Genomic DNA, 128,836 nt, shown 5'->3' on the forward strand with positions numbered 1-128,836 from the left:
TTAAAGCAAACAAGACTGGGACTTGAGGAGGGGAGAGCTACATTTATAGGGACAGGGAACTAGCTAGAAAGGATACATTTTGGAGGGAACAATATCAGGCAATCACAGTCCTGCTTTTTGGAGGAAACCAATAAGACAGAGGATCCAAATACAGCAGCTTAAATGAACCAATAGTAGCTGTACCCTCTGGAACCAAAAGGCAGTTACTTTACCCGAATGCAAATACAGACAATAAGAATACAGATATAAAATCCTTTGACTCAATACACAACAATTGGTATGAGCTTTCGTGTGCATGCACACTTCTTCAGATATTTGAAGATATCTGAAGATATCCTTGGTATCTGAAGAAGTGTGCATGCACACAAAAGCTCATACTAATAACAAACTTAGTTGGTCTCTAAGGTGCTACTGGAAGGAATTTTTTTGTTTGTTTGTTTTGACTATGGCAGACCAACACGGCTACCTAGCTGTAACTAGAGCTAAGAAATGAAGCCAGGCTGCTGCCGGAGGCCATCTCAAATCTTCTCTGGAGATTCCTTTGAGCCGCCAACAAGGCAAAACTCCCATCTGTCAAATGCAAAAAAAAAGGGGGGGGGAGCAGAGATCTGTCCTGGCAAGGGTTAAAAATGCAATGCACTCGATTCCTAGAGAGGGATTTGGGGACGAGGTCTTTGCCAAAGCGCCTCCTTCCGAAGCGCCTGCCTGCCTGCCTCTCCCTCTCCAGGGTGGCCTTGACTCGCCTTTGCCGCTGCGTCGAGGCGCCTCTTGCCATCCGGTGAGCTCCCCCTTTTGCGCATGGGGAGGGGGCAAAGGGGTGTCCCGGGGGTGGGATCGAGACAAAGGGAGGGGGCCCGGGAGGGGGCCTGCAGCCGATCCGCCCGGGATCTGTCACAAAAAGCCACCCGATCTGGGGAGGGAGGGGGAGATCCTTTCTCTGCCTTCCTGCGCGCAAAAGCGCAAAGCTAGCAGGCCATCCGGGAAGCGAAGCCTCCTTTGTGCTCCGGAGAGAGAGAGAGAGAGAGAATGGATTCTCCCCCCACATTTTGGCCTGAGAATCCAGACAGGAGAATCCCCTCCGATGAAAATAGGGACGTCCTATTCAATTATTATTATTATTACTACACCCCGCCCATCTGACTGCGCTATCCCAGCCACTCTGGGCGGCCTCCAACAAACACACAAATATTTTATAATAATAAAACATTAAACGTTTTTTAAAAATTTCCTATACAGGGATGTCTTCTAAATGTTGTATAGTTACTTATCTCCTTGGGTCGGGGGTCGCATAACTCTGCACCCGCCAGCATTTCCCTGATGACAATAGGGACGTCCTATTCAACAATAATTTTTATTTTATTTTATTTTTATACCCCGCCCATCTGACTGCGTTGCCCCCAGCCACTCTGGGCGGCCTCAAACATATATAAACATATATACATATATACACACAAACATATATATGTGTGTGTGTATATATATATATGTGTGTGTGTGTGTGTGTGTTTAAAATGACAGGGATGTCTTCTAAAGGTTGTATAGTTACTTATTTCCTTGGCTCGGGGGTCACATAACTCTGCACCCACCAACATTTCTCCGATGATAATAGGGACGTCCAATTCAACAACAATTATTATTTTATTTTATTTTATTTTTATACCCCGCCCATCTGACTACGTTGCCCCCAGCCACTCAGGGCGGCCTCCAACAGATAGATAGATAGAGATATAAAATATACAAATATTTTATAATAATAAAACATTAAACTTTTTTTAAAAATTCCCTATACAGGGGGTGTCTTCTAAAGGTTGTATAGTTACTTATTTCCTTGGCTCGGGGGTCGCATAACTCCACACCCACCAACATTTCTCTGATGATAATAGGGATGTCCTATTCAATAATAATTATTATTTTATTTTATTTTTATACCCTGCCCATCTGACTTTGTTGCCCCAGCCACTCTGACCAGCTTCCAACATACAACAAAAAATATATTTAAATGTTTTATTATAATAAAACATTAAAACATTTTAAAACTTCCCTGTACAGGGCTGCCTTCAGATGTCTTCTAAAGGTTGTATAGTTACAGATCTCCTTGGCTCGGGGGTTGCAAAGTTACTTATCTCCTCAGCTTGGGGGTTGGATAACTCCCAACATTTCTCCAATGGAAATGGGGACATCCTAAGGGAAAGCAGGACACTCTGGGATCAAATCAGAAACCTTGAAGGCTTCTGCAAATCCTGGACTTTACCTGGATAATAGCATCCCTTGGAGGGTCTGCAAGAGGAGGGGATCTTTGCAGACAAATCAAAACCAGCAGGGTTTTTTTTCACCTAAAGCAGTAGTTCTCAAAGCTGCCAGAATCCAAATTTGTTTGAGGGTTTCTTTCTCCTTTTTTTTGACACTCTCTTTTATTTTAATTGTTTTTATTAAATATTTCCTTGGGTTGCAGAAATACATACACCGTCTCTATTTTCAGATCATAAAGTCCTTTCTACAGATCAGTTATATTCAATGTGGGCCTTTAATGTCTTTTTTATTTTTAAAAATGCTTTTATTTTTGCTTGTTTCTAGTTGAAATAGCAACAGAGAGACTGTTCCATCTTTAATAAACAGAGTCATTTGGTAAGTACCCTTTGATTCCAGTACCTGGTGCTTTTTTTCTGGAAAAAAGGTGGGGGGACTTTGTTTGTTTGTTTGTTTGTTTGTTTGTTTGTTTGTTTATTGTAGGCCCAGTCGCAGTGCTGCCACCCCCCATCCCCCAGTGACTAAATGTAAGATGTGATTAATAAACTCAAGCAGACAAGGATGTGGTGACAACTTTATTGATTACAGATATAGGTGGATTTGGGGCTCAGGTATTTGGGTGTATATCCGTTCCAGCACCCCCAGACAAAAGATAACAATTATTTAATTTTCAAAAGCTAAGGGAACTGAGTTCCCCCACGTTCCTGCTAAAAAACAAACAAACCCGGAGTAATTTCATAAGTACCCTTTGATTTCAGTGCCCCTTTCCCCAAATCACTGTCCGTGACAATGCCTTGGTATCCCAGATCTTCCCTGCCTGGATGAGGTTGTCACAACGCAAAACGTTTTAATTGTGTGGTTCTCAAAGTGTGTGGCAGGACAGGATGCCAAGTGGAGGGTGGCAAGATAACAAGGGCGATCAAATAAACATTTTAACACTTCTTCTTCTTTTTTGAATAACAAATTTTATTAGTATTTTCCACACAACAACAACATGGAAAATATCGAAAAATAACAATACACAAAACACAAAAACCAGCATACAAAAAACAACAACCAAAATCCATATCTTACAAGTTAATAATATAAACATTAAAAAGAAAAACAAACATTGACTTCCACCAATCCCACAGCACCTCCCGTACCTCTCATTATGTCTACCTGTTTTCCTGTTTTCCTTATCATCTCTATCCTAGCATCTAGATATACCGTATTTTTCGCACCATAGGGCGCACCGGACCATAGGGCGCACCCAGTTTTTTGGGGGGGAAATAAAGGGGGGGGGAATTATTTTTTTCCCCCCAGGCACGGGGCTGGGACGGGGGAAGCTCGAGCTTCCCCCGACCCCAGCCCCCAAACAGGCAAGTCTCCGCAAGCCGTGGGAGCGCTCCCGCTGCTTGCGGAGAGGTCCGCGAAGCCTGGACGCGCTGAGCTCAGCGCGCGCAGGCTTCAGCATGCAGGCAAGTCTCCGCAAGTCGCGGGAGCCCAGCGCTGTCCCCCGAGTTTGCGGGGCTGGCGACGGGGAGGAGCAGGCTTCTCCCCCCCGCCAGCCTTCTAACCAAGTTGGGGGACAGCGGGATGTTGGCGTTCCGCCTCCCCGCTGTCCCCCGAGCTTGTGGGGCTGGCGGTGGGGCTCTCCTGAAGCCTGGAGAGCGAGAGGGGTCGGTGTGCACCGACCCCTCTCGCTCTCCAGGCTTCAGAGAAAGCCTGCATTCGCACCATAGGACGCACACACATTTCCCCTTCATTTTTGGAGGGGAAAAAGTGCGTCCTATGGTGCGAAAAATACGGTAAATCCCTCATTCTTATCCTTTCACTTCACAAGGTTATTCCAGACTCAGCCAGATTTCTGTCCTCGAACCTTGGCTTTTAAGGTATTCATTTAGCCACTCCCATTCCTTTTTCACTTTTGGGTTTTTGTCTCATTATATCCTTCAATTTGGGTAATTCTAAATATTCCGAAAGCTTACATAACCATTCTCCCCTTGTGGGTAACTGGTTCTCTTTCCAATACTTAGCCACCAGGATTCTTGCTGCAGATGTCACGTATAAGAAAAAAATAGTTTTGTCTTTTGGAATATCATCATTTAAATTGAAATTTTGGAGCATGGTCCACAAAGAAATAAGGAAAATACTAATAATATCATATAGTAAAAGGCCAGAGGCATTCCTTTTAGGAATTTTAAACATTTTAACATTTCAGTGTGGCATAGTACAGCGTCGAAATGATTTGTTTGCAGAATATGAATGGAAATCTTTTTGAAGTCTTTAACTGTAACAGAGAAGCTTTCTGCAGTACATAAATATATAATGCAGCAGAAAAGGTTTGAGTGGGGAAAAACATCGGAGGTGAAGATGGGAAGTCAATGTAGTCATTTGAGATGCAGATTATTGTGAAAATGTTTGGAAAATTTAATACAAAATTATACACCAAACAGAAAGAAAGAAATCTTGCCGAAACCAAGTACTACTGGGAGCTGTTTCTTTTGTTTCCCCCTATCCCCCCAATGCATTTCTTATTAATAAAACGTTTGGAGTAGCACGAGGAAATTTTCATACTGAAAATGTGCCCCAGAGCATAGCTGTCAACCTACAGATTTGAAAATAAGGGACCAGCAGCCAAAATAAGGGATCAACAATTACTTTGATAAAATGCATATTTTGTTGCGTGCAAATGGCTTTAGATACCTATTGGGTCCATAAATTACCATATAGCATATATTCAACACAAAAAAGCAACAATTTGTTGTTGACAAAGGACAGCTGGACATAGAAAGGGCCCCATTACCTTCAGTAGCTTATTTAAGGGACATCATCAATAAGGGGCAGCAGTAGGATATGGCGCTGGGATAAGGGACTGTCCCGCCAAATAAGGGACGCTTGACAGCTATGCCCCAGAGGAAAAATGTTTTGAGAGCCACTGAAGTAAAGATTCAACTACGCAAGACTTCCTGGTGGAAATGAACTGTTCAGATGGAAATGCATGCAGATTAACCGAGCCCTCTGACCTTAGCTGGCCAGGCAGTGACAACAGGGGTGCATAGGAGTGATGTCATCACCACCTTTTATACCCCACCTTTCTGCCCCCATATCCTTTCCCCACAACAGCCCTGTGAGGTAGGCTAGGCGGAAAGGCAGTGGCTGGCCCAAGGTTGCCCAGTGAGCTTCGTGGCTGAGTGGGGATTCGAACCCAGGTCTCCTGGCTCCTAGTCCAAGATTCTAACCGCTACACCCCACCGGTTCTCTTTGGAGCATTGTTGCTTATGCCCATTGGAATGGAGCTGGGAAGAGAAAGGTTTGGGAAGGTTCAGGGAGGCTGGAGAGGATATATTATTTACAGTGGTACCTCAGGTTACAGACGCTTCAGGTTACAGACTCCGCTAACCCAGAAATAGTACCTCGGGTTAAGAACTTTGCTTCAGGATGAGAACAGAAATCGTGCGGTGGTGGCGCAGCAGCAGCGGGAGGCCCCATTAGCTAAAGTGGTGCTTCAGGTTAAGAACAGTTTCAGGTTAAGAACGGACCTCCGGAACGAATTAAGTACTTAACCCGAGGTACCACTGTATTAATATCCTTCCTAACTTGTGCTAGCAAGTTCTATAACTTAGCAGAGTTTACATTCCCCTTTTAACGCACAGCAGGTTGCAGGCTTGTTTAAGCATCTCAGGTGGCGCTGTGGGTTAAACCACAGGGCCTAGGGCTTGCTGATCAGAAGGTCGGCGTTTCGAATCCCCACGATGGGGTGAGCTCCCTGCTCCTGCCAACCTAGCGGTTCGAAAGCACGTCAGAGTGCAAGTAGATAAACAGGTACCACTCCAGCGGGAAGGTAAACGGCGTTTCCGTGCACTGCTCTGGTTCGCCAGAAGCGGCTTAGTCCTGCTGGCCACATGACCCGGAAGCTGGATGCTGCCTCCCTCGGCCAATAAAGCCCGATGAGCGCCGCAACCCCAGAGTCATCTGCGACTGGACCTAATGGTCAGGGGTCCCTTTACCTTTACCTTTAAGTCCCCTTATTATCCCTCTTAAAAGAATAAACACACCACAATCTTGAGTAAAATATATGAAAGAAGTTTACACACGAATCATCATTTCACAGTTGGATCCCTGAAGGCAAACTTAGTTACAAAGTATATATATGTGGATCTATCCCATATGCCAGGGGTGTCCAGATTTGATGAAGTGAACATGCATGAGGGCCGACCAAAGTTGTTGACCTTTTTTAGGATTTTACCGCAGGAAATAAACTGCCACAGGGGCCGGATTAGGCCCTCAAAACAGACTTTGGACATGCCTGTCATATGGGGATAATCCCAGTGTCCTCTGTTGGCTTAAGGCCAAAAGAGCATTTCTAGCTAAAATGCTGGTCCAATGGAAGAAGTCAATGAGAGGAAGTGTGCTGCCTGCCTTGCCCTTTTGTTACCTGGACAGGTAAGGCCACACCCACCTCTAGTCACATGCCAAAGGAAGTATGTCCCAGTAAGAAGGAAACAGGAAATTTTCGACTGACTGGACCAAACTTTCCCTTGCATGTCCACTCTAGGAAAACAAGGAATGTTGTACTTGACTGCTACTTATGTATCCCACCCAACAAAAGGTCTGTTCCGGCTATCCCAGTATAGGCCCAGTGCCATCAAGTGTCAAAAACCGTGCAGGCTAGGGAGCTGCAGGAGCCTATCATCATCATCATTTATTATTTATACCCCGCCCATCTGGCTGGGTTTCCCCAGCCACTCTGGGCGGCTTCCAACAGAATATTAAAATACAATAATATATTAAACATTAAAAGCTTCCCTAAACAGGGCTGCTTTCAGATGTCTTCCAGAAGTCTGGTAGTTTTTCTCTTTGACATCTGGTGGGAGGGTGTTCCACAGGGCAGGTGCCACCACTGAGAAGGCCCTCTGCCTGGTTCCCTGTAACTTGGCTTCTCGCAGTGAGGGAACTGCCAGAAGGCCCTCAGAGCTGAACCTCAGTGTCCGGGTAGAATGATGGGGGTGGAGACGCTCCTTCAGGTATACTGGACCGAGGCCATTTAGGGCTTTAAAGGTCAGCACCAACACTTTGAATTGTGCTCGGAAACGTACTGGGAGCCAATGTAGGTCTTTCAAGACCGGTGTTATATGGTCTCGGCGGCCGCTCCCAGTCACCAGTCTAGCTGCCGCATTCTGGATTAGTTGTAGTTTCCGGGTCACCTTCAAAGGTAGCCCCTTGTAGAGCGCATTGCAGTAGTCCAAGTGGGAGATAACCAGAGCATGCACCACTCTGGCGAGACAGGTAGGGTAGTCCATCTACCAGATGGAGCTGGTAGATAGCTGCCCTGGACACAGAATTACCTGCACCTCCATGGACAGCTGTGAGTCCAGAATGACTCGCAGGCTGTGGACCTGGTCCTTCAGGGGCACAGTTACCCCATTCAGGACCAGGGAGACGCAGACCTCGCCCCCCCCCCCAAGCACCTCATTTCAGTGTTTTCCGGGCTTCTTCTTGCTGAGAGTACTTCTGCTCATCCAAACTGTTTTTGGATTGTGGGAAGGGGGAGTTTGACATTTACAGGGTTAAAGTAGAGCTTGGCAAGCCCAGGTAGGTAGCAGCCTACCTGGAAAAGAAAGGAAAACAAGATAGAGAAGGCCGGGGCCCAGTTAGTGAAATAACAGGCAGGCTTATTGAAAATGGGTGTTGGTAGCTGTGAAAACAATGCAGCTTCCGTAGACAGAAGCAGTATAGCGGATCTCAGATGCAGGGCAGAAATTATTTCAGGTTGAATAATGGGGGGGAAAGACCCATTACAATCCTATCTGGGATACAACAACGTCTGAGCATCTCGCCAGACCCAAATCGAGATCTTGTGCCGACTACAGTGGCACCTCGGGTTACATACGCTTCAGGTTACAGACGCTTCAGGTTACAGACTCAGCTAACCCAGAAATAGTACCTTTGCTTCAGGATGAGAACAGAAATCGTGCTCTGGCAGTGCAGCGGCAGCGGGAGGCCCCATTAGCTAAAGTGGTGCTTCAGGTTAACAACAGTTTCAGGTTAAGTACGGACCTCCGGAACGAATTAAGTACTTAACCTGAGGTACCACTGTACTCAATATTCTCAGTAAAGTAATATGTTTGAATCTTGAATGCTGGATAGGTGCTTAATCGTTTTTGTAGTTGTTTAAAAAAAACAACACCAAAAATTGTCTTTTAAAAAACAACCAACCCATGACTAATCGAAGGGGAAAGTTTTTATCGTTAACGTAGGTTTGACGCCTGTGTGGATCCAATAATAGACTTTTGATTGTTTATTCACATCCCTCTTGACCTCGTGTGTTCGTTGTATCTCCCTTGTGGTGGGCTACAGCTTCAAACAATAAAGTTTTGTTTCTCCACTCAGACCGCCGATACAACTTTTTCTTATTTGGATGTGTTTCAATTTGCCTCTGAGACACAGGCATGAGCTTCTCTTTTCCTCTCGCAGGCAATGGAGCTAGCAAGTCCTGGCAAGCTATCTCTTTCCGGAAATGACCTTCCCTGAGCCCAGACAGTTCTCTCTCCTTGAGAACGCCACTCAAGAAGGTTTCATTAAATTACGAGAATAATGATCAGCAATTAGCCTTTTTTATGTAGCTGGCTGATAATCTGAACTACAAGGATGAACTGTTTTCCTTTCCTCCCCAGTGTCCTTTGAGGACGTAGCTGTGCATTTCGCAGAAGGGGAATTGGTTCTGCTGGATCCTGACCAGAGATCTCTGAATCGGGGAGTCATGGAAGAGATCTATGGGACTGCGGCCTCTCAGGGTAAGCAAGCAACCGGTTTAGATCAAAGTACCTATTTTTGAAATTTCTGCATGTGATTAGCTCAGGGGTTCTTAATCCACTGCAGTTAAGTTTGAATGGGCAGCTATCTATTGTGTTCTCTCTGAATAAATCTCCTCCAGTTGACCTGACTAGTCTGAATAGGCCGGGCCTTTTGAAATTCAAGTTTCTGATTTGTTCGGTGGGTGAAACAAGTAATTTTCAATGAATATTAATTGGAAAATACGTTTTGTGTATTAAATTTGAAATTTTTTGAAAATTGTAAATACGTTTTTTTTAAAAAAGTTTTTAAGGATTGTAGGTTTGCCATATTTCAAAAAGTTGTTGACCTTTTCTTGCTAAATCTCTAAATAAATTGAAGTTTTTGAGCTTTAAAAAAGTAAATTCACCCAAAAATCTTCACTTCCGACATGGTTTGCCATACATCTGGGTTTCCCCGGTCATTTCAGCGATTTCCGGATATTCCACCTGGAAGCTAGTTTCTTTTTTTAAAAAAAAGTTTTTATTTATACTTTTCAAATTTATACATTTCAGAGTTTGACTTCCTTCCCCTCTTTCTCCGGTTCCTTAAATTTATTTTTAATATCTTCTGCATATCCAAATTCATTTAATTTGCTCATTTAATTATCTACTTTCAATATTTACTCTTATGAAACAGCAGGTTACTACAATAATCCTGCCAGTGTTTTTTATCTGTTTGCAAGTTATCTGTAAATATTCAATAAACCTTTTCCATTCTTTTATAAAAAGTTTGTTTTCTTGATTCCTTATTCTTCCGGTAAGTTTTGACATTTCTGCATATTCCATAAGTTTTTGTATCCATTTTTCCTTTGTTGGAACTTCTGCTTCATTCCATTTTGGGGCAAGTAGCATTCTTGCTGCTGTAGTTGCATACATAAAAAAAATTCTATACAATTTAGGTCAGGCACCCTCAAACTCAGGCCTCCATATGTTTTGGGACTACAATTCCCAGCATCCCTGGCCACTGGTACTGTGAGCTAGGGATGATGGGAGTTGTAGTCCCAAAAAAATATCTGGAGGGCCGAATTTGGGGATGCCTGATTTAGGTAGTTCTGTCCCTATAATTCCCAAAAGAAAAGCTTCTGGGGTTTTGTTTTTTAAAAAATAAAAGTTATTTTGAACATCCTTTTCAATTCATTCTATATCATTTCCCAGTAAGAAGAAGAAGAAGAGTTTGGATTTGATATCCCGCCTTTCACTCCCTTTAAGGAGTCTCAAAGCGGCTAACATTCTCCTTTCCCTTCCTCCCCCACAACAAACACCCTGTGAGGTGAGTGGGGCTGAGAGACTTCAAAGAAGTGTGACTGGCCCAAGGTCACCCAGCAGCTGCATGTGGAGGAGCGGAGACTCGAACCCGGTTCTCCAGATTACGAGACTACCGCTCTTAACCACTACACCACACTGGCTCTCAGTAGTAGCTTCAGCCTTGCTACTACCTCAGTGATTTGAGGCTCTATTCCTTCCTCAGGCTTTTATCAGTTTCTCTCTTCATTGCAGAAGGTGATCTATCTGAAACAGAGAATAATGGAGAACAAGATGTGACAGAGACAGAGGGAAAAGGCACCTGTACTGGAGAGAAACCATATCGATACATGGAATGTGAGAAGAACTTTGGAGAAAACTCCACCGTCTCTTCTCCTCAGGAAATTCACCCGGAGGAGGAACCATACCGGTCTTTTGAAGGTGGAAGGGACTTTGGAGATGATAGCCTTTCTCCTCCGCCTCCGATAATTCCCACGAAGGAAAAACCTTACAACTGCAAGGAATGTGGAAAGAGCTTCTCTCGGAAGTTACGTCTAACTAATCATCAGAGAATTCATACAGGGGAGAAGCCATTTCAGTGCCTGGAGTGCGGCAAGTGTTTCATACACAACTGCAGCCTGTCGTACCACAAGAGGATCCACACCGGCGAGAAACCCTACAAATGCTTGGAGTGTGAGAAAAGCTTCACTCGGAAGATCATTCTCACCAATCATCAGAGAGTTCACACCGGCGAGAAGCCGTACAAATGTTTCGATTGCGGGAAGAGTTTCACCCGGAAGGTGATCCTGGCAAACCACCAAACGATTCACTCCGGGGAGAAACCGTACAAGTGCTTGGAATGCGGGAAGAGCTTCACTCTGAAGGTGCACCTTACCGCACATGAAAGAATCCACACAGGGGAGAAACCGTATAAATGCCTGGAGTGCGGAAAGAGCTTCAGTCGGAACTCCAACCTCGCTTACCACCGGAAAGTCCACACGGGGGAGAAACCCTATAAATGCCTGGAGTGCGGAAAGGGCTTCAGAAACAGCACCAACCTGACTTACCACCAGGAAATCCACACCGGGGATAAGCCGTATAAGTGTTTGGAGTGCGGAAAGTGTGTCAGACGGGCGGCGGATCTCGTCAACCATAAGAAAATCCACACCCAGGAGAAACCCCATATGTGCTTGCACTGCGGGAAGTGCTTCACTCTGAAGAATTACCTCAGACGTCATCAGAGAATCCACACGGGAGAGAAACGGTATAAATGTTTTGAATGCGGGAAATGCTTCACGGAGAAGACCACGCTCACGAAACACCACCGAACCCACACAGGGGAGAAACCGTACGAATGCATGGAGTGTGGGAAAACCTTCACGCAGAGCTACTCTCTCAGTCTCCATCAGAGAAGTCACACCTCCATGTTTGGAGTGTGGGAACAGCTTTCTTCTCAGCTCCAGCCTTTGTTCCCTCCACAGAATCCGTACAGCGGAGAACCGATATAGATGCTTGGAATGCGGAAATAGCTTCAAGAAAAGTCTCGCTTTCCCATCAAATACTTCCCGAAGCAGAGAAACCGTAGAAATCGTTGCAGAGACCTTACGAAGAAGGAGAAACTTCAGTAATCAAAGGATACACAGTTGGGGGTTGAGAGTATATTAAAGCTTTGGAGTGCGGGAAAAGCTTGGGTGAGAATTCTCAAAGGGTAGGGTCCATATAAAGGCCAGAAAAATGGAAATCCTTCCACCACATTCATCTTCCCAACTCCCCCTCCACCACCAGAAAATTCATGTAGCTATGAGATTTTAACTGTCAGTGCTTTGAAGGTTGAAAGAGCTTCAGAAAGTTTCAGCCTTACCTGGCGTTAAAGAGTTCTCGCAGGGAGGAAACCGTATAAACGCATGTGAAAACAAGGACTTTGATTTGCAAGATGTCGGTGACCAAAAGGGTTCCAAGAAGCAAAAAAAAATCACTTGGAAAGTTTTATTTTGAATACATGCAGCAGAAGAACAAGAGCTGTAGTTTTGTTTATGAACCATGGAAGTATAGAAAGGGAGAGCAACTGCAAACTATATATAAATGAATCTTGGGGAAGGGAAAGATAAAAGGAACTGGGTAAAATAAAACACGATGAATAAAAAGGGAAAGCGAAGACTGAAATAAAGTGTATTAACATAACCTGGTAAAGTGGCTGTAACATGGAAAATTAAAATTGACTGTGACTTCATGAGGGTCACCTAAACTCCCAGCAGCCCTCTCTTTAAAGCTTACCTAACTGCCCTAGCTAAATGCCCCCTTAGTTTAAAAGAAGAATATCCCTAGTATCTAGAATGCGATTCCGTGGGAAAAGGCTCTGGCGGTTTTAGATGCTGATAGTAGATATAGAAATAGAATAAGGAAACTGTATATAATCGAAAGGTTCGTGAAATGAATCCCCTGCCTCAGAGGCCATCTTGTGGACAGGGGACAGCCTTTTCTTATTTTCCCTGGTGAAGTTTGGAGAGGTCGGCGTGCGAATATCCCAGCATCTCCCCAAAGATCAAATGGGGGAGCAAAATCTGTGGGAATGCGAATTTTGGGAGGCCTCTCCACCTGATGCTTAGGCTGCATATATATGTAAATAAAACCATATATCTGAAACACAGCACTGTCCCCAATTAGTCTTAATGCTCTTACACATTTTTAAAATGTCTTAAATAATCCTTTTCTAATGTAGACGGAGAATCGGATGTCTTCCCCCTTTATCTTTGGTGTTTCTTATAGCATAGGTAGGCAAACTAAGGCCCAGGGGCTGGATCCGGCCCAATCGCCTTCTAAATCCGGCCTACAGACAGTCCGGGAATCAGCGTGTTTTTCCATGAGTAAAATGTGTCCTTTTATTTAAAATGCATCTCTGGGTTATTTGTTGGGCCTGCATGGTGTTTTTACATGAGTAGAAGGTGTGCTTTTATTTAACATGCATCTCTGGGTTATTTGTGGGGCAGAGGAATTTGTTCCTTATTATTATTCAAAATATAATCCGGCCCCCCACAAGTTCTGAGGGACAGTGGACCGGCCCCCTGCTGAAAACATTTGCTGACCCCTGCTTATTGCTTTGCTCTCCTCCCTCCCTTCTTTTTTTCCTTTCCCTCTTTCCTCTCTTATATTCCCGATTCTGCTTGTTCTAGATATTATTTTATTGTATTGTGAAAACTTTAATAAAAATCAGTTTTAGAAACTTAATTCTCTTCCACATTTTTGCAGAGCTTTATGTTTGTTGATTTTGGTCATTCCTGCTTCAAAATTAGTCTCCCTCTCCTGTGTTTCTTAAGCGATGCCCACGCATGCGGTTACTATTGGATTTTGGGCATTGCAGCTGGAGAACAAGGGGAGCATAAGGAATTGTTGAAGTTCACCATTCCCCTTCGTGTTCATAGGACTTCCAGTTGCTCAGACGGAGATCTAGTGGCAAGGTGAGATGGCTTTGATACAAATCATTTGGCGCTTTCGGGAGGGCATTCCACAGAAGAGGGGAGGCCACTGAAAAGGCCCTGTCAACACCAAGTGGGTGGCGCTCCCTAGTGGCACTAATGTGCTCACCTGTCGCTCTTCAGGTCCAAGATGGTTGATATTGGGAAAGGCACCTTTTCAGGAACATGTGTCCCAAGCCATTTAGGGCTTTATCTTTTTCCCCTTCTTCTTAGGCAATCCCTTGTAGCTAAGTAAGATTGTCTTCCCTGAACACAGTCTTGACAGTGAGTCTGTAAGTGACTGTGGAGGCCAATTCTGGATCCACACGTCCTTCCACAGTGGGGACATAGGTTTCCGGGTGGGAGTTGATCCTAGTGAGGGTTTGCAAAGCGTGCCTTCCTCTTAGCACATTTCTCCCTGAGTGATGGGCCCTATTGAGGTGTGAGATGATAGGATTTCTGGGTGGGGGGAATGGGGGACTGAACATTCACAGAAATGCTAAAACAGCTTGGAGTCTTCTCTGCCAGCTTCCTCCTCCTATTTTTGCAGTCTGATCCCTCAGAAGAGCACCATCTCTGTGCAATACCTGTTTCCTCCTGGAGGTCTGGTGGCAATCTCTCACGGGTGCTTTAGCGGTGGTTCCTGCATCGGAGGGGGTGGGACAATATGTCCCTTGGGGTCCCTTCCAACTTTAAGATTCTATCCTTAAAACCGGAGTATCAGGAGGAGTATCAGAAAGAGTGGAATAAATTTAATGATTATTTAGTTAAATTTGTTAAACTGAAAATAGCTTGCAGATACTTAATGGGCTTAGGATTTTATTTATGTTAAGTGATGAATTAATATGTTAAATTCCATAAGGTGAGGATGTTAATGTTTAAGTTAAATTTCATAAAAATTGGGATTTGGAAAACCGTTAAAAAGACATGCAATGAAATTCAACCAAGGGGAAGCGAGGAAGTCACTTAACAAAGTTAATAACTGTAATTTTCAATAAGGCTTTATGTTTGTTTGTTTGTTTGTCTTGTGTGTGTGTGTTTGTTTATAATATTGTGAAAACTAATAATTTTTTTGGAAAAATAAAAATAAAACCGTGGCACCCAGAACTGGACACACCAAGGCAGAACAGAGTGGAACTAGGATTTCCCTTGATCTGGACACTGTACTTCTGGCGATGGAGCCTAGAATAACACATTCTAGGGCAAAAGATTTCGGGAGGGTTAGACTGGATGTTCTGGCTCTGCAATTCCATGATTCAGTGCCTCCTTGGCTCTTTTGCTTTCAAAGGAATGCAAAGAGATATGATACGATAATCTTTATTGTCATTGTCCCACACAGAACAACAAAATTGGAAAAAAATATATCTACATAAGACATTCAAAACCAACAAGCCTGCTAGCCCAGCTAGCCCAACCTGGTTAGCCCCCTAAAAACTCAGATACCCCATTTTAAAAATACAATATACAGTGGTACCTCGGGTTACAGACGCTTCAGGTTACAGACTCCGCTAACCCAGAAATAGTATCTCGGGTTAAGAACTTTGCTTCAGGACGAGAACAGAAATCGTGCGGTGGCAGCGGGAGGCCCCATTAGCTAAAGTGGTGTTTCAGGTTAAGAACGGACCTCCAGAACGAATTAAGTTCTTAACCCGAGGTACCACTGTACTCCCACAGAGCATAGCTGTCAACTTTTCCCTTTTCTTGCGAGGAATCCTATTCGGAATAAGGGAATTTCCCTTTTAAAAAGGGAATCATTGACAGCTATGCCATAGAGACTCCTTACACTGTGGTTAAACCACAGAGCCTAGGACTTGCTGATTAGAAGGTTGGCGGTTCAAATCCCTGCGACGGGGTGAGCTCCCGTTGCACAGTCCCTGCTCCTGCCAACCTTCGAAAGCACATCGAAGTGCAAGTAGATAAATAGGTACCACTCCAGCGGGAAGGTAAACGGTGTTTCCATGCGCTGCTCTGGTTCGCCAGAAGCGGCTTTGTCATGCTGGCCACATGACCCAGAAGATGTATGCCGGCTCCCTCGGCCAGTAAAGCGAGATGAGCGCCGCAACCCCAGAGTCGGTCACAACTGGACCTAACGGTCAGGGGTCCCTTTACCTTTACCTTTACACTGCGTTTAAAACCAAAATCGCATTTGGATAGAAACTGTTTCTCAGGCGGCTAGTCCTAGTCTTTATACCCCTGTACCTTCTTCCAGAAGGCAGAAGCTGAAAGAGATCATTTCCGGGGTGCGCACTATCCTGAACTATCTCTGCAGCTTTCTTGTGACACCTGGAAGCGTAGATTTGATCCAAGGTGGGAAGAGTGCGCCCAATTATTCTCTCCGCAGTCTTTACAACCTTGGACAGCATTGTTTTTCCCCTGACCGTGCAGCTCCCAAACCACACACACACAGACCATAAGTTAATACACTCTCCACAGTACAATGGTAAAATGCCATCAACAGGTCCTTTGAGAGATTGTTTTTGCGGAGGCTTCTCAGAAAATTTAACCTCTGCTGCGCTCTCTTCATCAGGTCTTTACTGTTTTCTCCCCATGTTAGGTCATCTCTCAACTCCATTCCCAGAAATCGAAGCGCCGAGACCTGTTCCGCGCACTTCCCCTCAATGGCTGAATATTCAATTTACATTTCCTGAAGTCCACAATAACCTCTTTTGTTTTCTTTAAGCTGTTTTTCCTGCGCCACTCCCCCAACTGCTCAACTTCCTTCCTATAGGCCGCCTCCCCCTCTCCAGCTGTGATCAAGCCAACCACCCTTTTAATCATCTGCAAACTTAATGATCTTATTACTGGGGTATTTGGGGGAGAGGGAAGGAGGGAGGTCCCCTCCGCAGTTCGGTGCTGTAAGGGTTAAAGTGAACCGGATGAATGCAGAGGGAGGAGATGTGGGGGAGAGGAGGAGGAGGAGTTAGAGGCGGGGCCCTCGGGAGAGATAAAGCACCTCTTTCCAGTCCGCATTCTCACGAGCGGGGCAGGACGCAAAGCAGGAGCTTTTGTCTGACGCGCGTTCTGCAGCAGCATCCGTCTGAGCCTGGTGAGTGTCCCTGATTTGGGTCGAAGGTTTTTCCCTGGGCAGTGGGGAGGGTGCACCGGAGGCCTTTGCAGATGATCTATTTTGGGGGACCCCCCCCCAAAATAAATAAACAACCCCATACCCAGGTCAGGGAGCGGCGCGCCTTGATTTCTTCTTATCAGCACAGCCATGGGGAGGCGGGGATTTTAAAGCCGATCTGCAAGGCTGAGCTGCAGCACCAAGTTAATCGGGCACCGACACGCGTCTGCGCCTTCACACGTGACGACAAAGGCGCGAGGCTCCGGTGGGAGCTGAGCGGGTTGCGTCGTTAGGAAGGCTCTTAGGAAGGCTGCATCCGTGCAAGTGGGAGGCATGCGAGAGGAAACCAGCCCGACCGGTTCCTTTGTGCAGGCAAAGGTAGCTCCCCGGCCCTGCCTGTGAATGGCCTCGGATCTGCAAGTGCGAAGAGGTTGCCATGGAGACTAATGCGTGGGATGGCGGGGAGGGAGAGCGCGCCTTCTCAGGTGCAGAACAATGGGTCAACGTGGGTGGTCCGTTTAAGGTGAGCTGGGAGGGGAGATGCTGGAGGGAAGGATCCCCTGGATCCCCAATGCTCAGGTTGCATCACTGTGGAAGGAGAGACGTTTGTGGGATTTGGCAGGTTTTAAGTAACTCTTGCAATGTTACACAGATTTCAGATACAACGCAAGATTACAAATTAGATGGACCTTTTAATATGCAGTTTTAAAAGTTACTTAAAGCACACATGGAGCGGAGAGCCTGAAACCAATAGGATTTTCTTTCTTTTTTTTTTTAAAAATAATTTTTATTAAATATTTTCTTGGGTTTCAAAAATGCGTCTCCATTTTAAATTTTTCCATTTTAAAATTGTCTGTTTTCAGGTCGCGGAGTCTACCGATCAGTTGCATCCAATCAAAGTGAGACATGAATGTTGTGTACAGTTTAAGGTTGCGGGAGAAGGCGGGGGGTGACTTAACATTATTTTACTTAGTATATATAATAATAATAATTTATTATTTATACCCCACCCGTCTGGCTGGGCTTCCCCAGCCACTCTGGGTGGCTTCCCAAAAAATATTATAATACTGTAATACATCAAACATTAAAAGCTTCCCTAAACAGCGGCCACCGAGACCATATAACACCGGTCTTGAAAGACCTACATTGGCTCCCAGTACGTATCCGAGCACAATTCAAAGTGTTGGTGCTGACCTTTAAAGCCCTAAAACAGCCTCGGCCCAGTATACCTGAAGGAGCATCTCCACCCCCATTGTTCTGCCCGGACGCTGAGGTGCAGCGCCGAGAGCCTTCTGGTGGTTTCCTCCCTGTGAGGTTACAGGGAAGCAGGCAGAGGGCCTTCTCAGTAGTGGCGCCCACCCTGTGGAATGCCCTCCCACCAGATGTCAAAGAGAACAACAACTACCAGACTTTTAGAAGACATCTGAAGACAGCCCTGTTTAAGGAAGCTTTTAATGTTTGATGTATTATAGTATTTTAATATATTTTTTGGAAGCCGCCCAAAGTGGCTGGGGAAGCCCAGCCAGATGGGCGGGGAAAAATAATAAATTATTATTATTATTATTATTATTATTATTATTATTATTATTATTATGTAAGAAGAGCCGGCTGGATCAGGCCAAGTGGGAGAGGCTGGGGATCCAGTGTGTCGACCCGGGCTGCCTTCCTCCCCTGCCGCCCTCTTTATGGGAATGTTTCTGTCCAGCATTTGTAGGGTTAAAGTGGGGCTTAGGAACCATAGATGATAAAGACAGGATGATTTATTGGGTTGTATTGGAGGAAATACGATTTAAAATTACGATTTATATGGATCGAGAAAGGAAGATTAATTTGATTCGCTGGGGAAATGTCAGGTGAATGTCTAAACAAGAATGGGACATGCAGAGCCGGCAGGAAAAGGGTTGAATGGGAACGTATTAGAAATTAAGGAAAAGTGTTTTACTACCAGCAGCAAAGGAGGGAGGGAAAAGAATCCTATGGGGGGGGGGAGTCAATTGCTAAATTGGTGTTAAATTCCAAACTGATTTGTTGTTAATTTGTTTTAGAATTTGGAAAATGAATTAAAAATTAATTTGAAATAAAAGGAACCATAGATGATTACACTCTTGCATGGTACATGAATGTAATGTATCATGACTGTAATGTAAATGATGAGGCTACATTTTAATATTTTAATGTTTCAATATTTTAATATCGTATTTTAATATAATTTTAATTTTGTTTTATTCATTCAACTTGTTTTTATTATTGCTTGTTAGCTGCCCTGAGCCCAGCCTTGGCTGGGGAGGGCGGGGTATAAATAAAAATTATTATTATTAATAATGGTGGAATGTAGCTGGCGGGCTTGGAGAAGTGGTGTATGTTTTTCCCAGGCTGATAGGAAAGGGACAAACACGGCAAATCAAAGGGAGAAATAAGCTTTAATCAGCAACGTGGGTTTTATGCAGGTGAAAGATGGAAGAGCAAGAGACGGATGCCGCTGAAGAAGGAAGAGGCGCCGATCCCATCAAAAGCGAGAGCAGTGAGGGATTCTGGGAAAGGAATGCACAGGGGATCCTCGGTAAAGAGGACGCCCTCAACTCAGATGCTCAGCACCAGGATTTCAGGCCGATCCGCAACCAGGAGGCCAAGGGACCTCGAGAGGTTTGCAGCCGACTCCACCATCTTTGCCACAAGTGGCTGAAGCCAGAGAGACACACCAAGGCTCAGATCCTGGACCTGGTGATCCTGGAGCAGTTCCTGGCTGTCCTCCCCACAGAGATGGAGAACTGGGTCAGGGAATGTGGAGCAGAGACCAGTTCCCAGGCGATGGCCCTGGCCGAAGGTTTCCTCCTGAGTCAGGCAGAGGAGAGGAAGCAGGAAGAGCAGCAGGTGAGAGCATCTCAAGATCTTGTGATGGCCTTCAGGTGTTTTTGAACTAAATCTCTCATTGCCCCTGAGCAACGTTGAGGTGGGAATATTGGCTACTCCTGGTCCAGATAGTCCCAACAGACTCTGAAAGAGAGGGAGGGCAATACTTTGGACAAATTTTTTTTTGTTTTTTTTAATTAAGATATTTATTAAGATTTTATGTAGTAAAACAAGCATCACAGTCAAAAAAAAAAGAGAGACAATAAAAAACAACACAATCAAACAAAGCAGAAAAATACAATAAAAAACACAAAAAAGGTGAGAAAAAACATAAAATCTAGTTTTTTACTTATTATCTTTACAAGCCTCTTTCCTGACTTCCTCACATCTCCCTTTTCTGAGTTCCCCTTTACACAATCAAATTCAGCAATTCCTTACCCTCTTTCAAATCTTATTCAACCTTTATACATTTCAACCTATTATGTCTCCGGTTTTTTCTTTTCTCTTTAAATCCATTTTTAAATGTTCTTTATAGCTTAATCCCTTGTATCATTTTGTCTAAATTTGACATAATATTATTCTGGTCTTTTCACCCTTTTCTTTTAAAATGTTTTTTTGTGTATTCCTTTTAACTATGTCACTAATGCCATATTATCTTTATATCCAACATCATTTTAGCATTCAAACATTTTACAATGTTTTTGGAGATAATCTTTGAACTTAATATTTTGGACAAAATGGAGTGACGTAAAATATGGACTACTGAATAATATGCAGTTGAAAAGGTTGACAACAGGACCTATAGAGGGGAATAATAATAATAAAATAAATAATAAGTTTTATTTATTCCCCGGCTCAGGGTGGCTAATGCCAATAAAATTACAGTAAAAACATAATAGGAAGAAACTAATTTAAAATGCGAGGACGAGATGGTTGGACGGTGTTCTCGAAGCAACAAACATGAGTCTGACCAAACTGTGGGAGGCAGTGGAAGACAGGAGTGCCTGGCGTGCTCTGGTCCAGGGGGTCACGAAGAGTCGGGCACGACTAAACAACAATAATTTAAAATGCAGGTTAAAATGTAATTTAAAATGCAGCCTCATTTTAAAAATAGCCCATAGATCAAAAACTGTAAGTGGAGGGAAACATAAGGGTCAGACTGAGTCTGAACCAAAGGCCAGGCGGAACAGCTCTGTCTTGCAGGTCCTGCGGAAAGATGTCAGGTCCCGCAGGGCCCTAGTCTCTTGTGACAGAGTGTTCCACCAAGTCGGGGCCAGTACTGAAAAGGCCCTGGCGCTAGTTGCAACCAATCTAACCACCTTGGGACGTGGGAAAGCTGGGAAGTCCAGAGATTCGCAGGAATCTCTAAATATGGATATGTATTTTGTATCGTTATGGTTTTATATTTGTAAAACCAAATAAAAATTATTTCAAAAAAAGAGATGGAGCAAGGACACCCCCAAAAACCTCTACTTTCATTCACCAACGTTCTCTGGAAAATCTTCCAAGTACTGCTCATGTTTTCTCCTGTGTCATTCTGTTTTCTAATACATCTCCCCATTCAATGTCCTCCAATCCTCATCGCTCTTTCAGGTAAAGGATATGTTTGCAGAAATGAGAAGCAATTTCCCTGATGCAGAGAGATCTCCATTGGATGTCAGAGAGAAGCCACTGGGTAAGGATCCATCGGCTGTGTCTCCATATGGTCTCCCTCTGTTGGTTTTGAAAGGGATCCGTGGCCTTTTTTGATCTGGCGAGGGAAGAGAGTTCAGTGTGTATGCAGGAAATAAACAACTACAGTGGTACCTTGGTTTAAGAACAGTCCTGTTAAAGAACGATTTGGTTTACGAATGACCGCAAAATCAGAAGTAGTGTCCTGGTTTGCGAACTTTACCTCAGTCAAAGAACGGAATCCGAACAGTGGAAGGGCACCTCATTAGGGAAAGCACACCTCAGTTTAAGAACGGTATTGGTTTAAGAACGGACTTCTGGAACGGATTAAGTTTGTAAACCGAGGTACCTTGGGTTAAGTACTTATTTCGTTCCGGAGGTCCGTTCTTAACCTCAAACTGTTCTTAACCCCTGCTGCCGCCACACAATTTCTGTTCTCATCCTGAAGCAAAGTTCTTAACCCGAGGTACTATTTCTGGGTTAGTGGAGTCTGTAACCTGAAGCGTATGTAACCCGAGGTACCACTGTATCTGATTTTCAGAAGACATCTGAAGGCAGCCCTGTATTGGGAAGTTTTTAATGTCTGATGTTTTATCATGTTTTTAATATTCTGTTGGGAGCTGCCTATAGTGGCTGGGGAAACCCAGCCAGATTGTTGTTGTTGTTGTTGTTTAGTCATTTAGTCGTGTCCTACTCTTCGTGACCCCATGGACTAGAGCACACCAGGCCCTCCTGTCTTCCACTGCCTCCTGCAGTTTCGTCAAACTCATGCTGGTAGCTTCGAGAACACTGTCCAACCACCTCATCCTCTGTCGTCCCCTTCTCCTTGTGCCCTCCATCTTTCCCAACATCAGGGTCTTTTCCAGGGAGTCAGCCTTCTTTTTGGTCCAGCTCTCACTTCCATACATCACTACTGGGAAAACCAGAGCTTTAACTTGACGGACCTTTGTTGGCAAGGTGATGTCTCTGCTTTTTAAGATGCTGTCTAGGTTTGTCACTGCTTTTCTCCCAAGAAGCAGGCGTCTTTTAATTTTGTGGCTGCTGTCACCATCTACAGTGATCATGGAGCCCAAGAAAGTAAAATCAAATAATAAATTATTATTATTATCGAGCAACCGAGTTTTATTCATTCCCTCCACAACAGAGAAGAATGGCTGCCAATGCCCATGTGTGCTTAGACATGCTTTCATTCGCCTCTGAGATAAGCATGAGCCAATGGCTTCACACAACCTTTGTCTCTCACAGGTGATGGGATGATGCTGAGAAGATCTACTCAGACATCTCTTCTTTGGGGAGGAGAAGGAGCTGCTGCAGAACCAGATCAGGTAGGGCAGGAGTGTAACATCTGTGTAACATTTGGGGTTTCACATGCCACAGTTGGGTGGGACCAGATGTAAAAATGGATGAAGTTAGTTTGTATATACCAGTGGTGGCGTACCTATGGCATGCGCACCATTGGCCCATCCGTGCTGTTGTTTTGTTGTTTTTTCTATTTGTGTTCCCGCTCCTTCCCACACTATTGCGTGCGTCCACCTTTAAAGCCCTATACGGCCTAGGACCCTCGTACCTACGGGACCGCCTCTCCTGGTATGCCCCACAGAGAAACCTACGGTCTTCAAATAAAAACATCTTGAAGGTCCCAGGCCACAGAGAAGTTAGGCTGGCCTCAACTAGAGCCAGAGCTTTTTCAGCTGTGGCTCCGATCTGGTGGAACGCTCTGTCACAAGAGACTAGGGCCCTGCGGGACTTGACATCTTTCCGCAGGGCCTGCAAGACAGAGCTGTTCCACCAGGCCTTTGGCCAGGGCACAGCCTGACTCCCTCCCTCGGCAATCTTCGCGGAGCTCTGGCCCAATGGTTGCCAGTGGCTTGATTTGAATCAATTTTATAATGAATGATTTTAGAGTGTTGTTTGTGCTGTACCTTTGTACTGTTTTAATGTTGTTAGCCGCCCTGAGCCCGGCTCCGGCTGGGGAGGGCGGGATATAAATAAAATTTATTATTATTATTAAACCCGGAACTCTTCCCCCCCTTTTTTTCCTTTAGTCAGTAGCCGGTGATTGTGTTCGGCAATTGGTCTATTTTTCTTTTCTTTTCTTTTTCAACATTTTTATTAATTTTTCAAATTTATAACAAACATCAAAAAACAAACAAACATAAATCCTAACTGTAATTCCACCTTTGTTAACATTTTTAGGTGACTTCCTCGTATCCCCCTAGCTGAGTTTCTATGTATATCATTGTAACAGTTTTCCAAAACTACCGTACTTTTCGCACCATAGGACGCGCTTTTTCCGTCTTAAAAACTAAGGGGAAAAGTCTGTGCGTCCTATGGAGCGAATGCAGGGGGGAGGCAGGCAGGAAAAGCCCCCAAGAGCCCCACACAAGCTTCACGCGGCTCTTGCGGGCTTTTCCCCAGGAGGGAGAAGGGAGAGACACCACCAGTCAGTCCCTTCTCCCTCCTCTAGAAAAGGCTTGTGCAACCTCTGCAGCCGGGTGGAAGCTGCGCAAGGCTAAAGAGGAAGCCGGGGCAGCGAGCGCGATCCATCCCGTTCGCTGCCCTGGTTTCCTCTTTAGCCTTGCGCGCCCCTCCAGCCGGGCGGGGGAGGCTGCGCAAGGCTAAAGAGGAAGCCGGGGCAGCGAGCGCGATCCATCCCGTTCGCTGCCCTGGTTTCCTCTTTAGCCTTGCGCGCCCCTCCAGCCGGGCGGGGGAGGCTGCGCAAGGCTAAAGAGGAAGCCGGGCAGCGAGCGCGATCCATCCCGTTCGCTGCCCTGGTTTCCTCTTTAGCCTTGCGCGCCCCTCCAGCCGGGCGGGGGAGGCTGCGCAAGGCTAAAGAGGAAGCCGGGCAGCAAGCGCGATCCATCCCATTCGCTGCCCTGGCTTCCTCTTTAGCCTTGCGCGCCTCTCCGTGATCCACCAGAGGTAGATCTTAACCCTTGCCTCACCTAGGAGCTTCTCTGGGCAGAAATTCCCTCAGCTTAAGTGGGGTGGGGGAAGTGTGGCAGGTAGGGTGGTACCTACCTAGACACTGAAGCCAGTGTCTCTCTGATGAAAATTGGGAGTGGGCATTGTGTGAAGTGGCTTGGATCTCCTGCCGCAGAACTATAGGACTGTATAGAGTTGGGGGGGCCACCCGAGGGTCATCTAGCCCAGCCCCCTCACAATGTAGGAATCACAGCTAAAGAACGCCAGGCAGATGGTCCCCCAACCGCTGCTTAAAAGCCTCCAGTGGTGGAGACCCCCAACACCTTCTGAGGTCATAGAATTGCAGGGTTGGAAGGGAACCCCAGGAGTCATCTAGTCCAGCCCTGGTGGACAGTGGGCACGATCCATCCCGTGGCACAAGGCTAAAGATGCTGCGCAAGGCTAAAGAGGAAGCCAAGGCAGCGATGGATCGCGCTTGCTGCCTTGTCTTCTTCTTTAGCCGCGCTGGAGAGGTTTAGCTCCTGGCTGGAGAGGCTGCGCGGCTATGGATCCCGCTCGCTGTCTTGGCTTCTTTGCTCTTTGGGGCTGGGGGGGTGGAACCCGGGCCTCCCCCGCAGCCCCGAGAAGCTCTGGGAGAAGCAGACAGGCTGCGCGCAGCCTGTCCATTGCTCTTTGGGGCTGGGGGGGGGGATAAATTTTTTTCCTTGATTTCCCCCTCTTAAAACTAGGTGCGTCCTGTGGTCCGGTGCGTCCAATAGAGCGAAAAATACGGTAATTTCTCATAAAATGCACTTCATCAATTAACATCTTTCTTTTCAATTTAACTTTAGATGTATTATTCTAGAACATCACATATTTAAATCTTAAGCCAATCTGGTACTTGCAAGTGTTTCTATTTAAATTATGTTGTAATCTGTTCAGATTGTACAGATAAAATATCACGGGTAGAATTCTACAGGGTGTGTGGTTAGTGTGTGAAAACAGTGATCCAAGGAGCCCCAGGTATGCACTTCCAGATGGGGCAGACATCAGGTGCCATCCTGACACCCGGGCATCTTCACTTGGTCGCAAAGGCCAAAATGGTCAAAGGCCTGGAAACGATGCCTTATGAGGAACGGCTAAGGGAGCTGGGCATGTTTAGCCTGGAGAAGAGGAGGTTAAGGGGTGATATGACAGCCATGTTCAAATATATAAAAGGATGTCACATAGAGGAGGGAGAAAGGTTGTTTTCTGCTGCTCCAGAGAAGCGGACACAGAGCAATGGATCCAAACTACAAGAAAGAAGATTCCACCTAAACATTAGGAAGAACTTCCTGACAGTAAGAGCTGTTCGACAGTGGAATTTGCTGCCAAGGAGTGTGGTGGAGTCTCCTTCTTTGGAGGTCTTTAAGCAGAGGCTTGACAACCATATGTCAGGAGTGCTCTGATGGTGTTTCCTGCTTGGCAGGGGGTTGGACTCAATGGCCCTTGTGGTCTCTTCCAACTCTATGATTCTGTGATTCTAAGTGGCTGGTAGGCAGGTGCAAATAACACTGTATTACCTACAAGGAGAAAATGTTTTCTTTTTCTTTCAGGGTCCAATATCTTTTGAGGACGTGGCTGTGTGGTTCACTGAAGAGGAGTGGGCCTTGCTGGATCCTGACCAGAGGGCTCTGCATAACGAAGTCATGAAGGAGAGTGTTGGGATCCTGGCATCTCTGGGTGAGGCTCCCTCTTGGATCTTAATATATGCTTCATGAGTCAGAATTTATTTACGGAATTAACACGATGCGGGTGGCGCTGTGGTCTAAACCACTGAGCCTCTTGGGTCGGCGGTTTCAATCCCCGCGACGGAGTGAGCTCCCATTGCTCTCTCCCAGTTCCTACCAACCTAGCAGCTCGAAAGCACGCAAGCACAAGTAGATAAATAGGTATCACTGCAGTGGGAAAGTAAACAGCATTTCTGTGCGCTCTGGCACTTGCCATGGTGTTCCGTTGCGCCAGAAGCGGTTTAGTCCTGCTGGCCACACAACCCGGAAAGCTGTCTGTAGACAAACGCCGGCTCCCTCAGCCTGAAAGCGAGATGAGTGCCGCATCCTTCAAGTAGCCTTTGACTGGACTTAACCGTCCAGGGGTCCTTTACCTTTACCTTTATTTCTTTATGGAATTAAATCCAATATTCCAAGGTGGATCAACAGTGGCACTCCTGCAGTATGTGAGCTTCTTAATCCTTTGCAATTAACCTTGAATAAGCACGTACCTGTCGTATTCTCCCTGAATCTTCCACTCACGCCTTTCTAAACCATGGCCTTTGCAAGTGGAAGTGCCAGGTGTCTGTTTTTTGTGTGTGTTTAGGGCTTTGGGAAGGCAAATCCAGGGCTCCCCTCTTTGTGTGTGTGTGTGTGTGTGTGTGTGTGTGTATTCCCTAGAATGGGGTGGGAAGGAAATTTCTGGGAAAGAAGGCTCAGAATCTCCCATGTACAGCTGGATAGACCAGGGTACGGAAGGAAGATCATTGTAATAATAATAGTAATAATAATTTATTATTTATACCCCGCCCATCTGGCTGGGTTTCCCCAGCCACTCTGGGCAGCTCCCAACAGAAGATTAAAGACTCGATAAAACATCAAGCTTTAAAAACTTCCCTAAACAGGGCTGCCTTCAGATGTCTCCTAAACGTCAAATAGTTGTTTATTTCCTTGACATCTGGTGGGAGGGTGTTCCACAGGGCGGGAACTACCGAGAAGGCCCTCTGCCTGGTTCCGTGTTACCTCACTTCTCGCAGTGAGGGAACTGCCAGAAGGCCCTCGGCGCTGGACCTCAGTGCCCGGGTTGAAGGACAGGGGTTGAGATGCTCCTTCAGGTATACTGGGCTGAGGCCATTTAGGGCTTTCAAGGTCAGCACCAACACTTTGTTGTTCCTGATAGCAACCTATTGTAATTGACTGGTTTGGAGAGGGGGCTGAGGACTCTTAAAATAATTTACTCCATCGTGCCAGCTGCAGAGGCTCTTCTGTTCCTTCACCCACGATGAGCCGCTGTACATAACACAGCTAAGCCTTTTCTCCAGGCCACTGTGTTACTCTGGTGGAAATGGTGCAAACCCCTGCCATCTCTCCCTTCCTTGATCATCCAAGCTTGCAAAGCAACAAATATCTTCAGTATCAAGGATGAGAGTCTAGGGGTCTCTTTCAGGCGTGGGGGTCATATTCAAAAAGGGTTCCCCGTTTCCAAAGCTACTCTTAGTGAGAAATGGGGGTCTGTGAAGTATATTTAGTTCCAGCTAGCCCAAATCCAGCCATTCCAAAAATGCATAGTAAGTAGGTGCACGAATCATAGTTCCCAAACTGGGTTGGGTCGAGTGAGAGTGATTGGCCCAAGACCAGACAATGAGATTCATCCCTGAGTTCGAACTCAGGTTTCTATGGTTCGAAATCAATACTCTGTAGCACACCTGCTGTGTCAGGACAGCTAGTTAAATGTGTAAAGGTAAAGGGACCCCTGACCATTAGGTCCAGTCGTGGCCGACTCTGGGGTTGCGGTGCTCATCTCGCTTTATTGGCCGAGGGAGCCGGCGTACAGCTTCCAGGTAATGTGGCCAGCATGACTAAGCTGCTTCTGGCCAACCAGAGCAGCACACGGAAATTCCATTTACCTTCCGGCCAGAGCGTTTCCTATTTATCTACTTGCACTTTGACGTGCTTTCGAACTGCTAGGTGGGCAGCAGCAGGGACCGAGCAACGGGAGCTCACCCCTTCGCGGGGATTTCACCCTAGGCTCTGTGGTTTAGACCACAGCGCCACCCGCGTCCCAGTTAAATGTGTACTTCCATCTATATCCACTCAGTTTTGCCTTTATCCTAAGTATGGAAGTCGTTAAGCTAGATAAGGTTCTGTTTCTTCCTTGGGCTCTTATGAGTTTCTCAATTCTTTGCAGAATGTGATGAATCTGAAATGAAGAATAAGGAAGAACTACATGGAAAAGAGACCCAGGGCCGAGACAGCTGTAGGAAGAGAGAAGAGCAAAGGAGGAAAAATGAAGCAGAAAAGAAAATGAAGACGCTTCTAAAGGACAGTGGCTTTTATGCAACCTCAGTCCAGGAAAAAACAGATGATAGAAAGCAATGTGGTAACTGCCTTGTTCAATGGGAAAGTCTTGGTTCAAAACACCAGTGTAAACCCTACTGCAAAAATTACAAAGGGGAGCAACCATATAAATGCTCTGAGTGTGGAAAAGGGTTCAGAGACAGTTATAGCCTTTCTTGCCATCAGAGAATTCACACAGGAGAGAAACCATATAAATGCTCAGAATGCGGAAGTAGCTTCAGTAGCAAGCAAAGACTCGTTTATCATCAAAGAATTCACAGAGGGGAGAAACCGTATCAGTGCCTGGAATGTGGAAAGAGCTTCAGAGAAAAGTTTATCCTTTCTTCTCATCGAAGAATTCACACAGGAGAGAACCAATATGAATGCTTGGAATGTGGAAAGAGCTTCAGTGACAGTTCTACCCTTTCTTCTCATCAGATAATTCACAAGGGGGGAGAACCATATAAATGCTTGGAATGCGGAAAGAGTTTCTCTCAGAAGTTACGTCTAACTATTCACCAAAGAATTCACACAGGGGAGAAGCCATATCAGTGCTTGGAATGTGGAAAAAGCTTCAGAGAAAATTCTAGCCTAGCTTCTCATCAAAGAATTCACACAGAGGAATATAAATGCTTGGAATGTGGAAAGAGCTTCATTAGTCATTCAAAACTTACTCGGCATCAAAGCATTCATCCCGGAGAGAAATCATATCAATACTTGGAATGTGGAAAGAGCGTCATTAGTCATCAAGAACTTACTCATCATCAGACAATTCATACAGGGGAGAAACCATATAAATGCTTGGAGTGTGGAAAGAGCTTCAGGCACAATTCTACCCTTTCTTCCCACAAAAGGATTCATACAGGGGAGAAACCCTATAAATGCCTGGAGTGTGGAAAGGGCTTTAGTCAGTGTTCCCCTCTCACTCGCCATCAGAGAATTCACACAGGGGAGACACCGTTTAAATGCGGTGAGTGTGGAAAGAGCTTTAGTCGGAAGGTACAACTCGGTGTTCATCAGAGAATTCACACCGGGGAGAAGCCGTATCGGTGCTTGAAGTGTGGAAAGAGCTTCAGAAACAATTCTAGCCTTTCTTCTCATCAGACAATTCACACGGGCAAAAAGCCATATAAATGTTTGGAATGTGGAAAGAGCTTTACCTTAAAGATGAACCTCAATACCCATAAAAGAATTCACACGGGGGAGAAGCCGCATAAATGCTTGGAGTGTGGAAAGAGCTTGAGCAGCAAAGACAGACTTGCTGACCATCAAAGAACTCACACTGGTGAGAAACCCTTTGAATGCTCGGAATGTGGGAAAAGCTTCGCTGCGAAGATAAATCTCACTACGCACAAAAGAATTCACACGGGGGAGAAACCCTATAGATGCTTGCACTGTGGAAAGACATTCGCTCAGAGCCACCATCTCACTTACCATCACAGAATTCACACTGGGGAGAAGCCATATAAATGCTTAGAGTGTGGAAAGAGCTTCAGAAACCGTACTAGTGTAATTTACCACCAGAAAGCGCATGCTCCAGAGACACGATATAAATGCTCAGAATGTGGAAAGTGCCTCAGTCAGGAAGCGGATCTGGTCGAGCATCAAAAAATGCACATCCGGGAGAAACCATATGTATGCATGGAATGTGGAAAAAGCTACGCTCTGAAGAATTGTCTTAGAAAACATCAAAGAATTCATACAGGAGAGAAACCATATAAATGTACTGAGTGTGGGAAAAGCTTCGCTGAGAAGTCAACTCTCACGACACACCAACGAGTTCATACGGGAGAGAAACCCTATAAATGCCTGGAGTGTGGAAAGGGCTTCAGTCAGTGTTCCCCTCTCACTCGCCATCAGAGAATTCACACAGGGGAGAAACCCTATAAATGCCTGGAGTGTGGAAAGGGCTTCGCTCAGAGTTCCCATCGCAATCTTCATCAAAGAACTCACACATCGATGGGCAGCGTATGGGAGCAGCTTTCTTCAGATCTCCAGCCTTTAGTCCCACCAAAAAATCCATATAGCGGAGAACCCATATAAAGACTTGGAATATTAAAGGAGCTTTAGGAGCAGTTCCTTCCTTCCGCAAGAAGAAACCATATACAGTGGTGCCCCGCAAGACGAACGCCTTGCAAGACGAAAAACCCGCTAGACGAAAGGGTTTTCCGTTTTGGAGGCGCTTCGTAAAACGAATTCCCCTATGGGGTTGCTTCGCAAGACGAAAAAAATCTTGCATCCCCCCGCGGGTTTTTTTCGCTTTTTTCGCCCTTTTCTTAAGCCGCTAAGCCGCTTATCAGCTGTTCCGCTGATAAGCCGCTTAACAGCTGATCGCTGGAAGCCGCTTGACAGCTGTAGCGCTAAGCCTCTAAGCTGTCAATGGGCTTGCTTCGCAAGACGAAAAAACCGCTATACGAAGAGCCACACGGAACGGATTAATTTCGTCTTGCGAGGCACCACTGTAAATGCTTGTAATGCGTACGGACAGGGCTTGTGCCAAGACACTTTGTGGAGGAATATTTTAAAAGTGCTTGGAAGGAGCTTCTGAAGAAGCAGAAATTTCCATTATCATCAAATAATTCACAGTGGTGGGGGGTCATATCAGTGCTTGGATGCAGGAAAAGCTTTAGTAAGAAAATGCAGCTCCCATCTCATTGAAGAATTCTCAGAGGGGAGAATAAGCAAAGAATAAAGTTAGTAGGTTCCTCCAGACTTGTTTACAGATAACAAGGGAGCAAGATTGCGTGACTCCTGCTCCCATCTTATGCTCAGCCTGTATATTTGTGTAAATAAAACATATCCGAAAGGCACTGTCTTCTCCAGTCACAGATAGGTAGCCGTGTTGGTCTGCCATAGTCAAAACAAAAAAATTTCCTTCCAGTAGCACCTTGGTGTATCTGAAGAAGTGTGCATGCACACGAAAGCTCATACCAAGAACTAACTTAGTTGGTCTTTAAGGTGCTACTGGAAGGATTTTTTTTTGTTTTTTCTCCAGTCAGTACCCTGACTCTAAAGAACCCAAACCGCTGTGGACTCATGACAATCTGCAGAGAAATCAGAGATTAATAATAATATTTATACCCTGCCCATGTGGCTGGGCTTCCCCAGCCACTCTGGGCGGCTTCCAACAAAATATTAAAATAGAGTAATGCATCAAACATTAAAAGCTTCCCTAAGCAGGACTGCCTTCAGATGTCTTCTAAAAGTCTGGTAGTTGTTGTTCTCTTTGACATCTGGTGGGAGGGCGTTCCACAGGGCGGGCACCACCACCGAGAAGGCCCTCTGCCTGGTTCCCTGTAACCTCACTTCTCACAGCAAGGAAAGCGCCAGAAGGCCCTCGGAGCTGGACCTCAGTGTCCGGGCAGAATGATGGGGGTGGAGACGCTCCTTGAGGTGTACAAGACCAAGGCCGTTTAGGGCTTTAAAGGTCAGCACCAACACTTTGAATTTTGCTTGGAAACGTTCTGGGAGCCAATGTAGGTCTTTCAAGACCGGTGTTATGTGATCTCAGCGGCCGCTCTCAGTCACCAGTCTAGCTGCCGCATTCTGGATTAGTTGTAGTTTCCAGATCACTTTCAAAGGTAGCCCCACGTAGAGCGCATTGCAGTAGTCCAAGTGGGAGATAACTAGAGCATGCACCACTCTGGCGAGACAGTCTGCGGGCAGGTAGGGTCTCATTCTGCGTACCAGATGGAGCTGGTAGACAGCTGCCCTGGACACAGAATTGACCTGTGCCTCCATGGACAGCTGTGAGTCCAAAATGACTCCCGGGCTGCGCACCTGGTCCTTCAGGGGCACACTTACCCCATTCAGGACCAGGGAGTCCTCCACACCCAGCCACTCCCTGTCCCCCCAAAACAGTACTTCTGTCTTGTCAGGATTCAACCTCAATCTGTTGGCCGCCATCCATCCTCCAACCGCCTCCAGACACACTCACAGGACATTCACTGGTTCTGATCTGAAAGAGGTAGAGCTGGGTATCATCTGCATATTGATGGATGAACAAACTTTTTACCTAATGTCTGCAACTGATCTCAATATTTACACGTGATATGTTAAATAGCTTTACAGCCGCCTCCACACTACATTTCCTTACCAACCAGAGCAACAGCACATTTAATACAATACTGTATTACACTTTAGACTATCATTCAAAAACTTCCTTTCTCCAGCAAAATGGGTATAATACTTCTGGACAACTTTGCAGGGCTGGAGTAACCCAGCCACAGACCTCCTCCCTTATTATATGGGAATAATGTGGAAATTTAAAAAAACAAAACACGTTCCCTAACTGGGAAAAAAATCATATCGAGAGAAAGAGAATATGAACTGCCTCCCATCTCAGGTTCTACGTTGCTCCCCTGTGAGGAAAGTTTACAACATTTGAGGCGTTTTATTTGGGGTAAATAAAAATAAATTCCCTCAAACCACGTCAACTGTGCACAATCCCCCATAGCAACACACAGGATGTGAATCTTGGTTGAGGACTATAAGGTGGCTTCTAGACTCTTTATATTTATCTAATTTTGCAAACCTGTAGCTCCCAGGGAGGTTCACAACATACTTCTGTAGATCATTTTAGGATGAATTTCTTCCTCAGAAACGGAGAGGAGGCAGATATAATGGAGTCTTTCTCCGGCGGAGGGTTTCCCCACCCTTTTTATTTTTCAATGGATTTTATTAGAGTTAAAAAAATAAATACATACATACACTCCAAGATGACACCGAGGGAGCCAGGTTCAAGTCCAGACAGCGCCAGGCAAGAGCCATCCTTTCCAAATTCCAGAGGGGCAGCTTCCCTGCCTTTCTCAGCCCCACCGCTACTCCTTGCCCCACAAAGAAGAAAAAAAGCTTCACCCCATTTTTTTTTCTACCTTTAACTCTTGCATTGCTGGAGGCTAGACTACATGACCCTCGGAGTCCCTTCCGGCTCTACAGTTCATTGATTCTATTAAACTCCTTGCCCCCTCTTTCTCCTGGCCAAGAAAAGAGGTGCGCATTTGCACGTGGGGCAGCAGAGCCGCCCTGCGCAGTGACGGAAGAGGGCTGCTCTAACCACTAGACCTCCTTCCCCCATCCCATCCCTCTTCAAAGTTACTTTAAAAATGCTGCTTTTCTGCTCATTTCCCCCCCCCCCCGGCCACGTTCGCTTGGGAGCCCGAAGTGCCGGCGAGTCTCTCCCCCCCACAGATATGCCTTTATTAAGGCAAGATTTAACGCCTTTCCTTCCAATGTCTTGAATAATAGATTTTCCAATGGTCAGATCTCAGCGGTGTGTGCATGTGATAATAGATCTATAGAATCCTTACAACATATACTATTCTGTTGTTCACTAGATTCAGTTTCTCGGATCAGATTTTTGTCCCCTTTATTATTGGAAATCTCGGGTGACTCCTTGGAAACACAGCTAATACATTTACTGCAAGATTCTGATCCGGGTAGGTCCCTTTCTGTTGCCAGATTTCTGATAACAGTATTAGCTTATAAGAGGAAAAATGGATTACTCTATGATTATTGATTTTGCCTAAATAATATTGATTTATACTGATAGATTGATATTTTAAGCGCTACATTGTTCTTATTTTAATGGAATTTAGAAATTCACGGTTTGAGATGTACTTGATTTAAACGTATTGTAATTTATTAATTTTATTTTGTTATACCTGTTTTACTGTATGATGTATTGAATATGGGCCTATGGCCGTAATAAAGTATCTATTCTATTCTTCACACACACACAACCCGCCCCGGGCCAGGAGATGCCCGGATTCCCATCTGCGTGCGCGCAGGGCGCACGTTTCCTCTTTGGCACAGAGCGGCAGTGCTGGTGGCTTAGGCATTGCAAGGGTTAAAAAAGAAGCGGATTCCTAGAGAAAAAGGAAATTTGGGGTGGGAGGAAGGGAGGGGGGCTTCCTCCAGAGCAAGAAGCAGCTCCCCCCCTTTGCAGAGGAAGGAGCCTCTGCTTTTCCCCACCGCGCTGCATCTGCGGCTCCTCCTGCAACCTGGTGAGATTCTGCAACATCTTTTTGGTGGAAAGGTGAAGGCGTCGCATGGGAGACGCAGATCAGGAGAGCCATCGCAGGAAACAAATAGGGAGAGGGGTGGTTCGTGTCTCCGTTCCCCATTTTCTATTATTTAAGATCCCAGAATCGTAAAATTGCAAGGGGCACCCCCGGGTCATCTTGTCCAACCCCCTGTCCAATATTTTGCCCAGGTGAGACTCGAACCCACGACTCTGAGATGAAGAGTCTATTGCTCTACCGGCTGAGCTATTTAGTAAGGCTGGGGTTTAAAGTGGGTCTGCCAGGTGGAGTTGATCAGTGGGAGCGGATTGTCATAGAGTTGGAAGGGACCCTAAGGATCATCTAGTCCAGCCCCCTTTAATGCAGAAATATGCAACTGACCCATATTTTATTTTGCTGGAAGCTGCCCAGAGTGACTGGGGAAACCCAGCCAGATGGGCCAGGGTATAAGCAATAAAATGATTATTATTATTATTAAGGAGCAAGCATGCACTGAGGAGGGAGTTTGGGCTTCTCCTGGCCTGCAGGCAACATATCTCTTGTTATAATTGTTTAAAAAGGTAAAGGGACCCCTGACCATTAGGGCCAGTCATGGCCGACTCTGGGGTTGCGGCACTCATCTCGCTTTATTGGCCGAGGGAGCCGGCGTACAGCTTCCGGGTCATGTGGCCAGCAGGACTAAGCTGCTTCTGGTGAACCAGAGCAGCGCACGGAAACGCCGTTTACCTTACTGCCATAGCGGTACCTATTTATCTACTTGCACTTTGACATGATTTTCAACTGCTAGGTTGGCAGGAGCAGGGACCGAGCAACGGGAGCTCACCCCGTAGTGGGGATCCGAACCGCCAACCTTCTGATCGGCAAGTCCTAGGCTCTGTGGTTGAACCCACAGCACCACCCGCGTCCCTAATTAATCATGTAATTAAATAGCAATAAAAAGCTTTACAAGGAAAATAATTCAGAAAAGAGGCAAGCAGGCAGAGCACAGCCATGGCGGCCAGTAGCCATTATAGCCCTCTGCTCCATGAGTTTGTGCCGTCCTCTCTTAAAGGCAGCGCGGTGCAGTGGTGAGAGCAGATCAGGACCATGAAGCTCCCGAGGGGACAACAACTTTGGCCCACTTCCTGTCAGCATGGCCTACCTCATGGGGTTGTCATGAGGATTAAATGGAGAGAGGGAGAGCCACGCATGCTGCCTTGAGCTCCTTGGAGGAAAATTTGGAATACAAAAGTATAGACTCCTGAAGTCAGAAGGGACCGGAGGGTCATCTAGTCCAGGGTTTCCCAAACTTGGGTCTGCAGCTGTTTTTGGACTACAGTTCCCATGATCCCCGACCACAGGTCCTGCTAGCTCGGGATGATGGGAATTGTAGTCCAAAAACAGCTGTAGAGCCAAGTTTGGGAAACACTCTAGTCCAACCCAAGCGAAGCAGGAATATGCAGGTGGGTCGAGCCTGCAACCTTGGTGTTACTGGAAATATAATAATAATAATAATAATTATTATTATATAATAATTACTCTGGGCAGCTTCCAACAAAGATGAAAGATACACTAAAATGTCACATATTAAAAACTTCCCTGAACAGGGCTGCCTTCAGATGTCTTCTGAATGTCAGGTAGATGATTATCACTTTGACATCTGATGGGAGGGTGTTCCACAGGGCGGGCGCCACTACCGTGAAGGCCCTATGCCTGGTTCCCTGTAGCTTTGCTTCTTGCAATGAGGAAACTGACAGAAGGCCCTCGGCACTGGACCTCAGTGTCCGGGCAGAATGATGGGGGTGGAGACGCTCCTTCAGGTATACTGGACCGAGGCCGTTTAGGGCTTTAAAGGTCAGCACCAACACTTTGAATTGTGCTCTAACCAGCTGAGCTATCCCAGCCATGAGGGGTTTGGCATTTACAGGATTAAACCCGAGCTTTAAAGAGCATAGATGAAAACAGTATTTGTTAGTGATCCCTGAATATAGCAATGGGAGGAAGCTGGGCAGGGATGTGGTATGTTTCTCTCTGGCTGATGAGTCTGTGTGAGTCTGGGTATGGACGCAGAATCTTAAGAGTTGGAAGGGGACCTGAGGGTCAGCTAGCCCTGCAATGCAGGAATCTCAGCTGAAGCACTCAGTGCTTTTCCAGCTGCACTGGCTCCCGGTGGAGTACAGGGATCAGATTTAAGGTGCTGATTTTGACCTTTAAAGCCCATCACGGCCTAGGACCCTCGTACCTATGGGACCGCCTTTCCCGGTCTGCCCCACGGAGAGCCCCAAGGTCCATAAATAACAACACCCTAGTGGTCCCGGGCCCTATGGAAGTTAGATTAGCCTCAACCAGAGCCAGGGCCTTTTCAGCACTGGCTCCGGCCTGGTGGAATGCTCTGTCTCATGAGACCAGGGCCCTGCAGGATCTGATTTCTTTCCGCAGGGCCTGTAAGACAGAGTTGTTCCACCTGGCTTTTGGCTTGGAATTAATTTGATCCCCTCTTTCTTTTTTCCTTCTGTGATGGAACTCCTACTTGGGGACTTCCCTGGCTTTTTAAAAATGTATTTTAATCTTGTTTTTTAAGTTGTATTTCAATCAATTGTTTTATATCTGGTGTTAGCCACCCTGAGCCCGGTCTTGGCTGGGGAGGGCGGGGTATAAATAAAATTTATTATTATTATTATTATTATTAACCTATGACAGATGGCCACCCAACCTCTGCTTAAAAACCTCCGAGGAAGGAGAGTCCGCAGTCTTAAGGGAGACCAAGATGCGGTCTTGGTCCAGGTTCTTAGATTTTGGGGCAGGGATCCCGCAAACGGGCAGCATGAGAGGAACATGAATAGCTGTGTGAGCAATAGAACCTCCATATGCGGAACCGGTATACCGGATCTCAAATGGGGGGAAGAAATGTTGTGTATTACCTAATTCACAATATGAGGAATCAAAATGAAAAATACGTTTTCATCAGTGAATGTTTTTCTGCAGATAAGAGATGGAAGAACAAGACTCTGCCGCCCTCAAAGCAGGAAGACAGCCTGATAGCGTCGTGACTGGGAGCACTGGGGAAATTTGGCTTGGAAGCAGACACAAGACATTGAGGGAGAACATCCGTGGCTCAGATGTGCACTGCCAACAGTTTAGGCACTTCCAGTACCAGGAGGCTAAGGGACCCCGAGAGGTTTGCAGCCGACTCCACCATCTTTGCCGTCAGTGGCTGGAGCCAGAGAGACACACCAAGACTCAGATCCTGGATTTAGTGATCTTGGAGCAGTTCCTGGCTGTCCTTCCCCCGGAGATGGAGAACTGGGTCAGGGAATGTGGAGCGGAGACCAGTTCCCAGGCGGTGGCCCTGGCAGAAGGTTTCCTCCTGAGCAGGGCAGAGGAGAAAAAGCAGGCAGAGCAGCAGGTGAGAATTTTGTCTGGATCAGCAAGAGTCAACTTGGTGTCATCTAGAGATTGTTGAACTAAAACTCCCATCATCCCTGTTCATTCTACGTATTGACTGGGAATGATGGGAGTTGAAGTCCAGCAACTTTTGGAGAGCATTATGTCAGCTACCTCCTAGCTAGATAATCCCAAGGGGCTCCGGGTGTGAGGGAGGGGATCCCAGAATTCTCTGCTTCTTCACCAACTTTCTGTGGAAGTCCGCCAAACAGATAACCAAGTACCCCTGAGTTTTTTGCATTTGCTGTTTCCGTGCGATGTCTTCAATGCATATTTCTGTTTCAGATAAAGGAACTGGTAACAGAAATGAGAAGCGATTTCCCCAGAGCAGAAAGGAATCTCTCCGTCGTCAGGCAGAGGCCTCTGGGTGAGGATTTAGGGGTACTGTTTCAATATGGTCTCCCTCTGTTAATTTTGAAACTAAGCCATCAAGTCGGGGGTCAGCAAACTTTTTCATTTTTCCCCCTCCAAATATTTTTATTCATTTTATAACAAGAATAAAGAACACAAACAGAAAAACAAACAATACAAACAGATTCTTGTCTTATCCTTATTTTTCTAAACATTGTTAGTTTAGTCCCACCTATCTGATTTTCACTTTACTTCAACTTTAGCAGTTAATTTCCAACCATCTTTTTTTTATCACACTTACTTTAACCATAAAAAACTTCACATTTTATCACTTATAAATGATACTCTTTCAAAACACACTATCTTCTACTTCTAACCCTACAGCTTATATCCACTTCCAAAGCTATTCTAAGATTTAAATATTCACATATTTTTTTCAAATATTCCTTAAACTTCTTCCAATCTTCTTTCACCGTCTCTTCTCTCTGGTCTCCGAGTCTCCTGGTCAGTTCGGCAAGTTCCATATAGTCTGTAATATTCATCTGCCATTCTTGGATAGTTAGTAAATCTTGTTTGTTCCAATTCTTCGCTAGCAATATTCTTGCAGCTGTTGTGGCATACAGAAAAACAGTAACATCCTTTTTGGGGATTTCACCCCCCAGCAAACTTTTTCAGACCTTGTGGGGGGCCGGACTATATTTTGAAAAACAAAATAATGCAAGAGCACCATGAGCCCCAGTGGCTGCTTACCTGTGTCTTGCGAGTGGCAGGGGCTGGCGGTGGTGGAGGGACGATGAGCGGCATGCGAAAGGGCTCCGGACAGGGGCTGCTTAAAATGGCGGCCGCTTGAGCCCTTCTGCTGCTGCTGACACCAACAAAGCCCAGCCCCCTTCCTCCTCTAGGCAGGGCGGGGAGAAGCCAGGAGGAGGGAGGGAGGAGAAGGCGGCACTGCTGCCATGAGAGAGAGGGAGAGGGAAAGAACATGTGCGCTGGTGATCCACGCAGCGATTTCCAGATGGTCCGTGGACCGGATCCAGAAGGCGATTGGGCCTGATCTGGCCCGTGAACCTTAGTTTGCCTATCCATGCATCAGCTTCTTTAACCTTTTGCGGGGAGACAAATCTCCACCCTTTTCCAGGGCTTGGAAATACCTTTATTTGCAACACACTGTGCACATGGATTTGTAATCAAAACCCCCCAAAGGGTTGCTATGTATTCATACACTGGAACTATCAAACAGATGCACAGATCTCAAACTTGCTCAACAGTTCAGACTTTCTCTAAGTATCAGTTTCTCATCCAAGTATGTGCTAATGATAATAATAGTAATAATAATAATAATAATAATAATAATAATAATAATAATATGTACCCCGCCCATCTGGCTGGGTTTCCTCAGCCACTCTGGGTGGCTTCCAACAAAGATTAAAAATACATTAAAATGTCACACATTAAAAACTTCCCTGAACGGGGCTGCCTTCAGATGTCTTCTAAATGTCAGGTAGTTGTTTATCTCTTTGACATCTGATGGGAGGGCATTCCACAGGGCGGGTGCCACTACCGAGAAGGCCCTCTGCCTGGTTCCCTGTAGCTTTGCTTCTCGCAATGAGGAAACTGCCAGAAGGCCCTTGGCGCTGGGCCTCAGTATCCAGGCAGAACAATGGGCTCCTTCAGGTATACTGGCCTGAGGCCGTTTAGGGCTTTAACGGTCAGCACCAACACTTTGAATTGTGCCCGGAAACGTACTGGGAGCCAGTGTAGTTCTTTCAAGACTGGTGTTATGTGGTTTCGGCGGCCGCTCCCAGTCACCAGTCTAGCTGCCTCATTCTGGATTAGTTGCAGTTTCCAGGCCACCTTTGAAGGTAGCCCCACGTAGAGCGCATTGCAGTAGTCCAAGCGGGAGATAACTAGTGGTTTTGTCTCTGACAGGCAATGGAATGATGCCGGCAAGATGTCCTCGGCCATCTCCTCTTTGTGGTTCAGTAGAAGGAGCAGCTGTGAGACCAGATCAGGTAGGGGGATGGATCACTGAGGGGAAAGGCTGCGCCCCACTTTCCCCTCTCACCTCCCTGGTTCTGAGTGAATCTCTTTCCATCAATTTGCTCCTATCAAAAGCTGCCCTCAGCAAAGGCTGCGAATGCCACCCAAGAAGGTTTAATTCCTGAGAATAATAAGCAGCCACCTCAATTTAACTGGCCTTTTGAATGTCGCCAATAGACCATCTCTATCCTACCCATGAGAAAATGTTTCCCTTTTCTTTTAGGGTCCCATATCCTTTGAGGATGTGGCTGTGCATTTCACGGATGAGGAGTGGTCGCTGCTGGATCCTGACCAGAGGCTATTGCATAAGGATGTAATGGAGGATAATTGGAGGATCATGGCCTCTCTCGGTAAGATCCCCTGTTGCGTCATAATATTGTTTTTTAAGTTCAATATTTCTGTATGTGAGCAATCCTAATATTCTGATATAGCTCAGCTGTGCTACACATGCAGCATCTAGGATTTTTATCCCTGCTTTTAATCTTGAAAATTAATCTCTCCTGCATTCTCTCTGAACATGCATTCTCAAAATCTGCCCTTCACAACTGTGGCTTGGTTTGTCTTATCTGGTCAGGTTATTTGTAAGGAATGTAAGTTTCAGAGTTGTGAGGGAGGTGGAACTAAGTCACTTTCCAGAAGGCCAAAAATTCACGTCATCAGAAATTGTTTTGGGGTTTTTGGAGTTTTTTTGTCATTCTTCATTTTTGCTTCTTTTTTTTTTAAAGTTTTTATGGTTCAAATAATTCAGCATTAATACACACATATTGCAAATATACAAGCATACAAACATACATTTCATACAATCCTTAAAAGTGTTCAAGCATACCTACCCTCAATCCCACAAATAATTCCTTTTCTCATCACCATCCACCACCCCTCACCCCACCTTTGTGTTAGACTTCCAATCTACTCAATTGCAATTTCTTTCCACTTTGATTACTTTCTTTCACACACCTTTAACCTAATTTCATGCTTCTCTTTCTACTACACATTGTTATCCATCTTATTTAGTATTTCAGTATTTAATACGGAACTTGTTTATTCTAATAGGAGTTCTGATTTTTCAGTATGGTTTTGCAAGTATCTTTTAAACACCTTCCAGTCCCTGTCTATCTTCTCTTTTGAGCTCCTTCCAATTTCTCCCATTGTTTTGGATATATTGTAGTACTCCAACAATTTGGCAAGCCACTCTATTTTTGTTGGTATAATACCACTTTTCCAATTTTTCGCAATCAATAGCCTTGGGGCTACTGTTGCATATAAATATAATGTCTTGTCTTCTTCCTTTAGACTTCCTGGTACTTCCTGGTACACGTCATCAGAAATTGAGTGAATTTCATGAATGGGCCAAATATTAATCCACTTCACAAAAGAGGCTGGGGTTCACTGATTTCCATAAAAATGAGAGGCCTTTGCCTTCCTAGGAATGCAACAATGCTCTCTCTTTCAGAACCAGCTTCCATTATTCTTCTCTCCTAATGGCTTCAGAATTGGTTCTGAATTTGGGTTTTCTGGCTAAAACTTTCCCTCATGTGCTAATATACAGCGTGGCTAAGCTCCATTTTCATGTCCAAAATGCTTCACAACTGAAGCCCGAAGTTTCCCTCTTTGTTTATATTAATTCCAAAGATGAGGTGAAAGGAAGGGCTGGTGGCAGCTTAGTGTAATACGTTTTTTGGGGGGACACACACCTTTTTACGGCTTGGGTAGCCAATGTGGTTCCCTCCAGAGGTTGCAGGATTCCACCTTCATCTTCCCTGACAGCTGTCCATTCCAGCTGGAGCTGATGGGAAAGTCTAATAACATCTGGACGGTACCACATAAGAGGGTATTACCCAGTAAGAACCCCACACATTTTCCAATTTACAGATTGATCCCTTCTGAAAGAAAATTACCATACTTTTTGCTCTATACGATTCACTTTTTCCCTCCTAAAAAGGAATGGGTAATATGTGTGCATCTTATGGAGCGAATGCAGGCTGCGCAGCTATCCCAGAAGCCAGAACAGCAAGAGGGATCGCTGCTTTCACTGCGCAGCGATCCCTCTTGCTGTTCTGGCTTCTGAGATTCAGAATATTTTTTTTTCTTGTTTTCCTCCTCCAAAAACTAGGTGCGTCTTGTGGTCTGGTGCATCTTATAGAGCGAAAAATACGGTATATGAAAATGATGTATAGATGGTATATAACACCAGTACAGATAGCAAAAATGTAGAAAACCGGCTCTAACATTTGCTGGAAATGTAAAGAAAAAGAAGGAACTTTTTATCATATGTGGTGAGAATGTAAAGAAATTTTTTAAAATTGGGAAATGATACATAATGAATTGAAGAAAATGTTTAAAACGACATTTGTAAAAAAAACCAGAAGCATTTTTGTTAGGGATTGTAGGACAAGACCTGCCAAGGAAAATAAGGAACTTGTTTATGTATGCTACAACAGCGGCAAGAGTCTTGATAGCACAAGGATGGAAGAATGAGGAAACCCCGACAAAAAAACAGTGGCAAGAGAAATTGATGAACTATGCAGAACTGGCTAAATTGACATACAAACTGCGAGACAAGGAGAACAGTGACTTTAAGGCGGAACTTTACACAAATTATTTAAAAGCATAACAAAATGAACTGGACTCATTGGCAGGTTTTGAATAAACATACACAAATTTATTGTTGATAACATGATGGACAGATATGTAAGGATATATAAAATTTTATAATATGCAGAGAAAATAATGTGCAGCGAAACCAGGGAGAGGAGGTGTGTGGGGGGGGCGGGAATTATGTAGGTGATTATATGGTTTGATAATTTGTTATGTGGAAATTGAGCAATAAAAAATATGTTTTTAAAAAAAGAAAGAACCCCACACATTTTCCCATTTCTTCTGTTTCAGCACAAGGAATCCACAGTGCAGAGAAACCATATAAATGCAGTGAGTGTGGAATGAGCTTTAGCGGGAAGATAATTCTCATGTACCATCAAAGAATTCACAATAGGGAGAAACCCTATAAATGCTTTGAGTGTGGAACGGGCTTCAGGGAACGCAAACATCTGGCTTCCCATCAAAGAATTCACACAGGGGAGAAACCCTTTCAGTGCTTGGAGTGTGGAAAGATCTTAAAGCACAAGACAAGTCTTGCTTCTCATAAAAGAATCCACTCTGGGGAGAAACCCTATCAGTGTTTGGAATGTGAAAAAAGCTTCACTCGCAAAATAACTCTCGTGCACCATCAAACAGTTCACTCTGGTGAGAAACCACATAAATGCTCACAATGTGGAAAGAGCTTCGCTTTGAAGAAAAACCTCACTTCCCATCAAAGAATTCACACCGGGGAGAGACCGTATAAATGTTTGCAGTGCGGAAAGAGATTCAGTCAGAGCTCCCATCTCACTTACCATCAGAGAATTCACACAGGGGAGAAGCCATATAAATGTTTAGAGTGTGGAAAGAACTTCAGCCAAAGTACTAGTCTAATTTATCACCAGAAATTGCACACTGCAGAGTCACAATATAAATGCTTGGAATGTGGAAAGTGTCTCAGTCAGGAGGCAGATCTCGTTAATCATCAAAAAATGCACATCCAGGAGAAACCACATGTATGTTTGGAATGCGGGAAAAGGTACGCTCAGAAGAACTGTCTTAGAAAACATCAAAGAATTCACACAGGAGAGAAACACTATAAATGTGCTGAGTGTGGGAAAAGCTTCATTGAGAAGTCAGCTCTCACGACACACCAACGAGTTCATACGGGAGAGAAACCCTATAAATGCCTGGAGTGTGGAAAGGGCTTCGCTCAGAGTTCCCATCGCAATGTTCACCAAAGAACTCACAAATCGAAGGGCAGTGTATGGGAGCAGCTTTCTTCAGATCTCCAGCCTTTGTTCCCACCAAAAAATCCATATAGTGGAGACTTGGAATATTAAAGGAGCTTTAGGAGCAGTTCCTAGCTTTCTTTCTGTAAGAAAAACCCAAATTAATGCTTGCATTGCATATAGACAGGGCATATGCAGGAAAATTTGTGGAGTAATCATAAAAGTACTTAGAAGTTGGGAGGAGCTTCCAAAAAGGCAAAAACTTCTGTTGTTACCATTAATTAATTCTTCAAAGTTGATCAGAGCATCATGTACAGTACTAACCTTAAAGGTAAAGGTACCCCTGACCATTAGGTCCAGTCGTGGCCGACTCTGGGGTTGCGGTGCTCATCTCGCTTGACTGGCTGAGGGAGCTGACGTACAGCTTCCGGGTCATGTGGCCAGCAGGACTAAGCCGCTTCTGGTGAACCAGAGCAGCGCATGGAAACGCCGTTTACCTTCCCGCCGGAGCGGCACCTATTTATCTACCTGCACTTTGTTGTGCTTTCAAACTGCTAGGTGGGCAGGAGCAGGGACCGAGCAACAGGAGCTCACCCTGTCGCGGGGATTCGAACCGCCGAGCTTCTGATCAGCAAGTCCTAGGCTCTGTGGTTTAACTCGCAGTGCCACCCACGTCCCTAGGGTACTAACCTTACCTGTCATCAAAGAATTCACACGGGGTGAAACAATATATTTGTCCCTGTAGGCAAGAAGTTGGGGACCAGACAGGATCCAAGAGTCTAAAAATCCACTTGGATCTATTTATATTACAGTGGTATCTTGGTTTACAAACTTAATCTGTTCCGGAAGTCCGTTCTTAAACCAAGGTGTTCTTAAACCAAGGCGTGCTTTCCCACAGCAGCGGGAGACTCAATTTACAAACGGAACATTCTCAGCAGGAAGCGGAACATGTTCTGCTTCCAAGGCAACGTTCACAAACCAAAAGATCTATTTCTGGGTTTGCAGCGTTCTTAATCCAAGTTGTTCATAAGATAAGCTGTTCTTAAACCAAGGTACCACTGTAAATACATTAGCAGAAGACCAGTGGGGGCATTTTAGTTTCTGAAAGATGAAAGCATCAAAGAGAAATCAACAGCAAGGAGAAGTAAAAGGAACAGTATATGCAGGTAAGGTAAAGTGCAATGACTTGCTGTCTGTGCTGCCTTTCCTTCTGATGGAGTTGGGAAGCGAAAAGGCATGACTTGCTCTCTGTGTTGAGTCGAATGCTGTGGATCTATGCCTCTCCCTAGACACAGAACAAGAGAGCAAGATTTGTGTGAGTCCTCTCCATCTTATATTCAGCCTGCATATATGTGTAAATAAAACATATCCGAAAGACACCGCCATCGCCAGTTACCTTGATTCTGAAAGACCCAAACCGCTGTGGACTCATGACAATCTGTGGAGAAATCTGCTGAGACATTGAACATGCTCACTATCTAATACGCAGAAGCACTAAATTGCACTTTGCGCATGCGCAGAAGTGCAGAATTGCGACCCACACGTGCGCAGAAGCGGCGCTGGGGGTTGTGAACGTGCTTCCCGCGCGGATCACGTTCGCAACCCGAGCGTCCACCGTACATCCTTTCTGCGGCAAACCTGTGGGGCTCAGGAGCCCAGTTATATCCCTCCTTATCTGCAGAGCCGGCAGCCCCTCACCCCTTTTCGAACACCCTCCCTTGTGGAGCGTTTCCTTAGCCTCCTCTCCTCTCCTTCCGAGTCCTCTGCGGCCGCCCTTGGTCCCTGAGCTGCCCCGCCTGCCCCAGAGAGAGGTGCCTCCTGGCACTGCCCCACAGGAGCCTGGAAAGAGGCTGCCCCCAGCCTTAGTGGCCCAACAGAGACTGGCCAAAGAAGAACGTGAGGCCGGCACCTTGGGTGGCAGCAGTGGGCCTTGCCAGGTTTGCATGGCACAAAGGCTCTCCTTCAGCACTGGGCACTCAGCTGCCAGGCAGGCATTGTACACAGCAGGCACGAGGAAGGCCAGCACAGAGCCTGCCTGCCCGGCCTCCCACTTGTCTGTCCATTCCCAAAAGCAGGGGCTGGCTGGCTGGCTGGGCTCCCTCGCCCACTTGCTTCCTTCCTCCGAGGCTGCCTCAGCTCCTGGCACCCAGCACCCCCTGGCCAGCCCCAGAGGCACCTTTCGCCTGCGGAGCTTGCAGCCAGGGCTGCTGCAAGTTGTGCAAGCCTTTGGGAGGCCGAGACGCGAGAGGGCATCAGAGGGGGGAGGGAAGGAAAGAGGGACGGAGGCCTGGGTTGCCCGCAGCACCCCTCACCATCCTTCAAGGCACCCCAGGGTGCCGCGGCAAACTGTTCTACATCTGTACATGAAAATGGGGAGCGAGAGAGTAGGGGGTTCTGTTCAAGTCAAGAGATTATCTGTATCTTGGAGCGGATTTCATAGTTTCACTATACAGTGGTACCTCGGGTTACATAGGCTTCAGGTTAGATACACTTCAGGTTACAGACTCCGCTAACCCAGAAATATTACCTTGGGTTAAGAACTTTGCTTCAGGATGAGAACAGACATCGTGCTCTGGCGGCGCAGCAGCCGCAGGAGGCCCCATTAGCTAAAGTGGTGCTTCAGGTTAAGAACAGTTTCAGGTTAAGAACAGACCTCCAGAACGAATTAAGTTCTTAACCCGAGGTCCCACTGTATGCTGCTGCTATAATAAACTTCACAGTCTCCTCCCATGGTGTTTCTTTGAAAACACACATTTAATTCAATACTGTAATAGCTTAAAGTGTCTCCTTTGACTACCTCCCTCACCATTTCTTCAGCAAAATGGGTCTAATACTGCTGGACAACTTTGCAGGGCTGGCGTAACCCAGCCACAGACCTGCCCCCCACTACAATATGGGTATCTGTGTCTGTATTGGTATTAACAGAGCCATTTTTTAAAAGAAGGCGTTCACAATCTGGGAACAAAATCATATCGAGAGAGAGAGAGAGAATATGAACTGCCTCCCATCTCAGGTTCTACGTTGTTCCCCTGTGAGGAAAGTTTGCAAGATCTGAGGAGGGGGGTGTTTGGGGTTAAAGTAAATAAATTCCCTGAAACCTCATCAACTGTGCCCAATCCCTATAGAAACAAAAAGGATGTGATGCTTGGTTAGGAACGTAATGGGGCTCCAGGACTGTTTTTATATATTAAATTTGTATCCTGCTCTATACCTTAGGGCAGTTCACAACATACTTCTGTAGATAATTTTAGGACAATTTCTTCCTCAGAAACAGAAGCAGAGATAATGAAGTTCTCTAACTGAGGGGTTCCCCACATTTTATCAAGCCACTAGAATAGCAGGATCAGTGTTTTTTTTCCCTTTTAGGGATCTGCCAGAATTGCCTCAGATGCTCACAAGGAGGTGGGCGACCTTTGGGACCCTCCAGCGGTTGCTGAACTACAACTCCCATCGCCTTGGCCACTGGCCATGCTTGCTGAGGCTGATGGGAGCCGTAGTTCTAGGAAGTGGCCTTGCAATATTTTTATTGATATATAAATCTTTTTTTATATATATTATATTTTTATTAGTTTTCAAGTACAAAAGCAAATTTATACATTCCATACATCTTAATTACATCTTGCTTCTCTTTTTTGACTTCCCTCAATTTGTCTGCCATTCCTTCCTATTGTTACTTTTTACACATTTCTGCCCTTTTAACCCTTTCCCCTCACAGAGCTTCCTTAAAGCTTACAAACGTAATTTTATTATCACTCAGTTTTTGCATATATTGGATAAACTTTTCCCAATCTTCTGTAAATCTTTGATCTCGCCGATTCCGGATCCTTCCTGTCATTCTGTCCAGTTCTGCATAATCCATCATTTTAGTTCTCCATTCTTCTATCGTAGGCAATTCCTCCTGTTTCCATTTCTGGGCCATCAATATTCTTGCTGCCGTCACTGCATATAAAAATAACTTCTTTTCTTTCTTATTTATCTCATTACCTGTAATGCCGAGTAAAAATGCTTCTGGTTTCTTAACAAATGTATATTTCAACATTTTCTTCAATTCATTATAAATCATTTCCTATTGATATATAAATCTAACCAGGCCTTTCAGAAGCAGGAAAAATGTTTTCATGTATCAAATAACCTGATGAAATACTGGCCTTGGCCCAGTATACCTGAAGGAGCATCTCCACACCCATCGCTCAGCCCAGACACTGAGGGTCTTCTGGCAGCTCCCTCACTGTGAGAAGCGAAGTTACATGGAGCCAAGCAGAGGGCCTTCTCGGTGGTGGCACCCGCACTGTGGAACTCCCTCCCACCAGATGTCAAGGAGATAAAAAACTACACAACTTTTAGAAGACATCTGAAGGCAGCCCTGTATTGGGAAGCTTCCTAATATTTGACATTTTATTTTGTTTTTATATACGCTGGTTTATACACCCTGGTTTTGACTGCCACTGAAAGGCGAGCTTGCCCCCTTCCCAGTCCCCTTAGGCTTCAGCCACAGCCATTACAAGGCCAGTTGCCTCACTACAGAAAAGACCTTATCCCAGTTGCCAAGCATCTCCCTTTGAACGAAGAGGGTGCCGGGTTCAAGTCCAGTCAGCACTGGGCAAGATCCATCCTTTCCAAAATCGCAGAGGAGTCGTCGGATTCTCAAAGGGGGCAGCTTGGAAATATTTCCTGCCCCTCTTCTCTCCCCCACCGCTACTCCTTGCCCCTTTAACACTTTTTCTACCTTTAACTCTTGCATTGCAGCAGGCTGGACTAGATGACCCTTGGGGTCCCTTCCATCTCTACATTTCTTTGATTCTATTAAATTCCTTGCTCCCTCTGTCCCCTCGCCAAGAAAAGAGACAAGCAGCACTCTTGCTCAGGGGCGCATTAATAATAATAATAATAAATTTTATTTATATCCCGCCCTCCCCGGCCAGAGCCGGGCTCAGGGCGGCTAACACCTGTAAGATTACAGTAAAAACGTAATAGGAAAGTTAAAATACAGGTTAAAATGCAATTTAAAATGCAGCCTCATTTTAAAAGTAGACCATAGATCAAAACCATAAGGGGAGGGAAACATAAGGGTCAGACTGAGTCCAAACCAAAGGCCAGGCGGAACAGCTCTTTTTAAAAAAAAGATTTTTAAAAAATTTTTCAGAAATTATGTAAAAACAAAACAATAATAAAAAACAGACAAAAATAAAGAACAACTATAGTTTCAATCCCCTTTTTTTCTTTTAACTTACTTTCCCGACTTCTTCATACCTCCCCTCTCTGTATTCCAATTTCTATTTTATTAGTTCAGCAAATCCTTTCCCTTAATTTTCGTTTAATTTTTGGCCCTTTTCTTTTCTTATTACTTATCCATTCCGGCTGGAAACCACATAATTTCTAAACCAACGTCATTCTAACATTCATTCATTTTGCAATGTTTCTTGAGATAGTCCTTAAATTTCTTCCAATCTTCTTCCGCTGTCTCTCTCCCCTGGTCTCGGATTCTGCCAGTCATTTCTGCCAGTCCCATGTAGTCCATCACCTTCATCTGCCATTCTTCCAGGGTGGGTAGATCTTGTGTCTTCCAATACTTTGCGATGAGTATTCTCGCTGCTGTTGTGGCATACATAAAAAATGTTCTATCCTTCTTTAGCACCAATTGGCCGACAATACCCAAGAGAAAGGCCTCTGGTTTCTTCAGAAAGGTATATTTAAATACCTTTTTCAGTTCATTATATATCATTTCCCAGAACGCCTTAATCTTTGGGCACGTCCACCAAAGGTGAAAGAAAGTACCTTCATTTTCTTTACATTTCCAACATTTATTATCAGGCAAGTGGTAATTTTTTGCAAGTTTGACTGGGCAGGCGGAACAGCTCTGTCTTGCAGGTCCTGCGGAAAGACGTCAAGTCCCGCAGGGCCCTCGTCTCTTGTGACAGAGCATTCCACCAAGTCGGGGCCAGTGCTGAAAAGGCCCTGGCCTTAGTTGAGACCAATCTAACCACCTTGCGACTTGAGACCTCCAAAATGTTGTCATTTGTGGACCTTACCAGGAGAGGCGGTCCCATAGGTACGTGGGTCCTAGGCCGCATAGGGCATTGGCACGTGGGGCAGGAGAATCACCCTGTGCAGTGATGGGAAAGGGCTGCTCTAACCACTAGACTTCCTCCCCCCCTCTTCAAAGTTTCTTTCAACTGATTCCTCCCCCCTGGCCACGTTTGCTTGGGAACCCGAAGTGGAGGCGAGTCTCCCCGCCTCCAAGAAAAGATGCCCAGATTCCCATCTGCGTGCGCGCAGGGCGCACGTTTCCTCTTTGGCACAGAGCTTAGGCCCTGCAAGGGTTAAAAAAAAAGAACCGGATTCCTAGAGAAGGAGGAAATTTGGGGTGGGAGGGAGGGAAGGGGGCTTCCTCCAGAGCAGAAGCAGCTCCCCCCTTTGCAGAGGAAGGACCCTCTGCTTTTCCCCACCGCGCGCTGCATCTGCGGCTCCTCCTGCAACCTGGTGAGATTCTGCAACATCTTTTTGGTGGAAAGGTGGAGGCGTCGCATGGGAGACGCAGATCAGGAGATCCATCGCAGGAAACAAATAGGGAGAGGGGTGGTTCGGGTCTCCGTTCCCCATTTTCTATTATTTAAGATCCCAGAATCGTAAAATTGCAAGGGGCACCCCCGGGTCATCTTGTCCAACCCCCTGTCCAATATTTTGCCCATGTGAGACTCGAACCCACGACTCTGAGATGAAGAGTCTGTTGCTCTACCGGCTGAGCTGTTTGGGGAGACTGGGGTTTAAAGTGGGTGTGCGAGGTGGAGTTGATTAGTGGGAGCGGATTGTCAGAGTTGGAAGGGACCCTGAGGATCATCTAGTCCAGCCCCCTTTAAGATAGAGATATGCAACTGACCCGTATTTTATTTTGCTGCCCAGAGTGACTGGGGAAACCCAGCCAGATGGGCCAGGGTATAAGCAATAAAATGATTATTATTATTAAGGAGCAAACATGCGCTGAGGAGGGAGTTTGGGCTTCTCCTGGCCTGCAGGCGACATATCTCTTGTTATAATTGTTTAAAAAGGTAAAGGGACCCCTGACCATTAGGTCCAGTCATGGCCGACTCTGGGGTTGCGGTGCTCATCTTGCTTTATTGGCCGAGGGAGCCGGCGTACAGCTTCCGGGTCATGTGGCCAGCAGGACTAAGCCGCTTCTGGCGAACCAGAGCAGCGCACGGAAACGCCATTTACCTTCCCCCTGGAGCGGTACCTATTTATCTACTTGCACTTTGACGTGCTTTTGAACTGCTAGGTTGGCAGGAGCAGGGACCGAGAAACGGGAGCTCACTCCGTCACGGGGATTCGAACCGCTGACCTTCTGATCGGCAAGTCCTAGGCTCTCTGGTTTAACCCACAGCGCCACCCGTGCCCCTTTATAGTTCTTTATGCACATGTTCATTTCTCTCTTCCCCATCTGTATAGACAAAAGAGGCCCCCGATCTAAGATACCACCACAAAATTGCAGTGTTAGAAGGGACCCTGTGGATGATTCTTCTGGTCCAACCCCTTGCAATGCAGGAATCTTTTTTTGCAACCTGGGGGCTGGAACCCTGATATTTAGAGTCTCTTGCTCTGCCAGGCCTGCGGGGCAAAGTTGTTCAATGAGAGCAGATTGTCATACAATCACAGAATTGTAGAGTCGGAAGGGACCCCTGAGGAGCATCTAGTCCAACCCCGTTTGATGCAGGAATATGCAGCTCTCCCATATGGGAATCGAACCCGCATCCTTGGTGTTATCAGCACCAAGCTGTCACCAACTTTGTTATCCACGCTGATGGTTCTTAATTCCCTGTTTGCCAGGTGGGCTTCCTGGCTTTGTAGCGCATGTGCGCATTCAGATGTGAGGGGATCTTCGAAATGCTGCTCTGCTAAAAACCGGCAGCCTTTTTGTCCGAGGAGTCGATTACGCAAGAACCCAAGTGAAAAAGATGGAGAGGTAGAAGGTTTTGGATTATCACAAAAGATGCAGGCGGGAAAGATTAACAAATAGGAGCCACAAAGGGGAGGAGGGAAGTCCAAGAGATTCCTTGGAATCTTGTTTTTATGTTGTATGTTGGATAAAGGTAAAGGTACCCCTGCCCGTACGGGCCAGTCTTGACAGACTCTAGGGTTGTGCGCTCATCTCACTCAAGAGGCCGGGGGCCAGCGCTGTCCGGAGACACTTCCGGGTCACGTGGCCAGCGTGACAAAGCTGCATCTGGCGAGCCAGCGCAGCACACGGAAACGCTGTTTACCTTCCCGCCAGTAAGCGGTCCCTATTTATCTGCTTGCGCCCGGGGGTACTTTTGAACTGCTAGGTTGGTAGGCGCAAGGACTGAGCAACGGGAGCGCACCCCGCCGCGGGGATTCGAACCGCCGACCTTTCAATCGGAAAGCCCTAGGCGCCGAGGCTTTTACCCACAGCGCCACCCGCGTCCCGTATGTTGGATATGTGACTAAAATTTTAATCTGAAAAACCAAATAATTTTTTAAAAATAAATAAAAGGAAAGTGAATAATGAACAAGAGTGAGGCAATTGGACCTGGCTGAGTTAGAAAGGAGAAGTGGGGTTGCCACTACCACATTTGCAGCCTTGTTCCTCATGCGAGGGACGCGGGTGGCGCTGTGGGTTAAACCACAGAGCCTAGGACTTGCTGATCAGAAGGTCGGCAGTTCGAATCCCCGCAACGAGGTGAGCTCCCGTTGCTCGGTCCCTGCTCCTGCCAACCTAGCAATTCGAAAGCACGTCAAGTGCAAGTAGATAAATAGGTACCACTCCGGCGGGAAGGTAAATGGCGTTTCCGTGGTTGCGAACGCTGCAGGTTGTGAATGTGCATCCCGTACGGATCATGTTCACAAACCGAGCGTCCACTGTATGAGCAATCAAAATGAAAAATATGTTTTCATCAGAGAATGTTTTTCTGCAGGCAAGAGATGGAAGAACAAGACTCTGCCACCCTCGAAGCAGGAAGACAGCCTGATAGCGTCGTGACTGGGAGCACTGGGGAAATTTGGGTTGGAAGCAGACACAAGACCTTGAGGGAGAACATCCATGGCTCAGATGTGCACTGCCAACAGTTTAGGCACTTCCAGTACCAGGAGGCTAAGGGACCCCGAGAGGTTTGCAGCCGACTCCACCATCTTTGCCGTCAGTGGCTGGAGCCAGAGAGACACACCAAGACTCAGATCCTGGATTTAGTGATCCTGGAGCAGCTCCTGGCTGTCCTTCCCCCGGAGATGGAGAACTGGGTCAGGGAATGTGGAGCGGAGACCAGTTCCCAGGCGGTGGCCCTGGCTGAAGGTTTCCTCCTGAGCCGGGCAGAGGACAAGAAGCAGACAGAGCAGCAGGTGAGAATGTTTAATCTACATTAAACCTACAAACATGAGCCCCCAGATGTTGTTCGACTAAATCCATCACCTCTGAGCATTGGCTGATGGCAGCTGGCGTTCAACAACATCTGGAAGGCTCTGCTTTGACTGGCCCTGGTTTTTTGTTTTTGTTTTTCCCCCAAACACAAATAACACAAATAAACAATACAAACAAATTCTTGTCTTCTACTTATTTTTCCTAAACATTGTTAGGTGAGCTTCCCCAAGTCCCCCCTATCTGATTTTCATTTTACTTCGTCTTTAGCAGTTTCATATATCATGATTTTTAACCATTTGTTAATCACACCTTGTTGTTGTTGTTGGTTAGTCGTTTAGTCATGTCCGACTCTTCGTGACCCCCTGGACCAGAGCACGCCAGGCCCTCCTGTCTTCCACTGCCTCTCGCAGTTTGGTCAGACTCATGTTTGTAGCTTCGAGAACACTGTCCCACCATCTCGTCCTCTGTCGTCCCCTTCTCCTTGTGCCCTCCATCTTTCCCAACATCAGGGTCTTTTCCAGGGAGTCTTCTCTTCTCATGAGGTGGCCAAAGTATTGGAGCCTCAGCTTCAGGATCTGTCCTTCCAGTGAGCACTCAGGGCTGATTTCCTTCAGAATGGATACGTTTGATCTTCTTGCAGTCCATGGGACTCTCAAGAGTCTCCTCCAGCACCATAATTCAAAAGCATCACACCTACTTTTACCATTAAAATATTCACATTTTATCACTTACAAATAAAACTATTTTAAAATACATTATCTTCTACTTCTAACCCTACAGCCTATATCCACTTCCAAAGCTATTCTAAGATTTAAATATTCACATATTTTTTTCAAATATTCTTTAAACTTCTTCCAATCTTCTTCCACCGTCTCTTCTCTCTGGTCTCAGAGTCTCCCGGTCAGTTTGGCAAGTTCCATATAGTCCATCATCTTCATCTGCCATTCTTCAATAGTTGGTAAATCTTGTTTCTTCCAATTCTTCCCTAGTAGACTGGCCCTGATTTTGGTTTGATTTGATTTATTATATTTCCACGTCACTTTACATTCAAATGAGTCTCAAAGCGGCTTGCAAACAATAAATAACAGTATTTATTGGAACATTATGTAAAATAATTAGCAGATCATCAGTAAAACAATTGCAATCTACATAACACTGGTAACAAGAAGAACATACGTTTAGAGAAGTTTGGAAAATGTTTATTGAATATATGGGGGGAAATAGTGTACACTTGAAAACGTGGGTGGCATTAAGATAAATTCAGCAGTGTAAATAAGCTTTGATGGAAGTAATAATGGAACACTGAATGGTTTAGTTTATGTAAAATATGCAGGGATTTATGCAAAATGAACCATGGAAAGAAGAAGGGAAGTCATTGATATTTTAAGGTTGCTTAAATAAATATTTTTAAATGTAAAGCAGAAATAAAACAATATTAACTTTTTAAAAAGGTTACATGGTCCCAATCAGGTCAGACTCTGGGTGCAAAATTCTGTACTTCCTGTCCAATTTTATTTAGAAATCATCAAGGTTTTCAGCTGTGTCATTTCTCCCCATTTAATGTCTTCCATCCTTATTGCTGTTGTTCCAGGTAAAGGGTCTGTTTGCTGAAATGGGAGGTGATTCCCCTGCAGCAGAGAAGACTCCATCAGACCCCAGACAGAAGCCATTGGGTGAGGATCAGTGCAATGTATCTCAATTTGGTCTCTCTCCATGTTGTGAGTTGAACTTCCATGGAAGTAGTTGCTATTTGGAGGTAATGAACGGGAACCAACTTCTTCTCAAATGTACTGAGGAAATTCCACTGACATTCTGATGGTCTTAACTTTTCTAGAAAAATAGGCATCAGAACTCACCGTGAACATCTATAATAATAATAATAATAATAATAATTTATTCACTAGCTATTCTGGGCAGCTCCCAACAGAATATTAAACACAATAAAAGATCAAACATTAAAAACTTCCCTAAGCAGGTCTGCCTTCAGATGTCTTCTAAAAGTCAGATAGTTGTTTATTTCCTTGTCATCTGATGGGAGGGTGCCATTACCAAGAAGGCCCTCTGCCTGGTTCCCTGTAGCCTCACTGAGAGGTGCCGGAACTGAGTTCTGTTGAGTTCCACCTGGAAAAAAGCCCTGGTCTTAATACTGAGGCTAATTTCTGTCCCACTAGAGTGAATCCGATGTTTCAAGAGGGAATTCCTTTCTATTTTAAGTGATGGGTTTTTCATTCAATCACACAAATGTCTTATTCATATTGGTGCCAGTTATAAAAAAAATTACATTTTTCCTGGAGGTATTTTATCACCCTTACTGCTGCTCTAAGAAAAACCATTTGCAGACCTTAGCTTTCCAGGGGACGCACTTTTTTGGATAGCAGGATTAATAACATTTCAACCTGCCCAACCTGAGAAGGCCTTTAAAGATGCCTCTTCTATGGACTTTCTAGGCAAAAATTCCTTTCTTGTTTTCCTCTCGGACCTGATATATACCTTGTTCACCAGCATTCATTACCATTCATTACCATCCAAGTACCAACATTTCATCCAGCAGTTAAGAAAATACCAGCCAGGTCTCCGAAAACCTAGGAGAGGTGGGGATGGGGTGTGTTTTGTTTTGCTGTATTTTAGAAGTTATTTCTATTTTGGGGCAAGCAACATTCTTGCTGCTCTAGTCGCATACATGAATAAATTTCTGTACACTTTAGGTAGTTCTGTCCCTATAACTCTCAAAAGAAAAAGCTTTTCGGGTTTTTTTTACAAAGGTTATTTTAAACAACCTTTTCAATTCATTATATATCATTCCCCAGTAAGCTTTAACCTTACTACAAGGCCACCACATATGAAGCTATGATTTTTTCTAAGTTAGGCATGCATTTCAGAGGTGAGGATGTCCTAATGGCTCTCTGGCATGTTTGTTTGTCTCCTTCAGGCGAGGGAATGAAGCGGCCAAGACATCCTCATTCATTTCCTCTTTGTGGCGGAGGAGAAGGAGCCGCTGTGGAATCGGATCAGGTGGGACATGGGTGAGGAAACTGGTTCAGACTGAGGGCCACATTCTTATCTGAGCAACCTTCCAGGGGTGGGTGAGAGCAGAGGGGTGTGTAGTTTCTACACACCCCTCCAAGTTCAAGGTCATATTCCAGCAGGGCAAAAACACTCAAGGTCGGTATGAATTAGGTTGGGGGTGTCAGGAGCTCGTCCTACACTCGAGTAGGACCCTGGTAGAGACACATGCCCGACTGGCATGTTCTCTCCCTCCTGGTTGTTCGTTTGGGAGCTTCAAAAGCTTTCTTCAGCCCGAACATCACAGCGACCGATGCCAACAGACATCGGCGTAACAGACCTCAGCAACTCAGCATTTTGGCTAATCTACTTTGTTTACATATAAAACACACACAGAGCACTGCAGCATGTGCAGTGGACAATAGTCCCACTTCACGGAACACAGTAATACAAACATCCTGTCTCTGTCACTTCCCACTCTGTAGAGTCAAAACATACACCGTCATGTGATAGACAACAATCTCATGACTGCAATCATGGAGCATGAATTCTAACAGGGCAGAGGTCTTGCTGGGGAGGGGCAGCGTCATAGGAATGTGCCGGTCAGTAATCACAAATAATAATAATAATAATAATAATAATAATAATTTATTACTTATACCCCGCTCATCTGTATATTATATGCAAGGAGGTGTTTCCTTTTTCCTTTTAGGGTCCAGTGTCCTTTGAGGATGTGGCTGTACATTTCACAGAAGAAGAGTGGGCTGTGTTGGATCCTGACCAGAGAGCTCTGCACAAGGAAGTCATGGAGGAAAATAGAGACATTGTGGCCTCTCTGGGTAAGGTTCCCTGTTGGATCATAATGCCCATTTTGAAATTCTGTACTTATAAGGGATGCGGGTGGCACTGTGGGTTAAACCACAGAGCCTAGGGCTTGCCGATCAGCAGGTCGTAGTTCGAATCCCTGTGACGGGGTGAGCTCCCATTGCTCTGTCCCTGCTCCTGCCAACCTAGCAGCTCAAAAGCACGTCAAAGTGCAAGTAGATAAATAGGTACCGCTCCAGCTGGACCTCAGTGTCTGGGCAGAACGGTGGGGGTGGAGACGTTCCTTCAGGTCCAACAACTGTGAATTTGTTAACCCTCTCTCCCCCAGTGTTTCTTCTCCTAGCTGTTCCCCATCCAGTATTTCCCAGCTTTGGCCTTCTGAACTATGCCCCTCTGCAAACCGCTGTTCCAAATCTACACTGTCCTCCTGTTCCTGGGAAGATTCAGGGTCAGGGGGAGGGAGAGGCTCCCACCATTCCACCTCAGTGAAGCCCTCCTCAGCACGGTCCCTGACAAAAGGTCGCAGCCTGGAATGATCACTGACGTGATCGTCCCCACAGACACTTCCTTTCCCAGATTGATCTCTGGTTTGTTCTGGTGGTCAGAGACGTTCTCCTCCTTCTTGAGGCCCTGAAGCCCTCTGTAGTTTACTTTGAACTGACAGTTATCGAATGCATTCTCTCTGAATATAATCATCATCATAATAATAAATCATACTAAATCATAAATCATAAATTTTATTTATACCCTGCCCTCCCCAGCCAGAGCTGGGCTCAGGGTGGCTAACACCAATACAATTTCAGTAAAAACATAATAAGGAAAAAATAAAAAGGAAAAAAACAATTTAAAATACAGGTTAAAATGCAATTTAAAATGCAGCCTCATTTTAAAAGTCAAAACCATAAAGGGAGGGAAACATAAGGGTCAGACTGAGTCCAAACCAAAGTCCAGGCGGAACAGCTCTGTCTTGCAGGCCCTGCAGAAAGATGTCAAGTCCCGCCGGGCCCTAGTCTCTTGTGACATGTCGGGGCCAGTGCTGAAAAGGCCCTGGCCCTAGTTGAGACCGACCTAACGACCTTGCGACTTCGGACCTCCAAAATGTTGTCATTTGTGGACCTGAAGGTCCTCCGCGGGGCATACCAGGAGAGATGGTCCCGTAGGTACGTGGGTCCTAGGCCGCATAGGGCTTTAAAGGTCAAAACCAGCACCTTAAACCTGACCCTGTACTCCACCGGGAGCTATTGGGTCCTTTTGTTGTGTCCTTGACCTGGCTGTTTTGAACTGAGCAGACCTTTAAAAATGTAAGTTTCAGAGTTTTTAGGGAGGCAGAACTAGCATCCCAGCCATTTTCTGTTGGGGCAGAGAGCTGACTAGCATAAGAGACAGAGCAGATTTGGTTTGACTGAAATAATAATAATACCCCCCTTATGGAGAAAAAAGTTTGGCCACTAACTAAAAAGGGCCCCCACTCCTGATCTTTCTCAATATATCTAATATTTTATGCACATTTCCTCTATTCCAGCACTTGAAGTCTCCATCTTCCAATCTAGGAGTATTTATTTATTTTTCTTGATTAAAAACTTTTATATCCTAACACTGCATTTAATAAAAATCTAAAGGGGGAATTACTGCTTGTATAGGCCTTGCAAACCTATAAGATAGGGGGAAGTTGATTAGACTGAGAGAGTGTGATGGGCTGAAGACCATCCAATGAGATTCACCCTCTCACTAGGAGCTGAACATACATCTCTATGGCCCAAATCCATTGCACTCCAGTTGTCAGTTAACACCAGTCAACAGAAGCAGTTAAAATCTGCCTCCCATCCAATGTTTTCCCATTATCACAAGCATTGAAGTTGTAATAATAATAATAATAATAATAATAATAATAATAATAATAATTTATTATTTATACCCCGCCCTTCTGGCTAGGTTTTCCCAGCCATTCTGGGCGGCTTCCAATACAATATTAAAATACAGTAGTGTGTTAAACATTAAAAGCTTCCTTAAACAGGGCTGCCTTCAGATGTCGCCTAAAAGTTTGGTAGTTGTTCTCTTTTTCACCTGGTGGGAGGGTGTTCCACAGGTTGGGAGCCACTACTGAGAAGGCCCTCTGCCTGGTTCCCTGTAATTTGGCTTCTTGCAGTGAGGGAACCGGCAGAAGGCCCTCAACGCTGGACCTCAGTGTCTGGGTAGAACGATGGGGGTGGAGACGCTCCTTCAGGTATACTGGGCTGAAGCCGTTTAGGGCTTTAAAGGTCAGCACCAACACTTTGAATTGTGCTTGGAAACGTTTTGGGAGCCAATGTAGGTCTTTCAAGACCGGTGTTATGTGGTCTCGGCTGCCACTCCCAGTCACCAGTCTAGCTGCCACATTCTGGATTAGTTGCAGTTTTCGGGTCACCTTCAAAGGTAGCCCCACATAGAGCGCATGGCAGTAGTCCAAGCGGGAGATAACCAGAGCATCCACCACTCTGGCGAGACAGTCTGCGGGCAGGGAGGGTCTCAGCCTGCGTACCAGATGGATTTGTTCAGTGATTGTATTCAGTGATTTGAGGCTTCTGTCCACAGGCTTTTAGCTATTTCTCTCTTCATTGCAGGTGACAAATCAAAAAACAATAATAAAGGAAAACGAGTTGGAAAAGAGTCACTGGAAAGATGCACAAAGAATGAAAAGCAGAGAAGGAAAAGTGAAGCAGAGAAGATGGGAAGGAATACACCCCCAGCCTCTCAGGGTAGTAACTGCAATGAAATTGCAGTCAAAGGAAAAACAGATATAAGAAACAAAAAGAAGTGTCGGGATTACTGGAAAAGTTTAGGTTCTAAAAGAAAATGTAAAGCACATTGCCAAAACTGCAAAGGGGAGAAACCATATAAATGCTTTGAGTGTGGAAAGAGCTTTACGAGAAACTCCACACTCATTTTCCATCGTGGAATTCATAGTGGAGCGAAACCATATAAATGCTTGGAATGTGGAAAGAGCATTAGTTGCAAGCATGGACTCAGTTATCATCAAAGAATTCACACAGGGGAGAAACCGTATCAATGTATGGAATGTGGAAAAAGCTTCACTCGGAAGATATATCTTACTAATCACCAAATGGTTCACACAGGGGAGAAGTCTTATAAGTGCCTGGAATGTGGAAAATGCTTCGCTCAGAGCTCCAAGCTCACTTCCCATCAGAGAATTCACATTGGGGAGAAACCATATAAATGCCTGGAGTGTGGAAAGGGCTTCAGCTGCAAAAAGAGCGTCACTTATCATCAAAGAATTCACACAGGAGAGAAACCATATAAATGCTTAGAATGTGAAAAGAGCTTCATGCATAAAGCAAGCCTCACTTTTCATCAGAGAACTCACACAGGGGAGAAACCATATAAATGCTTGAATTGTGGGAAAAGCTTCACCCATAAGACAAGTCTCACTTTTCATCAGAGAACTCACACAGGGGAGAAACCCTATACGTGCTTGGAATGTGGAAAGAGCTTCGCTCGCAGTGGTGAGCTTTCTTCCCATCAGAGAATTCATACAGGGGAGAAACCGTTTGAATGCTTGGAATGTGGAAAGAGCTTCCGTCACGGTTCTAGCCTTTCTTCCCATCAGAGAATTCATACAGGGGAAAAGCCACATAAATGTTTGGAGTGTGGCAAGAGCTTCACTCGGAAGATGCATCTTACTAATCATCAGAGAATCCACACTGGGGAGAAACCATATAAATGCTTGGAATGTGGAAACAGCTTTATTTCCAAACACAGACTCACTTCCCATGGAAGAATTCACACACAGGACTTACCCTATAAGTGCATGGAATGTGGGAAGAGCTTCATCTTGAAGCAAAGTCTCACCTCCCATCTACGAATTCACAGTGGGGAGAAGCCGTACAAATGCTTCCAATGCGGAAAGAGCTTCGGTGGGAAGGCCCACCTTAGTTCTCATGAAAGAATTCACACAGGGGAAAAACCATATAAATGTTCTGAGTGTGGAAAGGGCTTCAAAGACGGTTCTAGCCTTCTCTTCCATCAAACAATTCACACCGGGGAGAAACCGTACGAATGCTTGGTGTGTGGAAAGGGGTTCAGAGACAAATCTCACCTTACGAAACATAAAAGAATTCACACAGGGGAGAAGCCATATAAATGCTTAGAATGTGGAAGGAACTTCAGCTGCAATAAAAGTATCCGTAATCACCAAAGAATTCACATAGGTAAGAAACTATAAAAAAAATGTTTGGAAAGAGCTTCAGGAGAAGTACGTTTTTGTTGTCATCAATGGATTCACAAACATACCGTAAATGTTTGAATATAGAATGGGGTTCAGAAAGAAGATACAACTCACTTCTCAAAAGGATTCACACAAAGGATCATTTATGTAAATACTTAAGAAGGTGTGGCCTTTACATTGCCACAGAAGAGACATCTTACTGATCATCAAAGAATTCACAATGGAGAGAGACCGTATACATAAATACTTGGATTATGGAAAGGACTTCATCTGCAAAAAAAGGTTTCACTTCCCATCAGAGAATTCATACAAGGGGGAAAGTACAGTGGTACCTCGGGTTAAGAACTTAATTCGGTCCGGAGGTCTGTTCTCATCCTGAAGCAAAGTTCTTAACCCGAGGTACTACTTCTGGGTTAGCAGACTCTGTAACCTGAAGTGTCTGTAACCCAAGGTACCACTGTATAGAGATGTTTGCTGTGTGTGTTGTTGGGGACTGGTTGGAAGCAGAGCAATGGTGGAGGAACCGGCTGTGGAACCATCAAGGGAAGAAGGCTCAGAGCCCAGGGATTGGTTGTGGGACAACAATGAGTGGTCAGAGGGAGAAGGGGGAGAAGTCTGGGAGAAGAAGAAGTCGGAAGCTGAAGAGGTTACAGGGCTTAGTGAGCTGGGAGAGTCTGTGGCAGAAAGAAGAGCAGAATCGGGGGGGGGGGAGCTAAAGCAGGTGAATAGGAGGAGGGACGTAAAGAGGTAGAAATGTGAAGACTCACAGATGTCTCCCCCTCCTGCTGCGACACGCTCCTCTCACTCCCAGAACCAAAAGAGGCATGAAAAGGGAAGAGCAAAGAAGGACATACAGACACAGTCTCTGATTGCTTGGGAAAAGCTCTGGAGATGGCTCCCCACATAGACAGCTGTGAGAAGGCAGGGACCTTTAGTCTCGGCAACTGGTTTCATGGGTTATTTAAAAAAAAGGTAAAGCACTCCTGGACGATTAAGTCTAGTCAAAGGCGACTATGGGGTTTCAGCGCTCATCTCGCTTTCAGGCTGAGAGAGCTGGCGTTTGTCCACACACAGCTTTCTGGGTCATGTGGCCAGCAGGACTAAACTGCTTCTGGCACAACGGGACACTGTGACAGAAACCAGAGTGCATGGAAACACCGTTTACCTTCCCACCACAGTGGTACCTATTTATCTACTTGTACTGATGTGCTTTAGAACTGCTAGGTTGGCAGGAGCTGGGAAAGAACAACAGGAGCTCACCCCGTTGCGGGGATTCGAACTGCCGACCTTCTGATCGGCAAGCTCATGAGCTCAGTGGTTTAGACCACAGCGCCACCCGCGTCATGGGGTAATGGGGTAACACATACAGGGAATGAATTTCTGTGCTCATTAAGGCTGACACTCAGCCCAGTCTGTGAAGATCATGTTTTGCTAATAAAGAGATAATTCCAGCTTTGGACTGTGTGATTTCCTGGCCGCTGTTTGCTCAATGACATGTGCAGGAAATGTTTCAGAAGAAGGCACAAACTCCAGTCGCCATCAAAGAATTCCTAAAGTGGGAGAGAGTGTATTATAATTTGACATTGTTATTATGAGGCTATTACTGGATTATTGTAATTGGAAAACTAATAAAATCATTATAAGATATAAAAACATAATGAAACGCCAAATGTTAAAAACTTAAGGGCAGGATGTGAGGAGAGAAGGAAGTGGCTTTAAGGATCCAGCGCTGAGTTTAAAGACGTCTGGAGGTCAGGTCCCAGAATGTAAGTTTCTCAGAAGTCAGGTATGTTGAGGGATCTCCCAGCTCACTTCCCCAGGTCTGCCCCAAACGGTAGACCTGTTGCTGGCTGGTAGTTCTTTTTGTTCACCACAAAAAGGTACAGCCTTTTCAGGCTTTGCCTTCGGGTGGGAAGAGCATTGCGCCCGGGAAGGAAGTGGAAGTCAAATAGACACTCAAGGGATAATTCAGAGAAAGAGCTTGATACGGGGGGGGGGGGGCATGTCTTCTTCACCTTCTTCTTCACTACAATATATCAATTTATTTCCAATTGTCAATGTCAAAAGGGACTAAAATCTATAAAATTCATAGAAAATCAACGTGCCAATTTGCTCAATTTCTCTAGGACTCCATCACCCCTCCCCTGTCCTCCATAATCCCTCAAGCAAGGTGTCAGGACCCTAATCCTGTCAAATCACTCTGCCAAGCCTTTCCTCCAGGAAATGCCAGTACATGGACTATTGTCTTCTCATCGCTGTTCAATCTCGTCTTGAACCTGTTGCGCAATAAACTTGGATCTTCTGTAATTTGCTCCTGTGCCCGGCTGAGCTCATTTTCTTCCGCAGGGACCCGCGGACACTTAGTCCGACGAGCTGGGTGGCAGAGTAGCCCCGCACCCAGATTTTAGCCGTAACAAGCTTTATTGCTACTATCCGGGCTGGTAGAAGGAGTAAGCGTGATAATTCACAAACTTAGCACAAGTTTTGCAGCCATTTGCACAGAGCATATATCCCCTCCAGTTCCCTCCCCTTTCTCCCCCTCTTCAGGAGCCCTGCCCCATGATGAGTTTTCCTGATCATGAACAGAAACTCCTGTCTTGTGAAAACAAAAAAATTCCTTCCAGTAGCACCTTAGAGACCAACTAAGTTAGTTCTTGGTATGAGCTTTCGTGTGCATACACACTTCTTCAGATACACTGAAACAGAAGTCACCAGACCCTTCTATATAGTGAGAAGGTGGGGAGGGGTATTACTCAGAAGGGTGGTAGGAATGGGTGATTGGCAGATAGCTGTGATGAGCCTGTTGACGACTCTTAACGACTGCAATAGGTCTTACAGGAAAAAGCAAGGGGTGAGAAGGTGAAAAATGGCTTTGTCATGTATAATGAGATAAGAATCCAAGGTCTTTGTTCAGACCAGGTCTCTCCATGGTTTTAAGTTTGGTAATAAGTTGCAATTCAGCAGCTTCTCTTTTCAGTCTATTTCTGAAATTCCTTTGTAGTAAAACAGCTACTTTGAGATCTTGTATAGAATGTCCTGGGAGATTGAAGTGTTCTCCTACTGGTTTCTCTGTCTTGTGACTCCTGGCATCTTAGAAGAAAGAAAAGGGAATTTTGGGGCCTAGCTACAGTTTTTGAGGCCTGGGGTGATTTTACAGACAGGATTTGGGTATCCTGTCACTTCAAAGGGAGTGAAATGTAAATCTGCTTGCTCCCTTTAGTTTCTCCACCACCCTATGGAGATACGAGGCCACATATGGTCAAATCTCCTCACAGTAATAATACTAATACTAATAAAAAAAAAATATTTATATCCCGCCCTCCCCAGCCAAAGCTGGTCTCAGAGTGGCTAACAACAATAAAAGTAACACAGCATTCTAAAATCAATTCATTTTAAAATTGATTCAAAATCAAATTAATGGCAGCCATTGGGCTAGAGTTCTGTGAGGATTACCAAAGGAGGGGGGCAGACTGTGCCTTGGCCAACAACACAGCCTTTCGTGAGCAACTTTCTGGGGGCCGCATGCCGATGGTGGGAGGGGCCAAAGGCAAAAATGACCGAGTGATGGAGGTGACATTTGTACAATGGGCTGAATTTCAGTCAGACACACCCAAAGAGGCTTAATCCCACTTCCAGAGCGATACACGCTGTTCGTCTGAAGCACATGGCTTCCCCTAAGGAATTCTGGGAACTGCAGTTTACCTATCATGGAGCTACCATTCCCAGCACCCTGAACAAACTACAGTTCCCAGGATTCTTTGAGGGGGGGAGAGTTGTGCATTTTAATTGCATGGTGTGGATGCAGTTGAAGAACACCACAAAAGAGGCATGGAGCACAACTGGTGAATGCGTTTGGCCTCCAGGACTGAGGTTCCCCCACCATGACCAGCTACAATTTCAAGCATGATGAATTCATTCAGGACTTTTATGGCTGGTTGTGTGTGTGTGTGGTGGAAAAAAAGGGGGGCGGACAGAAGGAAACAGCCAATCTGGGGTGCAGCAATCCCTACTTTACTTGTTTTAACACATCCCCTAAAGTTCTTCCCGTTCAAAATTGTTCTCAATGTCAGAGCTGAACGATGGGGGTGGAGATGCTCCTTCAGATATACTGGACCGAGGCCGTTTAGGGCTTTAAAGGTCAGCACCAACACTTTGAATTGTGCTCGGAAACGTACTGGGAGCCAATTAAGATCTTTCAGGACCAGTCTTGGCGGCCACTCCAGTCACCAGTCTAGCTGCCGCATTCTGGATTAATTGCAGTTTCTCAGTCACCTTCAAAGGTAGCCCCACGTAGAGCGCATTGCAGTAGTCTAAGTGGGAGTTAACCAGAGCATGCACCACTCTGGCGAGACAGTCCACGGGCAGGTAGGGTCTCATCCTGCGTACCAGATGGAGCTGGTAAACAGCTGCCCTGGACACAGAATCGACCTGTGCCTCCATGGACAGCTGTGAATCCAAAATGACTCCCAGGCTGCGCACCTGGTCCTTCAGGGGCACAGTTACCGCATTCAGGATCACAAAGTCCTCCACACCAGCCCGCCTCCTGTCCCCCAGAAACAGTACTTCTGTCTTGTCAGGATTCAACCTCAATCCGTTAGCTGCCATCCATCCTCCAACCTGACACACTAACCACTGCACACCACTGCTGGCTTTAAAAGAGGACTGGAGGAACTCATGGACGACCAGGCCACCTGTGGCTACTACTGGTGATGCCTCTGGGTGCCAGTCACTGGGAATCTCAGGAGGGTTGGAGTCCAACGCTCTAACCACTACACCGCACCACACGGGCTCCGTGAAGCCAGCTCCTTGCGTCGGCAGAGAACAAGACGCTTAATCTCATGGCCGTGGGTTCAAGCCCCACGTCGGGCAAAAAAGACCCATGTATCGCAGTGGGGTTGGGCTAGATGACCGCTGGGTCCCTTCCAACTCGACAGTTCTATGTCTCTATGTCATAAAGTGTGGCTCATTTTCCACGCCTCCCTGAATTGACCCAGTTGATGCTGTTGTTTTAAAAACCTGATGATGCTTTAGACACCCCCCCACCCCAGTCCTTGCTCCCTAGATAGTGTTACCATAAAGCAGCAATGCTGCAGCAAGCAAAGGCTCTAGCAGCTCAGTCAGCTGCAGGTGGCTGCAAAGCCAAACAGGATGTTTGTGACTGTTGCCATGGGAACAAAGGGGCAGTCCATTCTGTACTGAGCACCGGATGTTAGCTCAGTGTGTGTGTCATGTGACCCGTACTGGAAGTACATGGGAGGAGTTTCTTCTTACTGCTGTGGAGTGCAGACATGTTTCTCTGTACTGATGTAAGAGACAGAAATAAAGGATGTAAATAGATTTCTGTCTGCTTCTTTCCCCTCCCTGGGGACACCAAAGGGGAGAGAGAAGAAACGGTGTGTTCTTCTCACATCTGGGAAGAATCGCCGAGACCTCGCCTGCTTATCTGCCGGGAGTAGCAGTGGGGAGGTCGCCAAGGAATATCTGCCGGTGCCTACGTTGTAGCATATTCCTCTGACCCAGGCAGAATTCCAACAGATAGCTCAGTTGCTTAGAGCATGGTGCCGATAACGGCAAGGTTGCAGGTTCGATCCCCGTCTGGGGCAGCTGCCTATTTCTGCATTGCAAGGGGGTTGGAATCAATGATCCTTAGGGTCCCTTCCGAGGCCACAATTCCACGACACTACGATTCTATGCCCGGCTTCGGCCTGGCCTACCTCGCAGGGATGTTGTGAGGATAAAATGCGGAGGGCAGGAGAACCAAGTGCGTGGCATGGGAGTCCTTGGTGGAAAACGTCCTTGGATATATACCGTATTTTTCGCTGCATAAGATGCACCTAGTTTTTAGAGGAGGAAAACAAGAAAAAAAATATTCTGAACGAAACAATGGATGTATGATCTTTGTGGTTCATGCTGTGGCCACAGACATGTGATTTGACGGTGAGTTTGGGGTAGCCCAATGCAAAAATCCTGAGGATCCGTGTGGATCCGTGCTTTGTAACCACGTTTGTGCGCCATTGCGGCCCCACAGAACACTGGATGTGTGGGGGGTTTTTTTGTGTGCAGGCTGTAGCCATGGACATGCTATGTGATCTGATGGTGAAATTGGGGTGACCCAATGCTAGAATCCTGAGGATCCATGTGGATCCGTGCTTTGTAACCACGTTTTTGCACCATTGTGACCCTAGGCAACAGTGGGTGCGTGATTTTTTTGGTGCAGGCTGTAGCCATGGACATGCTATGTGATCTGATGGTGAAATTGGGGTGACCCAATGCTAGAATCCTGAGGATCTATGTGGATCCATGCTTTATAACCACGCAAAAAACAGCCTTGTGGCGGGGCTGTTTCCATGGGCTATGTTCGTTTCGGAACCTGAAGTGCGCCTGCAAAGCACCCATCTGCCTTTCCTCCTTGGCGGCTGCTGCCTTGAGAGCAAGCGGTGCAGAGGCTGGGCTTCAAAGGGTTAAAACGAAGCGAGCTCGAATCCTAGAGAAGAAGTGAATTGGGAGTGGGGGGGGAGGAGGGGGAGGCGTCCTCTGCAACCAAAGCACCTCCTCTCTGAAGCCCCTTTGCCTGCCTGGCTTTTCCACTTGGGAGGGTCATCTCCAAATGCTGCATCTGCAATCTGGTGAGCCCCCCCAGCCCGTACCCATTGCACAAGATGTCCCAGGGAGAGGGTGCCCACGGGGGGGGGCTGTTTATCCCATGCCCCCCAAATCAGGGAGTGGGGCTCCCTCCAGCAAGGCCAGGAAGCCGCTGGGGGTGCGCTGTGTCTGCATCTCTTGAGACGGCCAATGCATTTCCGGGGGTTGGTCTAGATGACACCAAGGGACCCCTTTCCAGCTCTGCGGTTCTACGAATTGTGCATTGCGCTGCGATTAGAATTAATGCCCCTCCAATAACACACACCGGACGCAGGTGGCACTGTGGTTTAAACCGGCTTGCCGATCAGAAGGTCGGTGGTTCGAATCCCCGCGACGGGGTGAGCTCCCTTTGCTCGGTCCCTGCTCCTGCCAACCTAGCAGTTTGAAAGCACGCAGTGGCGTAGCGTGGGGGGGAGGGGGGGCCGGCTGCACCTGGCGCAACATCTGGGGGTTAGGGAAATCCATGGGTTAGGGGGCGCAAATCCATGGGTTAGGGGGCGCAAATCCATGGGTTAGGGGGTGCAAATCCATGGGTTAGGGGGCGCAAATTACTTGCCTTGCCCCGGGTGCTGATAACCCACGCTACGCCACTGAAAGCACGTCAATTGCAAGTAGATAAATAGGTACCATAGGGGACGCGGGTGGCGCTGTGGGTAAAACCTCAGTGCCTAGGACTTGCCGATCGTATGGTCGGCGGTTCGAATCCCCGCGACGGGGTGAGCTCCCGTTGCTCGGTCCCTGCTCCTGCCCACCTAGCAGTTTGAAAGCACGCAGTGGCGTAGCGTGGGGGGTGCAGGGGGGGCCGGCTGCACCGGGCGCAACATCTGGGGGTTAGGGAAATCCATGGGTTAGGGGGCGCAAATTACTTGCCTTGCCCCGGGTGCTGATAACCCACGCTACGCCACTGAAAGCACGTCAATTGCAAGTAGATAAATAGGTACCATAGGGGACGCGGGTGGCGCTGTGGGTAAAACCTCAGTGCCTAGGACTTGCCGATCGTATGGTCGGCGGTTCGAATCCCCGCGACGGGGTGCGCTCGCGTCGATCGGTCCCAGCTCCTGCCCACCTAGCAGTTCGAAAGCACCCCTAAGTGCAAGTAGATAAATAGGTACCGCTTTATAGCGGGAAGGTAAACGGCGTTTCCGTGCGCTGTGCTGGTGCTGGCTTGCCAGAGCAGCTTCGTCACGCTGGCCACGTGACCCGGAAGTGTCGTCGGACAGCTCTGGCTCCCGGCCTCTTAAGCGAGATGGGCACGCAACCCCAGAGTTGGACACGACTGGCCCGTACGGGCAGGGGTACCTTTACCTTTACCTTTAAATAGGTACCACTCCAGCGGGAAGGTTAACGTGGCATTTCCGTGCGCTGCTCTGGTTCTCCAGAAGCGGCTTAGTCATGCTGGCCACATGACCCAGAAGCTGTACGCTGGCTCTCTTGGCCAATAAAGCGAGATGAGCGCCGCAACCCCAGAGTCGGCCACGACTGGACCTAATGGTCAGGGGTCCCTTTACCTTTACACACACATGATGGCAATTCAGACGTCATCTCCCGAGATGCACGCGCGGGACTTTTTGATGGCCACCTGCCATGGATGTTTTCATTCAGATCCCTGGGGTTGGACTAGATGTCCCCCAGGGTCCCTTCCAACGCCACGATTCTACGCTTCTTAACAGAAGGCACTTAACTTGAAAAATGGCAAGCCATCAAACCCAGCAAACGAAAACCCGGCTGAAAATAAGCAAGCGTTTACTTACTTACTTCCATTTTGTGAAGCCCGAACGCCCGGCCTTCAATCCCAGGATCGCAAGGCGGTTTTTATTTGAATTAAAGGAGAATGGGAAGAAAATAGGGATCCGAAAAACCCAGCTGGGAGCAGCATCCTGTGACAGAGCAGGATTGCAGGAGAGGCCAGGAAACCCTCTTTCCCTCCCACCCACCCATAGGTGCTGAATCGTAGGAGATCTATGAGTTTTTCAGCTTCAAAACCATAGGTGGGAAGAGTTGCTGTTAGTGAGATGTACCATATTGGCCCAAATATAAGCCACACTCCCCCCACCCCAATTCTGATCGTGAAAAGTTAAATTGAGGCTTATATTCTGGACCTTACGCTTTTAAGCATGTGTGCAAGCAATGCAGTGAATCCGATTGACATTGCTTTTGTTGAGAGGCAATTTTGGTTTAAACCAGTGGTTGCCAACCTTTTTTTTTTGCCATGCCCCACCTAAGCATCTCTAAAATCCCAGTCCCACTCCCACCCCCATGACATATAATTCTTATTATTCAAAAAGTGAATTCCTATTCATGTGGAGGAAGCCTTTAATAACTCATTCTTGAATTGCCCCCCTTAAAAATCAAATTGCCCCCCTGTTGGGAACCATGGGTTTAAACCAACTCCAGTGTTATTTACTTACTCTATCAGTCAAAGAGGGCCAGATTTGATGAAGTGAAGGGCCATAAGGGCCAACTAAATTTGTTGACCTTTTTTTTAGGATTGAAACAAAAAAAATTCCTTCCAGTAGCACCTTAAAGACCAACTAAGTTAGTTCTTGGTATGAGCTTTTGTGTGCATGCACACTTCTTCAGATTTAGGATTGAAGTTGTTGACCATTTTTTAGGAATTTACCTCAGTGTTGTTGAGATTTTTTTTTTAGCACTGAAGTTATTGAGGTTTTTTTAGGATTTTACCCCAGGAAATAAACTGCCACAAGGGGCTGGATTAAACCGACCAGCGGGCCAGATTAGGCCCCCGAAATGGACGTGCCTGCTCTAAGTGAAGCTGGAGGAGAAAATGGCAACAGTCATGGAGAATACGTGGGGGGGGGGGCGATCTTATTTTCCCTTTCTGCCCTCCAATCTCTTTGAATGCCAGCATTCATCAGCCTTTCCTTCCAGGAGAACGAAGACCTGGTTGCGAATAGTATTGGGCGACATCTGGTTTTTAACATTGTGATAGATCACCAGCTAAAAATTGTGATATACCAATATATCACAAAGTCTGAAATAAGGATGGAGCTATGTAGAGTCATTGGGCGGCTTCAGTTTTTCCTGCATCGTGATTTTTGCAAAGCGCGCACACACACACACTATGATTTGCGATATATTTCCAGGTCAAAAATTATAAATCACAATATGGACTGGGTTTGGACGATATATGGCCCTAGCTGAGAGCCATGCTCCTTTAACTAATACAGGGAATCTTTTTACTGACAACGTGATAATTCTAACATGGAAAAAATGTCTTGGCTTTACAGGACTTGGTTGCAAAGAGACCAATGAGAACAGCCTTTGCCCTGAGAAATAGACCAAAAAAGGCTGAGGCTTCCTTAGTGCCCAGATCAAATATGGCTGCCCTTGAAGTGGGAAGAGACCACAATTCTATCAAGATTTGGAGCAGTGGGAGATTCTGGGAAAGAGCCATGCAGGAGATCCTGGGCGAGGAGGATGCCCTCAGCTCAGGCATACAGTGCCAGCGTTTCAGGCGATTCCGCTACCAGGAGGCCGAGGGACCCCGAGAGGTTTGCAGCCGACTCTACCATCTCTGCCGTCAGTGGCTGAAGCCAAAGAGACACACCAAGGCTCAGATCCTGGACCTGGTGATCCTGGAGCAGTTCCTGGCTGTCCTCCCCCCGGAGATGGAAAACTGGGTCAGGGAATGCGGAGCGGAGACCAGTTCCCAGGCGGTGGCCCTGGCAGAAGGTTTCCTCCTGAGCCGAGCAGAGGAGAAGAAGCAGGAAAAGCAGCAGGTGAGAGCGTGTCATCTTATTATGGATGTGTCCTCCAAAATATGTTGAATTAAAATTACCATCATCCCTAATAATAATATTTTATTTACACCCTGCCCATCTGGCCGGGTCTCCCCAGCCACTCTGGGTGGCTCCCAATAGGATATTAAAAACATGATAAAACATCAAACATTAAAAGCTTCCCTAAACAGGGCTGCCTTCAGATGTCTTCTAAAAGTCTGGTAGTTGTTTTTCTCTTTGACATCTGCTAGGAGGGCGTTCCACAGGGCGGGCCCTCTGCCTGGTTCCCTGTAACTTGGCCTCTTGCAGTGAGGGAACCGCCAGAAGGCCCTCGGTGCTGGACCATTGTCCGGGCAGAACAATGGGGTTGGAGACGCTCCTTCAGGTATACTGGACTGAGGCCGATTAGGGCTTTAAAGGTCAGCACCAACACTTTGAATTGTGCTCGGACACGTACTGGGAGCCAATGTAGGTCTTTCAGGACCCTGAGCATTGTCTGTATTTGCTGGGGCTAGTGGTGTTTGGAATCTGCAGGGAACCCTTCAGTTTCAAACTCCCAAGGGTCTTGGAATGGAAGTGTTGATATAAAAAAAACCCTGTTTGTTTTCCTACTTTCACTGGAAATCAGCCAAACAGGAATGCCTTTGCCATCCCTTTTTTTAAATCCTTCTCCCCGTGTGATGTCTTCTATCCCTATTGCAGTTTCGGGTAAAGGATCCAGCGACAGAAAAGAGGACTGATTTCCCTAAAACAGAGAGGGCTGTATCCGTCAAAGGTCAGAGGTCACCAGGTACGGATTCAAGGCTTCTATTTCAGTTTGTTTTCTCTCTGCATATTTTGAAGGGAACCCTTTTAACTTTTGGGGGAAGGCAAACTTGGTTTATTTGCAACACTTCACACCCCTGATTTCTGGTTAGGAACCAGAGATGGGTTTTCACACGATCAAAATATACAGTATAAACTGCTGGAATGCACCCATCATATAGGACCTTTCCTAAATGAGACATGCAGTCACTCAATCTCCGAGGTACACATGTTTTAATGGGTTCGTGGCACGTTTGTCTCTCGCAGGTGACAGAATGAAGCCACACATACCTGCTCAGACATCTCTTCTTTGCGGTGTTGAAGAAGAAGCAGCTGTGAAACCAGATCAGGTAGGAGGATAAATCACTGGGGGAAAGAGGCTGGTCCCCTCTCCGGTCCTAAACAGATCTCTCTTCTCCTCTTAGCTTCTGTCAAAGCTGCCCCTAATGAAGTCTTGTGTCTGCCCCCCCAAAAAAACCATTTAAATATTGAGAATAATGACCAGCCACTTCACCACAACTAGTATTTTGGTTGCAGCTAGTCGATAATCTTTGTGCAATGTGCAAGGAGAAAAAACGTTTTCTGTTTCTTTCAGGGTCTGGTATCCTTTGGGGACGTGGCTGTGTGGTTCACAGAAGAGGAGTGGGATCTGCTGGATCCTGACCAGAGAGCTCTGCATAACCAAGTCATGGAGGAGAGCCTTTGGATTCTGTTCTCTCTTGGTGAGGCTGTCTCTTGGATCATAATCTCTTTTTCATAATTCAGAATTTCTTTATATAGTGAAACTCGGTATTGTGGCGTAGCTCAGCATCCCTGCCTGTGCGGTAAATGTTGAAAGGACACTCTCTGAATACACACCCTCCACTTTTGCCATTCTTAGCAATGGCCTGACTGGTTTAAACTGGCCAGGCTTTTTCAGAATGGGAGTTTCAGATCTGATATGGAAGTGGAACTAGCATCTCAGCTATTTCCTGGTTGGCTGGAAAGACGACGGATGTCAGAAGATGGAGCAAGTTTCTTGACTGGGCCAAACAGCAATCCATGGCAGAAAAAAGGCTGGGATTTCTGGTTTCAAGTGCCCACAAATAAGAAAATATTTTGCCTCTCAAAAAACATCTGACCAGGAGTCAAGTATGCCTTATTTCAGAGCCTACATCCATTTCCCCCACTTCTCCCCAATAAAAAAGTTATATACGTATATATTTCCCCACATTTGGCTTGAAAGACCCTTGTTTGGATTTCTCACTAAACCTTTTCCTCACATGCTCATATGCTGTATCTAACCTCCATTTTGGTCAGGCGTCTGTACAGCTTTTTATTTTGGGCCTTGAGATGGCTTTGTTTATATTTTTCCTATAGGTGGTGTGGAGGGAGGAGTATCAAAAAAGACTCCCAGGTGGGCAGACCAGGTTATGGAACGAGGATCTTCCTCGCTATTGGATGCCTATTGTGATTTTTTTTGGGGGGGTGAGGTTTGAGGACCCTTACAGGACCAGGACAGCCAAAATAGTGCCCTCTTAAGGTTTTTGGATTCTAGTTTCCATCATTCCTGAGCATTGCGATTGTGGCTGGGGCTGACAGGAATGGGAGTGGTTACCCTAATTTATGAAAAAGGGTTTGGCCTAAAAAAGTCTGGGATGCTCTGCCATTTCCCCCCATATCTATCCCCCAGTTGCTTCTTTCGCAACTAACAGTTCGGAAGAGATAATAATAATAATAATAATAATAATAATAATAATAATAATAATAATAATAATAATAATAATAATATTTTTTAATTTATACCCCGCCCATCTGGCTGGTTTTCTCCAGCCACTCTGGCTGACTCCCAACAGAATATTAAAAACACAATAAAACATCAGACATTAAAAACTTCCCTAAACAAGGCTGCTTTCAGGTGTCTTCTAAAAGTCAGATAGTTGTTTATTTCCTTGACATCTGATGGGAGGGTGTTCCACAGGGTGGGTGCCACTACCGAGAAGGCCCTCTGTCTGGTTCCCTGTAACCTCACAATCAGGGAACTGCCAGAAGGCCCTTGGAGCTGGACCTCAGTGTCCGGGCAGAACGATGGGGGTGGAGACACTCCTTCAGGTATACAGGACCGAGGCCGTTTAGGGCTTTCAAGGTCAGCACCAACACTTTGATTGTGCTCGGAAACATACTGGGAGCCAATGTAGATGACACATGGTTCTTCCATTTACCTTTACAACAACCTTGTGAAGTAGGCCGAGGTGAGTGTGATTAGCCCAAGATCACCCGACGAATTTCCTGTCTGAGCTAGAAGCTGAACTCAATAGCCTATATAGCACAGCAGCTGGAATTAATCTGTGGTCAGGCCTGCCTCCCATCTAAATCTTTCAAGCTCTTCCTTGATCACAAGTGTTGAAGCTGCTCAGTGATTTGAGACTATGTTTTCCCCTCAGGCTCTTATCCGCTTCTCTCTCTCTTCGTTGCAGAAGGTGACAAACGGGAAACCCAGAATAAGGGAGATCTACTTGGGAAAGAGACATCGGAAAGGGAGGGACGTGAAGGGAAGAGGAGAAATAAATCGTCCGCTTCTCGGGGATGTGACTACCGTGAAATTGCAACCCGAGAAGGAACGGATGAGAGAAAGGAAACAGGGATACCCCGTGTGAACAGGGGAAGTCTCTGTTCTAAAAGGGGACGTAAACCCAGCGTCAAAACCCACCCAAGGGAGAATTCTTACGAGCACTCGGAGTGCGGAACGAGCATCACTCGTGTCGCTTCCCTTCAAGGAATTCACAGCACAGAGAAACCCTATATTTGCGCCGAGTGTGGGAAAAGCTTCCCTTACACTTCTGGCCTTATTTCTCACCGAAGGATTCACACGGGAGAGAAGCCATACCGGTGCTTGGAATGCGGAAAGACCTTCAGCCAGAAGAAACACCTCACCAACCACCAGGCGATTCACACGGAGGAAAAACCGTACCGGTGCCTGGAGTGCGGGCGGAGCTTCAACTGCCGCTATAATCTGATTCGGCACCAGAGGATCCACACCGGGGAGAAACCGTATCAGTGCCCGGATTGTGGGAGGGGCTTCCGGCACAGCTCCACCCTCTCTTCCCACCAGAGACTTCACACCGGGGAGAAACCGTATCCGTGCCCCGAGTGCGGGAAGCGCTTCAGGGATCGCTCTCACCTGTATTCCCACCAGAAAGTTCACACGGGAGAGAAACCGTACGCATGTCTGGAGTGCGGGAAGCGCTTCTACCAGAAGAAGCACCTACGTAAGCATCAGGTAATTCACACGGAGGTGAAGCCGCACAGGTGCTTGGAGTGCGGAAAGGGCTTCCGCTGCCGTTTCAAGCTAACCCGCCACCAAAGGACCCACACGGGGGAGAAGCAGTATCGGTGCTTGGAGTGCGGAAAGAGCTTCAAATGCAGCGCCGCCCTTTGTTCCCACGAAAGGATCCACACGGGGGAGAAGCCATTTCAGTGCCCCGAGTGTGGGAAGGCCTTCAGAGCGAAGTCTCACCTGTATTCCCACAAAAGGATTCACACAGGGGAGAAACCCTACCCGTGTCTGGAATGCGGGAAGGCCTTCCGGCGGCAGGAGCACCTCGCCAACCACCAAGTGTTGATTCACACGGCGAATAAGCCCTATAAATGCCTGGAGTGCGGAAAGAGCTTCAGCCAGGCTATTTACCTCACGTACCACCAGAGCATTCACACGGGGGATAAATCGTATCCGTGCTTGGAGTGCGGGAAGAGCTTCTACAGCCAGAAAAGCCTCAGTTCCCATCAAAGAGCTCACAAAAGGGACTGCAAGATCAAACCTCTCCATTCTGAAAGAAATCAGCCCTGAGTGCTCACTGGAAGGACAGATCCTGAAGCTGAGGCTCCAAGACTTTGGCCACCTCACCAGAAGAGAAGACTCCCTGGAAAAGACCCTGATGTTGGGAAAGATGGAGGGCGCAAGGAGAAGGGGACGATAGAGGACGAGATGGTTGGACAGTGTTCTCGAAGCTACCAGCATGAGTTTGACCAAACTGCGGGAGGCAGTGGAAGACAGGAGTGCCTGGCGTGCTCTGGTCCAGGGGGTCACAAAGAGGCAGACACGACTAAACGACAACAAATAAAAAGGGGGGGGAGTGGGGGAGAGAGTTTGAGTAGAAACACAAACTTCTATTGTCGTAAAGCGGGGAGCAGTATTTATTCTTGATGTATTTTTTAAAAGGTTCAGTGGTAATGCACACAGGGGAGAAGCTGTGCTTCCAGAAAGGAACAAATTCTCGTGAAAGTGAATTCTTTAATTTTCCCTAAGTAAAGGAAGGGGGTACGGAACAAACAGAATGCTAGAGGGTCAAGATCCCATTTGCGAATATTTATTTCCAATTTATGGGTGGAAGAGGTGAAGGCATTTTTTAGTTTCTGAAACTTGTAAGCCCTGCAAAGATAAATCTGCAGCATCTTCTACGCGATAAAGAGCAAAAATATGCATGTAAAATAAAACACCGTCTTCACAAGGGATGATAAAGTGTGAAATGAACTGTTTTAAAATGTCTGCATCTGTTGCATTCAAAGACCGCGCAGGATCAAAATTAACAATTAAGGATTGCTGAATCCATCTTGGCCACACCTAAGCTCCACAAGCTTCTTTCTTAAAACTGTAGCAAATCCACAGCTGTCCTGATGGCATGGCCTTTTTCATTTAAAAGAGCACCATTGCTCCCTTTTCAGAAGGGACTTCAAGAGTCCTAAATGCATGCTAGCAGAGATGAGCTCTCTGTCCCTGTGGGAGGTGGGGTGGAAATTGGGATACCTCCCACCATCACAATCCAGGATCCCATCCCTGCTGTAGTGAAAGAGGGGAAATGGGAAAATCAGATTAAAAAAGTGTTTTATGTCACTGATTCGGGAGCTGAGCTCACTGAATTCAAATATGTCAATTTTGGAGGACGAGATGCATCCCCTCCTTTCGACTGTCTGAAAAGGAGTATATCGTCCTCATTTCCTAAAGGTCTGTTCTCATATGCTTTTCTGGTGTTCCTCTCCAGGTTGTTGTTTTTTTATTGTCAAACTTTTTATTGGACAAGAGAGCCTATGATAGCTATGCAAAGACCCAGACCAGCTTCTAGTCACGGTCTCTGAAGCTAACTAATTGAAAACCGGAGTCTGTTTTTTCTTTGCCTGCCCTTTCCCAGATTTCCCTCAGCAATTTATTTCTTTGAAAAGCAGGTGTACAGTGGTACCTCGGGTTACATATGCTTCAGGTTACATACGCTTCAGGTTACAGACTCCGCTAACCCAGAAATAGTGCTTCAGGTTAAGAACTTTGCTTCAGGATGAGAACAGAAATCGTGCTGCGGCGGTGCGGCGGCAGCGGGAGGCCCCATTAGCTAAAGTGGTGCTTCAGGTTAAGAACAGTTTCAGGTTAAGTACGGACCTCTGGAACCCAAGGTACCACTGTATAAGCTTTTGTTTGCATGCATACTTCTTCAGATACACACGAAAGCTTATACCCAGAACAAACTTAGTTGGTCTCTAAGGAGGGCCTGCCCATTTTTTCTTATTTCGACTTTGTCAGACCAACACAGCTACCTACCTGAATCATTAAACTAAATAGTTTTGAATAAATGTACACACTGAATAAAAAATACCATTTTGAATCTGTTGTTATCTTCCTTGGTAGAGTTCTGCAAAACCACTATTCTGAATGGCGCTTTCTCAAGAATGAATGCCACTCAGAATGAATTTCTGAAACCAAGGTGACCTGAAAAGTTTTGGGAACCACTGGATTAGACAGGTGTGACCAACCGTGCTCCACTTATTTTTTATTTTTTTAAAAAAGACGAAGCCCTTTATCCAGCCACAATGTGGATGTACATATTAAGAAGGGAGGGAAAACATTGTTGTTACAAAAGGAATTACTCCGTCACATTAGTCTCCAGAACACATTTGAAGAAGAAAAAACAGAGAGGGGGCTCCTGAGAAAATCCAGTTGGTGTGTGGTCCACTCCCAAATGGAAACATAAATAAGGTGAATCCTGGGCCAGCCTATCCTCCTTTACAGAGTTGTAACTATGAATTCATAGAATCATAGAGTTGGAAGAGACCACAAGGGCCATTGAGTCCAACCCCCTGCCAAACAGGAAACCCCATCAGAGCACTCCTGACATATGGTTGTCAAGCCTCTGCTTAAAGACCTCCAAAGAAGGAGACTCCACCACACTCCTGGGCAGCAAATTCCACTGTCAAACAGCTCTTACTGTCAGGAAGTTCTTCCTAATGTTTATGTGGAATCTTCTTTCTTGTAGTTTGGATCCATTGCTCCGTGTCCGCTTCTCTGGAGCAGCAGAAAACAACCTTTCTCCCTCCTCTATGTGACATCCTTTTATATATTTGAACATGGCTATCATATCACCCCTTAGCCTCCTCTTCTCCAGGCTAAACATGCCCAGCTCCCTTAGCCGTTCCTCATAAGGCATCGTTTCCAGGCCTTTGACCATTTTGGTTGCCCTCCTCTGGACACGTTCCAGTTTGTCAGTGTCCTTCTTGAACTGTGGTGCCCAGAACTGGACACAGCACTCCAGGTGAGGTCCGACCAGAGCAGAATACAGTGGCACAGAATTGTGTTGGGGAGAATAATATCCCATCTGCCCGAGCATTTTGAGGGAACGACGAGATATGAATAAGAGAGGAAAATAAAATAGGCTGAAACCATAGACATCTTTGCTGAGCCATATTGAACAGTGGGATTTTACCTCAGAGTAAGCGTGCTGTGAAAGCAGAATTGGGGGGTCCTTAAGGACTGCCTGCATAAAAAAACTATCCTGCCGTTGCTTGGCTGCGACGCAACCCCAGTGTCAGCCACGACTGGACCTAATGGTCGGGGGTCCCTTTACCCAGCCCCCCATCATAATGACCTCCTGATTTGGGGGGACCGGGACCACCAAGTGCCTTTCCCCCAATGTGCAAAGTGGGGGTTTCTCACCAAGTTGCAGGAGGTTCCAGCGACGCAGTGCTTTGTGCAAGCGAAAGCTTCTTTGCAAGGGAGAAAAGCCTTGCAGGAAAAGAGCCTGGAAAGACCTGCCCCCTCTCTTATCTCACAATCCCTTCCTCTCCTGGAAACCAGTTAGGGTTCATGTTAACCCTTGCAAGCCCAAGCACCAGGATTCCCCCAATCCACCCCCTTCCTTTGTGCATTTATTCCAAGACAGGAGCTAAGTGCGAAACATGCACCCTTTGAAGCAAACCTCTTGTTTATCTTGGTACGCTGAGAGTAGAAAGTCAGCCTGACCTGGCTATTGGCAGAGAATGGCAAGACTGAACAGGAAAATCAGGAGGATAAAAACTTCAATAGAATTCTTTCCAGTAGCACCTTAAAGACCAACTAAGTTAGTTCTTGGTATGAGCTTTCGTGTGCATGCACACTTCTTCAGTGTATCTGAAGAAGTGTGCATGCACACGAAAGCTCATACCAAGAACTAACATAGTTGGTCTTTAAGGTGCTACTGGAAGGAATTTTTTTGTTTTGACTATGGCAGACCAACACGGCTACCTATCTGTAACTTCAATAGAGAATGGGACAATTTTAGATTGTATCTAAAAGAACACTGTTGTATCTAAAAGAACACGGGACGCAGGTGGTGCTGTGGGTAAAACCTCAGTGCCTAGGACTTGCTGATCGTAAGGTCGGCGGTTCGAATCCCTGCGGCAGGGTGAGCTCCTGTCGTTCGGTCCCAACTCCTGCCCACCTAGCAGTTTGAAAGCACCCCTAAGTGCAAGTAGATAAATAGGTACCGCTTTATAGCGGGAAGGTAAATGCCGTTTCCGTGTGCGGCGCTGGTGCTGGCTCGCCAGCTGCAGCTTCGTCACGCTGGCCACGTGACCCGGAAGTGTCTTCGGACGGCGCCGGCTCCCGGCCTCTTGAGCGAGATGAGCACGCAACCCTAGAGTCGGACACGACTGGCCTGTACAGGGGTACCTTTACCTTCTTTAAAAGAACACTGTAAACACTCAAACTCTTCGGCAGGCTTTAAACAACACTTGCAATGTTGCAAAGATTTTGGATATAATAGAAGATTGTAATTTGGATGAATTTATAATATTCAGTGGACAAAGGTATTCTAAGATTCCACGGAGTTGGGGAGGGAAACCCTACGACTGGGAAGAATTTGTAAAACCAAATGAATTTGTGAATGAATTTGTAAAACCAAATAAAACTTTTGCAAAACTGGCTATTGGCAGAGAAACCTTTTGCGAATACTCTCAACTTCTTCATTCCTACACACTTCATTTCTCTCCAGTGTGAAAACAGGAGTGAAACGGTGGCATAATTGTGTTCCATATTGCAAGTACTTAATGGGAAAAAAGTTTTATTATAAATATACAAAACACACGTCACAAAATGCACAATGTATACACGTAACAGATAATATTCTTCACTGATAAAATGTGTTTCATCAATGGGAGTTACCAAATTAATCTGCATTTATACTATCTTGTTCTTGCAGATTACTTTGATATCCATTTTACATTGCAGTATGATACAATAATGGCTTTCCACATTGCTCAGAGATTTCTTTCGCCTGCCTTCCCATAAATGAGCGGATCCTGTTAACATTACATCCAAAACTTCATAAATCCATTCCTTTTGTGGAGGAATGCAGGAGAGCCTTCATTTGGCAGATAGAACTATTCCCACAGTGTGTTTAAATAAAAGATTTATTCCAATTCCAAAGGGTCCCTTCTTGTCGTCCATTTCTTTCAGCCACTTACATACCGCTTAACATCATAGTCTCTAAGACTGGTGTGCAGTGTAGTTGAGAAGACACAAGAAAACTAAAACTAACCATGAAATCAGAACAGCTTACTTAAACGCCAGCTTTTTAAGGTCATCACTGAGCACAGGAAGCTCAACAAAACTGATCTCAGACCCTATTTTCCAGGGGCAGTCCCAGATTTACCATATTTTTCGTCCCATAGGACGCACCTACTTTTTTGGGGGGGGAAATAAAGGAATTTCCCCCCCTTTATTTCCCCCCAAAAAAAACCAGGTCGGGGAACAGTGGGATGGCGGCGCTGCGCCTCCCCGCTGTACCCCGAGCTTGTGGGGCTGGCCGATGTCTGCCCGGCGCGAGGGGCGCTCTGCTTCAGGGTGCCCCACGCGTCGGGCAGCAGGCTGCTATCCGCAGCGTGGGGAGCCCTGCGGGGAACTCCTGCAGGGCTCCCCACGCTGCGGATGTCTGTCCGGCGTGTGGGGCGCTCTGCTTCAGGGTGCTCTGCCTGCCGGGCGGCAGGCTGCGGACACCTGCGCGAAGCACGGGCATCCTCCAGAGGGCGCCCCGTGCTCTGCGCTGCCGCCCTCAAGCCTTGTGCGCCCGGGGGGAGTTCCCCCCGGTGCGCAAGGCTTGCTGACACCTGCGCGAAGCACGGGGCGTCCTCTAAAGGGCGCCCCATGCTCCGCGCTGCAGGCTGCCGCCCGCACCGACACCTCTCGCTCTCCAGGCTTCAGCGAAAGCCTGCATTCACCCCATAGGACGCACACACATTTCCCCTTCATTTTTGGAGGGGGAAAAGTGCGTCCTATAGGGCGAAAAATACGGTACATTGATCCTGGAATGTCCTTAGAAAATCCCTATTTTCATCAGAGAAATGTTGGGCGGTATGGAGTTATGCGACCCCCTGAGCCAAGGAGATAAGTAACTATACAACCGTTAGAAGGCAGCCCTGTATAGGGAAGTTTTTAAAAAGGTTTTATGTTTTTATATATATTGGAAGCAGCCCAGAGTGGCAGGGAATTAAGGACATTATTTTCATTGGAGAGATGTTGGAGGGTATGTGATCATAACTGGAAGTTTCACACAATTGTCACATAGCTCCTGATGGAGATGACTGCTTTGAAGACCTCCTTGATCGGGCTGGAATACAAGGAATCAGGCAGTCCTAAGAATATACTGGATCCAGGTTCTTAATACAAGAACCTTTACCTTTTCCCAGCGGGCAACCAGTGCAAGCTTTTAAACACCAAAGTTACATGCTAGCAATAGTCTGTCCCCGCCAATGAGACAACCAAGTAAAACATATACAGCTGCACCTTGGAAGTTCAACTTCCAAAACGTTCGAAAACCAAAACACAGCTTCTGATTGGCTGCAGGAAGCCGTGGAAGCCCCATTGAACGTTCGGCTTCCAAAAATAGTTTACAAATTGGAACACTCCCAGGTTTGCAGCGTTCGGGAGCCAAAACGTTCGAGGACTACGCTGTTCGAAAACCAAGGTACGACTGTATTGCAGATACGGAACTGCCAGTATTTATGTTCATCTGAGCTATAACGTCCCCACAGGAATAGCCGATTTTATTTTTCCACCATGTACGAATGGCGTTTGCATCATTTTCAACAAACACGGATAATATTGTGACTTCTGCGGTGCGAGGTACCAGCAATACAAAACATTGTAAACACTTACTTTGGGTGGTGTGCAACGTTAGTCCTGCCCAAGAGTAGACCCACTGGAGTTAGTGGATATGATTGGGTTCATTAATTTCAGAGGGTTTACTCCGAGTAGGACTTAGTTGAATGCAACTCTTTGAGATTAACATAGAGAGAGATGTTTGGCCCATTGCCAGTATAAATATGTATATTTCCAATGAGGAGACGGAAGACACGTCTCACACAGAAGGGCATCTCTGGAAGACATTTCCTGCCTATAACATCACTACCAGTCAACAAATACAATATTGAGCTAGATGGATCAATGCTCTAACTTGGTATAAAGTAGCTTCCTAGGGAAAAATAAATCTTCTTAAAATTTACCCACCAATTCAGCTATTGCTATTGATTTAATTCTCTTTGATATGTCAGCAAAAATTGCAAGCTCGCTTCTGGACCACTGTGTTGTGTCACCAACTAACTGAAAACAAAGATTGCTTGAGAACTTTAATAAGACAACGCATTTACAGATCTCTGCCATGGTTGCAAAACAGCTACAATCAAACCTCGCTTGTAAGCTGTTCCAGTAGCATGTTTGGCTTCCGAAATGTTCCAGCAACCAAGGCACAGCTTCCGATTGGTTGCAGGCCACGTTGGACGTTCAGCTTCCGAAAAACATTCCAAAACTGGAGCATTTACTTCCAGGTTTTCGTCATTCGGGAGCCGAAGCATTCGAAAACGGAGGCGTTTGGGATCCAAGGTTTAACTGTATTATACTCGAGTTTGACTTTAGAGCAAAATTTATCCCTCTCGAATTCCTTTTCATATGTCCACGGTAAGGATTTCAAAGGAATCCTGGAACTGCTCATCTCCAAGCTCTTGTACGATTTCCCCCGAGTGCGATTTTTGTGTGTGACAAGTGAGATGAACCTTCCGAGTGAAGCTCTTTCCACACTCCAAGCACTGATACGGTTTCTCCCCGGTGTGGATTCTCTGATGACAGCGGAAGTTTGTGCTCCTATTGAAGCTCTTTCCACATTCCAAGCATTGGTACGGTTTCTCCCCGGTGTGAATTCTCTGATGACAAGCAAGGTCTTTGTTCAAGCGAAAGTTCTTCCCGCATTCCAAACACTGAAACGGCTTCTCCCCGGTGTGGATTCTTTGATGGCAAGTGAGGTCTTTGTTCAGAATGAAGCACTTTCCACAGTCCAAACATTTATAGGGTTTCTCCCCTGTGTGAATCCGATGATGAGAGGTGAGATATTTTTTCTGGCTGAAGCTCTTTCCACACACCAAGCACTGGTAGGGTTTCTCGCCTGTGTGGATTCTCTGATGACAGCGGAGGTTTGTGCTTCGAGTAAAAGTCTTTCCGCACTCCGTGCATTGGAACGGCTTCTCCCCCGTGTGAATGATCTGGTGATAAGCAAGGTCTCTGTTCAGACTGAAGCTCTTTCCGCATTCCAGACATTTATATGGTTTCTCCCCATTGTGGCTTCTCTGATGGTTTGTGAGACTTGCACTCAGTCTGAAGCTCTTTCCGCACTCCAGGCATTTATACGGCAGCTGTCCGGTGTGCGTTTTGCTCTTTTTGCATCTGTCTCTTTCCGATGACACCTTTGGGAGTCGGTCACGATTATGCCGCGTTTCCCATTCGCCGCCTGCTGTAATGAAGACAGGGGAAGTGGTAAGAGCTTGGGGAAGAAATTGAGCCTCCATTCACCAAGCAAACAGAATGACACTTTGCAATAAAATTTATGAATGTTAGAATGACGTTGGTTTAGAAATTATGTGGTTTCCAGCCAGAATGGATAAGTAATAAGAAAAGAAGGGCCAAAAATTAAATGAAAATTAAGGGAAAGGATTTGCTGAACTAATAAAATAGAAATTGGAATACAGAGAGGGGAGGTATGAGGAAGTCGGGAAAGTAAGTTATATGAAAAAAAGGGATTGAAACTATACTTGTTCTTTATTTTTGTCTGTTGTTATTATTGTTTCGTTTTGTCTTTATATAACTTTTGGAAAATTTAATAAAAATCTTTAAAAAACAACAGAATGACACTTTGCAATAAAGGTCATTGCAATATACGGAAGGCAAATTTTCACACATTCTGTTGACTGGCGTTTACTGGCAACTGGCATATATTGCAGGATGAGAGTCTAGATGACACTGGGGGTCCCTTACAATTCTACAATTCTATGATTGTAACTTGTTGTTTGGGGGGGCTATTGGGTTGTTGTTTTTATTGTGTATTTTGTGGTTTTATATCTTGATTTTATTCTGTGGACTGCCCTGAGACCCCTGGGTATAGGGCAGTATGATGATAATAATAATAATAATAATAATAATAATAATAATAATGAAGTCCAACCCCCTCCAATGCAGGAATCTTTTTGCCCAATGTGGGGCTTGAACCCACATTCCATTAGATTAAGAGTCTCAGGCTCTACTGTCAGGGAAGAGTTAGAAGTTTCCAGTTTATCCGAGGGAGAAAGCATTCCCCAAGGGGGGAAGGAGAGCAGTGAATCTAATAGAAGGGAGCAAGAGGAACAGCAGGGAGGGACCGGCTGTTCCCAGGAAAGGCAAGGGTTCAGTTCTAGCTCAGATTAGGAGGAGGGGAGATACAGGCCAGCTCTAGCCAGGAGGGTAGGAAAAAGAGCGGGAAAGCTAAGGGAAAGGTGCCTTCGCCATTTTGAGAGCGGCTGGTCACGGAGAAGCAGAGCTCAGAAGGTATCTGAAAGAAGTGACTCTGAGGAATAATAGTTAAGAACTGTTTATAAGATTATTTTGTTAATACACAATAAAAAGTTATAAAAGAACAAGAAGCGTTTGTGTGGTGATCTGAAGAGGACAACGACCAGGCCTGACATCTACCAACACAGAGAACGGTCCTCATGATGTATATGGAGCCCGTGTGGTGTGGTGTAATGGTTAGAGCAATGGACTCCAAGCCTCCTGAAATTTCCTGCAACTGGAATGCTATAAACCTAAGAACTGAAACTATTAACAGACCTGTATGAAACAACTTTGCATTTACAGAGCAAAATATCCCCTTGAATTACATACCCAGCACATGGAACCTTACGAAAGGACAATACAAGTGGACTCTCCGTGCCCTAACCACAGCAAAAAGACTGATACTGATGAATTGGAAAAATAAAAATGCGGCTCCCTTCTACGATTGAATTAAAGACTTAGACAAACTCGCAACATACAAACAACTTGCATATAAACCCAGACTTGCCATTGACAAATTCAATGATATTTGGAATTCATTCTTACAACTACTGTAATAGGTCTGAGATCTGGTGAAGTACAATAACGACCTTGTAAAATATACAGTTTGGGGTTATTTCCCCCCCCCTTATTTCCCCTTCTACACGGGTTCTGCTTCTCTTCTTCTTTTTCTCCCTTTTATTTACGTCTCACCATGTTTAGTGCACATACACTGTATTTTTTTGCACCATAAGACGCACCTAGTTTTTAGAGGGGGAAAGCAAGGAAAAAAATATTCTGCACAGAGCATGTAAGCAGCTCTCGCTTTTCTTGCTTTAAACCCTTCCGTCCCTGCTCCCGCTTCGCTGAGAAGCCAGCAGAGCAAGCTGCACAGCTCTCGCTGAAGCCAGCAGAGCAAGCGCGGTAGCTGCGCAGCCCCTCTTCTGCTGGATTCCCAACAAAGCAGGATGAGGGACGAAAGGGAGCCCTTAGAAGGGAGCGTTGAGCAGAGCCTGGCAGTAGCTCTTGCTGGCTTTTGCGGGAAGTGGGGGAAGCGACAGAGGGCAGCCTGTCAGTCCCTTCTCCCACCTCGCGGAAAAGCCCCCAAGAGCCGCGCTCCCTTTAAAGAGCCACACGGAGCATGTGTGCGGCTCTTGGGGGCTTTTCCCGAGGAGGGAGAAGAGACTGACGGGCTGCCCTTCTCCTTCCTTGGGAAAAGTCCCCAAGAGCTGCACACATGCTCCGCGTGGCTCTTTAAAGGAAGTGAGAGCCAGTGTGGTGTAGTGGTTAAGAGCGGTGGACTCGTAATCTGGTGAACCGGGTTCGATTCTCTGTTCCTCCTCATGCAGCTGCTGGGTGACCTTGGGCTAGTCATACTTCTCTGAAGTCTCTCAGCCCCACTCACCTCACAGAGTGTCTGTTGTGGGGGAGGAAGGGAAAGGAGAATGTTAGCCGCTTTGAGACTCCTTAGGGTAGTGATAAAGCGGGATATCAAATTCAAACTCTTCTTCACTGAGCAAAGCCTCCTACCTGCATTCGCTCCATAAGATGCACACACATTTCCCCTTTTTAGGAGGGAAAAAGTGCGTCTTATGGAGCGAGAAATACAGTATGTACTTTTTGAATGTTCAATAAAGATGTTTTTTAAAAAGAACATAAAAAGTGTCTGTTGGATTCAACAGCCTGTTCTCACAGTGGCCAAAGGATGTCTGTCAGAAGCCCGCAAACAGGACCTGAGGAAAGGGCACTCTCGCCTCGCAGGGTTTCTAGCAACCAGTTTTTGGTAGCACCACTCTCTCCACGCTGTGGAAGCCGAGCAGAGCCATTATGGGAGTCTTCTCCATGAATGCTGGACCTGGATGAAGTCTGTCAGAGACCTGGGTTCAGCTCCCAGCGCAGACAGCATGCAGAGCCGAGGCTGTTTTTAAATGCTTCCCTTAAAATGATAAGCTTGCAGTCGTTGAATTTAATGTGACTTACTTCTGAGTAGACATGGTTAGAACTGCACTACCCAAAATATGGTTGGAGTGGGGAAATGTGCAAAAGAAATTACGCGTTCCTTATTTTCCCAGCCAGGGAAATAGGGGGCCTTACCAAAAGAGGCCACCATCCCACAATTCTCCTCCATAACTTCCCTGTGCAGAGCTTTCTGGTCAGGATCCAGCAGAGGCAACTCCTCCTCCGTGAAAAACACAGCAACCTCCTCAAACGACACTGGACCCTGGAAAAAAAGATAAATGTTTGCTGCTTTATAGATCACATAAAATATGATCTACTAGCTGAATCCAAAAGCCTAATCCAGGAAAGGCAGCTGCGGGTGGGGAGAGACATTTGCAGCCTTCCTAGCAGTGGAGACTGGTCTATTTTGGAAAATGGGGTGCTGCCCTCCCCAACATTCCCAGTCTCTCCTGCCTAGGTCAGTCAAAACTGAGGTGGAATAGCAAATCAACCTCCTCCTCCTTAGTCCCAATGTTGCCCCTTATAGGACTTAGCAGGGAGGATGAAGAATTAGTTGGAGCTGCCCGTTATTGACTCTGCCATCACCGGCTGTTGGGCTCCCTGCCTTCTACCCCATATATATAGTTTTAAATTTAACAACAAGAGTCTCCTTTACATTTGTATCTTTCATTTCGACTTCCCTCCACTCCTTCTCTGGTTACGTAGTGAATTTGTTTAATTAAACTGTACCTTCCCCAATAATGTCTTTTAGATAGATAGATGATAGTGTTAGAATTCATGCTCCATGATTGCAGTCATGGGATTGTTGTCTTTCACATGATGGTACAGTGGTACCTCGGGCTAAGTACTTAATTTATTTCGGAGGTCCGTTCTTAACCTGATACTGTTCTTAACCTGAAGCACCACTTTAGCTAATGGGACCTCCTGCTGCTGCCGCACCGCCAGAGCACGATTTCTGTTCTCATCCTGAAGCAAAGTTCTTAACCCGAGGTACAATTTCTGGGTTAGCGGAGTCTGTAACCTGAAGCGTATGTAACCTGAAGTGTATGTAACCCGAGGTACCACTGTATATGTTTTGACTCCACAGAGTGGGAAGTAACAGAAACAGGATGTTTGTGTTACTGTGTTCCGTGAAGTGGGACTATTGTCCTTTGTTCTTTTTCTCTTTGCTGTCTGATGCTAGAGAGAGAGGGAGCCATGCTGCAGTGCTCCGTGTGTGTTTATATGTAAATAAAGTAGATTAGCCAAAATGCTGAGTTGCTGTGGTCTATTAAGCAAGTTGTGCAAACTCTGCGGATCCCTAAACGGCACCGGTCGCTGTGATGTTTGGGCAGAAGAAAGCTTATGAAGCTCCTGAACGAACGACCAGGAGGGCAGGAACATGCCAGTTGGGCAGGTGTCTCTGCCAGGGTCCTACTCGAGTGTAGGCTGAACTCCTGACAGATAGATGAGAGATAGATCCTTTCCTCCCAGCTGCTTGAATTTATAATAATGCTGCTAATGTATTTAGTTGTTTACAATGATTCTTTTAAAAAAATCTATGTAACATCCGCTTCCTTTAATAAAAACACTTTCTTCTTGATTTTTAATAATAATAACAATATTAATAATAACTTATTATTTATACCCCGCCCACCTGGCTGGGTTTTCCCAGCCACTCTGGGCGGCTTCCAACAGAATATTAAAATGCAACAGTCTATAAAATATTAAAAGCTTGCCTAAACAGGGCTGCCTTCAGATGATTTCTTATCCCCATATGTTTTGCCATTTCTGCATATTCCATTAATTTTGCCTGCCTCTATTCCTTGGGTGGGACGGTATCTTCCTTCCATCTCTGCAGATAAAGCATCCTGGCTGCTGTGCTTGCATACATAAAGACAGTGGTACCTCGGGTTAAGAACTTAATTCGTTCTGGAGGTCTGTTCTTAACCTGAAACTGTTCTTAACCTGAAACACCACTTTAGCAAGAGCACGATTTCTGTTCTCATCCTGAAGCAAAGTTCTTAACCCGAGGTACTATTTCAGGGTTAGCGGAGTCTGTAACCTGAAGCGTCTGTAACCCGAGGTACCTCTGTAGTTTCTTCCGGTCTTTTGCTATATCCTGTCCTATTATCCATCAGAGAAAGGCTTCTGTTTTTTTTTTTTAAAAAACGCCCACTAGTCCTAAGGGGTACCAGCGACCACTGCGTCCTCGTCTGCAGTTTTGACAGAAGCAAAGACTCAAAGAATTGTAGAATTGGAAGGGAACCCGAGGGTCATCTAGTGCAACCCCCTGCAATGCAGGAATCTTTTTGCCCAACGTGGGACTTGAACCCACAACCCTCAGATTAAAAGTCTCGTGCTCTACTGACTGAACCATGCAGTTAAAGAGAAGAAAAGAGATTCATTCTAGGCCTAAGGAGGCAAGAGGGGTGGGACAGACGCAGCCAGCGATATTTCTCCATACCGGCTCAGCTCCTGTGTCTGCTGCTTCTCCTCCAGGACACAGAAGAGTTGACCGAGTAAGCATTTCTGGTATCGCTCCATCGCCTGTCAGAGACAAAGATGAAAGGAAGTCGGTAGGAGGTGCTCGTCTCTTAGCTCAGGAGGCTTTGCGTTGCTTTCTTATTTCTTGTTTTCCTTCCCTAAAAACTAGGTGTGTCTTATGGTCCGGTGCGTCTAACAGAGCGAAAAATACGGTGCATGTGGGTGCTACAAAAAAATATTTAGCTGTTGCATGCATTTCTGGATGTTTATACCCATTTTACAGGTCGGTGGTGTGGAAACAACTCTCTCCCCATCTGGGCTCTTAGACACAAACATACCAAGCTTTTCAGGATGATGGCATTTCTGAGGCTGGAGACAAGAGTGTTACCCCATTGAAAAAGAAATAACAAAAGATGAAAGCAACCCACAGATTTACAGTCGTACCTTGGAAGCCAAACAGCTGAGTTCCCAAACATTTTGGCTCCCAAACGTCACAAACCTGGAAGTCACTGTTCTGGTTTGTGAACTATTTTTGGAAGCCGAACGTTCGACGGGGCTTCCAATTAGCGGCAGAAGCTTCCTGCAGCCAATCAGAAGCTGCATTTTGGTATTCAAACGTTTTGGAAGCTGAACGGACTTCCGGAACGAATTCCGTTCGACTTCCAAGGTACAACTGTATTGTATGATCAATAGAGGCAAGTCCACCTCCTTCTCCCTTACCCAGTGACCTCTGTCCAGTGCTCAACAGAATCCTCTCCGCCTCAAAGAAATCAGGAACTGCTTGTCCAAGAAGAACTTTGACCTGGAAGAGGAAAGTGTATTCAAACAGAGAATGGGGAGAAGGATTGCAAAAAGAATGCAAGAAGGCATATTGAATGATTTCTAGGGAAAGTTGGGGATCAGTCGAGTTTTTACGGATTCTCAGCACCTTGGAACTACCAGGATGAAACTCTCTCACCTGTTGCTCTAACTGCCTCTTCTCCTCCGCCTGGCTCAGAAGGAAACCTTCGGCCAGGGCCACCGCCTGGGAACTGGTCTCCACTCCACATTCCCTGACCCAGTTCTCCATCTCCGGGGGGAGGACAGCCAGGAACTGCTCCAGGATCACCAAGTCCAGGATCTGAGTCTTGGTATACTGCCCTGGCTTTAGCCAACGACAGCAGAAATCGTGGAGTCGGCTGCAAACCTCTCGGGGTCCCTCGGCCTCCTGGTAGCGGAACTGCCTGAAGCGCCGGCGTTGTACGTCCGAGCTGAGGGTGTCCTCCTCCTCCAGGTTTTTCAGCTGTGTTCTTTCCCAGAATTCCCCACTGATAAGGGGGCCTTTTTCTGCTCTGCGAGCAGCTGAGTCTTCTTCTCCCATTGTTGATCTGTGCTCCAAGGAAGCCTCCACGAAGGCTGAATGGTGAAATCTGCCTTCTTCTGCCAAGGCCTGTCTCCAGGCAAAGACAGACAGAACTGGAGGTTCCACCACGTCCTGCAAAGCCAAAACATTTGTTTACACAAATTATTGCGCTGTCAGAAAAGAAGGATTTATGTGGATGACTCCAGTCAGCAATCAAGTTTCATTCTAGGAGAAAAAGCAAAACTCGAAGTGAAGCTAGAGATTGGAAGAGGAGGCTGCTCTGTCTCAAGGCCACAAACCAAAACCTTCAATCTGGTTGTGGGTGAGAAGATGCAGCAACTCTCCTAGTCACGCAGAAGGATCAAGTATTTATTCTCTCCTTTTCTTGCTGTTCCTCTTAAGTCCCCAGCCCTCTTTTGCCGTCGCTCCTCCCCTGGAACCTCATGGAAACATAAAAAGTCAAGTATTCTGTACCATGACATGGGCAGGTTTGCAACAGTGTAAAAAAACACAACGTTAAAAATCAGTTAAAACAATTTAGGAGCTGAAGAATTGGGTTGATTGTTAATATACTGATAGATATACAGTGGTACCTCGGGTTAAGTACTTAATTCGTTCCAGAGGCCTGTTCTTAACCTGAAACTGTTCTTAACCTGAAGCACCACTTTAGCTAATGGCGCCTCCTGCTGCCGCCGCGCCGCCAGAGTCCGATTTCTGTTCTCATCCTGAAGCAAAGTTCTTAACCTGAAGCACTATTTCTGGGTTAGCGGAGTCTGTAACCTGAAGCGTATGTAACCTGAAGCGTATGTAACCTGAGGTACCACTGTAATCTGCCATATACCAGGTGTTAATGGCCTAGAGCAGCTTTTCTCAACCTGTGGGTCCCCAGATGTTGCTGAACTACAACTCCCATCACCCCTAGCTAGCAAGGCCAGAGCTCAGGGATGATGGGAGTTGTAGTCCAACAACATCTGGGAACCCACAGGTTGAGAACCGCTGGCCTAAAGTAAAAGAGACACCTGGGGTGAAATGGGGGGTGTCCTCTGAATTCTATTGGGTGTAATTGTTGTTGTTGTTGTTGTTATTATTATTCAACAAATTTGTATAACGCCCTATACCCGCAGGTCTCAGGGCGGTCACAGCATAAAATCACAATATAAAAACACAAAATCGATTACAGTGGTACCTCGGGTTAAGAACTTAATTCATTCTGGAAGTCCATTCTTAACCTGAAACTGTTCTTGACCTGAAGCACCACTTTAGCTAATGGGGCCTCCCGCTGCCGCTGCCACGCGATTTCTGTTCTCAACCTGAAGCAAAGGTCTTAACCCGAGGTACTATTTCTGGGTTAGCGGAGTCTGTAACCTGAAGTGTCTGTAACCTGAAGGTAACCCAAGGTAAAGGTAAAGGGTAAAGGGACCCGACCATTAGGTCCAATAGTGGCCGACTCTGGGGTTGTGGCGCTCATCTCGCTTTACTGGCCGAGGGAGCCAGTGTGCGGCTTCCGGGTCATGTGGCCAGCATGGCTAAGCCGCGTCTGGCAAACCAGAGCAGCACACGGAAACGCTATTTACCTTCCCGCCAGAGCGGTACCTATTTATCTACTTGCACTTTGACATGCTTTTGAACTGCTAGGTTGGCAGGAGCAGGATTCGAATCGCTGACCTTCTGATCAGCAAGCCCTAGGCTCTGTGGTTTAACCCACGGCGCCACCCGTGTCCCTTAACCCGAGGTACCACTGCATTATTTATTAAATTTATACCCAGGGGGTTTCAGGGTGGTTCACAGAACAAAATCGAGATATAAAGCCACAAAATGCCTAATAAAAATAAAAACAACAATATCCCCCCCATAATGAAAACAGAAACAAACCCGCCCCAAAATATGATCCCTCCCCAGAACATTTTAAAAGAGCATTGAATGCCAATGGAGAGGGGAATGTCAATGCCACCCCACACCTCCCTATAGGGGGACATGCAGAGGGGTCTGTCCCATGCCAATGCCCACGTCCCTATGGGAATAAAGGGGGTGCCTGCCGTACCCCACGCCTCCCTATGGGGTGAAGCCATGCATCCCTGCACCCCCAACCAGCGGATTCCTCCACCCCCTTGACCCCCCACCTGCCCCGCATCCCCCCAAAGCCCAAGGGGGGAGAGAGGGGGCCAGAGCAGGGCGACCCACCAGAGCCAAGCCCGGCAGGGAGGCGCCCAGGCAGCCCTCGGGGAAGACAAAAGCCATTTCCCCCCTCCGGGAGGAGAAGGAGTGGGAAGGCAGGAAGGAAGGCGCGCCGCCAGGAGGCGCCCTTGCACCCCCGCCAGCGCCGCCCTTTCCTCTCCCTACACCCGGAAGAAGCTGCCTTCCGCTCTAGGAATCGGGCTCCGCTTGTTTCCCTTAACCCTTAGACGGCCACTCGATGCTGCGAATAAAGCACACGCGGGGGGGGGGGGGCTTATCCTTTGGCCCAAACGCTGATCTTAAATATGATGGTTACTTATTTATATATTTATTATTATTCCCCGCCCATCTGGGGTATAATAATAATATTATACCCAGCCGTTACTGTATTATTATTATTATTATTATTATTATTATTATTATTATTATTTCCCACTCATCTGGGTACGTATAATAATAATAATACTATACTCCAGTTGTTCTTATGATTATTATTTCCTGCTCATCTGGGTACATATAATAATAATATACTCCAGTCATCATCATCATCATTATTATTATTTCCCCAGCCACTCTGGGCGGCTTACAGGACATAATAAAGCATCAAACATTAAAAACTTCCCAATACAGGTGTCTTCTAAGAGTTTATGCAGTCCTAAATTGCATACCCTCCAACATTTCTCTGATGAAAATAGGGACGTCCCATTCCATAATAAGTTTACTATTTATGCCCCAGCCATTCTGGGCGCTTTCTAATATATATAAAAACTTTATAAAACAATAAACTTTTTTCTTTCTTTTTAAACCCCTTCCCTATACAGGATTGGCTTCAGACGGCTTGGGGGTCAGATTACTCCATACCATCCGACGTTTCTCCAATGAAAATATGAACATCCATGGGCGTCTCTAAATCAGGGATGTTCCTGAGATACTTGAAGGGTTGGAATTATGTGTATTTGTGGGTTTTTGGGGGTAGCGTGGGCTCTCCTGGGGGCTCTGGGTAGTATTCAACTAAGTCCTTCTCAGGGCTTTTGTTCTTATTTTTATTATGTGTTTGTGCTTTTTATATGGTAATTTTCTCGTGGAATAATAATTGGGACCCCAAGGGTCATCTATTCCAGCCCCCTCTGCAATGCAGGAATCTCAACTAGAGCATCCATGACAGATGGCCAGCCAAACTCTGCTTATAAACCTCCAATGTTGTGAGCTGCCCTGAGATCTACGGATGAAGGGGGATATACAAATTGTAACAACAACAACCTTGCAGAGCCAGTGTGGTGTGGTGGTTATCAAGTGCTGGACTAGGACCTGGGAGACCCGGGTTCAGATCCCCCTAACTCAGCCATAAATGAAACTCCCTGGGTGACCCTGGGCCAGTCACTGCTGATGTTCAGGGTTGGGAGACAGACATATGGTTTCAATATATACTGTATTTAAGAAAAAATATATATTCTGAATGAAACAGTGGATGTATGATTTTTGTGGTTCATACTGTGGCCACAGACATGTGATTTGACGGTGAGTTTGTGGTAGCCCAATGCAAAAATCCTGAGGATCCATGTGGATCCGTGATTTGTAACCACGTTTTTGTGCCATTGCGGCCCCACAAACCAGTGGATGCACGGTTTTTTTGGTGGAGGCTGTAGCCATGGACATGCTATGTGATCTGATGGTGAATTTGGGGTGACCCAATGCAAAAATCCCGAGGATCCATGTGTTTTTACCTTCCCCCTCCCAGGCAGCCTCCTTTATCTCTAGCATCCCTTATCTGCCTCCCCAATCGCTTGCCAATCAGCTGCTTCCTTTCAACACTCCCTTCGCTCTTGTTTGCCTTAGTGTCTTTTCCTCAGCTGGAGCAGTTTTTTGCTCCTCCTTTTCTTCTAATTTCTCTCCTCATTTCTTTCGTCTTCCTGTCTCCTCGCTGTCTTTACCTCCCTGCTCCCAGGCAGCCTCCTTTATTGCTAGCGTCCCTTATCCCCCTCCCCAATCACTTGCTGATTAGCGGCTTTGTTTCAATACCCACTTCCCACTTTCGGGAAAAAAAGCATGATCTGCTTTTCTCCCCTGGGCAATTCGGCTCCAGGGACCACACATCCACTCCATAAGACACACAGACATTTCCCCTTACTTTTTAGAAGAAAAAAGTGTGTCTTATGGAGCGAAAAATACGGTATATATTTATAAACACAATTCCTATCCCACCTTTCAAGTCTCCATGTAACACCCAGGACACCTCTTTTTTTTAACTGCAATATGCATTTTCTTCTCCGCAATCCATTTATAAAGATAAACGAAGCATTTATTTGATGTGCAACCCGGAAACATTTGAAAGCACCAGCTTACAAATATCAGTAGCGTTAAGAGCATCATCTGCTTACGATTGAAGAGCCAGAACAGAAAAGGAAACAGGATGGAAAGGAAATAGGAGAAGGGAGCCCAGGAGCTGTTTCTTAGTCACTGAATAATAGTAATGACCAGCTCAAACAGAGGAACCCAAAATTGCTCTCCAATGGAGAAGCCCTGCAGTCCCCGTCAGCCACTGTAGCCTGATGGATCAGCTGTGGATAGATGCATAGATGCCACTTTAGGGAATCATAGAAATCATAGGATTGTAGGATAAGAAGGGACCCTGAGGATCATCTAGTCCTGCAATGCAGGAATATGCAGTTGCCCCATTCACGGCTCAAACCCGCAACCTTGGCGTTATCAGCACCAACTGAGCTATCCAGGATGAGCCTGACGATACGGCAGGCTCTCCATTCTTCTTACGCCTTTGCAACCTTTGGAACATAGAGAAAGTGACATGGGTGCCACTCTAAAATGGCTGCTCTCCTGGACATGGCCAATCACAGAATGTCTGCCATATGCTGTCTCAAAATGCCAATATCTAGTAAATCAGTAAAGGAAAACCAGTAACTTAGCCCAGTGGGTAAAGGTAAAGGGACCCCTGACCATTAGGTCCAGTCGTGATCAACTCTGGGGTTGCGGCACTCATCTCGCTTTACTGGCCGAGGGAGCCGGCGTACAGTTTCTGGGTCATGTGGCCAGCATGACTAAGCTGCTTCTGGCGAACCAGAGCAGTGCACGGAAACACCATTTACCTTCCCGCCGGAGCGGTACCTATTTATCTACTTGCACTTTGACGTGCTTTCGAACTGCTAGGTGGGCAGGAGCAGGACCAAGCAACGGGAGCTCACCCCGTTGCAGGGATTCAAACCGCCGACCTTCTGATAGGCAAGTCCTAGACTCTGTGGTATAACCCACAGCGCCACCTGCATCCCACCCCAGTGGGTAGAGAACCCTTTTTCTGCCTGGGGGACCAGATATCTCCCCACCTCACCCCACCGACCTGAGCCAACTTCTGACTTGTGGGTGAGCCTACCCACCTGTCAATCATTTGCTGTCATTATTCTCCTGTCAAAAGCTGGTCTATGTGGGTGGAGAGCAGGACTAATCAATCCTGCTTAGCGCTGGATTGCGAAAACATTCCCTGTAGAGATCACTCACACACCTAAATCAGGCGGAATGAAGCTCCCTCCTTCCCATGAGCTGATTTAAGAGATCTATCCTGGGCCCAGTTGCGTAAGAGAGTCCTCTGCAGTGAACTTTCTCATGGCCTGACATGCCAGACATGACAGCCAGCCAGTTTCAACACCTTCTCTGTCCTCGATACAGACAATCAAGGGGCATTGTTGGAGTTGAAGGACACATTCCAGGCAGGCAGTAATAGAAGAGTCATTGGGGGGGCAGGGTTTGGGGAGGAGGAGGGGGGGCCTGGTGTGGGGCAGGTGCCAAGCGCAGGGTAGAGAGGCCTGATGTTGCCCGCCCCCGATTTATACAATTTCTCCCGAAAGTGTACTTTCCGATGGCAAGAAAAGGTTGAATGGTGAACAAAGCTCTTTCCGCACTTCGGGCATTGATAAGGTTTCTTCCCCGAATGAGTTCTCTGGTGAAAAGTGAGCTGCGACTTCTGGCCAAAGCTCTTTCCGCACTCTGAGCACTGATACGGCTTCTCCCCTGTGTGCATTCTCTGATGTTCAGTGAGACTTCCCTTTTGGATGAACTTCCTGCCGCACACGAAGCACTGATACGGCTTCTCCGACGTGTGAATGGTTTGGTGGGTCGTGTGGTCCAGATGGCGGCGGAAGTGCTTTCCGTGAGCTGCAGAATGAAGAGAGGAAAATAGTAAGAGAGCCCAAGGGGGTGTCTTTGTACACAAACGTATGTTGGAAGTGTAAAGAGAAGGAAGGCATATTCTACCACATGGGGTGGGTGTGCTTTCATTTCTGTATATACTGTGTGTTTATAGTCTTTGTAACGAGCGCAAAACATGGTCTGAAGCTCAACATCAAAAAACGAAGATCATGGCCACTGGGCCCATCACCTCCTGGCAAATAGAAGGGGAAGAAATGGAGGCAGTGAGAGATTTTACTTTCTTGGGCTCCATGATCACTGCAGATGGTGACAGCAGTCATGAAATTAAAAGACGCCTGCTTCTTGGGAGGAAAGCAATGACAAACCTAGACAGCATCTTAAAAAGCAGAGACATCACCTTGCCAACCAAGGTCCGTATAGTTAAAGCCATGGTTTTCCCAGTAGTGATGTATGGAAGTGAGAGGTGGACCATCAAGAAGGCCGAATAATCGATGCTTTTGAATTCTGGCGCTGGAGGAGACTCTTGAGAGTCCCATGGACTGCAAGAAGATCAAACCTCTCCATTCTGAAGGAAATCAGCCCTGAGTGCTCACTGGAAGGACAGATCGTGAAGCTGAGGCTCCAATACTTTGGCCACCTCATGAGAAGAGAAGACTCCCTGGAAAAGACCCTGATGTTGGGAAAGATGGAGGGCACAAGGAGAAGGGGACGACAGAGGACGAGATGGTTGGACAGTGTTTTCGAAGCTACCAGCATGAGTTCGACCAAACTGTGGGAGGCAGTGGAAGACAGGCGTGCCTGGCGTGCTCTGGTCCAGGGGGTCACGAAGAGGCGGACACGACTAAACGACTACAAATAAAAAGGGGGGGAGTGGGGGAGAGAATTTGAGTAGAAACACAAACTTCCGTTGTCGTAAAGCGGGGAGCAGTATTTATTCTTGATGTATTCTTGATTTATTCTGGCATGCTCTGATCCATGGAGTCATGAAGAGTCGGACACGACTAAACGACTAAACAACAACAACAAACGAGTTCTTGTTCTCTTATGCTATATGTTAAGTCTGCAAGCTGTGCATATTCTGTCAGCTTAAGTTGCCATTCTTCTTTGGTTGGGACTTGGCTCGTTTTCCATTTTGGGGCTAACAAAACACGGGCCGCCATAGTGGCATACATTTTTGGACACCTGGGAATTTCAGTCTGAATTATCCCCAACAAAAAGGACTCTTTGAGGGGGGGGTACTTTTAAACATTTGTTTCAATTCATTATGGACCATTTCCCAATATTCTTTTACCCTTTCACAAGTCCACCACATATGAACATTCCCTTCGCCTCTTTGCATCTCCAGCACTTATCTGATTCAGCCTTATAGATCTTAGTAAGCCTAGGTAAAGGTAAAGGTACCCCTGCCCGTACGGGCCAGTCTTGACAGACTCTAGGGTTGTGCGCCCATCTCACTCAAGAGGCCGATGGCCAGCGCTGTCCGGAGACACTTCCGGGTCACGTGGCCAGCGTGACAAAGCTGCATCTGGCGAGCCAGCACAGCACACGGAAACGCCGTTTACCTTCCCGCCAGTAAGCGGTCCCTATTTATCTACTTGCACCCAGGGGTGCTTTCGAACTTGCTAGGTTGGCAGGCGCTGGGACCGAGCAACGGGAGCGCACCCTGCCGTGGGGATTCGAACCGCCGACCTTTCGATCGGCAAGCTCTAAGCGCTGAGGCTTTAACCCACAGCGCCACCCGCGTCCCCTTAGTAAGCCTACTCGGAGTTAAATACCATCTGTAAATCATTTTCAAGTAGATCTCCTTCAAAGAATAACACGCTGTAAACTTCAAATCGCTTTTCCAAAGTTTCCCCCAGAGTTTAAAATCTATATTGTGAGGACGGCAGCTCTTCACCTCGGAGCGAGGGAAACAAGGGAGCCTTACCTAGAGAGGTGACCATCAGGCAATTGTCCTCCATGACTTCACTATGCAGAGCTCTCTGGTCAGGATCCAGCAGAGACCACTCCTCTTTTGCAAAGAACACAGCCACATCCGCAAAGGACACGGGGCACTGATAACAAATTAAAGAAGATGTTTATTATTAACATATCATTCGTTTATAGCCTATTATTGACATTTTTGTTAGATTTTCAAATAAACATTTTTTATTAGCTTTTCAAATTTTACAAATTCTTTTAGACAACCATCGAAATATATATCTCATTATCTGTTGACTTCTCATCCATCTTTCCATGGTGTTCTTTTCTTGCCTTATAAAGCTGCTTTATTACTTATATTTCACCCATTACGGTGGTACCTTGGTAGTTGAATGCTTTGGCTCCCGAAAAATATTGCTCCCGAACGCCACAAACCTGGACATGAATGTTTGCAAATGTTTTTCAGAAGCTGAACGTCCTACGCAGCTTCCAATTGAGTGCAGGAAGCTCCTGCAGCCAATCAGAAATCGTGCCTTGGTTTTCGAACAGTTTCAGGAGTCGAACAGACTCCCGGAAGGGATTAAATTTGAGAACCAAGATACCACTGTATATATGTTAACTACACATGATTAAACTACCACTTCTCATTCATTGCAATACTTCAAATCCTCAATACATTTTAACATCACCATGGTATTTTTTTTTCAAATTTCCTACAAAATATTTCAATTCTTCAAAAAAAATGTCTTCATTCTGTTCTTCAATTCTCAGTTAGTCTAACCATTTCAGCATATTCAATCACCTTCATAAGTCATTCTTCTTTTGTCCGGATTTCCTCTCCATTTTCACACTCAGACTATTCTTGCCACCGCCATAGCATTCGTAAAGAAATTATGGTCTAATTATACCTAACAGAAAGGCCTCAGGTTTCTTGGGAATCATCACTTTAAACATTTTTAACTCATTATAAATCATTTCCCAATAACCTTTTTGCCTTCCAACGGGTACCTGATTTACCCTAATACATTTTTGCAATCTCAAACGCTGTTAAGTACCATCTATACATCGTCTTCATGCAATTCTCTTTTAATGTACAACAACCTGTAAATTTTAAATTAACTTTCCATACCTTCTCCTAAATAAGATGTTTAAATTGGTTATTTCCCCCCCAAAAAAACCCCTGAAGGCTTTCTGTGCAGGATAATTGAGGTTCTGAAGAAGCTGACTTTTATCTTTTTATGTATCCAACAACTCTCTACATGCAGAAATGGAAGGAGGGATCCCAACTAAAGAAGAATGGCTTCTAAAATTAACGGACTATGCTGAAATGGCGAAATTGACTGTAAAATTAAGAGATCCAAAGGACAAACTTTTTATGGAAAATCTGAGGCCTCTCTTGGACTATCTGATGAAGTATTCGAGCGACAGGAAATTGTGAGCAGGATTTGAGATATGAACAGCAGAGGAAGAAAACGGTAAGATGGTGTTAAGGGGTTTGATAATGCACAAAAATGTTAGGGAGGGAAGGGTGGGAAGTAAAAAAACAACAACTATAAGATAATGGTTTATTGCCTGCGGAGTAAATTTGCTTAAAAAATTCAAAACATCATAAAAATCAATAATAGAAAAAACGGGACACTGGACTAGGAAGGAAGGAGGGAAGGAAAGAAGGAAGTTTTCTTACTAGGAATTTTAGGTCCAGAAATACCTCAGGATCGGAAGAGACTATTTATGTATGCTACAACAGCTGCACGGATGCTACTTGCCCAAAGATGGAAGGAGGACAATTTACCTACAAAAGAAGAATGGCTGATAGAGATGATGGACTACTGTGGTACCTCGGATTAAGTACTTAATTCGTTCCGGAGGTCCGAGCTTAACCTGAAACTGTTCTTAACCTGAAGCACCACTTTAGCTGCCGGAGCATGATTTCTGTTCTCAACCTGAAGCAAAGTTCTTAACCTGAAGCACTATTTCTGGGTTAGCGGAGTCTGTAACCTGAAGCGTATGTAACCTGAAGCGTATGTAACCCGAGGTACCACTGTATGCCGAACTGGCAAAAATGACCGGGAAAATCGGAGATCAAGAAGACAATAAATTTAATAAAGAATGGGGGGAAATTTTAAGTTACTTGAAAGAACACTGTAAACAATTGAAAACACTGGAGTGCAGTGAAGTGAGAATTATGATACAAATTGAGATTTAAGAAAATATGGATAATATGATAAGACTCAGTTTGAAAAGAATATCTGGGGAAACCACGGAGGGAAGTTCAGGGATTCTGAGAATCTATTTTGCAAAATGATTATGATTTGTGTATGATGACAAATGTTATACAGTGGTACCTCGCAAAACGAATGCCTCGGAAGACGAAAAACTCGCAAGATGAAAGAGTTTTTCGTTTTTTGAGTTGCTTCGCAAGACGATTTTCCCTATGGGCTTGCTTCGCAAGACGAAAACGTCTTGCGAGTTTGTTTCCTTTTTTAAAAAAACCGCTTGAAGAGGTGCAGTTGCGACTGACCGTGCTTCGCAAGACGAAAAACCGCGCAAGACGAAAAGACTCACGGAACGAATTAATTTCGTCTTGCGAGGCACCACTGTATAGTCATATCATCAGGTTACAGTACCGGAACAGGTTACTTGTGGGTTTCTGCGCTTGCGCAGAAACACTAAAACACGCTTTGCGCATGCGCAGAAGCACAGAATTGCGACCTATGTGTGCGCAGACACGACGCTGCGGGTTGCAAACGCTGTGGGTTGAGAATGTGCCTCCTGCACAGATCACGTTCGCAACCCGAGCGTCCACTGTAATGAATAAAAATCAATATTTTTTATTTTATTTTTTTTAAAAAAAGTATGGAAGTTTAACATGAAGGTCATTTACAGATAGGTAGCCGTGTTTTACAGATAGGTAGCCGGGACTATTTAATTGCTCATCGTCTAACATTGTGTATGCCATCAAATGCCAACAGTGTCCTTCAGCTCTCTATATTGGACAAACAGGCCAGACCTTACGCCAAAGAATAAACGGACATAAATCGGACATCAGGAATCACAAGACAGAGAAACCAGTAGGAGAACACTTCAATCTCCCAGGACATTCTATACAAGATCTCAAAGTAGCTGTTTTACTACAAAGGAATTTCAGAAATAGACTGGAAAGAGAAGCTGCTGAATTGCAACTTATCACCAAACTTAAAACCATGGAGAGACCTGGTCTGAACAAAGACCTTGGATTCTTATCTCATTATACATGACAAAGCCATTTTTCACCTTCTCACCCCTTGCTTTTTCCTGTAAGACCTATTGCAGTCGTTAAGAGTCGTCAACAGGCTCATCACAGCTATCTGCCAATCATCCATTCCCACCACCCTTCTGAGTAATACCCCTCCCCACCTTCTCACTATATAGAAGGGTCTGGTAACTTCTGTTTCAGTGTATCTGAAGAAGTGTGCATGCACACGAAAGCTCATACCAAGAACTAACTTAGTTGGTCTTTAAGGTGCTACTGGAAGGAATTTTTTTTTGTTATGAAGGTCATTGACAAGCAAAATCCAGACGACTCGGAAAGGAAAGGTGCTTCAAATCTGCCTGGCATACACGGCCTTCCTTGCATGTAGCTCAGACAGAAGCAAAGAGAAGGAGAGGGATTTGTTGAACCTGGAGGAGGCGAACAGGAGATAAGAGGCCCCGTCACTGCCACCTGCCCATCTCCCCAGGGGTCCTTCCCCTTACCTGGTCTAGTGTTACAGCAGCTGCTTCCCCTTTGTCCGAAAGAAGAGGTGGCCAAACGGGTCTTGCCAAGCTCATTCCATTACCTGCTAAGGAGACAAAGGTGGCGGGAAAGCCAACAGCCCAGGTCTCCTCCACTGCATGCAGTTTGAATGTAGAGTCCTTTTTTTCTGGACGGCTTTAAAGGAGGATTAGACACATTCTGCGGAGGAATTCTGCTCACAATAGCTATGCTCTGTAGTTGAAGGCAGTGTATTTCTGAATACCAACTGCTGGAAAACCAGCAGTCGGGATTCTTAAATTATATTACGAAGCAGCACATCTGGTGTGGCTCAAAGATTGGATGACTTTAAAAAATGTAAACATACTCGATATTGAAGGCTGGGATAACAGATTTATACCCAGATGGGTGGGGTATAAATAATTGAATTATTGTTATTATTTTTATTTGAACTGTGGGTGATTTACTGACCGGCATGCTCTATGACAGAGGGGAACCCAAGTTCAAGATCATGTAACATTAATATTTACCCAACAAAGTGGCACCTCCATCACTCTCTGGCATGTTTCGCATGGGATACTCTCCAGTGGATGATGGCATCCTCTCTGTCTCCAGGGAATCAGCAGCCAATTCTGCAAGGAGACCCTTGGTCTAAAACAGCAAGTTGAAGTTGTAAAACAATGTGAACGCAGATCTTCGGAAGCTTTTTGGTAAAAGCTGGAGAACAATGAACCACATTATGGAGCAATGGAGAACTTCTGAAACAACAATGGGATATTAGCTCTGCCCAAGGCATGATGGAAGCATTGGCTGGGAAAAGATAAGACATCACATTTTACAAGGACTGGAAGGAACATCACTAGTGCTGGATTTACGTATAAGCCAAACAAGCTATAGCTTAAGGCCCCACTCTTTTGGGGGCGCCTAAAAAAATTAAAGGAAAAAAACCTGGATGTACATTTCCAAAATATAAGATAAAAAACAAATAAGATAAAACCTACATACAGCAACGGTGTTTTGTGTTGTGTAGGCTCCTATGATATAAGTAATGGGCCACGCCTGCTAACCTGCTCCCTAAAATATCACTGGTTTTAGATACCTATTAGGTCCATAAATTGTGGGACGCGGGTGGCGCTGTGGGTTAAACCACAGAGCCTAGGACTTGCCGATCAGAAGGTTGGCGGTTCGAATCCCCGCAATGGGGTGAGCTCCCGTTGCTCGGACCCTGCTCCTGCCCACCTAGCAGTTCGAAAGCACGTCAAAGTGCAAGTAGATAAATAGGTACTGCTCTGGCGGGAAGGTAAACGGCGTTTCCATGCACTACTCTGGTTCTCCAGAAGCGGCTTAGTCATGCTGGCCACATGACCCGGAAGCTTATTTATTTATTGAATTCATATATCGCTCTATACCCAGGGGTCTCAGGGCAGCTCACAGAATAAAATCAAGATACAAAACCACAAAATACATGATAAAAATAAAAACAGCAACCCAATAGCCTCCCCCGTGCCCCCCAAAAGACATTTTAAAAGGGCACAGGATGTAAATCAGATCAACCAAAGGCCTGGTTAAAAAGGAACATTTTTGCCTGGTGCCTAAAGGTGTATAATGAAGGTGCCAGGCGAACTTCCCAGGGGAGAGCATTCCACAGACGAGGAGCCACTGCAGAGAAGGCCCTATTCTCACCTTGCCACCCTCCGGACCTCTAAAAGAGAAGGTACACGAAGGAGGGCCTCAGAAGATGATCTCAGGGTTCGGGTAGGTTCATATGGAAAGAGGTGGTCCTTGAGGCTTCCTACAGGCATCAGAATGGTAGAGCTGGAAGGGACCCCAAGGGTCATCTAGTCCAACCCCCTGCAATGCAGGAATCTTAACTAAAGAATCCAAGACAGACGGCCATGTGGTTGGTCACTGTGAGAAGAGAATGCTGGACCAGCTGAACCATTGGCCTGATCCAACAGGCTCTTGCTGTCTGAAAAAGTTGGCCAATCATAGCGAGTTTTGCGTTGAGCTCCCTCATGTTTTTTAGGCCCTTTGGAACAACCCTCATTCAACTGTCTCTCACCTGCTGCTCTTCCTGCTTCTTCTCCTCTGCCCGGCTCAGGAGGAAACCTTCAGCCAGGGCCACCGCCTGGGAACTGGTCTCTGCTCCACATTCCCTGACCCAGTTCTCCATCTCTGTGGGGAGGACGGCCAGGAACTGCCCCAGGATCACTAAATCCAGGATCTGAGCCTTGGTGTTTTGCTCTGGCTTGAGCCACCCATGGCAGAGACGGCGCAGTTGGCTGCAAAGCTCTCGGGGTCCCTTGGTCTCCTGGTAGCAGACGTCCTTGAAGTTTCTGAACTGTCGGTGCTGTACTTTGGAATGGAAAACACCTCCGCTTGGGATCTTCTTCTGCACAGTTCTTTCCCAGAAGTTCTCAGTGCTTCGAGTCTTGATGGTGTCAGGTCCGCTTCCTGCCGCAGCAGAACCCTGCTTTTCCATCTTTGATCTGTGCCCCAAGGAAGTCTCCAGCTCTGGGAAACAAAAGATAAGTCTCCATGACACACTGGACAATAAATAAAGGACATATTATGGAACTGAACCTCTGGGAGAAACTGTGGAAGAGTGATCTGAAGTTCACAGCATGCTACTCTTTGAAGGAGAACTACATGAAAATGGGTGGCGCCGTGGGTTAAACCACAGAGCCTAGGATTTGCCGATCAGAAGGTTGGCGGTTCAAATCCCCGCAATGGGGTGAGCTCCCGTTGCTCGGTCCCTGCTCCTGCCAACCTAGCAGTTCGAAAGCACATCAAGCACAAGTAGATAAATAGGTACCGCTCCGGCAGGAAGGTAAACGGTGTTTCCGTGCGCTGCTCTGGTTCGCCAGAAGCGGCTTAGTCATGCTGGCCACATGACCCGGAAGCTGTACGCCGGCTCCCTTGGCCAGTAAAGCAAGATGAGCGCCGGACTGACCTAATGGTCAGGGGTCCCTTTACCTTTTTTAACAGCCAATAAAAGTTTGGGGGCTCTTTTGTTCAGGGCTTCCGTCTTGTTCCACTTTGTGGCAGGTGGGAGTCTTGTTGCGACAGTCTTCCATAAAGACCAAGCCTACTGGCTGCTGTTTTGCTCTGGTATTCCTGGCTGGTGTCCTTGTTTTTTTGTCCAAGGGAGCCCTCAGACTTCTCCGTTAACAGGGCAGGGACCCTCCTAAAACGAAGGGGACCTGTCTGCTTGAGCCTCCTGCAATTCCTGTGCGATGTGCGCGTGGGGCTTCTGCAGAGCATCGGAGACAAGCACATAGCAGCGCATCATTAACCTCTGGAACTCCCCTCCACAATGATCGTCCCCAAGACAGACGGCTTTGAAAAGAGGATCAGACCGTGGAGGAGGTGGGGATGTTAACAACCCCTCTCTGCCAAGCCCCCAAGCCCTCTCTTTGCAGCCTTGCAGTCTCCCCACCCCCTCCAGCCCTGGGACTGCCCTTCACCCAAATACACAAAAAGTGGGGCAGGCAAGCTCACCAGATCCCAGAGCGTGGATCCCAGCGGGGGAAGAAGCAGGAAAGCCACCGGATGGGGAGGGATATTATAATAAGAGTTCCCTCCCCCCCCCCAAGTTCCCTCCCTCTCCAGGAAGCGAGCTCGGCCTATGTTCACCCAAACTGCATGATTCCTCTCCGGTCTCTGCTTTTTCTGCATTTCACAGAGATACCTGCTTTGGCCACTCCTGGGGGGCTCAGACATAGGCCCCCTTCCCCTGAGCAAGATGGGAGGAAACTGACTGCAAAGGTTTCTTGGGGGGGGGGGAGTTGCAGGAAATCCCGTTCTCATCCTACCTACGCTAGATCGCCACTCAGCGGAGAGAAGAAAATGATGGAATCAAAGAATTGGAGGGCACCCAGGTGGTCATCTAGTCCGACCCCCAGGAATGCAGGAATCCAAGCGAAAGAACCCCTGGCAGATCCTGTAGGGAAATGTGGTTTTGCATCTACGTTGAGCAATTGAACGAGAAACTAGAAGCCTTTGGCTGATCTTAAACACCTTTAGAATGTGGCTTTGGGGGGATGTTATTGGGTTACAGTGGTACCTCGGGTTAAGAACTTAATTCGTTCTGGAGGTCCGTTCTTAACCTGAAGCACTACTTTAGCTAATGGGGCCTCCTGCTGCTGCCACGCTGCCAGAGCACGATTTCTGTTCTCATCCTGAAGCAAAGTTCTTAACCCGAGGTACTATTTCTGGGTTAGCGGTGTCTGTAACCTGAAGCGTCTGTAACCTGAAGCGTATGTAACCCGAAGTACCACTGTACTGCTTTTGGTTTGATTTTGTATGTTGTGGTCTTGTGAACCGCCCTGAGACCTCCGGGTATAGGGCGGTGTGTAATAATAACAATAATAATAATAATAATTTATTATTTGTACCCCTACCATCTGGCTGGGTTTCCCCAGCCACCCTGGGCGGCTTCCAACAAAGATTAAGAATACATTAAAACGTCACACATTAAAAACTTCCCCGAACCTTCAGATGTCTTCTAAATGTCAGGTAGTTGTTTATTTCCTTGACATCTGGTGGGAGGGTGTTCCACAGGCGGGTGCCACTACCAAGAAAGCCCTCTGCCTGGTTCCCTGTAACTTCTCTTCTCGCAGCGAGGGAACCGCCAGAAGGCCCTCGGCGCTGGATCTCAGTGTCCGGGTAGAACGATGGGGGTGGAGACGCTCCTTCAGGTATACTGGGCCAAGGCCATTTAGGGCTTTAAAGTTCAGCACCAACACTTTGAATTGTGCTCGGAAACGGACTGGGAGCCAATGTAGGTCTTTCAGGACCAGTGTTTTATAGTCTTGGTGGCTGCCCCCAGTCGCCAGTCTAGCTGCCTTATTCTGGATTAGTTGTAGTTTCTGGGTCACCTTCAAAGGTAGCTCCACGTAGAGCTCATTGCAGCAGTCCAAGTTGAATGAATGAATGAATGAATGAACTATATAACAGTAAGAGCTGTTCGACGGTGGCACAGTCTCCTTTGATTGGTGGCGGACTCTGCATCCTAGGAGGTTTCCAAGCTGAGGTTGGCTGGCCATCTGTCATAGATGCTTTAGCCGAGATTCCTGCATTGGGTTGGGCTAGTTGACCCCTGGGGATTCCTCTCTCTTTTAAGCATGTAGGACAGGCTTACCTGGTGGTCACTTGGAAAGTCCGCCCCAGCCATGGCCTGGGGACATCATCTTCCAAGCCACATGACTGACGGTGTTTATATTTTACTTAATATACGTGGGGTTTGGTGTCAGCATTGCTTGTGCAGGTTCTTTGCTGTTCGCTTGTGTTCCTTGGGTGGTGAGAGAGGTTGGGGTTGGCCTAGGGTGTGGCTGTTCATTTGTGGTTGGCTGTGGTGGTCTTTGTTTTCGTGTGTGAGTGGGGTGGGTGGGTGTTTTGGATCAGGTTAGCCATATTGATTTGTATGCTGTTGGTGGGTTTTTGTCATTGTCTTGTTGGGCTGTGTGTGTGATAAAGGGGAGCCATACTGGGGTGAAGGTGTCTTCTTCTATTTGTCCCCATATGAGAAATATGTAAAATAACCAAGCAAGTATTAGAAACCAGAATTGGCCTTACTAAACATCTTCCAGACGCAGGTGGTGCTGAGGGTTAAACCACAGAGCCTAGGACTTGCTGATCAGAAGGTTGGCAGTTCGAATCCCCGCAACCGGGTGAGCTCCCGTTGTTCGGTCCCTGCTCCTGCCAACCTAGCAGTTCGAAAGCATGCCCAAGTGCAAGTAGATAAATAGGTACCGCTCCTGCGGGAAGGTAGATGGCGTTTCCGTGCGCTGCTCTGGTTCGCCAGAAGCGGCTTAGTCATGCTGGCCACATGACCCGGAAGCTGTACGCCGGCTCCCTCGGCCAATAAAGCGAGATGAGCACCGCAACCCCAGAGTTGGCCACGACTGGACCTAATGGTCAGGGGTCCCTTTATCTTTACCTAAACATCTTCCAAGACAATAATGCCCACTTAAACTACAAAGAACTCATAACCCACCTATTTTCAGCAGCCAGAAACATCATAACCAGACACTGGAAAGACCTGGCAGGAGTAAGCATGGACCAATGGTACCAAATAGTATGGGAAACAGCCTTACTAGTAATAATAATAATAATAATAATAATAATAATAATAATAATAATAATTTATTATTTGTACCCCGCCCATCTGGCTGGGTTTCCCCAGCCACTCTGGGCGGCTTCCAACAGAAATGAAAAATACACTAAAATGTCACATATTAAAAACTTCCCTGAACAGAACTAGAATTTATATATATATATAAATTTTTATTCAGATTTTCACAAATTCATACACAACACAAATAAAAAGAACACAAAGTAAAAAGACAATATAGAAAAAAATACAAACATAAAACACGTATAAATTCTAATTTTTCTTTCTTATAGCTTACTTTCCCGACTTCCTCATACCTCCCCTTTCTGTATTCTAATTTCTGATTAAATTGTCAGCAAATTCTTCCCATACTTTTAACTTAATTTTAATATTATTAAATTTCTTTAAATTTACCCTTGCCGCAATTAACCTCTTAATTTATAATCCAGCGTCTTTCTAACATTCATTAATTTTGCAATATTTCTTTAAATATTCTTTAAATTTTCCCCAATCCTCTTCCGCCGTATCCCTTCTCTGGTCCCGGATTCTGCTCGTCATTTCCGCCAGTCCCATATAGTCAATCACCTTCATCTGCCATTCTTCCACGGTGGGTAGATCTTGCATCTTCCAGTACTTTGCAATGAGTATCCTTGCTGCTGTTGTAGCATACATAAAGAAAGTTCTATCCTTCTTTGACACCAATTGGCCAACTATGCCCAGAAGAAAGGCCTCTGGTTTCTTAGGGAAGGTGTACTTAAGTACCTTTTTCAATTCATTATAGATCATTTCCCAGAAAGCCTTAATCCTTGGGCACGTCCACCAAAGGTGAAAGAATGTTCCTTCAACTTCTTTACATTTCCAACATTTATTATCGGGCAAGTGGTAAATTTTTGCAAGCTTGACTGGGGTCATGTACCACCTATAGATCATTTTCATAATATTTTCTCTTAAGGCATTACATGCCGTAAATTTCATACCGGTGGTCCACAACCTTTCCCAGTTAGCAAACAAAATGTCATGACCAATGTCCTGTGCCCACTTAATCATTGCCGATTTAACCAATTCATCTTGTGTATTCCATTCCAACAGCAAATTATACATTCTTGCTAAATTCTTAGTACTGGGTTCTAACAGTTCAGTCTCTTAATTTTGATTTTTCCACCTGGAAGCCAATTTTTCTATCCATTTTAGAAACTTCCATTATTTGATAGTAATGAAGCCAATCTCTCACTTTCCCCTGTAATTTCTCAAAACTTTGCAGTTTCAATTTATTTGTCCCCCTCTTGTTCCAAAATTTCTCCATATCTCGGCCAGTTGGCCTCCATATTAAGTTTTTTAGGAGCCTTTGCCTCCATTGGCGACAACCACCTTGGAGTTTTACTTTCCAGCAAGTCTTTATATCTAATCCAGACATTATATAGTGCTTTCCTGACAATATGATTTTTAAAACCTTTATGGGCTTTAACCGACAAGGTAGAAAAATTAACCAATAAACTACCTTCTTCTTGTTGACCTTCCTGTTCGTCCTGTCTGCTTCCTGCATCACTTGGACTCTACTGCTGGCTGCCACAGAAGTTCCCCAGGTTATCTCGCTTCAGAAACCAAGGCACGGCTTCTGATTGGCTGTAGGAGCTTCCTGCACTCAATCGGAAGCCATGTCGGTCGTTCAGCTTCCAAAAAACGTTTGCAAACCGGGACACTTACTTCTGGGTTTGCGACATTCGGGAGCCAATTTGTTCAACAACTAAGCTGTTTGGGAACCAAGGTACCACTGTAACAGGGAGATGTCAACAAAGATGGGGATGTTAGTATTTTAATTAGGCGGTCGTGATAGGCCAGGGGTCAGCAAACTTGTGGGGGCTGGACTATATTTTGGGGGGAGAAATAACCTAGAGATGCATTTGAAATAAAAGGGCACATTCTACTCATGTGAAAACACCAGGCAGGCCCCACAAATAACCCAGAGATGCACTTTAAATAAAATAACACATTCTCCGCATGTAAAAACACACTGGTTCCCGGACTAGATTTAGAAGGCGATTGGGCCTGATCCGGCCCCTGGGCCTTAGTTCACTTATCCATGTGACAGGCTGTAAACTTTGCACGTGCCCAGCCAATGAGGAAACAAGGAAAGGAACCTGCACTTGGCTATAGGGGATATAAGCTCATGTTTTGCTAATTTTGGGTGTGCCCGCTTTGGACACTTGCTCTTGCAAGAACGTTTTTATATTCAATAAACTCTTTGCTGCTTCACCAATTTTGTTCAGATTTTATTTTGAGGGTCTCAGACCCACTTCTAACAGCACTGAAAGCCCTAATTGACTTAGGCCCCAAATATCTGAGAAATTGCCTCCTTCTCCACAGACCTTCTTGGGTTAAGATCAGCAGAATGGCCTCTCTTGGCTGTTCCACCATCTTTTGAAGATGAGGGGTTGACCTGCTAGAGGCCATTCTCTATGGCAGCCCCTAGGTTGTAGAAATCCCTCCCCACAGAGCTGCGTCGGACACATTCCTTGTATAGTTTATGTCATATGCTGAAAACACACCTCTTTGCTTTTTACACTTGAGATACAGTTTTTCAGGAAACCGTCGCCCCGATTCCTGTGAATTTAACTTGGTTTTAAACTGTTTTTAATATAGTATTTTAATTACTTTAATCCACCTTATGTGAAAGGCAAGTAAGAAATCAAATAGCTAATTAAAATATTTCAGATCAAACTGCCAATTTTATAGGATACCTAAATGGATGAAAAGAAAGCAATAATTCTAATAACAAGGTTATATACAGGCAGGTTTCAATCTAAGCATGCAGGTGTTTTATTCGAAACATGCAGGTGTTTTTGTTCCGGTCACTTTTAGATTATTGTTATATAAATGCAGTTGTTCAAAGTGCCTCTGGCCATGCCACTCAGAGAAGGCACTCAAAGATGTTAATTTCACTAGGTCATGGCATTTCTAAACATACAGCTATCGGCTAGGTCATGCTGTTCCTTTTTGACTAGACAATTATTTCTTTGAATTGGGCCCTGAACATAACATAACGCATTATAAGGATTCATTGCTTACAACAGAGATAAGCTTTGAAGCTTAGCTGAATCAAGATAAGGCAGTTCAGTATCTCCTGTCAAGGGTTTGGATTGCTTAACAGAGAACGCTGAATCAAATTCAGCTGCAGAAAGTTGGGTTGCCACAGAAATGGGCCTGATTAATTTTTCTCTGTTATTAGATTGCATAGGACATGGAGTTATCTGCAACATTATATTTGACAGCAATACAGTGGTACCTCGGGTTAAATACTTAATTTGTTCCGGAGGGCCATTCTTAATCTGAATCTGTTCTTAACCTGAAGCACCACTTTAGCTAATGGGGCCTCCAGCTGCCGCTGCGCCGCCGGAGCACGATTTCTGTTCTCATCCTGAAGCAAAGTTCTTTACCTGAAGCAGTATTTCTGGGTTAGCGGAGTCTGTAACCTGAAGCGTATGTAACCTGAAGCGTATGTAACCTGAGGTACCACTATATGTGCTTTGTGCATCTATGTCTATTTTCTTATCCTTTCACAAAAATAAATATTACTCATCAACATTTCCGGTGGAGAAAAAACTTATATGTGGGCTCGCCGGTATGATCCAGAGTTACTGCATATTCCAAGCACTGCTGTGAATTCTTTGATGATAGGCGAGATTGATCTTACTGCTGAAGCTTTTTCCACATTCCATGCATTGGTACGGTTTCTCCTGTGTGTGAATTCTCAGATGAGAGGTAAGGTTGCTCTTCTGACTGAAGCTCTTCCCACATTCTGAGCACTGATAGGGCCTTTCCCCCGTATGAATCCTTTGATGGGAAGTGAGGTTGATCTTGTGACTGAAGCTCTTCCCACATTCCAAACAATGATAGGGTTTCTCCCCTGTGTGGATTTTCTGATGCGAAATAAGGTTCGAACCTCGAATGAAGCTCTTCCCGCACTCTGAACATTGGTACGGCTTCTCCCCGGTGTGAATCCTCTGGTGGGAAGTGAGGTGTATCATCTGAGTGAAGCCCTTCCCACATTCCAAGCATTTGTACGGCTTATCCACTCTGTGGATTCTCTGATGAGAACTAAGGGTGGAACTCTGACTGAAGCTCTTCCCGCATTCGGGGCACCGAAATGGCTTCTCCCCTTTGTGGATGTTTTGGTGTGAAGTCAGGCTGGAGTATCTAATGAAGCTTTTCCCACACTCCACGCACTGGTAGGGCTTCTCCCCTGTGTGAATTCTCTGGTGGGATGTGAGGTGAATCTTCTGGCTGAAACCCTTCCCGCATTCCAAACACTTATGGGGCTTCTCCACCCTGTGAATTCTTTGATGGGAACTCAAGGTAGAGCTCAGCCTGAAGCACTTCCCACATTCAGGGCACTGATACGGTTTCTCCCCTGTGTGCGTCCGGTGATGGGAAGCGAGGTTCGCCTTCTCACTGAAGCTCTTCCCGCATTCCGGGCACTGATACGGTTTCTCCCCTGTATGAGTTCTTTGATGTGAAGTGAGATGAATCTTCTGGCTGAAGCCCTTTCCGCACTGCAAGCACCTGTACGGCTTCTCCGCTCTGTGGATTATCTGATGAGAAGCAAGGGTGGAACTCAGACTGAAGCGCTTTCCACATTCCATGCACCGGAATCGTTTGGCCTCTTTGTGAATCATCGGATTAATTGCAGTTATCGTCTCACTGACACACTTTCTGCCTTCTAAGCACAGGTTTGTTTTTTGACCTACACGAGGAGCTGAACTGAAACATTCCCAATACACACAACATTTGCTTGTTTCTCTTATTTCATCTGTTGTTTCATCTGTTGCAATCTCGTGGTAGTTGCGGCCTTCAGAAGCAGAGGATTTACTCCAGCCATTCGGATTTATTTCTGTTTTTCTTCTCTGCTGTTCCAAGTCTTCACATGTACCTCGTTCCGGTGGCAACCCGGGTAGTTCTGTTTTCGCCATGGTTTCACGTATGTCTTCTGCTGCAAAAAAGAGAGAAAAGAGAGGAAGAAATCATCATCATCATCATCATCTCCCCAGCTGAAGCCGGGCTCAGGGTGGCTAACAACACTAAAATAGTGCAACATTCTAAAAACATTCTAAAAATTAATCAAAATTGATGGCAACCATAAACTAAAGTTCTGTAAAGATTGCCAAAGGAGGGAGTCAGGCTGTGCCCTGACCAAAGGCCTGGTGGAACAGCTCTGTCTTGCAGGCCCTACGGAAAGATGTCAAGTCCTGCAGGGCCCTAGTCTCTTGTGGCAGAGCGTTCCACCAGATTGGAGCCACAGCCGAAAAAGCCCTGGCTCTGGTTGAGGCCAGCCTAACCTCCCTGTGGCCTGGGACCTCCAAGATGTTTTTATTGGAAGACCGTAAGTTCCTCTGTGGGACATACCAGGAGAGGCGGTTCCGTAGGTACGAGGGTCCTAGGCCGTATAGGACTTTGAAGGTTAAAACCAGCACCTTAAACCTGATGCTGTACTCCATCGGGAGCCAGTGCAGCTGGTATAGCACCGGATGAATGTGATCTCGCAGCGAGGATCCCGTAAGGAGTCTCGCCGCAGCATTCTGTACCCGCTGGAGTTTCTGGGTCAGTCTCAAGGGCAGCCCCACATCTTGAGAGTCTTGAATCACTGGACAGCTTGAACCACCACTTGTGATAAAGGAAAAAAACTGCTAAGGCTTAGATGGGAGGGAAATCCTATCATACATCTAACAACCACTGTTTCAGCTCCCAGCTCAGACCTGAAGTTCACTGGTTTATCCTGGGCCGGTCACTCTCTTTCAGGCTAGCCTACCTCACAAGGTTGTTGTGTAAGCAAATGCAACAATCAGATACGATCATCTTTACTGTCATTGTCCCATACAGAACAACGAAATTGAAAAATCTACACCAGGCATTCAAAAACCAACAAGCCTGCTGTCCCAGCTATCCCAACCTGGTTAGCCCCCCTAAAAACTCTGACACCCCATTTTTAAATACAATATACTCCCATAGAGACTCCTTACACTGCGTTGAAAACCAAAATCGCATTTGGCAGGCGAGAATTCTACCGCTTGCTTAAAATGTATATAGGAAGTGCAGTGTAAGTGACGGAAGTCAATCAATGAAGTTTTATTATTGAGATATTTGTAGAATAAATTTGGAAGAAATTCTTCCAATTTTTCTTCTTCTTCTTCCATTTTTTCTTCTTATTTTTTATTTTCTTCCTTTTTTCTTTTTTGTTCTTTTTATATATATGTATGCTTATCTGAAAAATGTATGTATGTATGTATTTGTATGTATTTTGCTTGTATTTTGTAATAATTATGTTAAATACAATTTATTTTAAAAATTTAAAAAACACAAAAAACAAAATCACATTTGGATAGAAACTGTTTCTCAGGCGGCTAGTCCTAGTCTTTATAACCCTGTACCTTCTTCCAGAAGGCAGAAGATGCATTCTTTCCTGACTGAGCCATATCAACATCATTGTGTGTGGCCGGATAACAACCTGACTCACTGGTCCAAAGAGATTCCCCCAACTGCTAACTGAAGGATGATGGAAGGAGCCCTGATGCATCCTGGGAAATGAGTTTGGAGAGGTGATACCAGCCAGAGCAGGCAGTGGGCCAATTGCTACAGCAAAGCTGTTCTGTCAGGCTTCTGAGGAAGGACCATGGCTCAGCAGTAGAGCTTCTGCCTTGCCAATCCCTGGAATCTTCAGGTATGGCTGGAAAAGCCTTCCTGCCTGGAACCCTGGACAGCTTCTGCCAGTCATAGAATCATAGAGTTGGAAGAGACCACAAGGGCCATCGAGTCCAACCCCCTGCCAAGCGTAGACAATACTGGACTAGATGGACCAATGGTTTCACCCAATAACTTCTTATATTCTCTAATAACTCTATTTTTTTTTTTTTTGTATTTAAATCTACTTTTGTATCCGAAAGGTTATTAATGAATTTTTTAAGTGAAGCTTTCAATAGACTTTGATTTCATGACAATGCGTATACTTGGAAACACAGCTAAAGAGATAAGTTTAGCTTCAAAGCTATGATATTAGCGGGAAAGGCAACGATAGCTTTAGGTTGGAAAAGATAGAGAAAAATGGACAGTAGAGGCATGGAATAGTTATTTGTTTGAACTGATTCAGTCGGACGTTGTCGCAGTCATGTCACAGGAAACAACGTGGAACGTCAAGTCCACCACGATAAGGAACAGATGGAACCCCTATCTTGATTGGATAAAAACTACTGGAACAAAAGACATTCAGTGGAAACCAAAAACGCTATGCCCATGGCTGAGGATAATTGAACCCTTCCAATGGATATGAGGGGTGGGGGTGGGAAGGGAGGGAAAGGAAAAAATTCTACGGGAAATTTAAAAATTGGAAGGAGATAATATAATGTATGTAAAAATCCCGAACTTGAATAAAATGGTTCTTAACCCGAAAAAATAAATCTATTTTTGTATTTGTACTTATTAAGGTATGAACAACTTGCATATAAACGTAGACTTGCCATGGACAAATTCAATGGTATTTGGAATCCATTCTTACAAATACTGTAATAGGTTAAGATCTGGTGAAGCACAATAACAACCTTGCAAAGTACAGTTGTACCTTGGAAGTCGAACGGAATCCATTCCAGAAGTCCGTTCGACTTCTGAAACGCAGTTTCAGCTTACAAATCTTCAAATAACCCTGCTAATGAGGTTAATTGCTTTGAATCGGTAAATATAGATCAACCCTGCTAGAAAAGGGGGAAGGCGGATTTGAGGTACCAAGATATTGAGATTCTGCCAAAAAAAAACCAACCCCCTATAATGTGCCTACCATTTCTAAATAAATGTGATTGTCTGCTTGAGGGTCTTACCCAGAGAGGCGACAAGATGGCCGTTCTCCTGCATGACTTCTGTATGCAGCGCTTTCTGGTGAGGAGCCAGCCCAGCCCATTCCTCCCCCGTGAAGTACACAGCAACCTCCTCAAAGGACGATCCTGCACCCTAGGAGACAACGAGAGGTGTCTGTAGTTGTGGGGTGTAAATGAATAAAAAAAGCAGGAGAAAATCAAATATTTGCCTCTTTGTAGGTAGCAAGCATGCCATCTACTGGACCCGAACTGAAAGATTCAAATTGCAAGAATTCCAGCTAAACCTTAGGAAAAACCTGCATGTCTGGGAAGGCTGTGGCCTCTCCCTCCTTGGAGGTTTATAAGCAGAGGTTGGGTGGCCATATGTGATGGATGCTTTAGTTGGGAGATCTGCATTGCAGGGGGTTGGGCTAAGATGATCCTTGGAGGGAGATTCCTCCCAAGTTGAAAATTCTAATGTTGGTAACATTCTCAGTCTACCTTCTAGGTGGCTTTGACATAAGAAAAGAGAAGGGGGGAGATTTTAAAGCATTCCCTGTTTAGGGAAGTTTTTAATGGCTGATGTTTTAATGTATTTTTAATCTTTTGTTGGAAGCCTCTCAGAGTGGCTGGGGAAACCCAGGCAGATGGGTAATGTAGAAATAAATAAATAAATAAATAAATAAATAAATAAATAAATTTTGGTACCTCGAGTTACAGATGCTTCAGGTTACAGACTCCACTAACCCAGAAATAGTACCTTGGGTTGAGAACTTTGCTTCAGGATGAGAACAGAAATCGCGCGGCAGGAGCGGGAGGCCCCATTAGCTAAAGTGGTGCTTCAGTTAAGAACAGTTTCAGGTTAAGTAAGGACCTCCGGAACGAATTAAGTTCTTAACCCGAGGTACCACTGTAATAATAATTCCACTTTAACCAGGGCTTTGGCTGATTGACATCTTGTGCCATTTTAAAATGTGTTGGTGAGGTGGGATTATTTGGTTGCTCTCTCTTTTATTTTTATTATGCATTTTGTGTTTTTATATTATGATTTTATCTGGTGAACCGCCCTGAGACCTGCCGGTATAAGGCAGTACTGTACAGTGGTACCTCGGGTTAAGAACTTAATTCGTTCCGGAGGTCCGTTCTTAACCTGAAACAATTCTTAACCTGAGGTACCACTTTAGCTAATGGGGCCTCCTGCTGCTGCCACGCTATTTCTGTTCTCATCCTGAGGTAAAGTTCTTAACCCGAGGTATTACTTCTGAGTTAGTGGAGTCTGTAACCTGAAGCGCATGTAACCTGAAGCGTCTGTAACCCAAGGTACCACTGTCGTCTTCTTCTTCTTCTTCTTCTTCTTCTTCTTCTTCTTCTTCTTCTTCTTCTTCTTTTTCTTCGTCAAGCCCAGGGCGTTGTGGAGGGAACAGAGGCACCTAGGCGGACCCCAGCCTATCTCCCTACAATACCTCAAGGACCGCCTCTTCTCATATGAACTAATCCAGACCCCAATATCGTCCTCTAAGTCACTTCTTTGTGTGCTTCCTCTATGAGAGGTCTGGAGGGTGGCAACACAAAAACGGGGCCTTTTCTGCAGTGGCTCCCAGTTTGTGGAATGCTCTCCCCAGGGAGGCTCCCCAGGCGCCTTCATGACACACCTTTAGACACCGGGCAAAAATGTTCCTCTTCAACCAGGCCTTTGGCTGATTGAAAGCAATCCGATGCCCTTTTAAAGGAGGGGATGATTGGTTTGGTTTCGTTCTTACTTTTATTGTGCATTTGTGGGTTTTATATATATATATATATATATATATTTGCTTTCGTAGATTTTCACGGGTACAGGAATGCAGGTTTTGGTGTCCTCGGGTGTCTTCCCGTGTAAAAGTTGGGGTGTCTAGGCGACGTTTCGACGAGGTCTCACTCGTCATCTTCAGGCTGGTGCTTTCGGCTTCTTGTTACTGGAACAGAGCAGGATCTCAGTGTTTGAGTTCCTATAAATACTGTTGAGGGGGTGTGGTGTATAGCCTCCAATGTTCTGGGCAGAGAGGAAGTTCCCAGGCTAGTGTGCCTTTTCTTCTTTTGTTCCTTAATTACTTGAGGGATATCTTGAGTGATTTCTTGAGTGATATCCTGAGTACCACTTAGGTGGGTCATTAGGTGTGGATTAGTTGCTAAAGTCTTTGTGTCTTGACCTCTTGAACTTTGTGAAGAGTTTTTCTGAGAAGATGGCTGTACTGCACTTAGTTGTGCTCTGGCTTGGCTTCGTGTATAGGGGCGAGCTGTGGTTTTGTGGCCTGTGTCAGCCAGATCTGTGTAGGGATTGCAGGGGGGTGCAGCATCCGGAGGTGCCACCATGGTTTGGCTACTGGATGGTGTCTGTAATTTATCTGTGGAGAGGGTCTGGGTTTGGGTCTGGTGTGGTTGATTGGTGATAGCGTTCTGTGTGCCTCTGGATCTGGTGTCAGTTTTTGTGGGGAGGGCTAATTTCCAGATGTCTGGCAAGCGGGATGTGTCGTCACGCTTGTTCATGTTGTGAGGGTGTTTCTCTATCTCGATGGCTTCCATGATTATTCTCTTGTGGTGATGTTCCATGTTAAAGAGCAATTTGGAATCTGCAAAATTAATTTCGTGTCCTGTTTCTTTCATGTTTCTTTCAATTTTGCAGATTCCAAATTGCTCTTTAACATGGAACATCACCACAAGAGAATAATCATGGAAGCCATCGAGATAGAGAAACACCCTCACAACATGAACAAGCGTGACGACACATCCCGCTTGCCAGACATCTGGAAATTAGCCCTCCCCACAAAAACTGACACCAGATCCAGAGGCACACAGAACGCTATCACCAATCAACCACACCAGACCCAAACCCAGACCCTCTCCACAGATAAATTACAGACACCATCCAGTAGCCAAACCATGGTGGCACCTCCGGATGCTGCACCCCCCTGCAATCCCTACACAGATCTGGCTGACACAGGCCACAAAACCACAGCTCGCCCCTATACACGAAGCCAAGCCAGAGCACAACTAAGTGCAGTACAGCCATCTTCTCAGAAAAACTCTTCACAAAGTTCAAGAGGTCAAGACACAAAGACTTTAGCAACTAATCCACACCTAATGACCCACCTAAGTGGTACTCAGGATATCACTCAAGAAATCACTCAAGATATCCCTCAAGTAATTAAGGAACAAAAGAAGAAAAGGCACACTAGCCTGGGAACTTCCTCTCTGCCCAGAACATTGGAGGCTATACACCACACCCCCTCAACAGTATTTATAGGAACTCAAACACTGAGATCCTGCTCTGTTCCAGTAACAAGAAGCCGAAAGCACCAGCCTGAAGATGACGAGTGAGACCTCGTCGAAACGTCGCCTAGACACCCCAACTTTTACACGGGAAGACACCCGAGGACACCAAAACCTGCGTATATATATATATATATATATATATATATATATACACACACACACACAAACACACACGCATATATATATATATATATATATATATATATATATATATACACACACACATATATATACATATATATATACATACATATATATAAAATAAATATAAAATATAAATATGAATAATATTCATTCTATTTATATTTATATTATATATTATTATTTTTTAGTTTACGTTGTGAACCGCCCTGATGAATTTAACAAACAAAGAAACGAATGAATGAATGAAATGATCTGTCCTCCTACCTGGTTTGTTGTCGCAGCGACTGCTTCCCCTCTGGAATAAAGGAGAGACGGCTGAGCAGGCCTTGTCAGGATCGTTCCTTCACCTGTGAGAGGCAAAGGTGATCTCGCTCGTCCCAGAGTTCAAGTGACACATCTCTAAGTGGCCGCCGAGGGTGGAGATCAAGGTTACACAGTTGGAATTGTTCCACCAGCAAAAGCATTTCTGCTAGCCAGATGGAACAGACTCCTCTCTCCTCCTGACCCTGCGCTGTGGGTTCTCCTGAACCCCACACTCTAAGCTAATTTGGGGCAGGCATGTGGGGAAGGAGAGAAGAAAGCCCATTGTGCTGGCAGGATCCATTGCGATGGCTCCTGCCAACGCAACTATTTAGTCGAATCTGGCCCTGGGATTACGAAACGTCTCACCCGTTTTTTTAGCTTCCTAAAATGGTCAGACCCCTTTTACACTTTGAGCTGTAACGCAGTAAACAAACAAATAATTGCGTTGGGATTTACATATATAAAAGAAGACAACCCTTGCAAGCAATGGCTTAAAAATTGCTGCAAGGAGATTTGTTTTCTCTTGTAATTTTTACCGGATATTTTTTGTGTTGCTTCTCCATTAATAAAATATTTTCACGGGAGCTTACTATTACTCAATACTAGCTTCTCTGATAAATAATGCGGCATTTTATCTCTTTCGCATTATAAGAATCTCCTTTTAAAATAACAAGGTAACATTTTGTTGGAACAAATCTCATTGCAGCAATTTATCAGCCGCTGCCGCCATGCGTAGGTTGTTTTCTTTTTTCAAACTAATACGTGCAGTTCCTGAGTTTAGCGGAAATGTTCCATATATGGACACATTATTGGAATAAGCACATTATAGTGGGAAGGGGGTTATTGGTTTGTTTTAGTTAGTGAGGCATTTTGTATTCTTATTTTGCATTTATTTTTTTGCTGTGAACGGCAGTATACAAGTATCAATAATGCTTTTGAAACATGGACCGCTTATAAACGCCATCTCCAACTCCTTGAGAGATTCCATCAACGGTGCCTCCGAAAAATTTTACACATCACTTGGGAAGACAGGCAAACTAATGCCAGTGTACTGGAAGAAGCAAAGATCACCTGTGTGGAAGAAATGGTTCTTCAACATCAACTTCGCTGGACCGGTCATGTTGTGCAGATGCCTGATGGTCGTCTTCCAAAGCAACTACTCTATTCCGAACTTTAAAATGGAAAGCGTAATGCCGGTGGTCAACGAAAGAGGTTCAAAGACTCTCTCTAGGAAAATCTTTTAAAATGTAGTATAAACACCGCAACTGGGAAACACTGGCCTGCAAGTGCTCCAGTTGGAGAACAGCCTTTACCAAAGGTGTTGTGGGCTTTGAAGAGACTCGAACTCAGGACGCAAGGGAGAAATGTGCTAAGAGGAAGGCACGCTTGGCAAACCCTCACCATGATCAACTCTGGAAACCTATGTCCCCACTGTGGAAGGATGTGTGGATCCAGAATTGGCCTCCAGAGTCACTTACGGACTCACTGTTAAGAAGAAGAGTTTGGATTTGATATCCCGCTTTATCACTACCCGAAGGAGTCTCAAAGCGGCTAACATTCTCCTTTCCCTTCCTCCCCCACAAGAAACACTCTGTGGGGTGAGTGGGGCTGAGAGACTTCAGAGAAGTGTGACTGGCCCAAGGTCACCCAGCAGCTGCATGTGGAAGAGCGGGGACGCGAACCCGGTTCACCAGATTACTATTCCACCGCTCTTAACCTCTACATCACACTGTGTTTATGGAAGACAATCTTATTCGGCTACGAATGATCGCCAAAGAACACAAATATAAATATACAGTGGTGCCTCGCAAGACAAGATTAATCTGTTCCGTGAGGCTCTTCATATAGCGGTTTTTTCGTCTTGCGAAGCAAGCCCATTGACAGCTTAGTGGATTAGCGCTATTAGCGGTTTAGCGGCTTTTAGCGGATCAGCTGATAAGCAGCTTAGCAGCTAAGGAAAAGGGGGGGGAAACCCGCAGGAACTCGCAAGACATTTTCGTCTTGCGAAGCAAGCCCATAGGGAAATTCGTTTTGCGAAGAGCCTCCAAAACGGAAAACCCTTTCGTCTAGCGGGTTTTCCGTCTTGTGAGGCGTTCATCTTGCGGGGCACCACTGTAAATATAAATATAAATATAATAAAAGGCACCCCTTGGATTTCTTAAATAAGTGCAGGGAGCCCAAGATGATGCCCCGTTCAGCCTTACCCAGTGAGGTGGCACCTCCAAGAACAGTCTCTCTTTCTCTGGGACCCACCGGAGCCTTCTCTGCGTCAGGGAAATCAGGAGCCATTTCTGAAAACAGACCCTTTACCAGAAACAGGGGATGTGGGGAAGGGTGACAAAAAGGGAGAGTCAAGAGGCTTTGGGACATTTTCAGTGCAGAATGGACAATTGCAGAGAGTGCCAGGATAGCCTCCTGCACGTTGGAAGAACCAGGATGAAACCGTCTCTCTCACCTGCTGCTCTGTCTGCTTCTTGTCCTCTGCCTGACTCAGGAGGAAACCTTCGGCCAGGGCCACCGCCTGGGAACTGGTCTCTGCTCCACATTCCCTCACCCAGTTCTCCATCTCCGGGGGGAGGACAGCCAGGAACTGCTCCAAGATCACTAAATCCAGGATCTGAGCCTTGGTGTGTCTCTCTGGCTCCAGCCACAGACGGCAAAGGCGGTGGAGTCGGCTGCAAACCTCTCGGGGTCCCTCGGCCTCCTGGTAGCAGAAACGCCTGAAACACTGGCGCTGAGCGTCTGAGCTGAGGACAACCTCCTCGCCCGGGATCTCCTGCATGGTTCTTTCCCAGAATCCCTCGCTGGGCCCAGTCTGGATGGCCCCAGGGCCTCTTCCTGCTTCACGGCCAGCTGTTTCTGGATTCTCCATCTTCAATCTGTTTTCCAGGTAAACCACTCTCTCCTCTCCTGCCAATCTCTCAAGGCAAAGCCAAGGGGCCGGCTGAAGTCACCGCTACCAAGACCTGCAAAGCCAAGAGATTGTCTTTTTAAAAAAAAAAAATGTTTAACCATTTTTTCAACACAAACATCAACCGCAAAAGACACATATCATAATAACAATAATAACACAATTTGACAATTCAGATTTGAATACACTGATATACCTCCGACTACACCTTTTTTGAGGGACGTGGGTGGCGCTGTGGGTTAAACCAAAGAGCCTAGGACTTGCCAATCAGAAGGTTGGTGGTTCGAATCCCCGCGACGGGGTGAGCTCCCATTGCTCGGTCCCTGCTCCTGCCCACCTAGCAGTTCGAAAGCACGTCAAAGTGCAAGTAGATAAATAGGTACCACTCTGGTGGGAAGGTAAATGGCGTTTCTGTGCGCTGCTCTGGTTCGCCAGAAGCGGCTTAGTCATGCTGGCCACATGACCCGGAAGCTGTATGCCGGCTCCCTCGGCCAGTAAAGCGAGATGAGCGCCGCAGCCCCAGAGTTGGCCACAACTGGACCTGATGGACCTTTACCTTTACACCTTTTAAACAATATTTTCCCACCTCTCTTTCTCCTCCTCTGACTTCCCACCACTATCCGCCTTATCGCTTAAATATTTGTTCCAGATTTCTTCATATTTATCCATTCTTATTTTGCGCCAAGACGTTGTCTTGTTAGAAAATTATGACGTCTCAGGGCTGGAAGTTTTTCCTTGAAGAAATGTGGATAAATCTGGGTTAGCAACTAGTTCCCTAGCACCCTGAAGAAATGGGAATGACAAATTTGAATTTATACAGAAACTAGAGATTTGTGGGTGGAGTTCCTTTCCTTGAGGACTAGTGGACTGAAGCCTTCAATCTGGCTGGGAGTCAAAAGATGCAGGATCCCACCCCTCTGATCTCCCACTTACAACTCTTCCTCCTTTAGGCACCCTCCTCTTTTCCTGCTTCCACCCTCCCTTCACCCCAAAACTTCCCCAGACAGAGACCTCCTCTCCCAATCCGTGCCCTGTAACCTTTAAAGCCCAGATTCGCACAGGGACTTTTGCTTCCCATCAGCGTCTCCCGCCTTTGATCGACAGCTTCCCCCAGTTTTGCATTCCGGCCTCCCCACCGCGTGTCAGGGCTTGCACGTCTGAAACGGCGCGCGCGCGCGCTACTCCAGTGAATGCGCGATTCGGTGGGTAGGAGCACCCATTCGAATCTTGGCACAAACTACGCCGCGCTTCCGCCAATCAGCGCGGCGCTGCAGACCGACACGCCCTGCGCTTCCCCGCATCGTGATGCGGGTGTTCTGTTCGTGTGAAAGGATGGTCGGGTGCACAAGCGGGGTGAAAATGGGGAGAGGAGGATCTCGCTTGCTCTTCTCGGGCTCTTCTCCTCTTTTCTATTCAGCCACAAATCCGGGCCTCTCTCTCCCCCTCGCAGGGGACTCCACCCACCCCCCTTTTTCTGCATTGCAGTTGCATCTTCCCAACTCCTCTCCACTTAAGTCAAATTAATAGGTAGGGGGGCTCACCAGATCATAGAAGGGTCTCCGATGCCGAGCTGGGGAGACCCCGAGGCTGCATTCCTCCAAAGCAAGAACCAGGCAGGAGGGGCTTTGGGCAGAAATACCCATTTGCTTTGTAGGTCTTCCTCCCCCTCCCCAAATCCCCATCCTCTCTAGGAATCCAGCACAGATAATTTTAACCCTTGGCAGCTCAAGCTGTAAGATGATTTCTCTCTCTCTTTCTTAAAACAGGAGCGAAGGAAGAAACAGAGCACTGTGAGTGCAGATCCCACACCCCTTTTCTTTCCTGATGGTGGGTGGAAAGAGTGAAACCAGTTTGGGGAAGAAGGAAGGACAGAATCCTAAAGAGGACCGCCTCTTTCCATATAAACCTACCCGGACCCTGAGAGCATCTTCCGAGGGCCTCCTTCGTGTGCCTCCTCCTCGAGAGGTACGGAGGGGGGCAACGCAAGAACGGGGCCTTCTCTGCAGTGGCTCTCCGTCTGTGAATGCTCTCCCCAGGGAAGTTCGCTTGGGGCCTTCATTACACACCTTTAGGCGCCAGGCAAAACGTTCCTTTTTAACCAGGCCTTTGATCTGATTTACCGTATTTTTCGCCCTATAGGACGCACTTTTTCCCCTCCAAAAATGAAGGGGAAATCTGGGTGCGTCCTATGGGGCGAATGCAGGCTTTCGCTGAAGCTTGGAGAGCGAGAGGGGTCAGTGCGCACCAACCCCTCTCGCTCTCCACGCTTCAGGAACACATCCACAGCCTAGGCAGCCCTACGCTGCGGATAGCAGCCTACCGCCCGGCGCGAGGAGCGCCCTGAAGCAGAGCGCCCCGCCTGCCGGACATACATCGGCCAGCCCCACAAGCTCAGGGGACAGTAGGGAGGCGCAGCGCCGCCATCCCACTGTTCCTCGACCTGGTTCGGTTTCCCTGACCTGGTTTTGGGGGGGAAATAAAGGGGGGGGGAATTCCCTTTATTTCCCCCCCAAAAAACTAGGTGCGTCCTATGGGGCGGAGCGTCCTATGGGACGAAAATACAGTATATCCTTTTAAAATGTGGCTCTTTTGGGAAGGGGGGGCGTGTTCTTGGGTTATTGTTTTTATCTTGATTTTATATATTGTGATCTGTTCTGTGAACTGCCCCGAGACCTCCAGTACATATATTCAATAAATTAATAATTATAATTATAGACTTGGATGGGACCTCAAGAGTCATTTAGTCCAACCCCCTGCCATGGAAGAATCTCAGCTGAAGCATCCGGGAGAAATGAGCTGGGATAGCTCAGTCGGTAGTGCATGGGACTCTTAATCTCAGGGTTGCGGGTTCGAGTCCCACCCTGGGTGAAATATTCCTTCATTGCAGGGGGTTGGACTAGATGACCCTCGGGGTCCCTTCTAATTCCACCATTCTATGATTCTATGAAGCTCTGCTTAAAAACCTCCAAGGAAGAACCATGGAACAGCTCTTACTAGATTTGTGTCGGGTGTATTCCTTAGGCTTTTCTTCTCCCAAAAATATCTGGCGAGGCAGTGGATCCGAATCAGTGTTTTCCTTCACCTTCCCTGGTGGACGAGCCCCATCTGCCACTCACTTCCCTCTACAGCACACGCAGAAACCACCTTCGTGGTTGTTAAACCCACTCTGGGTCTCAGTTCGCTGGAGCCTGAATTTGCACACAGTCCCTGGCTTCCCATAGCTGTAAACTGACTGACCAATAGACAGCCAGTCGAAGCAGTGGTAGAGCTTCGTGCTCCAGCAATGAAGCCATTCCCAGGATTGTGGCTGCTGTCACATGCTGCCACCTTGTAGGAGCCACAGGTCAGAGCCGAGTGCAGGGTGCTCCTAATTCACAAAGACTCTGGAATTTAAGGCCCTGGTGAAGCCAGAGCAGATGGTGAATTAACTGTATTTCAAAACCAACTGTTATGTACTGAGTTGAATAGGATCCAAAAGGCAGCAGTCTGATTTAATTGAATTCATTTATTTATTGCATTTATACTCCTTTTATCTTCCAAGAATCTCAAGATGCTGTGCGTGGTTCTCTCCCTCCCCATTGTATCCTCACGACAACCCTGGGAGGTAGGTTAGGCTAAGAGACGGTGACTGGCCCAAGCAGGGAGATGAATGGCTGAGGGAAGATTTGAACCCTGCTCTGTCTTGCAGGCCCTGCGGAAAGACATCAAGTCCCACAGGGCCCTGGTCTCTTGTGACAGAGCGTTCCACCACGTCGGGGCCAGTGCTGAAAAGGCCCTGGCCCTAGTTGAGACCAATCTTACCACCTTGCGACTTGGGACCTGCAAAATGTTGTCATTTGTGGACCTTTATTAAGGTCCTCCACGGGGCAGACCTGGAGAGGCGGTCCCGTATGGGAGTTCCACAGGGCAGGCACCAACATCGAGAAGCCTGGTTCCCTGTAACGTCACTTCTCTTAGGGAGAGAACCGCCAGAAGGCCTTCGGCGCTGGACCTTAGCTGAACAATGGGAGTAGAGATGCTCCTTCAGATGTACTGGGCCGAGGCCGTTTAGGGCTTTAAAGGTCAGCACCAACACTTTGAGTTGTGCTCGGAAACGTACTGGGTAAGAACAGGGTGAAAGATCCAGAATGGTGGAGTGAAACCAGTTTTTCCAGAACAACCAAGTGGGCGTCCAGAACAACCAAGTGGGAGGAAGTGAAGGGAGAAAATAAGCCAAACACTGTATTATAAAGGGTGCAAACTTGACTGGTGAGGAATCCCTACTGTTCTCCTGTGGCAACACCTGGAGCTTGAAACTCAAACCCTGAAGGTATTGGGCTGTGCAGCACTTTTGCACCCACCCGTCTCCTCTCTGAGTCCTGGGGTCAAAGGGACCCCAGCAGCAGAGGACACTTTAGCTCCAACAAGAGCACACCCAGCTACCTCTTGGCAAAATGGAAAGGGGCTGGTTTTGACCAGGAGAGAAACAGGACTTCCTAGGACTCTCAGCTTTCCCCTTTTTAAAAAAGCATCAAGTTACCAGCCCCTAAGAAGGATCAAACACTTGGAAGCGGGTGGATTGTGAAATGAGAGCAGAAGGTGCAGGAAAGAAAGCTTAGGCACTCAGGGAACTGGGAAACATTAACAGATTCTGCGAAACGAACATAATGAAAATGATTTACAGGTGGTACATGACCCCAGTCAAGCTTGCAAAAATTTACCATTTGCCCAATAATAAATGCTGGAAATGTAATGAGACTGAAGGTACCTTTTACCACCTTTGGTGGACCTGCCCAAAGATTA

General features: G+C 46.0%; 8 protein-coding genes across 15 annotated transcripts; 5 read left to right on the forward strand and 3 right to left on the reverse strand.

The window, feature by feature from the left end:
• The first annotated feature begins 656 nt into the window (after positions 1–656).
• LOC309364928 (uncharacterized protein) lies at positions 657–13,527 on the forward strand. 2 transcript variants are annotated; one of them, XR_014165904.1, is made up of 5 exons: positions 657–778; positions 2,575–2,625; positions 8,907–9,026; positions 10,563–13,178; positions 13,250–13,527. XR_014165904.1 is itself a non-coding variant. In XM_081902949.1 (4 exons), the coding sequence occupies exons 3-4, from the start codon at positions 8,993–8,995 to the stop codon at positions 11,813–11,815; spliced, it is 1,287 nt and encodes a 428-aa protein (XP_081759075.1). In that variant the 5' UTR covers positions 657–778; positions 2,575–2,625; positions 8,907–8,992; the 3' UTR covers positions 11,816–13,527. The 2 variants fall into 2 exon arrangements, 1 of the variants encoding a protein (XP_081759075.1); XM_081902949.1 differs by having other exon boundaries at positions 10,563–13,527.
• Positions 13,528–16,495: 2,968 nt separating this feature from the next.
• On the forward strand, positions 16,496–31,143 carry LOC309364380 (uncharacterized protein). The gene is made up of 7 exons (XM_081901538.1): positions 16,496–16,805; positions 19,271–19,694; positions 21,267–21,348; positions 22,590–22,669; positions 25,844–25,970; positions 28,185–30,437; positions 30,796–31,143. Exons 2-6 carry the CDS (start codon positions 19,278–19,280, stop codon positions 30,374–30,376), a joined length of 2,898 nt encoding a protein of 965 aa, XP_081757664.1. The 5' UTR covers positions 16,496–16,805; positions 19,271–19,277; the 3' UTR covers positions 30,377–30,437; positions 30,796–31,143.
• Positions 31,144–34,256: 3,113 nt separating this feature from the next.
• LOC309364668 (uncharacterized protein) lies at positions 34,257–44,192 on the forward strand. Its single transcript, XM_081902399.1, has 6 exons — positions 34,257–34,338; positions 37,321–37,741; positions 38,065–38,146; positions 40,060–40,142; positions 40,394–40,520; positions 43,057–44,192. The coding sequence occupies exons 2-6, from the start codon at positions 37,328–37,330 to the stop codon at positions 44,085–44,087; spliced, it is 1,737 nt and encodes a 578-aa protein (XP_081758525.1). The 5' UTR covers positions 34,257–34,338; positions 37,321–37,327; the 3' UTR covers positions 44,088–44,192.
• A 6,138-nt stretch (positions 44,193–50,330) lies between these two features.
• On the forward strand, positions 50,331–61,767 carry LOC309364452 (uncharacterized protein). Its single transcript, XM_081901769.1, has 6 exons — positions 50,331–50,456; positions 52,904–53,324; positions 54,935–55,016; positions 56,273–56,355; positions 57,059–57,185; positions 59,772–61,767. Exons 2-6 carry the CDS (start codon positions 52,911–52,913, stop codon positions 61,388–61,390), a joined length of 2,325 nt encoding a protein of 774 aa, XP_081757895.1. The 5' UTR covers positions 50,331–50,456; positions 52,904–52,910; the 3' UTR covers positions 61,391–61,767.
• Positions 61,768–67,902: 6,135 nt separating this feature from the next.
• Positions 67,903–79,360, forward strand: LOC309364495 (uncharacterized protein). 3 transcript variants are annotated; one of them, XM_081901912.1, is made up of 7 exons: positions 67,903–68,019; positions 71,284–71,348; positions 71,391–71,775; positions 72,478–72,565; positions 72,847–72,929; positions 73,175–73,301; positions 75,036–79,360. In XM_081901912.1, the coding sequence occupies exons 2-7, from the start codon at positions 71,305–71,307 to the stop codon at positions 76,403–76,405; spliced, it is 2,097 nt and encodes a 698-aa protein (XP_081758038.1). In that variant the 5' UTR covers positions 67,903–68,019; positions 71,284–71,304; the 3' UTR covers positions 76,406–79,360. The 3 variants fall into 3 exon arrangements, with proteins under 3 accessions (XP_081758038.1, XP_081758036.1, XP_081758037.1); XM_081901910.1 differs by having other exon boundaries at positions 71,284–71,775; XM_081901911.1 differs by having other exon boundaries at positions 71,284–71,775; positions 72,478–72,550.
• Positions 79,361–82,154: 2,794 nt separating this feature from the next.
• Positions 82,155–93,797, reverse strand: LOC309364678 (uncharacterized protein). 3 transcript variants are annotated; one of them, XM_081902434.1, is made up of 6 exons: positions 93,636–93,797; positions 91,071–91,586; positions 90,833–90,914; positions 90,093–90,175; positions 87,782–87,908; positions 82,155–84,635 (listed from the first exon to the last, which is right to left on the reverse strand). In XM_081902434.1, the coding sequence occupies exons 1-6, from the start codon at positions 93,690–93,692 to the stop codon at positions 83,797–83,799; spliced, it is 1,704 nt and encodes a 567-aa protein (XP_081758560.1). In that variant the 5' UTR covers positions 93,693–93,797; the 3' UTR covers positions 82,155–83,796. The 3 variants fall into 3 exon arrangements, with proteins under 3 accessions (XP_081758560.1, XP_081758559.1, XP_081758558.1); XM_081902433.1 differs by having other exon boundaries at positions 82,155–84,632; positions 90,818–90,914; XM_081902432.1 differs by having other exon boundaries at positions 90,818–90,914.
• Positions 93,798–95,887: 2,090 nt separating this feature from the next.
• On the reverse strand, positions 95,888–107,005 carry LOC309364758 (zinc finger protein 213-like). The gene is made up of 6 exons (XM_081902632.1): positions 106,939–107,005; positions 105,500–105,949; positions 103,968–104,088; positions 103,440–103,525; positions 99,712–99,838; positions 95,888–97,790 (listed from the first exon to the last, which is right to left on the reverse strand). The coding sequence occupies exons 2-6, from the start codon at positions 105,917–105,919 to the stop codon at positions 97,309–97,311; spliced, it is 1,236 nt and encodes a 411-aa protein (XP_081758758.1). The 5' UTR covers positions 105,920–105,949; positions 106,939–107,005; the 3' UTR covers positions 95,888–97,308.
• Positions 107,006–111,472: 4,467 nt separating this feature from the next.
• Positions 111,473–125,803, reverse strand: LOC309364509 (uncharacterized protein). 3 transcript variants are annotated; one of them, XM_081901966.1, is made up of 6 exons: positions 125,596–125,803; positions 123,599–124,109; positions 123,348–123,447; positions 121,105–121,187; positions 117,412–117,541; positions 111,473–114,536 (listed from the first exon to the last, which is right to left on the reverse strand). In XM_081901966.1, the coding sequence occupies exons 2-6, from the start codon at positions 124,013–124,015 to the stop codon at positions 113,185–113,187; spliced, it is 2,082 nt and encodes a 693-aa protein (XP_081758092.1). In that variant the 5' UTR covers positions 124,016–124,109; positions 125,596–125,803; the 3' UTR covers positions 111,473–113,184. The 3 variants fall into 3 exon arrangements, with proteins under 3 accessions (XP_081758092.1, XP_081758090.1, XP_081758091.1); XM_081901964.1 differs by having other exon boundaries at positions 111,475–114,539; XM_081901965.1 differs by lacking the exon at positions 125,596–125,803 and adding an exon at positions 125,093–125,218 and having other exon boundaries at positions 111,475–114,539.
• Positions 125,804–128,836: the final 3,033 nt, after the last annotated feature.

The sequence above is a fragment of the Podarcis melisellensis genome (genome assembly GCF_964234715.1).
Source record: "Podarcis melisellensis genome assembly, chromosome: 2".
Classification (NCBI taxonomy): domain Eukaryota; kingdom Metazoa; phylum Chordata; class Lepidosauria; order Squamata; family Lacertidae; genus Podarcis; species Podarcis melisellensis.

What these genes read in the sequence shown, in the direction of transcription:
- LOC309364928 (XM_081902949.1), top strand. Translation starts at nt 8,993, where the DNA reads ATGGAAGAGATCTATGGGACTGCGGCCTCTCAGG. An exon ending in TGGGACTGCGGCCTCTCAGG is followed by an intron (nt 9,027 to 10,562) that starts GTAAGCAAGCAA and finishes TCTTCATTGCAG; the next exon opens with AAGGTGATCTATCTGAAACA.
- LOC309364380 (XM_081901538.1), top strand. Translation starts at nt 19,278, where the DNA reads ATGGAAGAGCAAGAGACGGATGCCGCTGAAGAAGGAAGAGGCGCCGAT. An exon ending in TGTCAGAGAGAAGCCACTGG is followed by an intron (nt 21,349 to 22,589) that starts GTAAGGATCCAT and finishes TGTCTCTCACAG; the next exon opens with GTGATGGGATGATGCTGAGA. An exon ending in CTGCTGCAGAACCAGATCAG is followed by an intron (nt 22,670 to 25,843) that starts GTAGGGCAGGAG and finishes TTTTTCTTTCAG; the next exon opens with GGTCCAATATCTTTTGAGGA.
- LOC309364668 (XM_081902399.1), top strand. Translation starts at nt 37,328, where the DNA reads ATGGAAGAACAAGACTCTGCCGCCCTCAAAGCAGGAAGACAGCCTGAT. An exon ending in CGTCAGGCAGAGGCCTCTGG is followed by an intron (nt 38,147 to 40,059) that starts GTGAGGATTTAG and finishes TGTCTCTGACAG; the next exon opens with GCAATGGAATGATGCCGGCA. An exon ending in CAGCTGTGAGACCAGATCAG is followed by an intron (nt 40,143 to 40,393) that starts GTAGGGGGATGG and finishes CTTTTCTTTTAG; the next exon opens with GGTCCCATATCCTTTGAGGA.
- LOC309364452 (XM_081901769.1), top strand. Translation starts at nt 52,911, where the DNA reads ATGGAAGAACAAGACTCTGCCACCCTCGAAGCAGGAAGACAGCCTGAT. An exon ending in CCCCAGACAGAAGCCATTGG is followed by an intron (nt 55,017 to 56,272) that starts GTGAGGATCAGT and finishes TGTCTCCTTCAG; the next exon opens with GCGAGGGAATGAAGCGGCCA. An exon ending in AGACATTGTGGCCTCTCTGG is followed by an intron (nt 57,186 to 59,771) that starts GTAAGGTTCCCT and finishes TCTTCATTGCAG; the next exon opens with GTGACAAATCAAAAAACAAT.
- LOC309364495 (XM_081901910.1), top strand. Translation starts at nt 71,305, where the DNA reads ATGAGAACAGCCTTTGCCCTGAGAAATAGACCAAAAAAGGCTGAGGCT. An exon ending in CAAAGGTCAGAGGTCACCAG is followed by an intron (nt 72,566 to 72,846) that starts GTACGGATTCAA and finishes TGTCTCTCGCAG; the next exon opens with GTGACAGAATGAAGCCACAC. An exon ending in CAGCTGTGAAACCAGATCAG is followed by an intron (nt 72,930 to 73,174) that starts GTAGGAGGATAA and finishes TGTTTCTTTCAG; the next exon opens with GGTCTGGTATCCTTTGGGGA.
- LOC309364678 (XM_081902432.1), bottom strand. Translation starts at nt 93,692, where the DNA reads ATGGCTTTTGTCTTCCCCGAGGGCTGCCTGGGCGCCTCCCTGCCGGGC. An exon ending in CCCTGCCGGGCTTGGCTCTG is followed by an intron (nt 91,587 to 93,635) that starts GTGGGTCGCCCT and finishes TTGGCTTTGCAG; the next exon opens with GACGTGGTGGAACCTCCAGT. An exon ending in AGAGGCAGTTAGAGCAACAG is followed by an intron (nt 90,915 to 91,070) that starts GTGAGAGAGTTT and finishes TTCCTCTTCCAG; the next exon opens with GTCAAAGTTCTTCTTGGACA.
- LOC309364758 (XM_081902632.1), bottom strand. Translation starts at nt 105,919, where the DNA reads ATGGAAAAGCAGGGTTCTGCTGCGGCAGGAAGCGGACCTGACACCATC. An exon ending in CTGCTGTAACACTAGACCAG is followed by an intron (nt 99,839 to 103,439) that starts GTAAGGGGAAGG and finishes ATTTGTTATCAG; the next exon opens with TGCCCCGTGTCCTTTGCGGA. An exon ending in CCTGATGGTCACCTCTCTAG is followed by an intron (nt 97,791 to 99,711) that starts GTAAGGCTCCCT and finishes TTCATTCTGCAG; the next exon opens with CTCACGGAAAGCACTTCCGC.
- LOC309364509 (XM_081901964.1), bottom strand. Translation starts at nt 124,015, where the DNA reads ATGGAGAATCCAGAAACAGCTGGCCGTGAAGCAGGAAGAGGCCCTGGG. An exon ending in TCGCTGCGACAACAAACCAG is followed by an intron (nt 117,542 to 121,104) that starts GTAGGAGGACAG and finishes GTTGTCTCCTAG; the next exon opens with GGTGCAGGATCGTCCTTTGA. An exon ending in CCATCTTGTCGCCTCTCTGG is followed by an intron (nt 114,540 to 117,411) that starts GTAAGACCCTCA and finishes TCTTTTTTGCAG; the next exon opens with CAGAAGACATACGTGAAACC.